Here is a 129,666-nt window from a genome sequence, read left to right on the forward strand (position 1 = left end):
TTTCTCATCGATCATCAGAGTAAATCGGGAAGCATTCGCGGTGGTTAGTCCAGAAGTCCAGTATCCTTTAGTTACGTCCTTCATTTGAAGGAAAATTTTTTACAAATATATCTAGTTGGGATTCGAATCGTGGATGTCTGGATAACAATTTGAATATCCTATTGCGACACCATGACTCCGGGGATACGTAGACTGCTATATTAGCACTTTGTGGTTATTGTTAAAGCTTTTATTAGGATTATTTTATTGTCATTGATGGTAGATGGTAGATGGTAGATGCCCATAAAGTATGAAAGGATCTTTTCTTAGTTAATATTGATGAGTTATCTTGTCAATTTGAACTCAATAAATTAATGCGGTTTTCAAAGAGAAAATATAGTTTTAATTGTAGAAAAAGGAGAAAAAGGAGAAAAAGAAGGGGAAGAAGGAATCATCTACAAGTCCAAGCAAGAGTAAGAAAATGATGGTGATCTTTCGGCTAATAAGGTGGTGCACTTCATCAAGAGGATGATGTGAAAGAACAAGAACTTCAACACTAAGGACGTGAAGTAGATGCTTTGAGATACCAAGAAGTCAAATCAAGAGGGACAAAGTCTAAATCTAGTGTTGTTTGTTTTGAGTATAATAAGGACACTACAAAATGTGTCCGGAGCTTAAGAAAAGAGAAAAGGACAAAAGAAAGAAAAAAAAGAAGCCCCACCAAGTTATATGAGATGAAAATCATTCTAAGTCAAGAGTCATCGGTTGAAGAGTTTTGTCAAGTCGCTTGGCACATGGTGTTTATAGCCATAAATGGAGTAGCTGATTCAAGTGAGGAACCAACTCAATAGAGGTCTGAGACCTCTAGTGAGAAAGCATCATCATCTAGTGACGATCAAGCAAACTCTTCAAAAATTGAGAATTTATTTCAAACAATTGCATGCTTAATTAACTCCCCTACTAGATCCAAAAAAAAAAAAAAGGTAAAAGCACTCCAAGAATATATTAGGTCTATTATGTTGGAGCAACGGGGTCGGTAAGAGGGGGGTGAATTGCCTGCAAAACAGGGTATATCCTCCTCAAGACTTTCAACTCAAAAAGATAGCAACAATAATAAAAGAAATAACAAGAAATAAAAGGGAGACTAGAAATTAACTTGGTTACAACCCAGGGGGTTGTTAATCCAAGGCGGTGGGAAAGCGCACTAGAAAAGTCTCATTCTCTGAAGGCAGAGAAGCCTTTTACACAATGAGAGCACAGAAGTAGCTAGGAAGTTGTTACAGAGTTGATTGATTAATTTCCTAGCTCCGGAGGCTTTTATATAGCTCCTGAAAATCTTATCCCGAGTGTTGAAGGCACCTCCAAGAGGATTAAGGGCGCCTCCAAGCAGTTTGACTGGATAAAGCTCTATCGGATTGCAAACGATCACGAAAATTGGGTATGAGGCGCCTCCAATGCTCTTGAAGGCGCCTCGGGCTGGTCTGAGGCGCCTTCAAGGTGATGGAGGTGCCTCGGACTGGTCTGAGGTGCCTCGGATTGGTCTAAGGCGCCTCGGACTGCATGGTATAAATACTGCAGGGTATAAATAGTTTCCAACTTCTCTTTTTCCTCTTCTTTCGAAGCTCCGATCGCTTGAGTGATTTCGGCCAACCGAAATAGGGCTCATCCGAACCCAATTTTCGACCTTCTCCTCGAACAGGCTTCCGACCTGGCTTCTCGTCCCTCGAACGTCGCGCACGTTCTTCTCATCCACCGGTGTACTCTTCCGTAGCTCTTTCGTCCTTCAGACGCACCGAGCCCATCGGTTCCTTTCCTGTGCCGTCCTTCTTTCTAGCTGCGTCTTCCGCTCGACTTCCTGCGTTTCTAAGTTCCTGCACACTTAGACACAGGGATCAAATAATAAACAGGACCTAACCTAACTTGGTTGATCACATCAAAACAATCACGGGGTCCAACAATCTCCCCCTTTTTGATGTGCATCAACCCAAGTTCAAGTTAGGGTAAAACAAACAAGTAATAATTTAAAGAAATGATTAAACTACCAGTTTAAGCATAAATTTGCAATTAAAATAAATTACAACATTAATTTTTGAAAAGAATATCAAAAATTCAAACGAAATGTGAAAATATTTCTAATTCCCCCTTAACTTGTGTCTATCTCTCCCCCTTTGATCACAGCAAAGACGCGTTATAAAACATGTTCAAACTAAATTCTAAGTCTTTTAAAACAAATTTATGAGACTTTTGAAAGAATTCTAAGTTAAAAATAATTTAAGAATTTTCTAAGTTAAAACTTAGATAAGAGAAAAAAAAAATTTCTAATTTAGTTCTAATTTCAAAAGAAATTTTAACTTAGGCAAAAAATATTATTTGAGAATTTTCCTAAGTAAAAATTTTATGCAAGAAATATTTTTCTAAGTTTAAAAATATTTTTGTTGAATTAAAAAAATGTTAAAGAAAAACTTTCTAAAGCATTATTTAATTCTAATTTTAATGCTTTTCCAGAAAGTTAATTAAACATTTTATTTCAATATTTTGGCTTCCAGGTCGTGACGAGGCACTAGGCCTTCTTGGTTATTGGAGCAACAACCACTTCCTTATACAAAGCCTCATAAAGAAACTCATTGTTTAATTTTCTCGTTGTAAGCTCTAACTTAAAAAAAATATTTAGTCTAGAAATGATTTTGGAACCCAGTAAAGGTTCCTTCCTACTGGATTAATTAAGAACTTAGGGGGTACATAGTTTCTAGGAACTTTTCTAAGTTGTCCCTGATGCTTTTTAATATACCAATTTAATTTTTCATAAACTCTAAGTTTTGATTTTGGAAATTTAATTAAGTATGCTTGATTTTTTTTAAATTTTTCAATTTTAATTTTTAATTTCTCATTTTCTAATTTTAAAATATTATAAATTTCTATTGAGCATGCTTTTGCTAATTTTAATTTCAATTCAACATTTTCTTTTTCTAACTTCGCTAAATCTTTAGTAAGTACTTTGATAAATTCAAAAGACTGAGTAGGGGTGAGATCACGTACCTTACTTACCTCACTTGGTGATGCTCCCCCTTCGTCGCAGCTTTCTTCTTCTTCTGATGATCCTCCCCCTTCATCTATGCTCATATCCGAGCTGGTTTCTTCAAAAAGATGGTTGGCCATCAGTGCTAATTCCGAGAAGGCTTCGACTTCGGATTCCGAGGATAATGATTCATCCCATGTAACATTCAGACTCTTGCGCCTTGAGGGCGTCAGTATTCGAGACTTTTCTTTGTCTTTTTTCTTTAATTTGGGGCAGTCATCCTTGATGTTCCCTTATTCATTGCAGTTGTAACACCGGACCGTCCTTTTGTTGCGCTAATGCTTTCCAAGCTGCGATCTAAATTTATTAGTTTTAAGAAATTTATTGAAACGTCTTACCAGTAGCGCCGCTTCGGTTTGGTCGACCGATGTTTCGAAGTCGGGATCGTCCTTTTCGGCTTGTAGGGCAATGTTGAGGTTTGACTTCTCTACTTGTTTAGGCTCTGCAAGTCGAGACTCGTGAAGTTCGAAAGTAGAAAATAAACTTTCTAAACTACTTACCTCAAAGTCCTTAGAGATGTAGTAAACATTTACTAAGGACGCCCATTCAGGAGTTATGGGGAAGGAGTTGAGTGCTTATCGGATCGAGTCTCGGTTCGTTACCGATTCTCCGATGTTGTTGAGTTGAGTTATTAGCTTATTGATCCTTGCATGAAGTTGCGCTACCTTCTCACCATTATTCATCCGAGGTTCGTTAGCTGAGTCCGGAGGATGTCCCGCCTTGCTAATTTTGCTTCTAAGGTACCTTCGTGAAGCTCCAGCAATTTTTCCCAGAGGTCTTTGGCGGAGTCGTAGTTTCCGATCAGACTTACCTCCTGAGGCAACAGAACGCTGAGCAGGTGGAATTTCGTCTTTCCGTTGGCCACAAAATCTGCTTGCTCCTTCTTCGTCCAGTTATATTCTTCCTTGTCTTTAGGTGCTGCAAAACCATATTTCATAATAAGAAGAATATCAAACTCTGTTTTGAAAAATACCTCCATTTTGCGTTTCCACGTAGCGAAGTTTCCGTCGAACTTCGGGGGATGAATGTTCACTCCGGTCATTGCCTTGATTTTTGTGCTTTAGTTAGCGGTTAGTCTTTCTGAGGCGGTCAGGCTCTGATACCACTTATTAAAGCAGCGGGGCCGACAAGAGAGGGGTGAATTGTCTGCAAAACAAGGTATACCCTCCTCAGGGCTTTCAACTCAAAAAGATAGCAACAATAATAAAAGAAATAACAAGAAATAAAAGATAGACTAGAAATTAACTTGGTTATAACCCAGGGGGTTGTTAATCCAAGGCAGTGGGAAAGCGCACTAGAGAAGTCTCCTTCTCTGAAGGCGAAGAAGCCTTTTACACAATAAGAAAACACAGAAGTTGTTAGGAAGTTGTTACAGAGTTGATTGATTAATTTTATAGCTCCAGGGACCTTTATATAGCTCCTGAAAATCTTATCCCGAGTGTTGAAGGTGCCTTCAAGAGGGTTGAGGGCGCTTCCAAGCAGTTTGACCGGATAAAGCTCTATCCGGTTGCAAACGGTCACGAAGATTGGGTCTGAGGTGCCTCCAATGCTCTTGAAGGCACCTCGGACTAGTCTGAGGCACCTTCAAGGTGATGGAGGCACCTCGGACTGGTCTGAGGTGCCTCGGACTGGTCGGAGGCGCCTCGGACCGCATGGTATAAATACTGCATGGTATAAATAGTTTCTAGCTTCTCTTTTTCCTCTTCTTCTGAAGCTCCGATCGCTTGGGTGATTTCGACCAACCGAAATAGGGCTCACCCGAACCCAATTTCTGACCTTCTCCTCGAGTAGGCTTCCGACCTGACTTCTCGTCTCTCGAACGTCACGCACGTTCTTCTCGTCTACCGGTGTACTCTTTCGCAGCTCTTTCATCCTTCGGACGCACCGAACCCGTCGGCTCCCTTCCCGTGTCGTCCTTCTCGCTAGCTGCGTCTTCCGCTCGACTTCCTACGTTCCTAAGTTTTTGCACACTTAGACACAGGGATCAAATAATAAACAGGATCTAACATAACTTGGTTGATCACATCAAAACAATCACGGGGTTCAACATATTACAGGAAGTGCAGTATAATCCCATACATGTGAGACTCAAGAAAAAGGATTTTCACAAGTTACAAAACTTGAGGAAGAGAATGCATCATTGAGGTTACTATTGGTACAATCACGCCTCGTACATGTATGTGGTTTTAATGTTGGATAGCATTTAAGTTAAGGCAAACTTATGGAATCTTACATGATTGTTAAGTGTACAAGAAAAGTAGCTTGATCAAGATGACAAGTCCAAGAAGGGTGAAGACCAGATTTTTGATAAAGAGGAAGTTCTAACAAGTCCGGTGATTTGATGTTTAGCAATGAAGTCCAAGAAGGTGGGAAACTGAATTCTTGGTGAAGATGAAACTCTAGTAGATCAGGAGATCGAATGTTAAGCAATGAAGACTCAGAGTTGAGAAGACTACAGACACAAAAGTCCAGAAAACAAGAGATTTTTCTAGCACAAGGTAAATGTGGGATGAGGGTAAAAAAAAGATATGTGTGGCTCGTGCATTAGAATAGATGAGAAATAGTGCAAAAGTTGACTGATAGATGAATATCAATCCACTATTGTACAAGGGATGAAGAAATCACAGCTTGACTAAACCATAAATCAGATTGTGATGTTGGTATCAATCAACTACCAGGTACATAAAAGTCAACTGTTTGAGATAAACCACGAATCAGTTTGAGATTTTCTACATTAGTCGATTGATATGGTCATAATAGTTGACTAATATAGCCAAACCATGAATCCGTGGGGGTTTTCACATCAGTTGAGTGCACAAGACAAAGCAATCAATTGATATGGCCAAATCATGATCATTTTATGGTTTTGGTAGCAGTCGACTTCTAGGAATACAACAAGAGATTACTGCAACTACTACCTTGTTCGTGGTTTACACAATAACTTTTGCAGTCAATTGGTTAGTTGATTAGCCAGAATTTTGAGAACTCGGAACCTTTGACAATCAACTATGTTAGGCGATTGCACACTATCAGTCGACTAATAGGAATGCATCAGTCGACTGATGTTCAATTTCAGGTAGGCATTAATCATAGATTTGAAGTTTCAAATAATCTTCAACAAACAAATTAACACCAAATATGGTAAGAAGTCAATTGGAGTTATACAAGCAATCACTGAAGAATCTAAAGTAAATTTGCTCAATTTTAACATTCATAGAAAATCTTCAGATACCTTAGCATGTTGTGGTCACTTTTACTGCGTACTCAATAAAATGAAAAAGAGTTATTCACTCTCCAGTGTCACAATGATCTAATTGTTACAAGTACAACAATTGACTAGTGCTTATAATGATTCACTTATATGATACTTGGGGACCAAAGAATTATTTATAGTTTACTGCGTACTCAATAAAATGAAAAAGAGTTATTCACTCTCCAGTGTCACAATGATCTAATTGTTACAAGTACAACAATTGACTAGTGCTTATAATGATTCACTTATATGATACTTGGGGACCAAAGAATTATTTATAGTAGAGCGGGCATAGGATTTATACTAAAACAAAAGGAAATTGCCTATGTTTCACTCATTAATAGAGTAGTTTTATGCCTAAATCCTCTACTAGTGGTCTCTAGGTCTACGGTAGTTCGAGCATGAGTGTCAAAGGAACTTGTGCTTAATCTTCTTGGACCCAATGTTCGGGTACTAAAATATTTAATATTTCACATTTGAATAGGTACCAAACAAGAGGGAGTAATCAAACATTTGGATGGTAGACAATAGATTCTCAAGGCACATGATGGGAGATATTAGAAAATTTACTACTATCATTTACAAGAATAAGATATTATCATTTGGAAATAATGGTGAGCTCAAAATTGTTGGTAAGTATACTATTGAGGTTGTTGGTCCAAGGTAGGCCGGAGGGAGGGGAGGTAAACTGACTGTTAAGAAATATCTTCCTCGACTTTTAACTCAGATTAAAAAAAACATAATAAATGAGCAACTAAAGAAAAATGAGACCAAAAGAGTTACTTGGTTACAACTGGAGAGGTTGTTAATCCAAGGTAAGTAAACGCACTAAAGATTTCCTTCTTTGAAGGTGGAGAAGCCTCTTACACTCGTTGGAAGCTCAGAAAGTAGTTAGAAAATGAATACAGCAGTTGTTACATATTTCCTAGGTCTAGGGGTCTTTTTATATCCACTAGAAAATCTTATCCGTGGCTGGAAGCTAGGCGCCTTCCATAGAGCTAGAAGGCGCCTCCAGCAAGGTGGAGTGGATAAAAGTTTATCCACTACCAACGACAAAATCTGCCTGGTCGAAGGCGTCTTCCATGGCTGGTTGAAGGCGCCTTCAGCCCAACTGAAGGTCGCGGAAGGCACCTCCAGTAGTTCCATAGCTCCATTTTAGCACTTCCGCTGCTCCGATTGCCTTGGTGATTTTGGCCAATCGAAATAGGGCTCACCCGAATCAAATTTTCGATCTTCTCCAAGAGCAGGTTTTCGCTCCGGCTTCTCGTCCCTTGAACGTCGCGCACATCCTTCTCGTCCACCGATGTACTCTTTCGTAGAACCTCGTCCCTCGAATGCACCGAGATCGTCGGCTCCCTTCCCGTGCCATCTTTCTCGCTAGCTACGTCTTTCACTCAACTTCTTGTATTCCTAAGCCCTATACACTTAGACACAAGGGTTAAACACTAACAGGACCTAACCTGACTTAGTTGATCACATCAAAACTACCATGGGGTACCAACAATCTTTCCCTTTTTTAAATGATCAAACCTAAGTTAAGTTAAGGTAAAACATAAATAAACAATAGTTATAAAAATTTTGCAAGTAAAATTTTACAAGTAAAAAAAATTAAAATGTGTACTACTCTCCCCCTAAACTTAATCTCTTACTACTCCCCCTTTAGATCACATTAAAAATGGGGTACTTTTAAAAATCTAAGAGAAAAAAAATTCTAACTGTTAATAAGAATTAATTAAAAATATATATTTAATTAATTTTTTAATAGAAAATTAAGGTATTTTTATAACTTCTAAATGCTTAACAGTTAGTCAATTAAATACTTATTTCAATAATTAGCTTTTAGTTTGTGACGAAGCACTAGACCTTCTTGGATATTGGAACAACAACTACTTTCTAAACAAAGTCTCTTAAAGATATTCAATATTTAATTTTTCTGAAAGCCTTAAGTCAAAAAGTAATTAATCTAAATATGATTTTGAAATCCAAAATAGATTCCTTCCAATTGAGTTAACTAGGAATTTCTTAGGTACGTATTTCTTTGAAATTTTTTCTAATTTGGATCTTATGGTATTTAAGGTACCAATTCAATCCACTATATTTTCTAATATGTTGAATATTTGAAAATGTGTGATTTTTCAAAGTTTCTATCTCTTTTTATAATTTTTCATTCTCAATTTTAATTTTATCAAAGTCTTCTAATTAACAAGATTCAGCTAGTATTGATTTTAATTCCTTAACTTCTTTTTCTAATTTACATTAATTTTTTGTTAATAATTTAATAAATTGAAATGATTTGTCAGGAAGAAGAGATTATACCTGACTTATCTTGTCGATCCCGTGATCCAAAGCTCCCCCTGAAGTATTGCTTTCTTCCGATGTCACTCCCCCTTCATCGATGCTTTCGATGCTTATTTCGGACAAGCTTGCTTCATCTCCTTCTTCTTGATGACTTGCCACTAGCGCAAGTCCGACGATGGCTTCAATTTCCAATTCTGACGATGTTTTGTCTCACATCTCCTTCATATTCTTGTACTTGTTCGCTTGGGTTAGCTTCTTATTCTTGCTCTTGCCTTTGTCTTTCAATTTAGGGCAGTTATCTTTCACATGCCCTTCTTTATTGCAGTGGTAGCATCTTATCCTTCTTTTCCTACCCCGCACTTGATTAAATCTTTTAGTTTTAAATAACTTTTTAAATTTACATACCATCAGTGTTGTTTCACTATCATCAAGAGAAGATTCTGAATCTTGTTCTTCCCCCTTTGCCTTTAAGATAATGTTATGCTCCTTCTTCGGACCTGCACATCTCATTTCATGGACTTTAAAAGTTGAAAATAATTCTTCTAAAGTAGTTGAATCTAGATCCTTAGATATATAATAAACATCTACTAATGATGCACATTCAGTATTTCTAGGGAATGCATTAAGAGCGTACCTTAGCGAATCTCGGTTACTTATCTTTTCTCCGAGATTCGTGAGTCCCATGATGAGCTCCTTGATCCTTGAGTGAAGGTGTGCAATGGTTTCATCTTCTTCCAGTTTGATGTTGTTGATTTGGTTTTTGAGCAGATCTCGTCTCGTGAGTTTCGCCTCCAAGGTTCGTTCGTATAGTTCTAGGAATTTCTCCCAAAGCTCTTTTGCAGACTCGTAGGCCCCGATCCGGTTGACTTCTTGTGACAGTAAGACGCTTAGCAAATAGAACTCTGCTTTGCCGTTTGTCATGAAATCGACTTGCTCCTTTTTGGTCCAGTGGTATTTTTTCTTTGCCTTCGGGTGCTACAAAACAAAATTCCATTATTAAAAGCAAATCAAAATCAGTTTTGAAAAATACCTCCATCTTCTTCTTCCAATTGACGAAATTCCCCTCGAACTTCGGTGGATAGATGCTTGATCCGGTCATCTCGTGTGCTCCGTTCGACGGTTAGTCCTCCTGAAGCGAACTTGGATCTAATACCACTGTTGGTCCAAGGTAGGCCGGAGGGAGAGGAGGTGAACTGGCTGTTAAGAAAAATCTTTTTCAACTTTTAACTCAGATTAAAAAAATAGAATAAATGAACAACTAAATAAAAATGAGGCCAAAAGTGTTACTTGATTACAACCGGGGAGGTTGTTAATCCAAAGCAAGTAAATGCACTAAAGATCTCCTTCTTTGAAGGCGAAGAAGCCACTTACACTCGTTAAAAGCTCAGAAATGGCTAGGAAATGAATACAACAATTGTTACATATTTTCTACGTCCAGGAGTCTTTTTATAGCCCCTGAAAAATCTTATCCGTGGCTGGAAGACGCCTTCCACAGAGCTGGAAGGCGCCTCCAACGAGGCGCAGTGGATAAAAGTTTATCCACTGCTAACAACAGAATCTGCTTGGTCGAAGGCACCATCCATGAGCTGGAAGGTACCTTCCAAGGGCTGGAAGGTACCTTCCATGGCTGGTTGAAGGCGCCTTCAGCCCAGCTGAAGGCGTCTTCTGCCCAGCTAAAGGCGCCTTCTGCCCAGCTAAAGGCGTCTTCTGCCTAGGGGTGTATATGAGTCAAGTCGCTCGCGAGCCGCTCACGAGCAGCTCAGTCAGAGCTCGACTTGAGCTCAGAGTTGACCGAACTCGAGCCGAGCTCGAGCTAGCTCATTTAATATTCGAGCCGATCTCAAGCTCATTTAATACCAGCTCGAAGGCTCGTCGAGCCTGTTTGAGCTCGGCTAATTTAATATTTTAATATTTAAAATAATTACTACTTTAAAGTTAAGTAATAAGTTGAGGAGGTGTTTGTGGCTAGAGTGTTTTATAAGGTTGTTAGAGGTTGAAGGTTCAAATTTTAGCTTGTGCGCACTTGTTTTTACATTTAAATTCACTATTTTCGAGCTGAGCTCGAGCTCAAATTCAGAAACTCGCTCGAGCTCAATCTCGAGCTGAGCCTCTTTAATTTTCTTGAGCTCGAGCTCGAGCTCGGCTCAACTGTTTTTTAGCCGAGCTCGAGCCCATGATTAAATGGTCATGCCAAACTCGAGCTCAAATTCAAAAACTCACTCGAGCTCAAGCTCGAACCGAGCCTCTTTAATTTTCTTGAGCTTGAGCTTGAGCCGAACCAAGCTTGAGCTCGGCTCGGCTCATTTGCAACCCTACTTCTGCCTGAAGTCGCCTCCAGCAGCTCCATAGCTCCATTTTAGCCCTTCCGCTGCTCCGATCGCTTGGGTGATTTTGGGTAACCGAAATAGGGCTCATCCGAACCCAATTTCCAGCCTTCTCCTCAAGCAGGCTTCCGCTATGGCTTCTTGTCCCTCAAATGTCACGCACATCATTTTCATCCACCGATGTACTCTTCCACAACACCTCGTCTTTCGGATGCACCTAGCCCATCGGCTCCCTTCCCGTGTCATCCTTCTCACTAACTGTGTCTTCCGCTCAACTTCTTGTGTTCCTAAGATCCTGTACACTTAGACATAAGGGTTAAACACTAACAGGACCTAATCTAACTTGGTTGATCACATCAAAACTATCACGGGGTACCAACAGAGGTATCTCCTATCCTTATCATCAAAGAGCTCTTACTAGTTAAAAATATGCAATTCAATCTTTTGTGTGTTAGTCAATCATGTAAATTTAGATATAAAGTTAAATTTTATTCAATCATGTGTTGGTAGGTCAAAAAAAAGGAAAAAATATCTATTGTAGTAATCTTTGTTGTTTGACTAACACATCTACTAAGTGTTTCATGGCTCAAGAGTAAAGTTGGTTGTGGCATAGAAGATTGGCATATACCAACATGAAGTACATAGCAAAGGTTGCTAAGAAAGATTTGGTGAAACTAGTACAAGTTATCCTAGAAATTCTCACATTGATAAGAATATCAACAAAAACTTGAAAAAGGGATTTGCTATTAAACTTGAAATTAATAAATTAGGAAGGCAATGTTCAAGAGTGAGCTAGGTTAACATCGAATGATGAAGGAAAGCGGAAGAAAATAGGGTTGACTATTTGAATAATACACCACATTCACCTAGTACTTGTAGAATTAACCTAGAGTAAGTAATGAAAGATACTTGTAAAAGGGTGAGAATAAGGTCTTAATTTGAGATTCTAGGAAGTTAACTTTCACTAATCTTACAAATTGAGCCTAAAACAATAAATGATGCATTACTTGATCTATATTGGATCTTGACTATACAAGAAGAGTTGGCGCAATTTGAGAGAAATTAAGTTAGGGATTTAGTTCCTAGACGTTAGAATAGTACTGTTATTGATACTATGTTTTTAGGAACAAATTAAATGACAATGGAGTTGTTTCCAAAAACAAAGATAACTAGTAGTTCAAGGTTTCAATCCAAGTAAAAAGATTGGGTTACGATGAAACTTATGCCCCGATAACTCATTTAGAGTCTATTTGAATTTTAGTGTACACCGATCACAAGGGTTTTAAACTATTTCAATTGGATGTGAAGTCAACTTTCCTAAATGGATCTATTAGGAAAGAGTATTTGTAGAGCAACTATCCTAGTTTGAGAACCTAAAATTTTCAAACCATGTTTATAAGCTTAACAAGAGTATGATATGAAAGACTTTCATCCTTTCTAGCATCTAAAGGCTTTAGAAGAAGACAAATAGATTTTACTTTGCTCCTAAAGTCTAAAGATAAGGATATCTTTGTTTCCCAAGTGTATGTTGATTACATCATTTTTAGGTCAAGAAATTAACAATTTCTCAATTAATTCATTACAAATATTAAAGGTGAGTTTAAGATGAGTTTAGTAGGAGAATTGATATTTTTATGAGAATTTGAATCAAATAAGTCAAGGAAGGAATTCATATTCATCAAACAAAGTATGTCAGGGAGCTTAAAAAAAATTAACATAAAAGGGTCAAGCAAACCTTTGTTTGAGTATCTTGGACCAGGGGGCTTCATCCCCCTGCTGGGGGAAAGAGTTTTCCCCTTTAGGGGAAACCCTAGAGCTACCGTTCAGGGAGCCATCATGACGATCCATTCACCACCAGAGAAAGGAATCCTTTCGAAGACACCGAGAATCTTCTCCATAGCATTTCTTCATCTCTAATCTCTATTTTAGATTGTACGAATGCGTCTTTTAGTGTCTTTGGTTTGTAATTCTCTTGTAATGGAGTAGTTCTCTTGACTCTAGGATGTAGGGAGTAGCCCTTCTGATATATGAACATCTTTTCATTTAATCTATATGTTTACATGTTTCTTGTTTGATGAAATGTGTGTTTATGGTCCAGATATACCATATTAACACGATCTCGATGCTAAAAGCATGAGATTCATATCCCATAAGGGTTTAGGGATGAACTAAAAGGAGAACCTAATCCTTCGACTTGTAGAAAACTGAGACACAAAGAGTCGAATACAAAAGTGCAACCCAGTATGCCACGAGGAATCCTAGGTCGTCATAGATCTTAATGGATCAAACCTAATTCGTTGTCACATAATAGGAAAAGTAGTTGATTAGAGGTCGAGGGATCTTGTGACAGGGCCCCCTAGGTTCCAATCACTAATTACGATCATTCCGAAAGTAAACAATGATTAGGGTTGATACGCTGGTGTAGTTTCAAAAGTTTAAATCGGATACCACGGGATAGTCTACCTATATAAATATCCATTGAGAATAGGAAACCAAACATAGATTTAGTGTTTACAATCATTTTGATGAAACTAAAGTCCTAGAATCACTTCACCCTTCACTCACTCCACTGACTCAGCTCTCTTTTCTGCCTCTCTCTTGATTCTCTCTTGCTCACATCTCGCTCTCAACTCTCTCTCTCTCTCATTCTCCCTAGCTTGGTCGTGACTTCAACTACCCTTGATTCTCTAGATAACTTACTTTGTCATTTTGACTAGTATTTAATTCATAACCCTTGTGGATTTGATCTTTTATTACTTGACGACATTTCCATGCACTTACGGATTTATCACCATCACAGGGGAAAGCCCAAGCAGGTTAATGTGATCGGATGACTAGCAAAAGTCTAAGCAGGTATTGGTGTAATCGAACTAAGTCGAGTTGAACAATAAGAGGCTCGAGCTCAGGATCGGTTCATTATCCCTAAGCTATAGCTCGGCTCGAGTTTGATTTGAGCTTTAGTTCTTAAGCTCGAGCTCGGCTTGTAATAAAATTAAATAACTCGAGTTCGACTCGAGCTCAACTCAGAAAAAGATCATTTAAAAATTAAACAAGTTTAGTTCAAGCTCGTTTAAGATAATTAGCTATAATAATTAATCATATATTATTATATTTATTATTTATGTGATATATATGTATAATAATAATAATAATAAGATAAACGAACCTCTTAACGAGCATGTTCGCAAGTCTCTTAAACAACATGTTTGTGAGCCTCTAAATGAGCATGTTCGTTAGCTCACGAACAAAATATTGTTAAACTTGAGCTCGGCTCGATAATATTTTCGAGTTCGAAATTAAGCTGAAGCTCAGCTCGTTAACTTAATTGAACAAACTTTTCTTCGAACTAAGACCTAAATAGCTCGCGAGCGGCTTGGGTCATTTACACCCCTACAAGCAAGTCAAGGTGATTTGATGCTTGGCAAGTGAAAAATTCAAGAAGGTCAAGGATGACCAGATGAGTCCAAGCAAGGTAGGGGTGATCGAATGCTTGGCAAAAGAAAAATTCTAAAGAAATTAATAAGTAGTGAGAAGTCTTGAAGGATTGAACTCCAAATAAGAGGTAAGCCTAGTAGATCAAGTAAACTTATAGGATAAGGTTTATATAAACCTAGTAGGTCAGATGGACTTACAGTATGAATGTCTTGCAGGAACTTAGAACCGAAAGCAAGATGGAAAGCATATGAAGGTAACTAGATACTGTCAAACCAAGTGAACTTACCCAGATCCAACAAGACCTAAACCAGTTCAGTCGACTTATACACCAATTTGGTTGACCGGTTGGTCAATTCATCGGGTTCGGGTCCAAACTCAGATCAGTGATGTGGCTTAGTTTAGTCTATCGTAAAAGTGTTTCTATCGATCAATATACTTGATAACGACAAGATCACGTGGCTCGGTCCAAATCGCGATTAACTTGATCATGGGGATAAGTTTGGCAAACCGATCAAGGCTTATCAGAAGAACAAACGCAGCCTATAAAAAACAATCCAAGCACGATGTTCAGATCATCAATCTTCATAATCTACTCTTCATCTCTACGTTCTAAAAAGATCTCGAAGCTCTGCTTATGCTACTGAGAAAGCACGGGAGGAGTGTGAAGCACTCAAGGGCTTTCGAACTAAATGTCGACAAGTTTGTGTATATTTATTTAATAAGCATTGTTATTATTGCTCTATCTATATTCTACTTGATCAACTTGTAAGAAAGGTATGTCCGCCTCCGGAAGGCATCAAGAAAGGAGAATACTAGTGGATGGGCATCTCCCGTACATAGGCCTTGAAGTACCAATCCTTGGGGGTTGGGAACCAAGTCTGGCGTGTTCTCTTTGTTCTGTCCTTGTTTATTATATTGTATTCTATGGCAACTAATGCTCTTGATAGAAAGAACAAACTATGAAATTGAGAAAAAGACTATCGATATTCATCCCCTTTATCGATTCCCAAGAATCCTACACTTTAGCTATCGAAAACTTGCTGTAAACCTTCATTTAGCCCAACAGTTGACTACTCAGTCTTAATCAGTAGATTAATACTCACAATCCAACCAATATCGCACAATAATGATTTTTTTGCTTTCCACATCAGGCACCACTCAACTAATGCGATCAATCAAATTGTCAATCAACTCAACCACGAATATAATCATTTTATTCGTTGGCTCCTCAAACCAGTCGACTACGCCAATTAATTGATCCACAAATTTTATCTGATGCCCATTAATAGTTCAGTGTTTAACCCCAAATCCATTTGGAGTATCACAACCACTAGTTAAGTGTTGTCCATTAATAGTCGAATATTGACCCCCAATAATGATCAGTTGTAAGATCAAGTCTGTTTATGTTAAGTCTTCGGGGCACTAGTGCAATGATTAGACCCTCTAATAGATAAATAAGGGATCTAAGATTCGACTCTCAGCTACAGAGCACTGCAGGAGATTTACCTCCAGTGAGAAGCGGACCTAAGAATGCTGGCCATTTAGATCAGTCTCCATTAGCACTTCTCGATTTATCCTGATAGTCAATAAAAAATTTCTGTAGAATCAAATCGATCACCTTCAAAATTAATCTATTAAAAAAAACTAGATACCTAGATTAAAAAAACAAATGTCTGTTATGTTAAGTTCTTCACTCATCCTCATACATTCAAGTCAGTCAAAACACAATGCATTAAAGTCTTACTATCGTCACTTGACTTTGTATCTACCATCTACCATTAGGCCATACATTCTTTAAATACACTCCTCCATTTGTCATCATTCACATCTCATACCGACGCCTCCAATGACTATCATCCTCGTTTCCTTAATGCTCTTCGTCCTATTGTTCCTCAATCTGCCTCCATACCCTTCCCTAACTTGGCCGGACTATGTCAATGCTCTAGAATTGCTTCAACACTCATCATAATGTTCCTTATTTTCCAATCCCTCCAGTGGTCCCATGCCATTTTTTTTAATTTCATGGACCTCTAAACCACTAAGTGTGCCATCTTGATCACATGCCAAACCTCATACTTGTGGGGCCGGGTTGAGGGGGCCGCTGGATTGGCGGTTCCAACCTTTTGCAGCTTGATCACATGCCAAACCATGAGGCGTTGCCACAATTGATCACATGTCAAACCAACCCCCGAACTATGGTGCAGTGGTAAGGGCGTTTAGTTGTCTTCCAGACACCCATAGTTCATGGCATATTTGTAGAGATTTTTCCTCCAATGGGACTTGCAACTAAGGGATGTTGGGCTTCTGAGCCACCTACCGCAAGTGCTTCCCGATTTACCCTGGTGGCCGATGAAAAACTTTCGTGAGACCGGACCGGTCACCCCAGGCTCGACGTTACTCTACCTAATTAATCTTTTTTTTTATAACGCTAAACCAATCTCCCAAGGCGTAGCACAAATGATGGGCACATGACATCTGTGGCGTAATAACTAAGAGTCAATTTTCAAAAACTGACGACCTGAACCTCACCATGCACCTAACACTTATATATCTACCTTTATTTCCCTCCATAGGATCGTTAAGATAATGAATCTACATTTGATCACGCCAAGCAACCCCTGGGGTAGGGTATCATGATTAAGCCCTTTAATAATAGATCAAAGATCTAGGGTTCGGAACTCGACTGTGGCACATTATTGAAAATTTTTCTCCTTAATATCAGAATGAGCTAATTTACTTAAAACTCTGTCCAAGGATCAAAATCTAAAATGATACCAAACCACTTGAGGAACAATTGCACCAACCATCTCAACCAACTTAAAAGGTAAAATTGGGTTGAATTAGCATATAGGATTCCGTTGGCAACACCAAAAACCAGTGTTTAAATTTGGTTTGCTTGTATCAAACACAATTGATTAGATCAACCACTCGAGCAAACCAATACAAATTGATCAAAGGCGATTTACTTGGAAAATTAGACTTCTTATTCATCTAAATTTTCATTGTCGTGATCGTCATCCTCATGATGCTCTTTAGGTAGCACAAAAGGTCTTATGTATTTGGAATATTCATATCATTACATTTGCAAGATGCCCCCCTATTTCCATCAATTAATTTACTACGAATATACAGAAGGTACAAAATTTAATTCATACTTGAATATCCACAGTCTCACCAAAGTATTCTGACTCCAATTTTCTAAAAACTAACTCCACCGCCGAAGGGTCTACTTCAAAGCCAAAGTTTTCACCAGCATAATTTACAAACAAGTATTCCTTTGAGGACAATGGTGCAGGAAGCAGATCATATATACAATGCAGATCCAAGCTCGAGGGAGTGATGCAATCATCCTTTCTCAGAGAATAGTAGACATCAGCCAGTAGAAGCCAAATAAGGTCTGAATCAATCCGAGCAAGCGCTGATAATGCCCTAATAGAAGAAGCTCTTAAACTAGCCATGCCATTGCAAGCTATTCCTACAATAATGCCACTAATCTTTTTTAGGACAGTTCGTAATGCAGAAGAAGCTGTATCATCCAAGCATATCATTGTAATCATGTCCAGGACTGCGACTTGCACTTTTTGACTGGACATTTCAGCCATTGGTTCCTCCAAGGGAGAAGTATCTCTGTATGGAAGGAGTATTCTTTTGTCGTCTGATGGTATTTGCTTCCTTCGAAATGGAAAAGACACGAGTAATTTCCATATAATATTCCCATCATTGTGGAATCGGCGAATGAAAAAATCACCACCTCCTATTTGGACCCCTCTGTAAATCACTTGTAAGCATCTCTGGATGGTAGCCTGAAAAACATAAAAGAATGTATAGTCTAGCTAGATGTAAGGATACCAAGTCTCAAGTCTATTTTTACCAGTGTGTCAAAATTGACTACAGATGAAAATTCATCCGTCCTCAATAAAAGCAAGTATGGTTAGAAGAAAACAATCACATGTATTTCAAGAAAGGAAAAAAAACAAAATAGTGAGGTCCTAGTAACACACCACTGAAACCTTATTCTTAAGGCAAAGAATCAGATAAGGCCATATTTTGTTCATTGCCGGCAGCACTCTGTTTTCATCAGCCTCATCTTGAGAATCCATCTTACATTTCAGATCAGTTAGTGATAATAATTCAGTTGCTTCCACAATTGCTGCTTCAGTTTTTTTCTCGTGCTTGTAAGCTTCCTCCACTTTTGCAAGAGATACAGAAACATCCTATGAAAGAAATTTTACTTAAAATCCATGTAAAGAATAGCAAACAATATCAATGGTAACTGATTTAAATTGGAATATTAGTCTGCCAAGGACTCCATCTTTGTTAGCACTTTTATTTTTCTCATAAAAGTGCATATTTTAGTCATAGGGCAAAAACAAAAACGCAACGTTATGCATAATCTAAACAGAAGTAGGCTATCACCTGTATCATGTGGAAGTGGGAAATATTTGCCATGCCAAAAGTAGTAAAACTTAAACATCCTATATTCGACAAGTATTCTAATTGTTCATATGTGCTACTAATGGTTGAAATCAAGTTATTTTTTATTGTCAACAATATACAAGATGTAATATTATCCTTAATGCTCCAATATACACATTATTCATGAAGTTATGGAAAGTGTTAGGTCATGTTCCACCAAGTTGCTCATATTGGTCAATGTTCGACTCAACTGCTTAAATAGCTTTAATATGTTTAGCAAAGAGTTTAAGTTAGGTCTGCTTGTATGACTTGTATGTTCATGAAGTTTGCAGGAACTTTGTTAGATGCACATGAAACTCATGGAGCTTGTAATGACTAATTTAGCTTGATGGCTTATAGGTCCGCTGAAGATCAACGAAGGATGATATGAGATATCCAAAGGACCATAGGGGATAAGCAAAATTAAGTTGTGTCCGAAACTATGACAGTAACTGCACATAGAGTATGTAAGGGCATAGCAAAGGATGACATGTGGAACATGCCGAGGACTTGATGCATCCAAGAGACTAGGGGCATGACGCAAGTACTCTTGGATAAGTGTAAAGTTATGACAACTTGGTAAAATATGAGACTATGAGAGAATGTGTAATCTTGGGTCTCTAGGGTAGATTCTTACTTGGGGATAAACTTCACCAAGAACATGGGTATTTCAGGATCATAGTCAATTTTGAATTAAATTGATTAATTAATTTGGTTGCTTGGGTACTGACTAAGATACTCTACTTGCAAATAGAAATGTTTTGTCTACTAAAAAAGGATTCCAGTTCACTATCTGGGATCGAGTTGATTAGGTAGTCAACTAGATCTCGTTTGAATTTGAAAATAAAACCCTCTTCCTGAAGAGGGTCTTATCTAGTTTAGCAGACTGAAGAGGATTGAGTTGACTAGAATGTTTTCCAATTGATTGGATTGACATGAGATAACGATCTCGTGGTCAATGTTTCAATTGACTAACAAAGGAATAGAGTCAATTGGAATTAAACAAAATAGTTTGGGGAAACTTGTCCAAAGATGGATGGATTGAAGTCTATAAATAGAGGGTAAGGAGAGCTTGAAGCACAATAATAGATATCATTCTAAAGCATCTGCACAACTACACTTTTCACTATCCATTGTTTTATTATTTTATAGTATTTAATATTTAAGCCCACCATGGCCGGTATCAAAGCCCAGATGAGAAAGGATAAGGGTTATGTTAGGTTACTAGCCAACGTTGAATTTAGGCAAATGTTCAATGAACAAGCTTTAAATGGGATGCAAAATGAAAAAGTGGTCCAGATATTCTAATAGAGGTATGGCAATGCCTATGGAAATAAGGTATTAAATGACTTACAAAGTTATTTAACTTGATATTGAAAGCAACAAAAATGTATGATCAATGAAGGGTGAGTACTCTAATTTTCTTATATAAAAATGGAGTAGACGTATAAAAATGTGCAAACTGTAGGAATATTAAACTAATAAGTCATACCATGAAACTTTGGGAAAGAGTAATAGAATAAAGATTAGGGAGACCACGGTGACCGAAAACAATTTGGATTGATCCTTGGAAGGTCGACAATAGAAGATATACATCTTCTCAGATAACTAATTGAAAAGTATCGGGAATAAAAGCAAGATCTACACATAGTATTCGTTAACCTAGACAGTTTATAATAGAGTCTCGATAAAAATTATATAGAAAATTCTAGAAAAAAAGGTGCTAGCGTAGCATAAATTGAACTAATTAATATATGTATAAGGATGTAACGATAAGAGCATCCATATCAATTACCCTAAACTAAATTTTTACCTTAAATTTTACATTTTGCATTAAAAAACATCCGCATCAGGTACCCTACTCATTCCCTAAATATACATTTTATGAATAGTAGTTATTTAAATTTAGGGAATGGATTCCATTCCCTAAACATTAAAATATTATTTCTCTCTCCTCCCACTAATAATAAAAAATTTCTCTCTCCTTCCTCTGATAATAAAAAAATTCTCTCTCCTCTATCTCTTTCCTCCATCTAATAATAAAAAATATGAAGGAAAGAGAAAAAATAATAAAAAAAATAAATACATGGCAAATTATAGGGGATCTAACGTATCATGTAGTGAAAAATTGATATCTAAATTTAATAAAATAGTTCTTTTACCCTAAATTTTAGATTTTGGATGAGGATACTGATGTGGATGGTCTAAGAGTGAAGTCTTCAAGAGGATTAACCGAAACATTTCCCATAAAGATAGGATTACATCAAGGATCAACTTTAAGTCTCTATCTTTTTACACTAATCATAAACGAACTCACAGGATATATCCAAAACACAGTACCATGGTGCATGTTGTTTGTAAATGATATTGTTTTATTAGGTGCATGTTGTTTGCAAATGATATTGTTTTGTTAGATGAGACAGTTGAAAGGGTAAATGTTAAACTCGAATCTTGGCAGAAAATATTTTAGGTTTAGTAGAGTAAAGATAGAATATATAAAATTTAAATTTATCAATATTAAATGAAATGAGACAATTATTAAGATAAGAAATGATAAGTTGTCTGGAATTGAGAGGTTTAAGTATTTAGGATATTTTTTGCAAAAGGAGAGAGGGATTGAGAGAGATACCTTACATAAGAATACAAATAGGAAGGTTGAAATGGAGAGCGTCGAGTGTCTATATGATCGTAAAGTACCTCTAAATTATTGGCTATATAAAACGACAGTTAAACTTGCTATGTTATATGGTTGGACTAAAGATGAGAGTTACAGAGATGACGGTGTTGAGTTGGATATGTTGACATACGGAGATGTTTAGGATAAAAAATAAAAATATTAGAGAGAGTCAGGATTGCATCTATTGAGAGAGTATGGACATGTACTTCGACAACCAATAAATGCTTCAGTTAGGCGATGTAAAACTATAACAAATATGCACATATGAAGAGGAAGATAAAAAAAAACTTGATTAGCAATAATAAAATTTATTAAAATATAGATAATGATATAGTTCCCACCTAGTATGATAAAGCTTGTTTATTGTATAGATAATCATACAGTAGGGGATAGAGCACAATGATGTAGAAATATTCATATAATCAACCTCACCTAGTAGGATAAGACTTGGTTGTTGTCAGTGTTAAAAATTTCGTTTCGTGCAGGGCGAAACGGGCGAAACTTACCATTCCGCCCGCGCACCGAAACCGGCACCAGTATACCTACCATTTCGTGTGATGTCATCGCGTGCACGCGACAGAGGAATCACGCGTGCTCGTCGTTATGCGACAATCAAGCATGCTCGTCGCGTGACAAAAGGCTTGTCGCGATTCCATCGCGACAGGCGGAGGAGTCGCGGGACTCCTCCGACGGCCCCGGAGGAGTCACGGGACTCCTCCAGCAGCGGCGGAGGAGTCGCGGGACTCCTCCGACGGCCCCGGAGGAGCCGCGGGACTCCTCCGACGGCACCGGAGGAGTCGCGGGACTCCTCCAACGGCGGCGGAGGAGTCGCGCGACTCCTCCAACGGCGGCGGAGGAGTCGCGCGACTCCTCCGACAGCCCCGGAGGAGTCCTGCGACTCCTCCGGTGGCGCCGGAGGCGTCCCTCGCGACTCTCCAGTGCCGCCGGAGGAGCGTGCAGCGAGAAATCGAATTTAGGTTTTAAAAATTAAATATTTTGATTTAATTAATTCAAATATTTCCTAAGGCAAGTGTGATATTCCGAAGAGGCTTTTATAAAGCCTAATTAAATTATCCTAATAAAATATAAATATATTTAATTTTTTTTAAAATAAATTTTATTAATTAATATTCTGAAAATTAATTTTACTAATTTAAATTTTATTTAAAAATTTTTAAAAAATAAAAAATTCTAATAAATGAGATTAATATTTTGATATTTTTTAATTATTTTATTTTTTCAGTTTTACTATTTAATTAATATTTTAATTTTTTTAACCATTTTAAATATATATTATTTAAAATAATAATTAACTTAAATAAATAAATAAATAGTTAATTTATACAATTATTATACCTAATGTAGTATTTTTTAATTAATTTATATACTTATTATAGAAAAAATATAGAATCAATTTAAAATTTAGATCCATGAATATTAGGATGTTTAGCTTTTTTACTTTTAAAATTCTTATTTCCTGACCATATAAAACATATATTTTTATCTTAGAATGTCTCTACTAATCTGCTTAGGAAATATTATATGTCCTTTATTTAAAAATTTTTGATAAAGGTTTGTTAAATTTATGATCCATAATAAAACACTTATAATCTTCTACCCCTATGATTATTCTAAATTGAGATAGTTGAATTATTATTATTAGAAAATTATTTCAAATTTAAATTAAAAAATACCGAAACCTTATCAGCACGGCACGATACGATACTAAAACCGTATCGTTCCGGTCTGAGACCGAAACCTCGACACGGGTCGAGATTTTAAACCTTGGTTGTTGTTGTATATTATTTCATATTTAGAACATAAGATTTATACCTGTGTTGTTAAAGGCGCACCGAGGCGTCAGGCGCACAAGGCGCTGGGAAAAACGCCTCTTCCCACGAGAGGCGGCCGCTGTTCGTCAGGCACGCGCCTGGGCGCGCCTGGTGCGCCTTTGCACCTCAACGAAGGTGCGATCGAGGCGCGATCGTGAACAAATCTGGATTTTAAACCAAAAAAACATTCCAAACCAACTTTGTTTGGAATTAGGGCCCGGGAAACAAGAGAAGAAAAGAACGCAGGAAGGGAAGAAGAGAACGCAAGAAGAAGAAGAAAAGGATAAAAGGGAAGAAGAAAAGAACGCAAGAAGAAGAGGAACTCATTCCTGTCCGCCGCCGCCATCGTTGAGTCACGCAATCGCTGAGTTGCGTCGTCGCCCAAGTATGTTTTCCTTCTTTTTTCTGTTTTTCTGTTCTTCACTTCTTCTCTTCTTCTTTTTCGTCTGTTATCATCTTCTTCTTCTCTTCTTCTCTTCGCTTCTTCTGTTATTTCTTTTCTTCTTTTTCGCTTCTTCGTTTTCACTTTTCAATTTTTCTTCGTTTCTTATTCTTCTTTTCTTATCTTTGTTCTGTATCTTCTTTTCTTCTGCTCGTTCTTTTTTTTATTTGGGTTGCTGGTTCATGTTCTTGCTGTGCTGTTGTCAGATTTTGTTTTGTTTTTCCTATTTTTTTCATTTTTGAAGGTTGTGTTTTTTCTTCCTATTGATGTCCGGTTTTGGATTTTTTTGTACTGTTTTTCTGTTTTTACTGGTTCGTATTGGTGCTGCTGTCCGATATTTCATTCTTTTTTACTGTTTTTTCATTTTTGTTTCTCTTGTTTTGCTTTTTGTTTTTTACTGTTTTGCTATTGCTGGTACAGACTGTACACTACTTTTCTATTGCTGGTACAATGGTACTATATTGATTTTTTAAAAAAAAAATTCAGACTATTTGCTTGTTCATTATCATGGAAGGTAGTAGTGATACTCCAACATATATATCAAAAGATCCAGGATGGAATTATTTTCAAAGAGTTAATTCGAATAATAAAAATAATTTAATTTGTAACTTTTGTCAAAAAAATTACAAAAGGGGGTATCTATGGTGCAAAACATCTTGTTGGGGGTTTCGAAATACTACGACTTGCAAAAAATGTCCGCCTCATGTACGTGAAGAAATTAAAAATTTCAAGGAGAAAAAGACGGAGAAAAGTAATCTTTCTAAACTTGCAACATTGGACTTTGAGGATATAGACCCTCTTGGTGATAATATTGATATGGATGATATTGAAGCTAAAGTTGTGCCGCCTATAAGTACAAGTATAAGTTCTAGATCAGTGAATATACAAAAAAGACCCAGACAAATAGGTCTAATGGATACGTATTTTGCTCCTAATGTAAAAAAAAAATGTTGAAAGTGGAAGGGAAAAGAAAGGCAAACTACGATAAATGAGACATACAAGAAAGAATTGAGGGAAAAAGCTTGTATGGTCATAACTGAGTGGATGTATGATGCGGCAAATCCTTTTAATGTCGTTAAGTATTCAAGTTTCAAAAGAATGTTGGACTTGGTTGGCCAATATGGTATAGGTCTAAAAGGACCTAATTATCATGAGGTGCGGGTTCCTTTTCTAAAAAAGGTTGTTGATAGTGTGACAAATGATTACATTAAGTCGTATGAAACATAATAGGCCAAGTATGGTTGTAGTTTGATGGCAGATGGGTGGACAGACAAAAGGCAGAGAACATTAATTAATTTTTTAGTGAATTCTCCTAAAGGTTCAGTTTTCATCGAATCGGTTGATGCTTCTAATTATGCAAAGATTGGAGAGAAAATATTTCAATTGCTTGATCGATTAGTGCAAGTAACAATGTGCTTGCTAGTAAGAATCTATTTAATTCTTTCTTATCAATATGTTTTTTCTTATATATGTTAAACTTATCTACTTTTCTAACTTCTTTTGTAGGAAAATTATTAGAAGCAAAAAGGCCACATTTGTATTGGACTCCTTGTGCTGCTCACTGCATCAACTTGATCTTAGAAGATATTGGGAAATTGCCTGATTTTAAAGCAACATTGAAGAAGGCAATGAGTGTGAATGCTTACATTTATGTTCGCCCGCATGGTAAATATGTTGAGGTAATTCACAAGACAAAAAGAGTTTTGTCGGGTGGGTGTCACAAAATTTGCTACTACTTTTCTCACTCTTGAAAGGATGCACCTACAGAAGTAAAATTTAAGAAAAATGTTCATTTCAAAGGATTGGACAGAGAGTAAATGGGCAAAAGAAGCGGCGAGGAAGAAGGTAGCTAAAATCATCATGACACTTAGATTTTGGAGCAGTATTGTGCATGTTTTAAAGATATATGGCCCTTTAATCCGTGTTCTGACACTGGTTGATGGCGAAAGAAAACCTGCAGTGGGCTATATTTATGAGGCTATGGATAGGGCAAAAGAAACAATTATGAAGGTCTTTAAGGAGAAAGAAGAGAAATACAAAGAAGTGTTTGAGATCATTGATACGAGATGGGAATGTCAACTTCATCGGTCTTTGCATGCTGCAGGACATTATTTGAATCCAGAATATTTTTATTCATACACAGATTCAAATATCCGTGGAGAAGTGGTGAATAGTTTGTTTGAAACTATGGAGAGATTGGTTTCAAGTGCTGTCGAGCAAGATAAAATCACTACCCAGCTCTCTATATATCGAAAGGCAGAAGGGCTATTTGGGAGGAATGTGGCAATTAGACATAGAAGAGCATTATCTCCAGCAAAATGGTGGGAATGCTATGGAGCAAATACCCTAGAATTGCAAAAGTTTGCTATTACAGTGCTTAGCCTCACTTGTAGTACTTCTGGTTGTGAGCGCAATTGGAGTGTATTTGAGCAGGTATGTAATAAATATAAATGTTTAATACTATTAGTATGTTACTTTTATAAGTAGAAAATATTCTTTGCTATTTTATTATATTTATTATGATTTTTAACATTTTGTAGATTCACAGCAAAAAAAAGAATAGGCTAGCTCAGCAGCGCTTAAATAATTTGATATTTGTGAAATACAATCGTGCTTTAAAACTTCGGTATGATGCACGTGATAAGATTGACCCCATCTCTTTGACAGATATTGATGATAGTAATGAATGGTTGATGGGTAGAATGGATGGAGAAAGTGATAATGAAGAAGATGAGTTGGTTTTTGAAGATGATGACTTGACATGGGATGTCGTTGCTAGGGCTAGTGGAGCTGAAGCTGAATATTATACTAGAGGAAAAAATATTGCATCCATGACGTCTAGTTCACATGTTAGGCCTAAACAAGTCGAGAAGGGAAATACATCTTCCTCTATGAGACACTCATCTCTAAGACTTAGAGATGAAGAAGAAGAAGAAGAAGAAGAAATTGAATCTGAAGAAGATGAAGATAAAGAAGAAGAAGAATACAATGAGGATGATCTTGAGCTTAATGATTAATTTGACTTATTACGCTTGTTTTGATGAACTTTGTTAGTTTAAATTAGAAAGTTGAAACTTGGAAATTTGAAACTTTTATTAATTTTATCATGGTGTTATTTTTCTTGTCATATTTGATATTGATATGTGTGGAATATTAATAATTATCATATTTGACATATTATATGAGTGTGTCAATAGTTTAGTAGTCATCAACCTCATGTTCAAGAGGCGCGCGCCTCGCGCCTCGGGCTCTAGGAGCCCTTTGCGCCTCGATGCGCCTCTAACAACAAAGTTTATACCTTTATTCACAACTATTAGTTTTTCTATCTTTGTAAAAGAACAATTTTGTAGGAGTTTTCTCCCCCTCTAAAAAGGTTTCATAGGAAAATAGTGAAGTTTTTTTGAGAGATGACTCACTTTGAGAGGCCATAGAGAATTGGAGTTCCAAACCATAAATTATATAGTTAGTGCTTTGATTATCTTGTTCTATTTCTTTACTATTTCCATTGCACTTGTGCTCAATAAGAACTTGCAAGGAAAAAAAAATGTCAAGGGTTATCACTCCAACTCATCTACGACTCCTATCAGAAAGATCATAAGAGATTAATAAGCTAGCTCAAATTTCCAAGTTGTGAAAGGATAGCGAATTTTGTTCTTAATGTTGGTGGGAAACCCACTAATTTTTCCATCCTTGGATGTATGATCAGTGTTTGTGGCAAAGTGCAGTTAATGTGAAACAAATAATAATCCATAATAGAAAAATAAATTCAATTAGGAGACGCATGTATCCTAAAAGTGATTAAGCACCACATGTAAGGGTGACATTAGACGGGCATTCAAAACCTATAGTCTATAAAAGGGGGCCACTTGGAGACCTTAGATTTTGTAAAAGATAGACAAGGTTTGAGTCAAACTACTAAGCTAGTCATGATTTAAAATCAAGTGTCGTACCAAGTGACACGAGCAAAATATTTCATTTCGCTCGTCGTACAGCATGATGCCAACACTGGCACACCTTTTGGTCACTAAGGAGGCTTCGTGCGAACCCCACGGCGGCACAGAGGCCTCGCGTGAGCCGGGAGCGAGTAGTTTTTTTTTTCAATTTTCAATTTTCAATTTTCTTTGCAATTTTTAAAAAAATTTAACGGTTATTTTTTGAATTTTTTTAATGATTAATTCTTTCCCTCTTAATTTTTTCTTATTTTTAAAAAAGTATCGAAACCGTATCAGCAAGGTCAGAAACAATATCAAAACTATATCGTTCCGATCATAAATCCAAACTTTGATATGACTCAAAATTTTACTTCTAGTTTGATAGTTCAATTATTTGAACTCATCATTACCATTCTGATTTGGTATAACCATGAAAATAGAGCATCTAGACTTTGAATATCACTCCATATGGCCTAAGAAATTTAATATCATAAAAAGTGGAAACATTTATGCAGAATAAAAACAATCTTCGGAGAGCCTAAATTTCTTCATCATTGTAGATAGGATAAAGATTCATGCAAGGAGCTATTCTCCATGAGACCTAATTAAACAATGTATTGTAAGTATAAATGAAAGAAAAGTTTTTAATAAATTCATTAATCAGCTGATAAAGAGCTCATTATGTATGCATGGAATGATGAATAAGCACACTTAACATCCTTTGTACGGGATAAACATAAAAATTGATGAGGTCAGCATCTAAGTGTGGGAATAATCTACGCTAAACAATTTTGTAGTTGTTTGTTTAGAGATTGCATGTATTATATAAATACAATGTGCACAGTGTTTTTTATTGATAAACTAAATGTCGAATTGCATATTTGAAGCTCAAACTTGGACAGATACGTGATGTGTTCAAGTTGAAAAAGTTCTTTAACAAACACAGCTGAACATGACAGCTAGGTTCATCTCTCTTACAGGCCTAACAGTAGGTTAAAACTTTGGATCCATTTACTAAGAGCAGACAATACATTCAGAATTATTTCATGAATGTGATATCTGATGGCAAAGTTTTATTAACATCCATATCAATCTCAAATTAAGAATAGATTCAGTGGTGAGATACCAAGACAACCAAGCAAGTATACCAACTTGTAGCACATGCTATTCATTAACAAATAAAACAATTAGTAAACGTGACTCAAGTTGAATTTCCAATATTTGTGAATACCAGTATGGCAATTATTTAAATCATGTCTAGTAGGTAGCTACTAGAAAGGCATATATATCCAGTCCTCTTTTTAAAAAAATCTTATGTTCAGCAAAAACCCAATCTCATCCGCTATCTCCACTCTCCATGAGCAAGCAGCAACCACTCTCACAGCCACAACTATTATTGTTCCCCACCACCACAACCATTTGTCTTCTGTCTATAAGATTGCTCCCCATTGAAGGGCAGCTAAACCTGACCCCTTCAGTAGTCAACCAACACACAACCTTGTAGCTGCCACCACCTGGAACAACCTCTTCCTTGGTCTGACTACCCCTATAGCCCTAACCTCTGCTAGTCTGTAGTTGCCATTCTATGCCTATGATTGTCATCTCATATCCTTCTCCACAGCTATTTACACTTCCTGCATGCACCTCTTTCCATCCAACTAGCCATACATCGCAGTGCAGTTGAATCTCTCCAATCTAATTAGGAAGAAAATGATCCCCCTCCATATCAATTTGGTCCATTGTGTTAGGCACATGGTTTGAAATCTTATATCGTACTGGGTGAATCAATTGAAAGTATCTTTCTAATAAATTATCAAAACTTGATATTACTTGGCATAGAGAATGTCTTTAGTGTCTTGTCAATCATGTCAATAAATATCATTTTGTCAATATTCGACACCCCATGGCAGATTAAAACATAGGTGTAAATGAATTGAAATAATATTATTATTTTACTTTAGCTTGTCTTCATACAAGAAAATGCTAAAAGATAGAAACAAAGTTTGAACTTGAGTAATATTAAGTATACAACTGTTTTGTCGTTTTCTTTTTTTATATCTCCTTCCTTCTACCTCTAATTTTCTCGGCATGATACATCGGAATGTTGGCACCATCTCGAAACAATATCATTGCAATTAAAGATCAAAACTTCGACATAGTTTGAGATTTTAAATCTTTGTTAGGCAACCAACGACATCTTTTAGGTAGGGAATCTATCCCCTTTCCTCTGTATCAGGAGGATACAAAGTAGATGGTAGTAGTTGTTGCGCAATGTAGCAGCAAACTACCAATCCATGGCAAGATTAGTGGGTACTTGGTGATTAGTGTAATGGTGTGAGTGTAATTGGTGAGTGGGTGATTGAAGATTAAAGATAGAATTGTAGTGAACATAGTGATGCCTTCTTATGGATGGCAACGATTGTATATACCAAAGGATATTGAATCGATTTTTTCATGTTGATAACAATGTGGTTATGTTGACATGATGAGTGGTTGTGCAGTGTATTATTGTGCATTTTATGTTGGGAGTCCTGAGGTTGTTTGTGAATGAAGCCATTATACCAAGTTAGAGGTGAATAAAAAAAGAATGATTTGAGTTGAGACTGAGGAAAGTAGTTGAGTAATAGCAGACCGAGTTAAGCTAAATGAGGAATTAAATTTGGGTGGACCAATGTAGGCAGTTGACTAGCTTTAACCAAGTATTGTGCAAGGTTTTATTTATGGGTATTGGATCTTACGAAGTACACTCACATAAGCATTTAGACTCTTCTAATTGTCTCACTCTAATCAAGCTTTTGAACACCACTTGCTTTTTAAATCAATTACATCATGCTAAAGCTTAATACAATTACTTGTTTGACTATCTTACAGATTGTTATTTACTTATTTGACTCATGATGTTATAAACTAGTTTTATTTCATGTTGTCTTGCATACAAAATTAGCATGCAATTATATAAGTTGATATACTATATTGCTACTTGTTTCGTTGCATCTTGAACATGTATGCTTGTCGACTTATCACATGGCATGACTAGGACATGAAAATTACTTCTGCGTTACACAGTTTAGAAAAGTAAACAATCATGCTGTGCTTACTAGGGGCATGGTAGAAATAAGAGGTGACATGATAGTATAACTTATTTCACCTTGCACACTTCAAGAACACATCCTTTGGCTTAACAAATAATTTGTATATGGCCCTTGCAGTGGTACTTATGTGAACCTAAATCACAAGTTGTCTTAAAGGTTTTGTCATCCTTAACAGTGCAGCACCAAGTGAATTGCTAGATGCACATGATTAGGCTACCATGGTTACCGATGTTGTACCACTCTTTACTACAACTTCAAGAGTTAGGTTCCTACTCACGATTAAGGTTTAACATATAGGCAGTCATATGTTGTTACAGTACATAGATGTAAGAATGTTAATAATTACACGATTAGCAGTTATGCTACATTGTGAATTAGCAAAGGTGCACATGTAGGTTGATGTAACTAACATACATAGTTACATTCTCTTTCCTGATTTACAAGTTCGTGGTGTGCTATCATACTAGTTGCATTCATACTCAGTCTTTGATGTTGACTCCCCTTTCCTGCCTCCAAGATCATGAGAAGAGAATGCTTCAAGTCTGCATTTGATTCAAGGTAATCTCTGTGTATCAGACCCTATTCCAAGGATGAATCACATATTTGAGGATTTTGAATATCTGAATTCATTTTATTTTATTATTTATCTTTAGTGCCACATGAACTTCATTAACTCCGCCCATGACAACCGGCCATGCCCGGTCCCAAGCTCGGATAAAGGAGGAGGGTTGCGTTAGGTTGCCAGCTAGCGATAAAACTATGACAAATATTCAATGAATGAATCCATTAAATTATTGTGCTAATGTTAGGTTGTTCCCCGGAAGGAACACGTTGCAGTATCTGACTGTAACATCTTGACAAAGACTGCTACATCTCCAGAACTCGGGTGTAGTGTTAAATATGCAAGAGTTCGCATTACAGGGTCCGACTATAACGTATCAGATAGCTACATCTCCATGAGAACTTAGGTGTAGTGTTAAATAGACAAGAGTTCTCACATCATAGGTTGGATAAGAATAAATATGATAGGAAAACTAATAATCTAAAATTTGGAACATAGAACATAGAACATAGGAACCCTCATTGGTAAATCAATGGAGGTAGTAGATATGATGATTAGGAGAAGAATTAGTATTTTGTGTGTACAAGAGACAAAATGGATAGGTGAGAAGGCAAAGATGATAGAGAACTCAGGTTTTAAGTTATGGTACACTGGAAAAAGTAAAGTAAGAAATGAAGTGGGTATTATCGTATATAGTTCGTTAAAGGATGAAGTTGTAAGAGTAATTAGAAAAGGGGATAGAATTATAGCCCTTAAAATAATAGTGGCGAAAGAAACTATGAACATAATTAGCATATATGCACCGCAAGTAGGATTAGATGAAGCTACCAAATCAAGATTTTGGACGACTTAGATGAAATATTAAAAAATATTCCATCAAATGAAATGATTTTAATAGGAAGTGATCTAAATGGGCATGTCAGAGTGAAAAATGAGGAATATGATAGGGTGCATGGGAGTTATGAGTTTCGAACAAGAAATGAGGAAGGGAAATTATATTAAATTTTGCGATAGCATATGACCTTATATTAGCTAATACGTTTTTTAAGAAAAGAGAAGAACACTTAATCACGTTCAAAAGTGGGAATAATAAATCGTAAATTGACTTTCTTATGGTTAGGAAGAAGGATAGAAAGATTTGTAAAGATTGAAATGTCATCCCTAGAGAAAGCTTAGGGTGTGTTTAGTTTGCATGTTTTCCATTTTCATTTTCTAGAAAACGCGTGTTTTCCAGAAAATAGAAAATGACTTTTAGACATTCTCTATTTTTTTAGAAAATGCTATCTATTTTTTTAGAAAACAAACATAGAAAATGCAAACCAAACACCATTTTTTAGAAATGCGTATTTTTCAGAAAATGAAAATAGAAAACCAATAAACCAAGCGCACCCTTAACTACCCAACATAGGTTAGTAGTGTTAGATATACGCCTCAAGCATAATATTAATAGAAAGAAAATATATACGATTCTTAGAATTAAGTAGTGAAAGTTAAAGGATGGAAAACAAAATATATTTAAGGAGAAGATAAGAGTACAAGCATTAGGTGAAATACACAGTGATTCTTATATAACATGAGATAAAATGGTATCAAAGTTGAAAACAGTAGCTAAGAGTGTATTCAATGAGTCAAAGGGAGATGCACCATTAAGTAAAGAATCTTGGTGGTAGAATGAGAAAGTATAAGAGAAAGTGATGAAACAATGAATAACTTATAAGGAATTATATATTTGTAAGAACGAGGAAAACTTAAAAAAATATACAATAGCCAAGAAAGAAACTAAAAGAGTAGTGAATGAAGCAAAAAATGAAACTTTTGAACGATTATATTAAAAATTGGATACAAAAGAAGGGGAAAGAGACATTTATAAAATAGCTAAAGTGAGATAAAGAAAAACAAAAGATCTTATCCAAATAAAATGTATTAAAGATAAATGTAATAGAGTACTAGTAAATGAGGGAGAAATAAAAGAGTGATGGAAGAGGTATTTTCATCAACTTTTTAATGAAAATTTGGGTGATCAACTTAACTTAGGTAATTTAAGTAGGTCAAATAAACATAGAAATTTAAATTTTTATCGTAGAGTTCAAATTTCAAAAGTAAAACAAGCTTTAAATGGGATGCACAATGGAAAAGTCATTGGAACAGATGATATTCCGATAGAGGTATGAAAATGCCTAAGGAAACAAGGTATTGGATGACTTATAAAATTATTTAACATGAAATTGAAAACGAAAAAAACGTCTGATTCATGGAAGATATGTACTCTAGTTCCCTTATATAAGAATAGGAGAGACATACAAAATTGTGCAAACTATAGAGGTATTAAGCTAATGAGTTATACCATGAAACTTTGGAAAAAACTAATAGAAAAAAGATTAAGGAAGGTGACCACGGTGATCGAAAATCAATTTGAGTTCATGCCTGGAATGTCGACAATAGAAACTATACATCTTAGACAATTAATTGAAAAGTATCGGGAGCAAAAACAAGAACTACACATGGTATTCATTGACTTAGAAACAATTTATGATAGAATCCTAAGAGAAATTATATGGAGAATTCTAGAAAGGAGAGGTGTTAGCATAACAAATATTGAACTAATTAAGGATATGTGCGATGATGTAACGACTAGAGTAAAGACTTCATACAGCGTAACTGAAATATTTCCAACAAAGATAGGGTTACATCAAAGATCAACTCTAAGTCCCTATCTTTTTACACTAATTATGGGCGAATTCACTGCGCACATTCAAGATACAATATTGTGGTGCATGTTGTTGCATATTGTTTGTAGATAATATTATTTTGGTAGATGAAACACGTGAAGAAGCAATTGCTAAGCTAGAATCTTGGCGGGAAACACTAGAAGGGAAAGATTTTAGGCTTAGTAGATTAAAAACAGAATATATGAAATTTAAGTTCAGAAATATTAGAAGTAATGAGACAATTGTTAAGATACAAAAGGACGAGTTGGCTGGAACTGAGAGCTTTAAATATTTAGAATCATTTTTGTAAAATAATGGAGGGATTGCGAAAGATGTCTTACATAGAATATAAGCAGGATTGGGAGCGTCGAGTGTTTTATGTGACGTAAGTACCTCTAAAACTTAAAGGAAAGTTTTATAAAACCGCAGTTAGACATGCTATGTTATATGAGCTGAATGTTGGGCTATGACTCAAGCATATGAGAAGAAAATGAGAGTTGCAAAGATGAGGATGTTAAGGTAAATGTGTGGACATACGAGGATGGACAAAATAAAAAATGAAAGCATTAGAGAGAAAGTCGGAGTTGCATCTATTGAGGGAAAACTTCGAGAGACACGTTTAAGATGATACGAGTATGCACTTAGACGACTAATAAATGATGTGAAATGACAAGCACGCATATCAAACTAAGACAAAAAAAAAACTTGGTTAGCAACAATAAAACAATAAAATTTATTTAAGTATAGATGATGATATAATAGGAGATAGAACTCAGTGGTGTAAAAGGATTCATAAAGTCAAACTCACCTAGTGGGATAAAGCTTGGTTATTGTTATTGTTGTTATTGATTGTATAGAATTTATCTCATCACATAAAGAATGTTCCACTCTAAGTGGCAAAGCAATGGCCACAGATATTCCAAGCTAATGAACACGGAGACCTCTAACATGCATGCGCTATGTATGAAAAAGAAGAGAATTGGGTAGTACAAATTAAAAGCTAGTGTAGCACATCAATTTACTGCTAGAAAGTACATGCTTGAACTGAATTTGAATAATCTCTATCAAAATTCTCAAGTACCTCAATAATGTCGAGTGCCACTAGACAAGCTGGTTCTTTTTGAGAAGAAACCAGTGGCACTGCAACTTTTAAGCATGATCCAACAAGAGATCCAATTATTCTTCTGTAGCTTCTCATCTTAGCAAGTTTAGACACCAGTTGCTCCCAGTCCGCCATGTGGAGAGTAACATCATCAAAACTATTGGATGCCTTTTCTGATTACATCGACATTCAAGTTAAAAGTCAACAAAGCATTATTATCGGAATATGAACAAAAAATACATTACAACCAGTGAAGAGAACCTTCGAAGACTACATAAAATGAATTAGCAAGCACATAAAAACAGTGAACACTAAAAGAATAAATATGATAGTGATTAATGACAATATTGTTTGAGTGAGAAGAGGCAAAATAAAAATGGCTTCCACTCAAAGAGCGCAACAGTCATCACCCATTTCCAATTTTCAATTTCAAACAGAGAAATTCAGAATTTCAAGTATCTAATCATCAGCAGGAAGGAGTTATAAACTATTAACTATTGGAGTATGTTACATGATTCATATCATAGTAAGTAATATCGAGCAATACAGATACAGATTGCCTGAGTTTGACTGGCATTATTAATGGACGTTTTTTTTTTTCAAAAATCAGCATCTTTTACATAGATTAAAGAAAAGTTAGAAAAAATAAAAGATTTAAAGAAATTAACTATAAATTATGTGGATTGCAATAAAAAAATAATAATGATCTACATCAAAATTTTGCTGAAACGGAGTGAAATGGATGAAATTGACTTAAAATTTGGTCAAATTGAGACGGCATTAGAAAACTTGACAAGCCTTGCCTTTAATCCCAATTATTATTGGAGAACCCAAACAGAGAATGCAATAAATTGCTTAGTCTTTCCATAGCTCAAGTGTCACCATTAGATTAAGTATTACTCATTTGACTTGTATCATCACTAGTTAGATTCAACACCTCACTCATCTTTCTCTCTCACTATTAATTGAATAAAGTTATTATAGATCAAGAGGTTGTGAATTCTCTATCAACAACAATATAAAGTTATCCTTCAACTAAAAAGTGATCCAAATAGGAATCTTCATAATCTCTATAAAATTAACTACTAAATAAAAACACTTCATTAAAATAAATTAACAATCTCCTATTATTGAATAATCTAGACTAAATTTTTTTTATTGGTACCTCTCTTTCTGTTAATGCTTAATAAATACTAATAAATACTATATTATTTTTATATTGAATATGCAATGACATATATAAGAATTCTTCTTAAAAATTTTATCATATCCTTCTCATTTTCAATTATCCTACTGTATCAATCCGATGTAACCAATATTTGGATTATGTGACAAACAGATCCCCATCTTGATCTCAAAATTAATTTTGACAACAATAATTAGTATTTACTATGTAACACAGATACTCTTAAAAAAAATTGAAGTATCGGATACGGATACAAGTGTCAGATACGGCAAAATCGGTATCGTTGACTTTCTGTAGATTTGACTAGTCGGATACACCTTGGACACGGGTGGGATACGCCTTGGACACGAGAGGGATACGTTTTTCTAAAAAAAATATACATTATTACGATTCTCTTTAATCTCATATTTTAAGATCGGTAATATCATGAGTGGAGACTTTCTATAAATATCTTGAGTCGGCAAAGTTAAAAAATATACATTTCTCAATTTTTTTTGTTTTTGACTAACATCAAGTGTAGTATAGAAAGAATGTGTTATAATAATTTACTATTAGGTTTTCGAATGTAGTCTAATTTATAGATTAGAATACTAATTTATGTGCATATACTGTATTATATATATACACTGTGTAAACGCATCATATAATTAATTGCATACCAATCTTTCTATAATGAGTTTATAAAAGATAATCAAGGATTTGGATTTCTCTATAAAATCATAAATAAATATTTTTAATTTATACCTTAAATAAATTTACTACGTAACATATATATATAGAGAGAGAGAGAAAAGATATCTTGCGGCACGCATCCATGCGGATCGGTGCGATGGATCTGTCACTGGATCGATCGATCTAGCATGAATTTTAACGTGCAAACGGGCTAAATCGATTCACTGATCGATTCAACCATGCTAGATCGATTCAGGCACATTAGATCGATCAGTGGATCGATTCAGCACGAATTTTAACGCGCACTGTACCAAATCGCACGGATGCGTGCCATAGGATAAAATTTCCGTGTAAAAAGATAATTGGGAAAAAGATAATTGACATCCTAATTTGTAAAAAGATTTATTTGTGATTTTATAGAGAAATCCGAATGTCATATTTATCTTATACAAATTTAATTGGGAAAGGATATATATATCTTTTCTTTTATAAAGATAAATATATTAGAATCATTATTGCTAATAACATTTAATAAATAAATAATTATACTTTTCATAATAATAACAATGCTAATAATATTTGATAACAACCCAATAGAAAAATACATTTTTAACCTACCCTAATTATGCATGAATGATTTTTAGGCACTACAGCTCCATCTATGCGACTCCACCTACAATTTTAACCCCTATTAACTTGTAAATATTCTTTACTAATTTTTGTCCTTTCATTATCATTAGAGCTCTCTTGTTTGTAATTACAACCAATATCATCTGGTATGTCAAGTGAGATTAAATTCTTCCTTAGATCTAATATGTGTCTGACATCACATAAAGTTCTGATCACACCATCAAACATCTTGATTCTGGTGTTCCCTATGCCAATGACTTTGCAAGATATATCGTTTTCTATAAATATTGAACCAGAATTCACTATCCTATAGGTATCAAACCACTTCTTATCTAGAGTAATGTGAAATATTATAAGATTTAATATATTAAGTGTAAAATCTAAATTTTATATTAAAAATGAGAAGAGAATCTAGAAGTGATATTTTTTTAATTTATGTTATAAAAAAATAATAAATTAAAATTAATATTCTCTTCTCCTTCTCCTTCTCCTTCTCCTTGAGTTAGTATTAAAATTAATAAAATCTTATATAATTTAACAATAAAAATTAAATAATTTAAGAATTTTATTAATTAAAAGATATTATCAAAATTTAAATATAAAATTTTAATTAATAATTTTACATCTAAAAACACTAAAATTTGTTTTTAAAATTAATGTTTATTTTTTAAAAAAAAATCTAGTTTGACAACATTACATCACTAGTTTGACAATGCAATGTGTACTTTATAGTGACATTTAAAGCATTGTCAAAAATATTAACAACTCACGTCAATGCTCTCATGATGTTTATTAAGTGTACCATTTCTTTTCAACATCAATTTAAAAAAATAAAATAAAATAAAACATCAATTTTAAAAAATAAAATAAAGCATTGTCAAAAATGTTAACTCATATCAATGCTCTGATGATGTTTATTAAGTGTACCGTTTCATGTTCATTATCAATTTTAACAAAATAAAAATAAAGCATCACTAAATCATATTTTTCCTGCAGTGACTTAACCACTAGAAGTATAAGTGTCTTCATTTGAAGAACCACACTATTAACCCATTGCAGCCTTCATTAAATAAGCAAAGCTCATGCATTCTTTCAAATTTCGGAAAAAAAGTTGCACAAAGAACTTTGTTAAACTAATCCCTCGATACTTCACCCAGAACTTCTTTTGCAGCCAACGTTATCTACAGTGGTAGAAAAGAACCTCCATCTGACATCCAAAACACGATAAGCTAAGCTATCGACCTAGAAATCCTCCATGGCAAAAATATTTTCATTCTCCTCAGCACAGCCAAGCATAGCAATCATCTTCCAGTCGATACCAAGACATAAAAGATTTCCATGTTACTCCCTTATTATATATTCAAAACTATAACCCCTAAAGTGTATCTACAGTGTAGATGACTTAATATAGCACACCGGCCCTCATGTTTGATTTCTAGCCTTCATTAGCACAAATTTTCTCCCACCAATATTCTTCCCCAGATTTTCCAGATGAAGCATTCGTCTTCTCGCCGATGCTACGCCAGATTCTTGCTCAGTATTGTCATTTAAGTCCACGCTAGGAGTCACTTCAACAGCACCCACCTGACCATCCAAGTCCTTGTACTGCATTGCTTGTTTTAAGCTTTCAACTACCTCGCTCATCTTTGGGCGTTCTCTAGCAAACTTTGACAGGCACAAATCAGCCAGCACAGCAACTTCTCTAGCAGCCAAAAGTGAGTATTTGTTCTCAAGTCTGGGGTCAATCATCATGCTGAACTTCCCACTCTGAGAAGGAAATTGCTTCACCCAGTCCAATAGTTTCTGCTGATTTCTTGGACGATTTCTCTCCATCGCACGCCTGCCTGTAAGGATCTCATACAGAACAACTCCAAAACTCCAAACATCACTTTTCGTTGTGAGATGGCCAGTCTCTACATAGTCTGGAGCAGCATAACCGTGGGTACCCATCACCTGATCACCACAAAATAAATAAATAAATAAATAAGCCAGTACACTATTCTACTTGTAGGGAATTAAATATCAGACGATGTAGAAAATTTGTAAGAGAAAAAGTTATTTATCCTTTGTGCTCAATTTCTTTTCTGCAAAAGCTTTTACGTCTTTTTAAGGGTTTGCACAAATTCATTCTGATGACTTCCGCTTGCCATAAGACAATCTGGAGGATATGTGCTTGAATTCCACATGACAAAAGTAGTTTGTCATATAAAAGTAGTTTCCATAGTATTCAATCCCCAATCCACTATGCAAGTCATGGAACATGTTTATTTTTTAAAAGGGTATAAACACATTAAGTTTCATATTCATATGGAGATCAGGTAAAGCAAGCTACATAAAACAAAGATAAATTGTGATTTGTGATCTCATGATCATGAAACAGGTAACTTTGATTCAGGGCATACCGCTGTAGTTACATGAGTGCGGTTATCTGATGGTCCTTCTCTTGCTAAGCCAAAATCTGAAAGCTTTGGTCTAAATTCCTCATCTAATAGAACATTTGAAGCTTTGAAATCACGGTATATGACCTGTTGAATTAAGGAGATGAGAAAAAAAAGTGGGATAATCTTAAAATAATCATGACACATCTGTTCAATAATAATAAAGAAAGATGTCCAAGATAGACAACAATGTATTGCTGGAGGTGAATCCAGAAACCAATTCAGATATGTAATGGTTATAATATTCAACAATGATGAGAGCAGGTGACCAAAAGAAACTAATGAAAAGTGCATGACGAAGAATAAAAGTGTACTCATTTTGTTAAAAAAAACATGATTTTGTAAAAGTCTCTTTAGTTTTAAAAAGTCTATTAGAATTTTTAGGATATTTTGTTAGAAAAGTTAATTATGAAGTAAGTCATCCATAAATAGAAGTTAGCATTTCATGTATTTGACAATTTTTTAAATAATATAATTTCCAATTTCCAATATGGTATCAAATCAAACCCTATCTCTCTTCAAACCCTAGACATCACTCTAAATCCTAGTCATCGCTCTTGTTGCAGCCATTGAAGACTTCTAACCCTAGTGGCCTAGCCTCATTCTCTTACCTTGTTGATCAACACTACCTGCTATCTTTGCAAGTAAGCATCTGACCTCAAGTCCCCTCGGATGGATCTAATGGCTAGCACATGAGGTATTGTCATCATGAGGTCTGGGTTTCGAATCTTAGCAAAGCCAAGATAAATGTCTCCCTTATGTGCTAGTCATTATTCCAAAGGCTAGTAGCCGCCCGTGAATTACCTCCTCCGTGTTGACCCTGGGACGGGTTGGCGGGGGCGCTGGGGGCGAGCGTATTCGCCTTTTTGCCATCAAGTAAGCATCCGACCTCTCTCTTCTCCACTTTTTGGGACATAACAAAATACTTCTTGTACTAGCCTTCGTAGCAAGAATTTTTGCAATTGATTGGCCTTCATTGCCAATTTTTCCTAGTTACTAGCCTTCACTTTTCCTCATTGCTTGGCCTTCATTGCTCGTTTTTCCTTATTGCATGGCCTTCATTGCTGATTTTCCTTCTCATTTTTCTGCAAGTTTTGACTTATAAAACTGTCATAACTTGCAATGGCTACAACACAATCAAAGCTTGTGATTGTAATAATTTATTGTGCAACTATTGTAAAAATACACATCATATTTGTAAATGGTGTTTAAAGCATGGTTTAAAATCTCGAACCGTATCAATTTATGATGGGAACAAAATAGTTTTGATAGTGTATCATATTGTGCCAATATTTTTCAAATATAAAATACATTAACTAAAAATAAAATATTTAACATATATATTTTTAAAAAAATAAAATATTTAACATATATATTTAAAAAATAAAAATTATATAAAAAATTTTTAAAAATAAAAATATAGAGATAAATAAATAAATAATTTATTATATATTTTTAGAATTAAAATAAATAAAATATATAGTTAACTAGATAATTTTATTAGGATTTAATTAAAACTTTTTAGATTATTTCTATTATGGTTAGGAATTGATTAAGATAATCAACTTAAATTTTAATTAAAACTCCATGACCAGCTCATGCAACCCCTCCGCGACCGTAGGAGTTGCGCGACTCCTCCGCGGTATTTTTAAATATAAAATATAATAACTAAAAATAAAGCATTTAAAAAATAAAAAAATAATTTGAAAAAAAAAAGAAAAAAATGAATATAAATAAATTATTATATATTTTTAAAATTAAAATAAATAAAATATATAGATAATCAGATAATTTTATTAGGGTTTAATTAAGACTTTTTAGATTATCCATATCATAGTTAGGAGTTGATTAAGATAATCAACTTAAATTTTAATTAAAACCCTCTAACCCGCTCATGTGACTTCTTCGCGACAACAAGAGTCACGCGACTCCTCCACGGTATTTTCAAATATAAAATATAATAACTAAAAATAAAATATTTAACAAATATAAAATAATTTTTTAAAAAAAGAACAAAAATATGATGATAAATAAATAAATAAATTGTATTATATATTTTTAGAATTAAAATAAATAAAATATAATCAATTAGGTAATTTTATTAGGGTTTAATTAAGTCTCTTTGATTATCCTTATCATAACTAGGAGTTGATTGAAATAATCAACGTAAATTCTCAGATTTAATTAAAAACACCCTTTCTCACTAGCCCAGAGACACGGAAGCTAGGGTCGCGCGTCATCTCCGGCATTGCCACGGGGTCACACATCCCCTCCTGTGCGGCCACGAGGATCGCGCGACCCCTCCGGTGAGGCCGCATGGTCACACGGCCCCTCCGGAGAGGCCAAGATGGTCGTGCGACCACTCCGACGAGGCCAAGGTGATCACGGGACCCCTCCGGTGTGGCCGCAGGATCGTGTAGCCCCTCCGGCAAGCCTCGTGGTCTCGCGGCCCCTCCGGCGGGCCACAAGGGTCGTATAACCCCTATAGCACGTGTAACGACCCGACCCCTTGGGCGGCCCAACTGGAGGCCCATTTGGCGGCCCCTTGGCGGTCCCTTGGGCGGCCACAATGGCGGCCCAACTTGCGACCCCTTATGTCATCAACCGACGACCCTCGGGCGTGTGTCGTTACTTACAAGGTCTTTCCACCCCTGGCCAGTGGATTTTTGCCTTCCCCAGGATTCGAACTCTAGACCTCCAGGATAAGTACTAAAGTTTATAAATCCTGGTAACCAAGTGAGCGCCTTTTTATTGTAACGACCTGGCCCCTCGACCCCTTGGGCGGCCCAACTGGCGGCCCCTTGGCGGCCCCTTGGCGCCATCCGCGTCAACCGACGACCCCAAGGCTGCTACTCACAAGGTCTTTCCACCCCGCTGATTTTGCCTTCCCGTGATTCGAACTCTAAACTCCGTGATAAGTAATGAGTTTACGAATCTCGATACAGTGAGCCAGATTCATAAACTCTATTACTTATCCCGAGGTTTAGAATTCAATCCGAAGGCAAACCATCGCTGTGGAAGACTGGTGAGTACACGCTCGAGGGTCGCCGGCGACGACATAAGGTCGCCACCGCCCCAGTCGAGGGGTCGGGCCATAAAAAGGCGCCTTTATCAGAACGACCGACCCTCGGGCGTCCAACTGGCGGTTCGGCCCAATCGGCGACCTTACGTCGTCAACCGACGACCCTCAAGCGTACTCTCACAAGGTCTTTCCACCGCCGCGATTTCCCTCAGATTCAACTCTAACTCCAAGAGTACATGATTATGAATCCGGCAGCCAACGCCACTGCCACGAGGATTCATAAACCAGTACTTAATGAGGCCCAGAGTTCAACTGGGAAGGCAAAATCCACCGCAGGGGTGGAAGACCATCGAGTAACCAAGACGGGGTCGCCGACCACATAAGAGGTCGCCATTGCCGCCGCTTCAGGACCGCAGGTTACCAATGGGCCTAGGGGGGGTCGGGTCAATAACAAAAGGCGCTTTATTATAACGACCGGCCGCCTCGGCCCTCGGCGGTCCTCGCGCCCAACTGGCGACCCCTTATGTCGTCGACCAACGTCCATCGGGCGTGTGCCGTTACTCACAAGGTCTTTCCACCCCTGGCCAGTGGATTTTTGCCTTCCCCAGGATTCGAACTCTAGACCTCCAGGATAATACTAGAGTTTATGAATCCTGGTAGCCAAGTGAGCGGCCGCCCAAAGGGCCGAGGGCCTGGTCGTTACAGCACGGCTGCAAGGGTCGCATGACCCACCAGCACTACTCGAGGCCTGGTGCCGATTCGTGCCAATGTCAGTCAACAAGCAGAATGAAATGTTTTGCCTGTTTTGACCGATTCAACACAAAATTTTAATCCATGGTTAGAAGCTTCATGGAAAGCCTCCTAGCCAAGAGTAGGGACACATATGACGAATATACGACAAAATAAAACAACACCAAAGGAGTCAAATGGATTCAACCAAGAAGAGGTTCAGAAGCGAAGATCTCTTATTTGTAACCTTGACAAGCTTTTATGTACTTATTTATTAGTGTACTCATGTATGTTTCCGTCCTCCATTAGATTAAATGACTTGAATACAACTTTTTCAACCCTTGGATCATGAATTCAAGAGCTACCGATTATATGTTCCACTAAGCAAAAGCTTTTTTCAATTAAAAAAATCCACAACTAATGGTTCTTTAACAAATATAGCTAGGAGGTGCAGGAGATCTTAAAATAAGTGCATCATTAACCTTGATTAGTGTTCTTAATATCCCTATATTATCCTCAAACTTTATCTTTATTCAAAAGCTTAGCAAAGAATTATATTGCAATGCGATTTTTTTATCATACTTATTATGTATTTCAAGATAAGGATTCGGGAAAGATGATTGGACAAACTAAAGAAAGGGATAGGTTCTACTATCTCGAAGCATTGGGTCAATCAAACATTATCAAAGACAACTTACTTCCACTTTAGTTTCAGAATTTTATTCAGTTAATAATGATAAGATTTGGCTTCACCATCATCGAGTTAGACATCTATCATTTAGAATCGTTCAAATTTTGTTTCCATCTTTATTGCAAAGTTTTGATGTTGAGAGTTTCAATTGTGAAGCATATGAACTTGCTAAACATACATGTCTTTTCTATTAAGTAATACAAGAAGCTCTTTTCTCTTCTATCTCATTCAGAGTGTTATTTGGGGTCCCACTACTAATGTTTCTAGAGCAAAATGGTTTGTGACATTCATTGATGATTGTACTTGTGCTACTAGGATTTTTTACTTAAATAGAAATCTAATGTTAATGAGTCTTCCCAATTTTTTGCTCCGTGATTAAAAATCATGTGGTCTTTAGAACAAATAATGCTCTAGAGATTATTTTAATACGTCTTAACTCCTTATTTTAAAAAAGATAGTACATGACTCATCTTTGTATCAATACACCACATTAAAATAAAGTTGCAGTAAGAAAGAATGGTCATCTCCTACAATCAACCCGGGTCCTTTTATTCCAGAAAACTATGCCTAAATCCTTTTGGGAGAAGTAGTTCTTATGGTCGTTTATCTTACAAATCATTTGCTTTCTAAAATCTTGGAGTTTAAGAGTCTAAAGGAAACACTCTTAACATTCTCTCCAAACATACACACCACAAATAATCTTGTCCCTAGGATATTTGGGTATGTCATTGTTTATGTGTGCAATCAAAAAAGAGGAAAGCTAGACCTAAGGATGTTAAAATGTATATTGTAAGTTATTCTTCAAAAGGGTACAAGTGTTATCATCCTCCATTAAAGAAATTCTATGTGCTAGTGGCCGTTACTTTCAATGAATAAATGTCTTACTTCACGACACCTTATCTTCAAGAGGATTTTAAACTAGAAGATAAGGATGGGATTTCTTATTCGACTTGTGCCTAAGTGAGTATCTGAGTCCATTTCAAATCCTGTGTCTAATTTATGTCAAATCCTATTTCCTGTGCTTAGGCACATCCTATCTATGCACTTGTGTATAAATCTATATATGAAAATTCCAAGTCTATCATTAAGAATGTGAGACTTGACAAAGCGTACTCAAAGGGAATACTCGAGGGAGAAGATGATTGTCCCTGAACTAATGCATGTCTAGGATTCTAACCCAAATATGAGAATGAGGTAACAATTTCTAACTCTTCATTACAAGATGAAATTAAATCTCAAGTAGGTGATGCGGATCTAAATCTTCCCATTCTATTAGAAAATGAACTAGTGCACAAAACAACCTTTATATCTTATTGAAAACTTTGTATCTTTTCAACAGTTTTCACAAGACTTCTTGATAACATAACACCATTGTCATTCCTACCACCTTATTGGAGGCATTTTCCAATGAGGAATGGAAATAAATCATGAATAAAGAAATGAAGGTATTAGAGAAGAATAAAACACGGTTGATAAAGTTGCTAAAAGGAAAGAAACCTATTTGAGGCATTTTCCAATGAGGAATGGAAATAAATCATGAATAAAGAAATGAAGGTATTAGAGAAGAATAAAACACGGTTGATAAAGTTGCTAAAAGGAAAGAAACCTGTGGAGTGTAAATGAATCTATACAATGAAATATAGAGCAGATGGATCAATAGAGTTATGAAATATGACTAGTAGACAAGGGATATACTCAAACTGATGGGATTGATTATCTATATATTTTTACTGCAGTTGAAAAAATGAATTCTTTCATAATTCTACCAACATTGGCAACTAATTATAGTTGGAATTATAATAGTTTGATGTCAAGAATAAATTTTTGCATGGAGAACAAGAGAGAAATTTATATGTAGGTTCCTCCATGATATGAAAATAATTTGAATGCTCATGTTGTATGTAAATTGAAAATAAAAAACCTTATAAGGACTAAAGCAATCACCGCGAACATGGTCTGGTATATTTGCCAAAGTTATGATTGAAATGTATGGGATATAGGCAAAGCCAACGAGATTATACATTACTTATTAAACACCTTTTTGCAAGTGTTTAACAAAAGAGTAAGAAATCAAAATATTAGGAAGGTCGAAATACTTTTTTAGGATTGTAGTGGCTCACTCTAAACAAGACATTTACATCTCCTAACATAAATATGCATCAAATCTCGTTAAAGGAAGAGGCAAGACAACATGCAAGCTAGTAAGTATTCCAATAAATCTAAATCTCAGACTTGAAATAACAAAGAAAGATATCACAGTAAATAAAAGAATGTATCAACATCAGGTTGAAAATTTTATTTATCTCCTAACGAGCATATACAGCAAATGTAATTAGTCGATTCACGCATAACTCTAAAATGTTCATCTGCAAGTAGCTCACCGAGTATCACGCTAACTCAAAAACAGACTACGAAATCGTGTATTCAGTTTAAAAGAAATGGAGGTTTGGTGCTAGAGACATACGGATGATGATTATGTTGAGTTAGTGGTTGACAGGAGGTTAACCACAGGATATTGCACCTTTTTATGGTAGGTAACCTCGTCATAAAGAGTAGCATAAATCAAAATATGGTGGCGTGATCTATTGGCAGAACAAAACTTCAAGCAATAGCTTAAAGTGGGAAGGTAAATAAGACTTTATTGTGATAACAAGTTTGCAATTAGCATAGCTCACAATCCAGTACATCATAATCAAATGAAGCAAATTGAAATTGATAGACATTATTGAACATTTCATCAAGGACAAACTAGAGAGAGGATTGATTTGTACCCCTTATGTATCAACATATAGACAACTTACAGATATACTTACTAAAAGGTTAAGTAGCTCAATGTTTCAAAGTATAATATCCAAGCTGGAAATGATCAACATTTTCACTGTCTTGAGAGAGAGTGGAAAATATTATCTCGTAAAAGTATGTTTAGTTTAGGATTTTTTATTAGAAAAGTTTATCATGAAGAATAAGTATGAATCCATACATATAATAAAAAGTTAGGTTCCCATGTATTTGATAGTTTTTAAATAATACAATTTTCAGAAAATTGTAGGACCTCAACTTTGCATTATCACAAAATTGAATTCATATTGTAAAAGAAAACGCAAAGATGTTGAAGATGAGTATGATGAGCAAGCACAAGGGAATGGAGTATCTCCGACAAAAATGCTATGTGCCATAACACAATGGGGAGAAAAATATTAAGTTAAGTTGCATTGTTATGTTAGCGATCATCATGATTGTTCGAAGGGGACTTAAAAAAAAAAAAAGGGCAACCCAGCATGAAGCTCCCGCTATGCGGGGTCCCGGGGAGGGTCCCGGGGAAGAATCCATTGTACGCAGCCTTATCCTACTTTTTGCAAGAGGTTGTTTCCAGGATTCGAACCCATGACCTTTTGGTCACAAAGCAACAACTATACCATTGTGCCAAGGTTCGAAGGGGACTTATGCTCCGAAATATGAATTCAATGTAGGTGAGAAGAATGTGAGATTGTGATTCCTATTTACGCAAACAAGCTTGTTGGTGAGACACACCTTAATTGTGCATTGTGTATGAGGTATGTGAATTAATTTTAAATCTTTATCGCATTCCTAGGGTGAAATTGCGAAACATATTGTGGAGAGACTACTATAAATTTGTATACAATTGCAAGGAATAAAAAATTGAAGAGAAAAAGATTTGTGCCAAGTTCTAATGTAAGCAATTGTGAGTTAAATGCATAACTTATGTGATTTGTCCTAAGAATCAAGCTACTATGATCCACTGTGAGATCATAATGTCAAGATAGACTTTAGAGTGAAACAAAAACATTAGTTATCAAAGATAGGTTAAGACAAAGCAAGAGTGCTTCCATTAGCATGACCTTAGGGTGCGTTTATTCAAGTTATCATGTAAAACCTTGATTATATGAGTATCAAGAAATCGCATACCCAAGGTTATAGGAAATAAAATATATGTTTAATTCAATTTTAGGTTTAAAAGTTTTAGTGTATAACCTAGTTTAATATTTACTATATTATCCTTGGTATTCCACCTTCGGTGCCACTTTGGTTCGCATTTTCTTGGAGATCAACATAGGCCACAGAGATCTCTGATAGGAGAGATTGCGGCGGTGACGGTCGCAATCGCCGCATCTCGTGCAGCTACAAGAGCGGCTTGCTGTCTCTAAATCGTGGGGATCCCCTCACCCATTGTCGCTCGCTATTGATCCCCTCCGAAAAGGACAATGTCGATGCCAACAACGGGAGGCGAATGTGGGCAAAGGAGATTACATCTCACTATCTCTCATCATACCATTCCTCCTCATTTTCTCCCTTTACTTTCTTCTCTTCTTCGAGCTCTTCATCAAGCACATGGCGATCCCCGTCGCCACTCCTTGCTACGCGACCCTCAATGAGTAGTTGGGGAAGCAAACACTAAGGAATTAAATGTCGACTCTAGAAACGCTAACCTAGTTTAACATAAATGGATAAAACCTCAATCGGAGACACAAATCATCCACAATCAGAAACCTCAATGGATTGAACAACAAGGTACAAATCATAAATTGGAGACACAAATAGGAGCAAAAGGCGTTGTTTAGATTAAAACCTAAGCTTGGTGAAGAACCATTTGTTCTTTCCGGTCTTGAATCGCTCCTCGAAGTGGGCCTTCACCTCCTTGGAAGCAGCGACCTTCTTGTCCCGAGTCTGGAGTACGTCGAGGGTGACAATGTCCTTCAGATCCACGTTGAGGGTGTAGTGGGTGGGCATGATGTGGTTGTAGTTCACCAGCTTCAGGAACGGCTTCACCCGCGACTTCTTGGCTTTCTTCTTTGCAAAGTCCTTGTGGATGAACTTTTTGGGGTACTTGGCGTTGTCGGCCACCAGGCAGCGGCCATAGGGCCGCTCCCGAGTGTCGCCATCGAAGGCTCGAATGATCATGGCCTTCTGCATGACGAAGAAGTCATGCAAGATGATGACGGCCTTGTTAGACTTCAGAAATTTCACCATCTTCGACTTCTTCTCAGCCTCACTGTCGGCGCTGACCCGAATCAACTCTTGCTAATCGTTGCCACAACTCCAATCCCATGAAAAGGAAGCCCACCACCGATAGAAGGTAATTTTGCGAAAATTTTGTTGTTAACCCTAGAATCATGGAAAACCTTACACTTCCAAGGTATTCTGATTCCGAGCCACATGCCCCATTTGCTAACGTGTCAGGCATGAGTCATTGCTCGGGGATCACTCATTACTTAAACCAAATAAAGTTTTTGTTGATAACCTTGGATAGATAACCAAGGTTATCAACAATAACCCTGAACAAAACACGCCCTTAAGGTGAACTTGTAGCAATAGATAAAGTGTGAACTGTATGTGCATCAATGAGAGAGAGATATCAATCATCAAAGTAATTGAGGCTAAGAATAATTGGACCTTGTGTTGTGCTCATGTTTGAGGCATAATCATCAATGATTGTATGGTAAGTTGAGTACCTCAAGAGTAGTCTTATCAGATCTCAAGTCTTGCGTTGACTCAACCTTGGTGAGTTTCCCATGGGCATTCTTTGGTCCGGTATGAACTTGACGAAAGTCTCTTCTTTAAACTTTTTAGTTGTTTAGTTGTGTTGTTTCTGATTTATCTTGGATCTTCCATGGACAAATGTTACTACATATTTGTTTTAGTTATCACACTTAGAGAGAATCCTAAGCATCCACATGCTTACAGTTATCATTCTTATTTAATAATGTATGAAGGGAATCAGTCCTCTTATATTGATGATGCAAGATAAGAAATTCTATTAGGACCGATGCAATGGATGTTGGGCAAGCTAGAAGGGATTAATAGCGAATGTTTCTACAATTACCACTTAAAAATTCTTGTTAAAAACTTAGCAAGGTTAATTTAAACACAATATGCACCCGAAATAAAATAAACAAGAACAAACACACTAATACTTGAATTTACAATAGTTCAGAATCCTCATTCCTACTCTACGACCTATAACTCATTGGTGAGTCTATCCAAAATGCACCACTAGATTTTCTCCTTCTAACAAGAGGTGAAGAAACCTTATAAATGAGTACAATCGAAATTCAAATATGAGTGCACAACAAGGCAGTAAATTATCTTAGGAACGTTATCCTTTAAATGCTCCCCTCGCCCCTTTCATCTTCAACTTGTTAGTGCAGCGAAATCGGTTCGAATCGTTAGAGAGAAGGGGTAAATAATGTATCTGCAATTAAAATGATCTTTTCTCTTGCTAACTGGTTAGCAAGGACCCACATATAAGTTAATCAAAATAAGCATGAATATAAACATAATGGACTCAGTTATTTATTTGGTTCATAACCCCCAGATTGTTATGTTCAAGGCCTAAGCATAGGAAACATTTGTTCACTATCCTTCTCCTCTTCGGTGTTAAAGGTGGAGTAGCCTCTTACAGCTTTTGAGTACTATATAAGAGAGAAGAAAAAGAACACTTTGAATGTAATCGAAGCTCATGGATGTGTGTTTTGCAACTGAACTTCTCACCTCCTTATAAAGAGCTGCAGACTTGGCACATTCAATCGACCGGAAAGGTTGTTCAATTGATTGAAAACCGATGACGTGGTAGATAGATCTCATCCTCTCGACGGTCTTCACTCATCTCTTTGATGACATAGCATCCTTTCAATCAACCAAATAACACATCAGCTTCGGATAACTTCTCTAGATATGCTGTCGCGTGTCCTCCGATCGTCCGATCCTGCACTACGGTCGTACGATCCCGCTTACATCAAATCCCTGCTGCTGGATCAGCTTCCACGTAGCTTATGGTAGTCCAATCCCATTGTCAAGTCAACTGATCCAACTCCAGCGATAACATGTAGTACTGATAAGGATAAAATTATGCATTGGTTGACTGAACTACTAGCCTGATTGATCCCCGAACCTCCCGAGTCGACTACGCCTAAATTAAAGCCTAATTCCACCTAAGGTTGAGTCTACTGATGTGTGTTTCATGCAAATAATTTCAGTATTATTTTGCATACATTTGATTCATTATGTCAACATATATTGCATACTGTCATCGCTTTTGCATTATTTTTATCTTTTTAATTCGAAGAACTACTCTTTGTGCGTTTTTATTGACAGGATGTGATTTTGGAGTTTAACTGGAGTCAAGAAGCCTTGGAGCGTGCATTCCAGCATGGTGCACGGTATGGTCGTGTCCCCTGACACAGTTGTGCATCACTTGAGGAATTAGACAAGCAACGGAGCAGAAATTGGACTTCCAGCACCGAACACGAGTTGGTCGTGTCCCCTAACACGGTCATGCTACTTGTTGTACATTGACGAGGAGCTCTTCAGTGGTCGACACAGGTTGGCTATGCCATTAGGCACAGGCGTGTTCCATTTCCAGGGCCCACTACGGCCAAGCCGTGGAGCTCACCACAGCCATGGTAGGCTAGGGTCAATTGGTGGTGCCCTCCTTTTTTCAAGAAAATTTTGTATTTTAGGAAAGTGCCCCCAACTTTTTAAGAAAGTTTACTAATTTTTCATATCTTTGGAAGTTATAAAAGGACCAAGGGGGAATCTATTTAGAGCATTCAGGGATCAAGGGGTTCTCCCCTTCCCATCAAGGGTTTTTCAATGACAAGGAACCCTAAGAGAGAGTCGTTCCCAAGGAGACACAAGGATTTCGTCCACCGAAGAGCTTGGAGATCTTCCAAAGCCTATGCCCACACCAAGACTAAGCTTTCTCTCTCTTTTCTCTTTGATAGGAGTTGTAGAATGTATTTCATTATGTCTTTGGCTTGTAACTCCATCTCCATGGAGTAGTTTCTTAATTTTGGGATTAGTTAGTAGTCTGATGCATTATTGACACTTGTTTTTATTAATTCAACTTTTTTTATCACATGACATATTTGATACATGATTCAGCTTTAGTATATATATATGATTATAGCGCTAGTGTGTGTTCTCATACCACAGAGATGCAAGGAAGGACCGAGACTTAAACTTAATTCTCCGATCTATAAATCCTGAACTTAAGGGTTCATTCACGGAAGTAGTCCAAAACCTCTCTAGGGCACCATTGGCTATTACGAAGCTTAATGAATCTACCCCGATTCAAAGTCACGAAGTAAGGAATAGCACCTAGAGAATCGTGAGGCATCACAACAGAAGTCTCTCTGAGAAAGCGATCGCTTTAGTAAAGCTACCACGAAAGTAGGCACCACATTAGATACACATATATTGTCCAAGAGGAAGTATTGGGTAACTTAGGATAAATCATTTTCATGCATATCGAACACAAAGGTAAACGAGTGAGTTACATTTAGGGTGTCAACGATGATCGCGGTGAAATCGAAGTCCTAGAATTGCTTCCAAAAATAATTTTCCCACAAATTCTCATTTGCTTTCTTACTTTGTTTCCTTCACACACAATTCTCTCAATTTCAACTCATTTAGATAACCTACTTTGCATTCAAACTAGTATTCGATTTAACAGTCCCAAAGGACGATATTTTATTACTTAACGATAATCGTGCACTTGTAGTCTGCACACATCATCTACTCTTGTCCAATTACAAGTCACTCAACACTCATCTCACTGGCTTACCTTGCGCCTGGTTTCTCGTCCATCAAATGCTCACTCCTTGTGTCATCCTTCTCAGTCTACCGAAGTACTCTTCCACAGCTTCTCATTCTCGGAAGCACCGAGCCGATATGCCTATCGGCTCCCTTCCCGTGTCATCCTTCTCACTCGCTTGTTGCCTTCTGCCAAAGTCTTGTCGTCTTTGATGCTCTTCGCCCTTTCTGATCCCTTAGGTGTCTCATACCAACCTTACTCCACCGGATCTTGAGCCATCGAGTGCTTTTGTGTTCTCTTAAGTCCATACACACTTAGATACATACATCAAAAATAACAAAGCCTAATTTAACTCATTTGACAACATATCAAAACAATCATGGCTCCACCACTTGGGGTTCTAACATAACTCTTTACCATTTTGTTGTGCTAAGATCAATAAGAATCCACCATCATCACCGAATGTATTGTAGATATTAGAACAATTGTCACGCAACTTCGTCAAATCAATGATTCTCTCTAATTTTTCTATTGTGCATCATTCTATTATAATTCTTAATCAGTTGACCTTAGCCCCCATGATTCAATTGGAATTCTTCATCGATCACCTCTAACATCAGACTTAGCAACAAATAAAAATATTCTTCACTAGTTGATTGATAACTAACATTTGGACACATTACTTTGACTCTTATACCCGACGTTTTAATACTCTCGTATGGTTAATTGTTGATTCATATCATGTTTTACGAGTTTGGTTCTATTTTGAGCTTCAATGCAATTCTTCCTACATTTAGGGCATTATATCTAAAAATGTGAATCTTGTCTAGTAGGGAATTAAAGATGAACGAATCGAACCAATTGAACTCAAGGCTTAAGGTTAAGGAGAAGTCAGTTCATCTTGGTATGGTTCAATTTAGAGTTTAGAGTTGGTTTAATTGGAAATAGAAGTGGTTCAACTTCAACTCGAACCAAGGCAACCTTCATTGTGGTTCAAGCCCCAATCTGGTTCAATTCAATTCAGATTTGGTTCTTCACTTGAGGAAACGAGTTCACTCCTCTCAACTAACGGACCCCCCACTCCCCCAACCTCACGATCACGAGCTTCCCCCGATAGTGATACATCCCCGATGCCTCCTCATTTCATCACCTTCACCGATGTCATCTCCTTCATGTCAGAATTGGAGGTAAAAAGGATTTCCTTCCTCCACAGACGCCTCTCCATCCCACGACACCAAGATCCCTATAGGAAGCACTCAGATTTGAGATCCAATCCATCTTCATCTTCTTCACCGACACTACCCCTCATCCGGATCTCATCACCTTCACCAATGTCACCTCCATCTCATGCCAACCAAAACCATCGGTAAGCTGTTCTTTATGGAGTTTTGGGGTTTTCCATCAATGGAAGACAGCCGGAGGCCTCAGCTTCCACCCACGACGCCTCTTCTACACTGAATCCAGAGTTCCTTCACCATTTCACAACCACACCCCAAGAACGGATCGCAACAACTCTTCCATCCGTAAGCTGAACCTCAACTTAAGTGTCAAAACTTAAGGAAGAGAACTCTATCTTGAAAAACCAAGTGAGTTAAAGTCAACATTGAGCAAGTTCACGTCTGGGTTAAGTATTTAAATATGATGCTTGAGACTAGACGGGCTGCATACAACAAGGGTTTAACTCAAGTCAAAATCTTACTTTACCCTAGTCAAAAGAAATGGGAAAAAAATGACTTAGGTTCCCAAATCTGTCTTAGTTAATCAAGTAGAAAATAAATGTTATTAGGTACCCAAACAACATATACATGTGATTGACTCAAGTGCTTACTATGTTAATGCTAGATTAAAATCGATTAGAGCTCCAACTTAGGGGAAGCTACCTCTTAGATCTTTTAGACTAGCATTAACTCAACTTATTACATTTTTTAAATAGATATGGTTTCAATATGTTATTTGCTTTATTCATCTCTTATTACGAAATGGACTTAGCCTAGACCCTACCGTATACTGCATGCACCTATAGATTTAGTCAGTTAGCATCTCATAAACACCAAAGGTATAACTTGTTTGTGTTTGAGGGAAAAAATATAGAAAGGCGTGAGATGCTTAGGATTATGGTCATTAATGTTGGTGCAACATCCCTCAGGTCAAGGTTAACCTGGGTGACCAAGCTGAGTCTTGGTTTGAGTTTAGATGTTTGACAATAAGAAATTGATTGAAGAAGAGTCAAGTAGGTCAAGGTTGACCGGATACTTGACAGGGAAGTCCTAACTGGGATGTTAGGTAGAATGGAAGTCCTGGTGAGCGAAGTCAGGCAGAAGGAAAGTCCTAGTGAGTGAAGCTAGGCGGATGGAAAACCCTAGTGAGTGAAGCTAGGTGAAAGTCCTGGTGAGTGAAGCCAGGCAGAAGGAAAGTCCTAATGAGTGAAGCTAGGCGGATGGAAAACCCTAGTGAGTGAAGCTAGGTGAAAGTCCTGGTGAGTGAAGCCAGGTGAAAGCCCTAGTGAGTGAAGCTAGGCAGATGGAAAACCCTAGTGAGTGAAGCTAGGTGAAAGTCCCGTGAGTGAAGCCGCAGGAAAATCCGGATGGATCAAGGATGATCGGACATCCGGTGTTGAGAAGGTCAAGTGGATTGACCGATACTTGGCATGAATAGAAAAGTCCAAGTGGGTCAAAGGGATTGACCGACACTTGGTGGGAAGTCTAGCAGGTCAAAGGAATGACCGGATGCTAGGCATAATGTACCAACAGTCAAGGTTGACCGGATGTTGGTTGAGAGGCTTAACTGATTGGGCAAAAACTGTTGGATCGATCGGGATCGATTCAGAGCCGATCGATCGGTGGATCGATCCGAGCCTCTCCGAGCAGAGCTTGGATCGATCCGCGGATCGATCCAGATGTTCCAATCGATCGATGGATCGATTGGGACGCTGTCGCGATAAGCACCGGATCGATCCGTGGATCGATCCAGCGGGTCCAGAGGCGCTCTGGATCGATCCGTGGATCGATCCAAAGCCTCCCGATCGATTGGGAACATTCGAATCGATCGGATCCGACCGTCAGCGTCGAAAAAGCCGCAGCGTTCATTTCCTTCGAAATCTCTTCTCCGATTCACTCTGATTCTCCACAGCACTCACAAAGCTCGGATCGCCAGTTCTTGAAGGATCTTGGAAGTTCTCCAAGTCGAGGCGGATCAAGCCAAGAAGAGAAGCTAGGTTAGGGTTTATACTCATTGTAAGCTTGTAAGCTTATTTTTGTTCCCTTTCCTCTCTTCTTGTATTGAGTCTTGTAGGGCTTCTCCGCCTGGTAGTTACCATAAAGGAGAGTTTTATTTAGTGGAGGGTGTGTGTTGGTGTGGATCCTTGGATTAGTCACCTCGAGGTGGATACCAAGTAAACCAACCGTGTTAGCAGTGTGATTGTTTCTTTGTATTTCAGTACCGCACATCTTTGAAGGAACAAGCAACGCCGAGCAACGAGCTTAACGCGACGAGCTATTCACCCCTCTAGCTACTTTTGTCCTAACAAGTGGTATCGAGCGAGGCCGTTTCAGGAATCACCCGAAGGGTCAAGCATAACAAGAAAAGCTAGAGGGTGAAGAAGTCACAAATTCATCAAAAGTCAAAGATTTCAAGAAGCTCAACTTCAAGATGCAATTCCAAGAGGACTTGGATTTGACACAAGGGTGGCTCCACCATACACTTCTGACGAGCTTCGATTCTTAGAAATCAAGAATCGAAAACTTTCTTATGATGGAGATAGAGCAATGGTTTGCTCTAATGGAAGGATTTGAACCGCCAACAAACTCCAAGGGCAAGCTTCTCAAGAAAAGCAAATGGAGCTCGGAGCAAGTCCAAAGGTACGAGGCAAATGACAAAGTGACCAAGCTTTTGTCAATTTATCGCTAGCACCATCCTTCGCAAAATGGAGAATTCAAGACGAAGGAACCATGGAGCAAATCGCCAAGCTTGAAGAGATCCTCCACCCACAAGATCGCCAAGAATCCGAGAGGGTGACTTTTGGAGCAAGATCAAGAGGAGGACTCGAGGTTGAGAGATGCTCAACCTCGAAGAAGAAGAAATCCAAGAAGCTTCATCCTCAAGGAATGCAACGAAGGGAACAAGGAGGAGCATACTCCTTGTTTCATATTCAAGATGACGAAGCCTCCACCTCTAGGATTGAGGGGCGATTCTGTGACACCGGATCAAGAAGAAGGAGAAGCTTCTACATCCGGGTCAAGAGAAGAAGAGGAAGAAGCTTCACCTCCACAAGTCAAGAAAATCAAATGGAGGGGAATCGAGGTTCGATTAAGAGGAAGCTTCTACCTCCGGATCAAGGAAAAGTCGCCACCCCTACAAGCAAAGGTATAAATATTTCAATTAATAATAAAAATCATATTATATGCTTGAGTGTAGGGAACATGGGCACTACAAGAGCAAGTGTCCTAAATCGGCGAAGAAGGGCCAAGTGGCACACAAAGGCAAGCCAAGGAGATTATCCCAACACAAAGAAGAGCGAGCGTATTATACGCTTTCAGATCAAAAGGCATTACAAGTCAATGCCTAAGGGAAGAAGGTGGTCAAGGTTCAAGGAGGCACTAGTCAAGGGGAGCCTCAGGTAAAGAAGAAGGTATCTTTTATTGAGCCTACCCCTTTACATTATGGTAAAAAGCATGATAGTTCTAATTTTTATCATTTTAATGCGATTTACCATAAGAATAGGAAGCATGAGGGCTTTAAGGAAAAGCATGTGGCCCTACATGCCAAAACTACCCAACCTAAGGTTAGGAAGGTAGATGGACACTTGGGCAAGAACACTAAGGATAATAGATACAAGCCCAAAAACAAAAATGTTCATGGGAGTAATGAAAAATCAAAATCTAAGGATTTAATAATAGAAAATCAAGTCTTGAGATCAAGACTTGATAAAATGGAAAAGACCCTAAAAAGGATGGAAAATATCCTAAAAGGGCAAAATGAGCAGAACCTAGGTTTAGGGGTACAACAGCCATCCAATGGCCATAGAGGTTTGGGATACAAACCCAAAGCTAAAAAGGATGTGCCTAGTTATCATAGGGTTCCATATAGTTATGGAACAAACCCTAAGTCTAGAGGTCAAGTCAAGGATACAAGGGAAGATATCCCTAGAAGTATCTTTGCAACCAAAGTGACTAAGACTTCTAAGAAGTCTAAGAAAGTCACCAACAAGGTCACAAGGGAGGCTATCCCTAGAGTTGACCTAGAAAAGGTGACCAAGGCTTCTAAGAAGCCAAACAAGGTCACTAGGAAGGTATCTAGGGAAGTTATCCCTAGTGAATACCTAGAGCATCCAAGGAGCACCAATAGGTGTTGGGTTCCTAGAAGCATTTTCTCTACCCCATAAATGGGTTAGAGAGTGTCAACTCTAAGTGAAAGGGTAGTTAACCCAATCATGAAGAAATTGACACTCAAGGAGCATTTTCAAGGTTTTTGTTAACCTTTGAAAATGAAATTGAATTATTATTTACTCCTTGAAAGAGTAAAATGTGCCTAATGGTGAAAAATTGATTTTATCTTAAAATGACATAAATTGGGAAAACCTAGAGAAATACCAAGTTGGGATTTTGGTATTCTCTTAGAAATTTAAGGCAATCCGGGCCTTGATTTATGTGATTATTCTTGAGGAAAAATGGAATATGCCAACATTTGAGGATATGCTTAATTTTTATGTGGCATAAACAAATCAAGAGAAACAGAAATGTCAATTTAGGTTTTGGCATTTCTTTGAAGCATTTAGGGCAATCTAGGTTTAACGTTTTAAGTTAAAACAAGTGGGATTAGCTAAGATTTTAAGGATACTTAGATAGTTAATCTAGGTATATTTTATTTATGCTAAATCTTGCCATGATTGTTTGCCCATCATATGCCATGACATCATGTCTATTTTTGCATTCATGTTTTATTATGCAAAATCCAAAAATACCATGTCATGACATTCATACATCATGTAGTTATAAGATTTTTTTTAAGTTATTTCCTTTTGATGTATGCCATAACATAATCATGCATTAAGTTTAATTTCTTGTAATTAAGGACAAATGGCATTTAACAACACTTGTTAACAAGTGACATCCTAGGTGGATGTCTAATATCTCTAAAATGCCTAGATAGATATGCATGATTCCTAGAATAGAGCAAAACCAAAATCTCACATCTCACAAGGAATATAAGGTGACTTGTATGTGTTTTAGTGCACATTAGATACAAGTGAGATGTTAGGAAGATGAATAAAACTCATGATGTTGATTTAGTGCATTCTTTTGAGTTTTAGGTTCATCAAAACACATAGTTATGTGTTTTCCCATCATTGGGAAAGCTAATGTACAAGTCATGTGCATTATGCCCAAGGAACATGATGGGATATTGGTTTTGAAAATGTTTTTAAAATGTTTTTGGAAAACCTTGGTGAGGGCTATCTTTTGATAGTAATCACCATTGAATAGTTCGACACAAACTTGAAGAAAACACTAAAGTTTTAGCAAGTTTTCAAGCTTGTGTCAATCTCTGAAAATATGAGGTATTTTCATAGAAAACTATTTTTCCATGATTAAGTATGCCCTAAATAATGTCTACACGAAATTTCATGATTTTTGGATTTTTGTAGAATTTTCTAAGGGTTTCAGTTGACTGAAATGGAATTTCAGCAACTATCGAGCTCCAATCAGGATCGATCGAGAGCTCGAATCGATCCATGGATCGATTCTGATGGCAACCATGCGTCTGGATCGATCACCGATCGATTCAGTAGTCTGAATCGATCGATGGATCGATTCGGAAAGTTCAATCGATGGAACCCAACTCCAATCGATCCAAGTTGCTGATTTTGGCCGGGAAGGCTTGATTTCAACATTTTGAACCTCTTCGAGTCTAGGTAACCATTCTAAACCCTAAAATACATTTGTATACATACAAAGGGTGTTTTCATGTGAAAACAAGGATGGATTGGTTAAGGAAGGCTTCATCAAGTTTAGTTTGAGGTTTGTTTCAAATTTTGAGTATTTGAACCTCAAAACTTCTAAATTGGGTTTCTAAAGGTTTAGGGATTCCAAGTCATTGTTGGTGCAACGACAGAAGTCACCACCATGTCTTTAGGGGAGGGACTCTTTAAAGACATGAAAATTATTTTCATGAACCTGGTGGTTAACCTTCTTTAAAGAAAATGCTCATGATGAGCTTTTGAACTTGAAATGGGAGTGGATATCCTCATTATTTCAAGTGGGAACTCAAGTGGTTAGAAAATGCTCAAGGTTGGGTATTTGTCTACATTGAGGGAGAAGTTAAAGATAAATGAAGGGTATGGGACCTTCATTATCGTGTGATCACAACGAGTGATGTTGTGAACAATGATGAGCAACTCTTCGGGGAGAGTCGCCAACAAATGGATTTGTTGATGTGTACCCAAAATCGGGGCATGGGTTGATGTGTGCCAATAGGGGAGAATGAAAGGACCTATGAATGGGTGTAAGTTAGCTTCATTACCTAGAGGGAGTTTGCCGTAGGGGGAGAATGAAGAGCTTAATTTACGTGTTCATTACCTGGTGGAAGATCGAGGCTATAGGATTAGCTTAACTTATACGTGGTATCAGTAAAGTTATTGTGGTATCACAAACATCAAAAGGGGAGATTGTTGGTGCACATCCCTCGGGTCAAGGTTGACCTGGGTGACCAAGCCGAGTCTTGGTTTGAGTTTAGATGTTTGACAATAAGAAATCGATTGAAGAAGAATAGTCAAGGTCGACCGGATACTTGACTGGGAAGTCCTAAGCGGGATGTTAGGTAGAATGGAAGTCCCGGTGAGTGAAGCCAGGAAAGTCCGAGTGAGTGAAGCTAGGCGGATGGAAAATCCTAGTGAGTGAAGCTAGGTGAAAGTCCCAGTGAGTGAAGCCGGAAGGAAAGTCCAGTGAGTGAAGCTAGGCGGATGGAAAACCTAGTGAGTGAAGCAGGTGAAAGTCCCGTGAGTGAAGCCGGTGAAAGCCCTAGTGAGTTAGGCAGATAGAAAACCCAGTGAGTGAAGCTGGGTGAAAGTCCCGTGAGTGAAGCCGGGCGAGGAAAATCCAGATGGATCGAGGATGATCGGACATCCGGTGTTGGGAAGTCCAGTAGGTCGAAGGATTGACCGGATACTTGATGAATAGAAAAGTCCAAGTGGGTCAAAGGATTGACCGACACGGTGGGAAGTCCTAGCAGTCGAAGGAGTGACCGATGTTGGCATAATGTACCAACAGTCAAGGTTGACGGATGTTGGTTCGAGAGGCTTAGAACTTGGTTTTAAGGCACAGTGTTGGATCGATCGATGGATCGATCCAGAGAGGCTGAATCGATCGATGGATCGATCCGGAGCTTAGCAGGCCGGATCGATCCGTGGATCGATTCAGATGTTCCAATCGATCGTGGATCGATTGGGACGCGGCTGCTTCGATAAGCACTGGATCGATTCGTGGATCGATCCGAGCCTTCCGAGAGGCGCACTGGATCGATCCGTGGATCGATCCAAAGCCTCCCGATCGATTGGGAACATTCGAATCGATCGGATCCGACCGTTGGCGTCGATAAAGGCCGCAGCATTCATTTCTTAAATCTCTTCTCCGATTCACTCCAGATCTCTCGCCAGCTCCTCCACAGCACTCACAAAGCTCAGATCGCCAGTTCTTGAAGGATCTTGGAAGTTCTCCAAGTCAAGAGGCGGATCAAAGCCAAGAAGAGAAGCTAGGGTTAGGGTTTATACTCATTGTAAGCTTGTAAGCTTGTATTTCTTGTAATCTTTCCCTCTCTTCTTGTATTGAGTCTTGTAGGGCTTCTCCGCCCTTGGTAGTTACCATAAAGGAGAGTTTTATTTAGTGGAGGGTGTGTGTGTTGGTGTGGATCCTTGGATTAGTCACCTCTTGTGAGGTGGATACCAAGTAAACCAACCGTGTTAGCGTTGTGTGATTGTTTCTTTGTATTTCCGCTGCACATCTTTGAAGGAACAAGCAACGCCGAGCAACAAGCGAACGCGACGAGCTATTCACCCCCCCTCTAGCTACTTTTGGTCCTAACAATTAATTCCAGGTGTTTATATCAGTGCATCGACATGAATTGGGGTTAAAACTTTATATTGATCAAGTTAGGTAATTCTCACATGTTAAAAGCTTAGTTTTCATAAGATTAAGCTGAAAACTTACTTACATTGACCAACCGATTGATAGTTTTTATCTTATCGATAGCTAAGCCGGAAATCAAAGTTGGCCCTTTTGAAAGTGTTTTTAAGATCTTATTTTGATAAAAACTTAGATTTTTTTATAAATGCATTTTTTTCAAAAAATATTATCCTTTTATGTTTATGTTTAAATTTACTTTCGAAATTCTCTTGAACTCAAGGTTAGAGTTTTAAACTAGAAATATATTTGAAGTCATTTACCTTCCAACCTCTAGAATACAGATAATTAGCACTAGGTACTAAACAAAAAAAAAAAAAACTAATTTAACCAACATCAATAAAAATTAGGTTTGGTCGACCACACTTACCTACGATTATGGAATTGATGCATACCCCGCACACGAGTCAACAACCTACTCCTCCATCTAACTAGACAAATCTTGGTTCCAATTTTTTTTAGGAGATTCATGTTTGACTTATTTGGATTTTGACTGCTATTTATTTGATTTGACTTGTAGCTTCATGATTGAATTTAAAACTAATTACATGTCTGTTTTTCATCTTGCTTATTAATTTATAATTAATTATTTGAAATTTTGATTTAACATATTATGTCTTGTTTAATTCTCCTCTTAATCTATTTTTGATGTATGAAAAAGGGGGAGAGAAAGAAAAATAGGGCAGGTAAAGAAAAGTTAATTCAAATTGTTTTCAAAGTTTTTAAACTTGTGATCTAATAAGTTGGTGTCAAGTGTGTAGGAGTAGGTTACTTGACAAATGGTAAAGTTATGGTTGGGAACCAAGCAATGACTAAAGTCCTAGTGGAACTAAAGACCTGATTGGAAGTCAAGCATGAGTGAACTCTTGATTGGAAACCAAGCATGAAAGTCCTAGTTAAGAACTAGTTGGATCAAGTCCAAGTAGAGTTAGCTGGGAGATGAAGGGTTGGGAGGACAAGTTCAAGTAGAGTTAGTTACGAGTTAAAGGCTTGACAAGACAAGTCCAAGTGGAATAAGCTAGAAGTTGGGAGCTAGGAGATGAAGCTTGCAGACAAGTTCAAGTGGAGTAAGCTAGAAACTGAAGGCTTGGCAAGACAAGTCTAGGTGGAGTAAGCTGGGAGCTGAAGCTTAGCAACAAGTCCAAGTGGAATCAGATTAGTTTGGCAACTCAGTCTAGATGAGTTAGTTGGAGGTTGAATATCTAGATCCAAAAGTAAGTGCAGGTAATTTTACATTCTCTATCATACTCATTACGCATAACCATTGTAGGGAAGCAAAGTTCGACAGTTCCAAGTGACCAGAGGGAGTTCAAGCGACTTAGCTAGTGATAACTCTCGACGAGGGAAATCGGAGAGTCCAAGCGATCGTATCAGGGTCGAGGCGACTGGAGTAGCTTCCAAGTGACCAAGAGATGTTATCTAGCGATCCGAGAATCGGATCAAGATCAAATTTGGCCCCTCTCCAAGTGATCAGAGAGCTTCTAGTTGACCGGAGAATGCAGTTAACATTATCTTAAGGATAAACGTTGCAGCCACATTAGCAAGATTTAGGCGACCGGGGAGGCTCGAGTCGACCGGGGCTTGTCAAGTCAGTAACAGAGGAATAAAGAGTTTCGAGGCAAAGCTTTGGAATCAATCAATTCACTCATCACACTCATTCGTATGCTCGTGCTCTAGTGACCTCTTGCTCTCTGTGTTGCGACATACTGCAACCTTGTGGTTCATTTATAATCGGCAACACCTAGAGTAATCTTTCACATTTCTTGTGTTGTCATACTTGTTTTTTTTTTTTTTTTTTTGTGCTTAACATTTTAGATTTTTTTTTTTCCATAAGATTTATCCACCTTTATAAAGTCTTGCTGGAAAGGAGAAATTAAAGAAATAAGGATCACATTTGGAGAAAAAAAAAAAAGAAAGCAAAATGTCCAAGCTAATCAAGACTGACATAGATGACAACCCATTACCAAATGGGATAAAATGACTAAAAAATTATTCTCTCACATACTTTAAGGACCAATTATACAATAAGTTAATAAATTTGAAATAATCATCCCCAAGTGTGATAGAATACCTACTAACTAGGTTTAAGGAACTTCACATGCATTGTGAAGATAGAGAAAATCCTAGAACTATATGTGTTCACTTCATTGATAGACTTAAGCCTCTAAAGAGAACTTAACCCCAATACACAATGTTTTATAGCTGCCATGAAAGAGGAAACCTAGAATTCAAATGCCTACAAAGAGTCTGAGTCATAGAACATGAATAAAAACCCAAAAATGAAACTTACTTCCTAATTCAATGGGAGTGAAAGCAAACATGCATCCCTAGAAGAAACCATGGATGACATTAGAGACCAACGAATTTTATGATGTATGTTACATAATGATGTTTTTAGTGATATTAAGTGTTGGGTAGCCATGGTGTGTGCCAAGTATATACCAAAATTGTAGTAAACACTTATCGTATCATTCAATCTTCATATATAAGGATTCCTACAAAATTCAGAAATTATAGCATACAAATCAATTAGAACATAAATTTCCACCTCAAGTAATCAGAAGGATATATTGAAAATAAAGATCTTGCATGAATAATTGAATATGCACCAAGTCACAAGATTCTTTCTTCATTCCTTTGTGCACCATAACCGAATCTAAAATTATGAAATAATACATTTTAGAACCAACAATAAGTTGGGTCCAATTGGATTTACTAGGTGCTCTTTGGAAATCCATTTTTGAACTATTTTTGCAGGTTTAATTTCTCTAGTAGTATTTCAAGGTGTAAAAGGTTCATATAATCTATCCTTTATTCTTGATTTCAAGCTCATGACAAGTACTTAGCTTTTTAATTTTTTACCATCTGATCTCAACCAAGAGTGTAACATGCTATTGCATTGGTTATTGAACAAGAAAAACATCACCAATAAATACATGAACCAAGTATGAAAAATACAACCAAATTCCCTCTATTCAAATTTATTTTTTATACAATATTCAGATCTATTTTTTTATTTAAACATCAAAATGTTGCACCACTTGGAATTATTGAATGAGAAAAAAAATTGCCAATAAATACATGAACCAAGTATGAAAAATACAACCTAATTCCCTCTATTCAGATTTATTTTTTATTTAATATTCAGATGTATTTTTTTATTTATGCGTCAAAATGTTGCACCACTTGGAATTATGTAGGCAGTTTCAAGAATGAAAGTTTCTCCATCCAACCATTCCCTTCTAAAGGGGAAAATTGACTTTCAAAAAAGGCACAGAAAAATTCCTAATCAAATGAAATACTGCAGGAAGTTATTTTCCTAGATCAAGCCAACGATATTTGATAATTCCTTTGTAATCACGAAAGTGAAAGTGTGTATTTCAGGACTACAGCCAAGCAAAAGATCATTTTTCTTAATTTAGGTATATTATGGACACCAAATAGAGCTGGATAAGTACATTCAACTGACTTAAGTGATTCTCCAAATATAATAGCACTTCTCTGGCAATATCAGGGTAGCTTCTTTTCATCAAATTAGCACTAAGAACAGTGTTCACATATATATAAGACAGAACTATGGTTTCTCAAGGGATACCTGAATTTCCATCCTCTCATGGAGGTATGCCAGCCCTTCTGCAGCACCCAAGGCTATCTGCAACCTTATAGCCCATGGAAGAGAGGGATAAGCTCTGTTAAATAAGTGGTCATCTAGGGTTTTGTTAGGCAAGAACTCGTAGACCAACATCCTTTGTGCTCCTCTTTCACCATCCACAGAACAATATCCAATAAGCTTAACAAGATTTGTGTGTTCCACAATACCTAAAAACTGCACTTCTGTCAACCATTGTTTGTGACCCTAGATAGACCAAATTGAATGTCATAAAAGATCTACTTAAGAACAACCGAAAATAATGATGATAATAATAATCTACAAAGGGAACAATAACATTTTAAGTAGTTCAATGAAGGTGAGACAATTTCTTGAAAACATCTGCAAATAAATAATGCTACATCAAATTCAGAAAATAAATTTATCCAACAGAAGAAGTCAGTTAATGCTATAGGACCATAAATCAAGATTCATTTTTAAAATTCAACGTGAAGTAAAATTCGAAGTATTCAAATAATAAAACAATCACAAGATCCTATATCCTTCACTGAGTTTTTTTGTCACATTATCCTACATGGAAATCTCATTCTTTGCTTTTGGCATCGTTATGTGCACATTCATGCATCTCATTTCCAAAGAAGATGAAACTAGCTCTCGATTGCCATGTCCATTACCTGTTGGCCATGCAGCTCAGTATGTGCATATTCATGCACACTAAATCTGGAGCACAACTACAACTTAAGCCTATTTCCTAAGTTAGTTGGCATATGCTGAATGAAAAATGCACAGAATACAATAAGTTATTTTTGGATCATTTTTCTCCCAACAAAAACTCTATGGTTGAAGCATACATGACGCTGTAAAACACTTGAGATTGAGCACAAGTACCTGCATGCCTTGTGGATTAAGCTTCTTGATGGCCACTATGGTTCTATCTCCCTTCCCATTGGGAGGCTTGACATAGCCTTTATACACGCTTCCGAACCCACCCTCACCAATCTTTAGCAGCCTACTGAAGTCGTTTGTTGCATTTCTAAGCTCCTTGAGCTCAAAAACACGCAGGTTATGTGCCCCTCTTTCCTCGTACAACTCAGGTATGCTTTTCTGAGAGGACGCAGAGAAAGTGGACTTGCTCATCTGTTCCACAGCTGCTGAATCCTCTGACATGCCCGTGCCATCTTTTGATATGGACATCTGTGAGGAAATGGGCGTTGTTCCCTGGATGGGAGGCGAAACCCCGGACCTTATAGATATGTATCTCTTTTTGAAGTAGCTGAAGCACCCCATTCTTGGAAGTGGGCAAAATCTTCGGAAGCTAAAGAGAAGGTCTCTAACACAGTCTGTAGAGGAAAAACATCAACGAGAGTGGAAGAAAATTGGAGAATCTAAACATACAAAAAAAAAATAGAAACAAGAAAACGAACAGAAGTGAGTAAAGTCTGTCAAGAGCGCGACGAAGATTGGAACAAGAAAGAAAAGACGAAAGTTGAAGTAAATAAAGACGGGTCCTTTACGGAAAACAAAATAGCACAAAGATGTTTGAAAAAGACGCAAACCTGAAGATTTCTAGAAGCAGACAATGAAAACGAAGTTGACAGAAGAACAAACGCAACAAGAGGAAGAGAGAAGAAACAACTCAGGAAACTGGCTGCTTGGGGCTGGAAACATAGAGCCGCAGCAAAATGAAGACGATATCGAGACCCAAAAAAAAAGTGCTCACGATTCGTCCTTCGTCGATCGTCGCAGTGGAAGAACAAGAAGCAGCGCGAGAGCGGACACGGAAATGAACAGAAGGAAACAAAGCGTGGCAAGGAGAGAAGAGAGAAGCGAAGATAAATTAGTCACCTGAGTCAAATTTCTGCGGCAGTCTCCGCCTTGCACCACACGCACAGGGAGGACCACCGATCGTGGGTGCTCCTCGAAGATTATAGCTCTTGGCGAAGGCCTCTGATTGGATTTGGGTTGCCCTCCTCACTGAACATCACAGTACAAGGAAACGAAACAAAGCAGGAGCGGAAGGTCCATCTCTTTCCACCTCTACGACTTTGGCAATAAGGTTCAAAAATGGCTGCTCTTTGCCCCCACGGGCGGGATCAGCCGGTTATGACATGATATTCTTGCATCATGAGTAGTCGGGAGGTCGAAGGTCTGCGGCAGCAATTGCGATAACATCAATATCTGTCCGTGCTAAACACCTAAGACCGCCATATCATAGCTGGGCCCGTATTCACCGTGATTTACTCTCTCTCATACTTATGGGGCCGGGGTGAGGGGGCCGCTGGGTTGACGGTTCCAACCTTTTGCATCAAAAATGGCTGCTCTTGACTGAATTCAACCGCCGGAAGTGGGTGGACTTCCGTGGGGCAGAGTCAGATCGGTCGCAGTCATCTATGGCTGTCTGTTTAAAGAGGAGCGAAAAGGAGCGTTGGCTGTGGATGAAGCTCGAGATCTGGATTGGATGAAGGAGAGCAAGTCAAAAAAACATTAAAAAAATTGTAATGGATTTTGAAAAGTATTTTTAAGAGTCTATCTGTGGTAAAATAAAAATGAATACCTTTGAAATTTGTATGATTCATAAGTGATTTACCTCTCTTTGATTTCACTTGCTATTCATAATTATTATACTTATATAATAATTATGCTCCATGAGAATTAGAATAAAGATATTTTGGGGATAAAATATTAAGATGGAATGTCTTTTTTATTTTTTTTCTTAAGTATTTTGATAATAAAATAGAAATTTTATAGACGTTTTAACAGTAATAAAATATTAAAAATCATTAAAATTGCTACTAAATACTAGAGGGTTTTTAAATTTCTTTTCTTCTTTTAAAAGTAAAGTTTTTTAATTGCACCCTTAGTGGGTTTAAGAAATGTCATATATATGGCTTCTCAAATTTGACCCTCAGACATACATAAATACCCCTCCTTAGATCGCTAAAATCACATTAGTCATCTTATAGTTATCTAGATCTCATCGTTAATCCCAAAGCGATGGTAATTCTTTTTACTTAAAATGTTGTTTTTTAAGGTAAATTTTTAGTTAAGCTCTTCTCTGTTTGTTATTTCTTTTCTGTCATGGTCCATTCTCTAATTTTATAAAATTACTACATCTTTTAGGATTTGACTAATTTTTATCATTCTATTTTGATTCTATTCTTTTTCATGAATTAATTAAGCACATCCATAAATTGATTCAGTTTTGTTTATATTATGTCTCAGGCTATAGTATCACGGTAGGACACTCAAGTTGTCACTCAGGTATCCACGATTTGAATTTCAGATATAGCGTATTTGTAAAAAAAAATTCCTCCAAATAGAGTGCGCAATCAAAGAATACTCGACTTCTAAGTTGGTCGTCGTGTGCGCTTCCCGATTTATTTTGATGACCAATAAAAAATTTTTTAAAGATCGAATTGATCATTCCAGTAAGACTAACTGAAATTATCATTTTTATTTATATTGTAACGATTTGTATCATTGTTCTTAAGTGTTAAGATATTGCTAGTTTTCAATGATAGGTCTTTTGTCTTATAGTTGGCTTGGAGTTCAAATGTGGTCCTAAACCACACATAGGGACGGAGGAGCTTACATGATCTTAGCGTGGGCAGCTACCCACGCTGAGCCCAGACCTCCATACGAACTATGCAAGTTAAAATCATAGCTCGGATTGTATATTGATGGGGAATTTTGTAAGTGCAGGGCTCGATTGCACATGATTGTAAAATCGAATACCAATTAAATTTGTGAAGCGGGTTATTTAGAAAGTCACAAAAATCAAGAGTCTAGAAAAAAAAATCCAAATTTAGAGGAAATAATTTTAGGATTTCGATTTCATGATAATTATTGATATCTTAAGTATTATTATTTTCCTAACTAACATTATTATTGATATCTTAAGTATTATTATTTTCCTAACTTAATGTTTGTTCGCATGCATGGTCTAACTTGAAATATTAATATAGACTTTTGAAATTATATTGACGGGCATTTCCAAACTTGATGTCTATTTTTAAGACGACCATATTAGAGCGATCACTTTCTCAAGGAGAGTCATGTCACGATGTCCCACGATCCTCTTAAGTGTTATCGCCTACTTCATCATATCGAATCAGGACAAACTCATTAAGTTATATCATAATCAATGGTGTCCTCATAAGATTTTGGATTACTTGCATGACCAATCTCTCATGTCTTAATCTTTATGAGTTGAAGCTTTGAGTTCACCTTTTAATCCTTTCCCACGTCCCATGAGATACGAAGATGTATGATTAGTGTTATAATTGTGTATATCCTATAAAATTGGATCATGCACAGAGTAAATATATTATGCAACAAAAAAAGATAAATAGACATAAAACTAATGTTAACCATACATCAGACTACTTCCTTATCCTAAAATCTAAAATCACTACTAGAAAAGTTATTTTTAACAACGAAATATTAGCAACGGTATCATATACCGCCGTTATTATTTATTAGTTGTTCAATAATGATCAAATTTAGTGTCCATCATTTATTATTTAAATATTTAACGACAGTATCAAAAGAGAAAAATTATTTATTTTAATTTAAGAGGAAAAAGAGAATAGTTATTCCAGAATAATTATTCCATGCAGATGAGAGAGATTAAAAAATTAAATTTTAACCATGTCAAATTACCCACATTAGATTTCGCTCATGGGTGTGGGTGTGTATATATATATACAGGGATTAAAACTATAAAGTTTTAATCTAATTGAGGAAAATAATAATGAAATAATTAACAATAAATAAAGAAATACATATAAAATAGTATATATGATTTATTTAAATTTTACTGGAATTTTAATTTATCTTTAAGGGGATAAATTGAGTAGAAGGAAAGTTGTTTGAGAATACTGATTTAAGTTAAGAGTTGATAAATTAGATTAACCTAAGTTTAAATTGAAAACCTAAGTCTTGGCTCCTTCCATTCACCACACCCGCTCGATCGCGGCACAGTCGTTGCTGCCTCATGCCGTGCAACCCCTCTATCCAGGCGAGCAGCGGTGAGCAGCCGACGCCAGTGGCTCTCCCTCTCCTCCCCACCTCGCCGCCCTTTCTTTTTCCCCTCTTCCGTCCACGTGCTTCCCCCTGCCCTCGACGCAGTCAACGTTGCCGCACCGACCTTGAACCTTCCTCCCTATCTTGGATAGTGGACGGCCGCCGACCACCATTGGTCATCTCCGGAGAGCTGAGTCGACATCGGAGAGCAAGCTATTGCCCTCTCACACTTGCGGGTCATGAGCAGCAACTGTCGCTACTGCGATCCTCGCCGCCGGCCAATCGAGGCCATTGTTGCGCCACCTACCCCCGGCCTCCAGCACCGTCGCACCACCTTTGAAGCCTCCATCTACGGTACAACTACGGGGACCGTCCGGTGCCACCGTTCTCATTGTCGGCTGCCGCCAATCAATACGCCACCGCTACCACACTTAGGACATCGCAACCCATCATTGTTCCTTGGTCTTTAGTCATGAGCAGTTGCCTCTACTGTTTTCCCCGGCCATGCAATCGATGCCATCCTGGTTTCCCAAATGTGAGTGACCAACAACTATAAACCAAACCCCTGGCATCATCGGTGGATTTATAGGGTTTAATAATTAATTATAGATGAAAGTGTTTACTGAATTAAGTTAGTGGATTGATAAATAGGTTAAATTAAGTAATTAATCTATTTATTAGATTCATCGGGTCAATTATTGGTTACTTAGTTGATTGAAGGGTCTTCATTCAATTATGGTCAATTAAAAATTAGTTGGATTAATTAAGGGATGAATAAATTAAAAAGTTGATTAATTAAGAAATAGGGTTTGATTATTGATTAATAGACCCTTAGATTCTTTTATATTCTTTACTTGTAGGATTCAAATTCGAAATAGACTCTTTGATTTGAAGATGATTAGGACGATATATAATCGAGGTGAGTAGTTCCTGCTTGTCTTTTTTATATCTTTGATCCTAGTTCATAATTATATTTGCTTATATATTGATTAGGTAGGATTTACTTGCTTACCCTAACTCTACTCTAGTTATTTATTGAGTTGATACTTAACTTATTGTACTTAGTTTGATCTATTTTATATTCATGTAGTCTCGTTGACATCCATGCTATTTATACTGGTGCCTTTATGTAGCGATATCGTAGGCTAGGATATCGAGTATTCTACTAGACCTTGTTGATTTTGTAAGCTCATACATATACTTTAGTAAGATCATGTCATAGTGTAGGGTATCGAGTATCCTACTAGATCTTTATTTGTTGCTTTGGCTCATGCTTATACGCTAGTGAAGTTACACTGAGATGTAGTTATAGAGTATTATATTAGATGAGATATTATGATTAGATGACTAAGATTTCCCTTGGTTGAGATTGTTACTATTATGCTTACTGTTGTGGTACTTAGGCACATGTCATTAGACTGGTCACTTATTGCATGTATATGCATTTGAACTGCCTATTAGAGCAAACAGTGCTATTGAGCTATCGCACGTAGACTGTAGCTAAATATCTGAGTATCCTACTTGACTTATTGCTGGTTGGTTGGGTTGTTGACTATTTGCTAGAGAGACCATACCGTGGTGTAGGTAGCAGAGTCTACACTCAGAGGTGATTATCACTACTTACTTATCATTTTTGGTTTGTACATTTATATATCTTGTCTGCCCATGAGATCATCCGTGATAGATCATTCTCTCGCAGACAATGATTAGTTACTTATCCAGTCTGCCCACGGGACCATCTATGGTAGAGCGTTCTCCCGTAAATAGTGATTAGTTATTTACCCTGATTGCTTGCGAGACCATCCGTGGTAGAGCATTCTCCTGCAGTCAATGGCGAAGGAGTTAGATAGCTACTTCATCCTATCCGCCCATAGGACCATTCATGGTAGAACGTTCTCCCGCGGACAAGAACTATTTATATACCTTGACCATCATGAGACTCATTCATAATAGCATATTGTTGCACTAGTCAGGACTTGTTAAATGCTTGTTATATGCTAGTTGTGTATTTGTTTGTGCAGGATTTGGATGTATTGTATATACTCTCAATTCAGTGGTTATACTTCTTTGAGCAGGTTAGTGGAGGATTATGTAGGCGTTTATGTTTTGGTTAACAGTTGCTTATATTGACTCTTTTTTACTTTTGTAGTATCTTACTTAGACTACATCGTTTGATCTCCTTATAGTATTATCATGCACTATCTTCTTATACACATTGAGTATTTTGTACTCACTATCATTTATTTTCCTTTGACTTTCAGGTTAGCAAATAGAGGATGTGTAGTGTCGCTTGGAAGTTCTGGCTGCCGGTCCCACTCAAGTTTGGATTTGTTTTTTAGTTGTTGGGTTATTTTCTGCTGCTTGGTGTTTACAGTTTTCTTTCTGTATCGGTTTGAATTTTATTAGAATAGTATAACTTTTATGTTGTAGTATGATCTCCTATGCATGCATGTGTATACGTATCATCTTTAATGTGTTTATTGATTTTATATTGCATTGGAGTTTATGTTGGCTTGATTTTGTTTGATATTGATTATTTCCTATATTGTCACTAGGTACCGCTCGATTTGGCGGACAAGTATATCCTCGGGGCATGATATATGACCTTGATGCTCCTTTTATAAGGTTTTATTCCGTATACTAAACCTCTTTTCAGTCGACTGAGCTTCACAATTATTCAGGTTCACAATTTGCCTAAATCGTATCTTTCATGAAATCAGCCTTTATCAGTGGACTGACTCCCTGTTCGGTTGACCAAACCTTTAAATTTTCTTTTACTTCTTGATCCGATCTCACCGAATCTACTCTTGCCAAAAGTGTTCAGTCGACCAACCCCTAATCGGTCAGTGAACTCAGGAACTACCTTTGTCGTGTGATTTGATCTTATTTAATCTATAGTTACCAAACTGGGTTTGGTCAACTGAACCATATATCGGTCGACCAAACCAACTTTTCCATTTTCTACTTAATTCAACTATGATCTGATCTCTTTTCTGTGGGTCGATCAACTAAACCATAATGTTCGATCGATCCAACCTTTTAATTATCCGAACTCTATTTTTCTAAAAACAAAGTTAGCATAGTACAATAATAATAATTCTGTAAACTAGAGTTAGAATCAAATAATTATACATACATTAATATGACAGTTAAGACTATCTGATATTGACTTAGAAATCTTTGTTGGTTTCTTCAATCGGATCAACGTATAAGGTTTATCCTAATCGAAACACAACTTCATTGCACTCTTCTCTAGGAGCTTATCTTAACTTACTTGTCAAACATCTGGTTCTCATACTTGTTTGGAATTTCTCCGATCATGCTTAGTGTCTGATCAACCTGATCGATTAAGACTTTTCTGTAACACTGAGTTAGTATAATAGATATAAAATGTAAGTACACCGGATTAATTTTAATATGATCGATCGAATAAGTCAGACTTTGTATTTTTTTGATACATTATGTCTAATTGTACAGGGACTTAAGAATACAAGAAGTCAAGCGGGAGACATAATGAGCGAGAAGGATGACACGGGAAGCGAGTCGATGAGCCCGGTACATCCGAGGGACGAGGAGCTGTAGAAGAGTACACCAACGGATGAAAAGGATGCACACGAAGCGTTCGAGGGATGAGAAGCTAGGGAAGAAGTCTACTCGAGGAAAAGATCGGAGCTCAACTCCAGACGGAAGCAAAGGAAATTGGAACAAGTCAACTCCAAGGTTGACTATTGGAGTCATCAAGACCCAAGGCGCCTTTGAACCAGGCACAAAGGTGCCTCGAGTACAGGCACGAAGGTGCCTCAAGAAGAGGAGCGAAGGCTCCTTAAGCATAGGCACGAAGGTGCCTTAAGTTCGCGTGAAGGCGCCTTCCAATGTGGTAGAGACATTGGTGACCATTCCACTTTGGATAAAGTTTTATCCACACTGGAGGCGCTCTGGATCCCTTTAGAGGCGCCTTCGAGCCATGTCAGTCAATGGTAACATTATCCCAAGAGGCTATAAAAAGCCCCCTAGAACTAGGAATTTAATAACAACTCTTGTACTCATTTCTTAAATAATTCCTCAGTGTTCAAAGTCTATAAGAGACTACTTTGTCTTCATGAAGGAGTATTTTAGTAGAGTTTTTCATTTGTTTTGAATTAACAACTATCCAAAGTAAATTTCTGAGCCTTTTTTACTTTTTAGATTATCATTTTTATGTTACTTGTTTACAATTAATATTATGTCCTTGTTAGTTCAAAAGGAAGATAATTTCTAACTTCTTTTCGGGGCTATTCACCCCTTCCCCTCTAGTCGGCCTCACCTGGACTTATAATTGGTATCAGAGCAAGGTGTGGATTATAAGGACTAACCGCTAGCTAAAGAAAAAAAGATGACCGGATCTAGCATCTACCCATTAGTGTTCGAGGGAGAGTTCGCATTTTAGAAGTGACGTATGAAGGTATTTTTTAAAACTTATTTTATTAACAATTAAATATGATTTTGAAATACCTAAAAGCAAAGATAGAAAAGTACTCGAGAAACATTGTTTGACTAACAAACAATGTGACAAATTTATGGCACCTGATAAGGCCGAGTTTCATCTTCTGAGTGTGCTACCTGCTCAAGTACTTGAAAGAATCGGCGCCTAGGAATTTACCAAGGAACTTTGGGAAAAATTCTTAAAACTCCACGAAGAACCAAAAGAGGCAAAATACGACTCCTCGATGGATATTGATTCGTCTTCAGAAGACTGTAAGACCGAAGAGATTATAGGAACAACTCTAATAGTTGAATACTTGCTTGAAGTTGACGAAGCCACTTTAGAAGTAAGCAACGATAAATGGGGAGCATCTACCTGTGAGTCTGACATGATAAGTAAGGTATGTTACCTTTCTTTCGATCAACTATACGAGTGTAAAAAAATGTTAAGTAAATCTCTATGCAAAACTAGGTCAAAATATTCAGAGTCAAAAAGCTTCCTTAGTAGGAAATTTTGAAAAAGTTAAGTATGAAAAAAAAATGCAAAACTAAAAGAGCAAATTAAAATTTTAAAAAAGGACTTTGTATGCTTAAATTCTAATTTCTTATAAATTTCATATTCTATAAATAATAGAGGACTTAGTTAGTATATTAGGAATCATAATAGCCAAATTATAAAAGTAGTTAGAAAATATATTCCTATAAAATACTTGATAAATCTAGTAGGTAGAAATTTATATTGGTTTCCTAAATCATACTTAGTTTAATTTAATTATTTTGTATATGCATGATGAAATTAATTTATTTGAATATTAACATATTTGTAAAATTAATAAATTTATATGCCTTCTGTTTATCTTTTGTGTTTTTTTTTTTTTTGCAAAATAATGACATTATCAACTCATAGAAATATTTTTTATATTTTCTGATTGTTGTATTATTTTTTAAAAAATTTATTTCAAAAAATGAATTTTAATGATTAATAATGTTTTGAAACTTGATTTTTCAACAACTTATTTTTTTTGTTAGAATGAATTAGGTTTTCTATTCGAATAATTTTTTTTGAGATTTTTCCGTAGTTATCTGATTTTTAATAATTTTTTATCAAAAAAAATAATTTTAAATTTAAATTTTTTATGGAGATATATTTTGAAAAATCTGATTTTTCAGCTAAAGACCATTATATGTTGAATGTTTAGAAAAATCAGCCAGATTTTTAGGACTCTAAATACATTTTTAATCATTTAAATTCAAAAGTATTTATATTTGCTAAAAATATTATTTCTGGTCAAAATAAAACTTTGTTTGTTGTGAAAGTTTTTATTCTGATTTGATTGTTTCTATTTAACCATAACAAATAGTTTCAAAACTTAAAAATAATTTCCAAAATTATTTTTATAAAAATAAATAATTAATTGGTAAAAATTACTATCTTTGATAAATAATTTTGATAAAAAGATAAATTTTGGTATACCTTGTTTAAAACTTCTAAAAAATTTTAAAATATATATATTTTTAACTATTTTCATATTTTTCCTAACATTTTTATGTAATCAATGGGGATAAATAAAGGATTAAATTAAGGGGAAAGTATAAATTTTAATAGTTTATTGTAAATTTATTTATGGTACTAAATTGCATATTTATTTGTTTTAGAACATAAACTACTTTTATTATTTATTTTAAACCTTAACATGGGTTGATGGACGTCAAAAATGGGGAGACTGTAAGTACCCCATGTTGGTTTTGATGTGATCAACTGAGTTAAGTTAGACTCTGCACTTTTTGATGTCTTGCGTCTAAGTGTGTAGGAACTTTGAAATACAAGAAGTTGAGCGGAAGACACAAGGAGCAAGAAGAATAACACAGGAAGTCAGTCGATGGGCTCGGTGTATTCGAGAGACGAGGAGCTATAGAAGAGTGTACTAGAGGACGAGAAGGATGAACGTGGAGCATTCGAGGGATGAGAAGTGGGGGAGAAAGCCTGCTTGAGGAGAAGATCAAAGCTCAACTCCGAACGAGCGCAAAGGAAGTCCAAACAAGTCAACTCCAAGGTTGACTGTTGGAGTCATCAAGACCTAAAGCACCTTTGAACTAGGCATGAAGGAACCTTTGGACCAGGCGCGAAGGTACCTTGAGCATAGGCATGAAGGCGCCTTAAGTAGAGGCACAAAGACACCTTAAGTTCACCGAAGGCGCCTTCCAACGTGGCTGAGACATTGGTGACCGTTGCACTTCGGATAAAGTTTTATCCATATTAGCGGTGCCTTCGATCCTTTTGGAGGCGCTTCTGAGCCACGTCAACCAATGGTAACATTATCCTAGGGGGCTATAAAAAGCCCCTTAGAGATAGGAATTTAATAACAACTCTTGTACTTATTTCTTAAGTAATTCTTGAGCGTTCAAAGTCTGTAAGAGGCTATTATGTCTTCATGGAGGAGTATTTTAGTGAAACTTTCATCTGTCTTGGATTAACAATCACCTAAGTTATAACCAAGTAAATTTCTGAGTCTTCTTACTTTTTAGATTTTTACTTTTATGTTAATTGTTTATAATTAATATTGTGTCCTTGCTGCTTTAAAAAGGAAGAGAATTTTTAACTTCTTTTCAGGGTTATTCACCCCCTCTAGTCCACTTCACTTGAACCTACATAAAATAGTAAAGTAAAGCAGTGTTACCAGCATTCAAAATTTGTTGGTTCGGTCGACCGCTTGTTTGGTCACACTTGCTTACAGTTTACTCTAAGACTTTTTATTTGTCTAACCTTCAGTTAGGACTAGTCATTTGGTAGGTTTCTCATTGCTGCCTAACCTCCAGTTAGGAGGTAGACTTCTCACTACTACCTAACCTTCAGTTAGAATTTTCTCTTACTTAACTTCTACTTAGGACTAGTCACTCGATAAACATCTCACTACTTCCAAGCCTCCAGTCACCTTGACCACTTAGACTTTTCTCTTTGGTAGTCAATCGGTTAACTTTGACTTAACTAGACTCCATTAAATATATTATTAAATAAACATCAAAACTCTGAAAGTTATTTGCACCAACAATAGATCATCTGTTCCTGTGACTTACCATCTTGATGAATTCCTACTCATCTCTTAGTTACTAATTGGCAAATTCTTTCTCCTTGATCTGGGCAAGATATAAACAAATACTATTATTACATTTTGGGATGCAACATCATGCTGTATTTTATTGGGATACAAAACTATTTATTTAAGTGTTTTAAACTGTTAAATATATTATTTATGTTATTTTTTCATTTAACTAATATAATAATATATTTGTTGCAGAATTATGAACTCTCTGTTAGAGCAATCTAGGTGCCCTAAGTTTTAATGTTTGGGTAAAGATTTAAGTTAGGTTTATTGTTGTATTTGATATGCATTGTGAGTGTGCAGGATACATGTACAACAAGGAAAGTCCAAGTGTGATCTTGGCAAAGGAGGAAAGTCTAAGGATGAGTCTTGGTGGTGTAAGTCCAAGCATATAGTCTTGGCAACGTAAGTCTAAGTGCGACTTGACAATAGATGAAGTCTCGGAGGTGAGGAGCCTCTTGGCAAAGGAAGACCCGATAATAAGGACAAGGTCGAAGGAAGCTCTAGAAGGTAAGACATGAAGGATGGGGAGACATCCGAGAGGCGCGAGGCTGATGAAGGAGGCTAGAAGGCTAGGTCTAAGTTGGTTGAACGAGGACGAGTGCTGAGTGATTGTACTCGGGGCAAAATTCTATGTTTTTAGAAGTTACTGCAGTAGTACTACAGAGACACTATAACAGTTGACTAATACACTGTAGCAGTCAACTGGTAGCCGACCGTTGGGTAACGGTCAACTTCACTTAAAGGACCAGTCGACTAGTGCATGCACCAGTCGACTGGTGGCGGGAAAACACTTGGTACTTTCCTCTCGAACTCTATTTAATAGAGCTCAGGGTGCTTGAGCATGGTTGACGAAATAGACGTGGTTAACCCCTATTAGTAGTCTTTCAAAGCCTCCAAGCTTTTCTTGTAATCTAAGAGTGTTTGGATTAAGGTTGTGGTAAGGTTTCTCCACCGAGAATGAGGTTTGAGCTAGTCGGAGGTTTCCGGAGAGTCATCCACCGACGGATTAGGATTGTTCACCTTACGGACAGTCGTGGAGTAGGAGCCCTAATCTCCGAACCACGTAAACGCCTTGTGTTACAGTTTGTTTTGGTTTATTATCTTTCCTTATTGTTTATATGGTTTAGTTTTCTTTTTGTTAGTTTGTATTTTATTTTCCGCTGCGTACTAACAAGTATAGGAAATGACGATTGGGGTGAGACGCTATTCACCCCCTTCTAGCGGACGTCAAGGTCCCAACACTCTCAAAGTTCATCTTTGGGTATTAAGAGGAAGTTATTTATAATATCAGGTTCTTTAGCTCTAGGACGTGGCAAAATCACAAGTCATTTAGTATTGTCTTGATAAAATCCTATTTCAAGATCAATTGAATGTGAGCCTTCTTTGATGAACACACGTAACAATGATATGCAACATTTGCCTAAACAAATCAATCATGTGGAGGGCTCTTTAAAAAGATAGATTCGCTATTTTAACGGCCTCCCTGGTGCCGATGTGGAGGACTCTCAAGCTCCAATGGAATTCAGCCAAGGTATGAAAAATGAATTTATAGTTGTTTTCATTCCACATTTATGTATTTGATAAATCTAAATTAATTATTTTCATATTTAGATAAATTATCTACTCAACAAAATCAAAGCATGCGAGGTAAAAATAAGTGTGATATTATGTGTAAATTGAAAAATGGAGAGAAGCTTCCTATAAATTTCTATAAGGATCGAGCTTTTAGGTTATATGTTTTTATATGTCTATATATTTATATTCATATTAAAAATATTCATAAATTCGTATTAAAAATATTCATAAATTTCTATATATGTATTTATATAATCTTGATAAAAATATTCATAAATTTGTATTAAATTCAAAAATTCCTAATAAAATTTTATATGTCTATATATTTATTTATCATTAATTATTTTATTATTTAGAGTCAAATTAATTTAAAATTTTAAAGTTCTTATCACTATATATCTACTATTAATTATCAATTATACTCAATTAATCTATTATATCTTATCTAAAGGCACCTATAATGGAGGTTTATAGCATGAGGTTTATGCTATAAACCTCCCATTATAAACCTCACCTATATTATACGAGTGAGGTTTATAATTTTTTCTATATATCGGTCTTAGAATCTTGGACTGATTTATACTTTTTTTAAAAAAAATTGCATATCAATATAATCTTGGACCCTATTTCATATTTTTTTTTTAAAAAAAATTAATTCATTTTTATAATGGGCTATTTTTAAAATAAAGACTATTTTTACCTATATACAATGTTTTATTTTTTTTCCATCAATTGTAGTAATCCATCTTTACATTTTGCTTGATTTTGCTTTATTTTGATCCTACCACTATAATTTTTAGCCAAATGGATGAAGATTACAATAGTTCTTTTATGAATTATTTGAATTCTTCAAATATCGAAGAAAATTCATCTTCCTAAAATTTCACTGTTTGTCCTACACAATATGCTCAAAATTTCTCAAATATTCTATACGTACCACTACGTCCTCATAATTTTCAAGTTGCTCATAATGCCCCTCGAGCTTAATTTTATATGTATGCTCGTGAATATATTTCGATGATGGATAATCAATTTTTCATGTCGCCTCTCCTTATGGATTTCATACTCTAGATGCAGTCGTGTTCCCTTTAGACGAATCAAGAAGGACTAACATTGACAAGGAGCTCGCAACGTCGTTTTCTATACCAAAGTCTCCGTTTCAGCCACATTCATCGCCTTTTGGGCTAGAAAACATTACCATCGATAAGGATACAAAGATGAGCTACGAAGAGGATGCTCTAAAGAAGAAGAAGACATCTTGGTCACTGGAAAAAGATAAGGTGCTTGCAAGGTCATAGATCTCTGTAAGCACCGATCCAGTGATTAGGAATACACAAAAGGAGGAAGCTTTCTGGAAATGTATCACATAGTAGTACAATGAACATCAGCTTGTTAGTACTGTGGAGAGATAATTGAAGTAAAATCACATTTCTTTAACTTTCAAAGATTGGTGAACGAGTTTAATGGAATCTATAATAAGTGGCATAGCAACTATGTAAGCAGTTGGAGTGACGATGACATACTAACAAAGGCACATGAAGATTGGATAAGTAATAAAAATAATAACTCTTTCAAGTATGACCATGTGTGGACGATTCTCAGAGAATGCGAGAAGTACGCTCCATAATCAAGTGATAATCGTTCCGAAAAAAAAGGCCAAAACATCTAAATCAGGAGCATACACATTATCTTCTAATCCAGATATGAGTATTGATGCGCATGACTACAAAGTCCACACTCATCCAATCGGCCAAAAGGAGGCTAAGAGGAAGGGTAAACCAAATCTACAATATTCGAAGATCTTAAAGAAAAGATGGAGAAAACATTGGGAAAATTTTTAGAGTACAATTAGCGAAAGTTTGAAACTTTGAATGCTGCTAATAAAAACAATAAATTGGAAGCCTTCCAATGTGAGTATGAAATTCTTATGAGAGATACCATAGGAATGACGGAGGAACATCTTTGTATATGATCCTGTCTAAGAAGCTGACCGTGACGGAGATCTGGAAGAAAAAGACCTACCGTACTGATGAAGAATAATGCCGGTAGAACCTCGACCCGAGAAACCCAAAGCGGATCGGAAGAAAACCAGAATCACCGAAGGAAATCTGATGAGTAGGAAGAAATCCCCGTTCAAATAGGAGAAAATCGAACTCCCAAGCTCCCGAGGCTCCCTACGCACAAGAGACCAACCAACACTATCGTCAGTGACCTAAGACCGGGGTGGGAATCCCTGGCTAGGCCCTCCGACGCTCAAGTTAGTGATCTCTCTTGATGTCAAGGAAGGAAGGAGAAAGAAGATGAACAGTAGCCAGAAAATTAGGGATCTCAACTTACCCAGCCAACGGAGAGGATTCCCCCTTTTATACCACTTCATATAACCTCCGTAGTCATGAAGTGGACCCCGGTTTGTTAGAGTTCGTTATGACATCAGCTGCGTACTTGGGGAAGATGATTTTTAAGGAATCTTTTTTGTACCCCAGATGTACCTTCTTTGTTGTTTAACGCCTGCAAGACAATCTGAAAGCATATTTCCCGCCAAAATATATATCCTCTATCATGAATTATTCTATTCGATATATTCATGTATGGTTTTTCTTCATGCGACTTCTATTTGTATCTTTGTCGTGTCAAAAAATAATATTTTATCCAACATGTTTCTGGGGTATTCATTAACCCTTTTGGCCGATATTGGTCTATCTTTGCTCTAGAGTATGTATCGGTCGTTATTGACTTACCTTCATATGGCAAGCATGTATCGACCGATATTGGTTTACCTTTGTTCTGAAGGTATGTCCCGACCAATATTGACTCACCTTCATACGGCAAGCATGTATCGACCGATATTGGCCTACCTTCGTTCGGCAGGCATGTATCGGCCGATATTGGTCTATCTTTGCTCTGGAGTATGTATCGGTCGTTATTGGCTTACCTTCATACGGCAAGCATGTATCGACCGATATTGGTTTACCTTTGTTCTGAAGGTATGTCCCGACCGATATTGACTCACCTTCATACGGCAAGCATGTATCGACCGATACTGGCCTACCTTCGTTCGGCAGGCATGTATCGGCCGATATTGGTCTATCTTTGCTCTGGGGTATGTATCGGTCGTTATTGGCTTACCTTCATACGGCAAGCATGTATCGACCGATATTGGTTTACCTTTGTTCTGAAGGTATGTCCCGACCGATATTGACTCACCTTCATACGTCAAGCATGTATCGACCGATACTGGCCTACCTTTGTTCTGAAAGTATGTTTCGGCCGTTATTGGCCTACCTCCTTTGACTCTTTCTTCTTTTTCTTTCCTCATCTGAAGACCCTTAAAACCTAACCCATATCACTAGCCTTCCCCTTAAGTCTAGTCGAAGGAGGTGTAGACGACTGACTAAACATAAGTATGGTCTTGTCTTTTCCTACCCGTGACTCTGCTCCAGATTTTGAAATGACCTCACAGATTTTGTGTACCACTGTCTTAATAAATTAAGTATAGCAATCCTGTGAGCCTTTTTCTCCTTTAAATAGGGCTATAAGCCTACAACCCTCTCTTCACCCACAACCCTTCTCAGTTCTTTTTCTTCCTTGCCACTTTTTGTTGCTAAGGCCATGGTCGTGGATCCTCCTCTTTGGAGGCAACTTTTGTTGGACTAGGTGATATCTATATATGAGTTTATTGAGATTTTTGCTCCGATTACTCCAGGGGTTCGAGGGATCGTCTTAAGAGAGGAAGCTTCACAGTTCAAATCTTCTATCCAAAGATGCAAGTGCTCTGAAGGACCCAAGAACCTTCAGAGAAATTTTTTCTACTTATAGAGGGGCAGCCAAATGACCCATGGGTGTTGTGTGAAGGGCATAGCACATGATACCCTTGGGCTAAGATTGGTTGCTCCACTTGCTGAGCTCATACGGCTTGAGAGGGGAAGTGGTTTCTACATTTACTTTTCCATTATGGAATGAATCAATGTCCCCTCTTTCATTGCCCTTGAGCTCTCTTGCTTTTGTTGCTTTCTTCGTCCCGGGCAAAATATTGCCTCTTGTGCGCCTTGGCAAGCTCGGATGAAGTGGGCTGTTTCCATCTCTGCTCCATGGTAAGTTTGAATCCAGTGGGACTAAAATTTTCTGAGTGCCCTAAGAGTTTATGCTTGTAATATTTGTTATCTATTTAAGGTTTGCTGTTCCTGAGGAAATGTGATGCTATGTATTTGATCAGATTCTGAGTGTAAAGACAAATTTTTGTATCTAATCAAAGGCTTTTATTGAATCCCTCTATCATTTACAATGTGGTGTTGTGTTCATCATTTCTTCATGTATCCTATGTATCATTTATCATAGCTAAGGTTATCTTAACTATTAGTATAGTTTGATATTATAACCAATGTTATATCAACTGATGTTGTCTTATTGACTGAAGTCAATATCATATTTATCTAACATAACCACAATTGCCCTCGTTAATAAAAATATTTTCAATAAATACTAAGTCATATTCTGCACAGACAGATTAACATTTGTCACTCTTCTAAACTTTTACTCTTAAAATATTCTTGTCTTTAGCCTGGGTATGGTCAAAAAGTTTTGTCCTTTCTATTTTATAGGCCCAGCTGATCACGTCTTCTTTCAAAATTTTCTAATCGGTGATTGGCTTTCCCTCGGGTGAGAGAATGTTCGAAGCACTACCAATCCCCTCGTGATCCGATCTGTCCCATCCGATGTACCTACTCTTCTTTTTATGATGTTCTGACACTTACCTTTGCTGGCCGCCACGTCGCGTGAACCACTCGCCTTTTTGATCCTCAGTGTTCGCTGCGGTAAAAAGAATTCTATTTTGTCCACAGTGGTGTATTTCCTGAACCCTAAACCCTTCATCTTCCTCTCCACTTCGTTTTTGCCTCTAATAGCGCTCTTTATTGACTCGTCTATTTCTCAAAACAAAACAGTCATCAGTGTGATGACTACTAGTTTTATGATAAGTACACCATCTCCTTGGTGCCTCCGGCTGCATCTCTACATGCTGTACAGCTTGTGGACGATAATCTGGTTGCCGATGAGACGGATGAGTGGTTCTAGGTCCTCTTGGTGGGGGTACCGGGGTCGGAGCCTTCTCCTTCGCATGAGTAGGAGAAGAGGGAACACCTTCTTTCCTACGAGCAGCTTGGGCTTCTTCTACGTTAATGAACTCAGTGGCACGTTCAATCAGGGAATCAAAATTAACAGGAGGATTTCTTACCAAATCTTTAAAGAAATCATTATCATTTAGACCCTGAGAGAAAGCACTTACTAATATTTCAGTAGTGGCATTAGGTACATCTATAGCTACTGTTCCTGTCTGGAAGCTGAGAAAACGAACCTGCCGGTATGACGTGTCTGGAAGGTTGACCGCATCCCCATGACCCGGTCGATGATCTGTCCGCTGCGTTGACCAAGTCATCTGAAGTCCTCCTCCGGTCAACTGTACCTGTATCCAGCGACCGGGTTCCCCCGGTCTCTGGTACCTCGGTGCTCGAGGCGAATCCCACAAATGTATGAGTATCCAGATAATAATAGAATAGTAGTAAAATAAACAGATACCGAGTACGAAAACGTACCCTGGCCCAGGGGGCGCCCTTGGATGGATCGTTGAGCTGATAGTGGTGCTGATCTAGTCGCAGCGGCCCAGAACAATACAGCGGCTCACAGGCCGGCACACGGCACGCAGGCCGGATAATACAAATGACTAACAAGCATAATAGTGGTGCGAAGAATGAAATACACCGGCACGATGGCTTGATCCACGTCGGCGGGCTGCCAAAGGCAGCTATGGCTGTGATTTGGAGGTGGTATTCGCCGTGATCGCCGACACCCATCACGGGAAGTGCAGGCAGCAATGGCGGCGGTGTCGGCGGCTGCTGGAGACGCCGACGACGACTGTGGCAATCGCCGGAGGCGGCCGTGGCGGTTGGAGACGCCGGCTGTTGCTGGAGGAGGCGACACCGGAGGGGGAGGCTGCGCTGGACGCCATACGCGACGGCGGTGCTCGGTTCTCCCCTGGCAGCGGTGAAAACGCCCCCTCCTAGGCGGCGTCGATGGTGTGAGACCGGAGGAAGGGGGTGGAGGAGAGGAGGAGGATAACTCCGGCGGCTTCGTCGGTCGCCGACGAAGGGCGTGAGAGGGGCAAACCCCTGCTTCCCCTTGGCTGGTGGCGGGCTCCCTTTCCTCTCACGAACAGAACCCCCCTTGAGCCGCCGCCCCTTTTTTCTTCCTTTTTCTAAGAGCACGAACCGTGCTCTTTTAAGCCCACAAAACCTAAAGGCGAAATGACAAAAAAGCCCTCCTCCTTCTCCTTAATTACTCCCATGCCATTCCCTATATCCGGATCAGCTACCTGATTGAACCTTTTAATATATGCCCGGATGGATTCTTTAGATGTTTGCTTAATTGAGAATAAGCTCCACGGGGTCTTATGATACCTTTTGTTGCTGGAGAAATGATGTAGAAAGACTTTCTTGAAATCTTTAAATTTTCGAATAGACTTTTCAGGTAATCTTTTGAACCAGCGTTGTGCTGCTCCTCCAAGAGTAGTGAGGAACATCCGACACTTCACTCCATCCGAGAATTGTTGCAACAAGGCTACATTCTCAAATTTCAACAAGTGATCTTCCGGATCTGTGGTTCCGGTATATTCTCCAATTTGTAGATTCTGATATCGCTTAGGAAGTGGGTCATCTAATACACTTTGTGAGAATGGGGAGATGACCTTTTCTGGTGAACTATCACTAGTTATCATTTTAATCTTACGTTTCTCTCTGTCCAGCGCCTCACCAGAGGACTCTTGGAACACAGGCCTCTTACCCCCTGGATCCAAGGGAGTGCGAAGGAAGGCTCGTGGACGCCTGGTTGGAGAAACAGTAGCTGGAGGAAAATACAAAGGTTCTTCTTCTTCCATCTCCTTTCCTTTCCGATGCTCAGTAGTTGATATCGCCGAATGATGAGCCGTTGGCAGAGTGGCCCCAGTATGAGCTTGCAGTTGTTGTTGCTGTTGTTGTAGGGCTTTCTGAACATGAGAATTAATGAGGAGATCCAAATCTTCACGGCTGATAGTAAGTAGGTTCGACTTCCCAGCCTCTTCCATCGCGTAGTCTCAGATTCAGGCGAAGTTCCCACAGACGGCGCCAAATTTGATCCTGTCTAAGAAGCTGACCGCGACGGAGATCTGGAAGAAAAAGACCCACCGTACTGATGAAGAATAATGCCGATAGAACCTCGACCCGAGAAACCCAAAGCGGATCGGAAGAAAACCAGAATCACCGAAGGAAATCTGATGAGTAGGAAGAAATCCCCGTTCAGATAGGAGAAAATCGAACTCCCAAGCTCTCGAGGCTCCCTGCGCACAAGAGACCAACCAACACTATCGTCAGTGACCTAAGACCGGGGTGGGAATACCTGGCTAGGCCCTCCGACGCTCAAGTTAGTGATCTCTCTTGATGTCAAGGAAGGAAGGAGAAAGAAGATGAACAGTAGCCAGAAAATTAGGGATCTCAACTTACCCAGCCAACGGAGAGGATTCCCCCTTTTATACCACTTCATATAACCTCCGTAGTCATGAAGTGGACCCCGGTTTGTTAGAGTTCGTTATGACATCAGCTGCGTACTTGGGGAAGATGATTTTTAAGGAATCTTTTTTGTACCCCAGATGTACCTTCTTTATCGTTTAGCGCCTGCAAGACAATCTGAAAGCATATTTCCCGCCAAAATATATATCCTCTATCATGAATTATTCTATTCGATATATTCATGTATGGTTTTTCTTCATGCGACTTCTATTTGTATCTTTGTCGTGTCAAAAAATAATATTTTATCCAACATGTTTCTGGGGTATTCATTAACCCTTTTGGCCGATATTGATCTATCTTTGCTCTAGAGTATGTATCAGTCGTTATTGACTTACCTTCATACGGCAAACATGTATCGACCGATATTGGTTTACCTTTGTTCTGAAGGTATGTTCCGACCAATATTGACTCACCTTCATACGGCAAGCATGTATCGACCGATATTGGCCTATCTTCGTTCGGCAGGCATGTATCGGCCGATATTGGTCTATCTTTGCTATGGAGTATGTATCGGTCGTTATTGGCTTACCTTCATACGGCAAGCATGTATCGACCGATATTGGTTTACCTTTGTTCTGAAGGTATGTCCCGACCGATATTGACTCACCTTCATACGGCAAGCATGTATCGACCGATACTGGCCTACCTTCGTTCGGCAGGCATGTATCGGCCGATATTGGTCTATCTTTGCTCTGGGGTATGTATCGGTCGTTATTGGCTTACCTTCATACGGCAAGCATGTATCGACCGATATTGGTTTACCTTTGTTCTGAAGGTATGTCCCGACCGATATTGACTCACCTTCATACGGCAAGCATGTATCGACTGATACTGGCCTACCTTTGTTCTGAAAGTATGTTTCGGCCGTTATTGGCCTACCTCCTTTGACTCTTTCTTCTTTTTCTTTCCTCATCTGAAGACCCTTAAAATCTAACCCATATCAGTATACATAGTCATGCTTATCAAATAATTAAAAAGAAATGGGGTCTGGAGTAGATTTGTATTTTTATTTTGTATGTTGTTTTTTAATTGCAACATCTTATGTAATGCTATTTTCTCAAATTATGTAATTTAGTTTTCATTAAATTCACTTTCCAATTATTCGTTATTATAGGCTCATGCAATTATATAGCCATTATATATATTTTTCCCCCTTGAAAATACAAGCTTCAACCCCTCACTTTTATCATCAATTGTACTCATTTCTCTCTAACAATTTTATTGACTTCATTTTTATTTTTGTTTCATTCTCTATTACAATATGTGTGAAGACCCAAATTACTTCACCACTGATAGGATTAATGAACTCTTTGAAGAAGAGCTGATGGATGATACAGATAAGGAAATGATGTTGTTGATACTTGAACAACAACAAATGCTACTTGAGTTAGCTCAAAGTACTTCTGGTGGAAAACATAAAAGAAGGTATCTGAATTGAGATAGTGAAGTCGAGCATGCTTGTCTTGTTGATGATTACTTCATTGATGCACCAATATTTCATTGTGAAGTATTGCAACGACGATTTCATATGTGAAGAAAGTTATTCCTTTGCATAGTCGAAGTCGTGCAAAATCATTCTGAATATTTTCTGTTGAGAGTCAATGCAACCGACAAAAAAGATTTGTCACCACTTCAAAAATGTACAGTTGCTATTCGTCAATTGACATATAGAGCTCCTACCAACCATAACGACGAGTACCTACGAGTTGCTGAAAAAACTTCCATCGAATGCCTGTTCAACTTCTGTCAATGTGTGATTTGTTGGTACAATCGACCTCTAGGGTTTCAATGTTTAATAATATATGGTCAAGTTGACTAAGGGTTAATCCAAACATGACTTGATATTTTGATATTTGTAAGAGAGAAGTTTAGTCAGGACTAGGTGACTATCAAGGGTAAATCCTAACCAAAAGATAGGCAGGTGAGAAGTTTATTGAGTGACTAGTCCTAACTGGAGGTTAGGTAGGGGGAAGTCCTGGCAAATGAAGCCAGCCCCTAGTGAGTAAAGATAGGTGGTGGACATTATGGTGAGTGAAGCTAGATGGTGAAAGTCCTAGTGAATGAAACTAGGTGGTGGACGTCCTGGTTAGTAAAACTAGGCCCTACTGAGTGAAGCTAGGTAATGAAAGTCCTGATGAGTAAAGCCAGATAATAGAAGTCCTAGTGAGTGAAGCTAGGTAACCCTAGGGAAGATAATCTTAGGTAATGAAAAGTCTTGGAGGAGTGAACTCCAAGCATGTGTAATCAACTGGTTTTCGATCGACTGCACGCAGTCAACCTGACCAACGAATTTTTAAAGCTGTTAACATAATCTTACCTTATTATTTTATATCCATTATACTAACTTAGTATTGTAGATAAGGCTTAGTGGATCAAATTAATTAGGCGCTAAGCAGAACTATAGAAAGTCTAAACAGGTCTAGAGAATCAGATGTTTAGTAGGTAAGTAAAGGCAAGCACTAGAGGAGAGTGATCTAGTGAGGATGAGTCCCATTTTGGAATTTAGGCACTGGTCCAATTTAGGTATATTTTGGATGCCTAAATTGAGACCATGACTAGATCTTCATCTTAGACAGACAGGATCTAATTAATAATTCTATTTTATTATTGTGTTAACTTTGTTTTGTAGGGTATAGTTTATTTTTGGACTAACTCATGTTGCAGAGTTGAAAAAGCACTTCAAGCCTTAGAAGAGCAGTGTTTTGAGGCACCTTGTGCTCCAATGGAGGCACCTCAACTGCCTTGCTAAAGACTCACGTCGAAAGGTGTGAAAGTACATGTCATGTGATTGGAGGCGCCTTAGTGTATTTGGAAAGCACCCTAGAGAGGATAACAAGCAAAGTCTGTGGAGTTTATCAAGACTGAAGTTTTTGAGATCATTTTTACTATTGGAGGCGCCCTCATTGAGCTTGGAGGTGCCCTCAATGGTCAATAAAAGAGCAGTTTCGGCCAGAACTTCAACACAACTCATTCACAACTTCCATATGTGATCTTTCGAGATTTTGGCTACTCCGACTTCGTCCTCATGTCCTAATACTGCAGAGAAGTCATCCAACACCTAGATCAATTTGATAATTTTTAAGTGTTGGATAACGAAATTTTCAATTAAGTGTTTAATTACTATATAAAGGAAAGTGTAGGTTGTTACACTTATTTTTAGTTTATTATTATATTCGATTCCTTCTTCTTGAGGTTCCATAAGAGGTTTATAGTTGATTGTCTGTTGAAACGGTCCGAGGGATCATGGGTTTTGGAGTAAGATTCATCAAAGGTTTCGAACCAAGTAACCTCTTGTGTTCAAATTATGTTTTTATTTTTACTTATTTTTCTCGTTATTCAACTACACTCATACTTAGTTTTAAAAAGTACAAAAGAACAAGTTTTTTTTTTAAAACACACATGATTCACCCCCTCTCTCTCACATGCACCGATCCTACATGATTAACGTATTTGGGGAATAATACTTGAGAATACCCAATGCTATTGACATTTAATGTTTGCTTGAAATGCATGAACAGAGACACGACTATCATGCATGTTAGGTAGCCTTGATTGTATGCATTGGGAATGGAAAAATTATTCGATCACTTAGAAAGGTCAGTTTATTTAAGGCGATCATGGAGTCTCAACAATTGTGCTTGAAGTAATCGCATCAACAAATTTGTGAATATGACATGCATTTTTTTGGGTCACAGGATCACATAATGATATCAACATGCTTAGCGAATCACTTTTATCCAACAATGCATTACAAAGAAATGCGTCGGAGGTTAATTTTACGGTAATGACACACAATATACAAAAGAATACTATCTAACGGACGAGATCTACTCGCAATGTACTACTTTCAGGGGCAGATCTAGGATTTTAGATTGGGGGGGGGGGTCGCATCGTAAGTGACAAAAATAATTATTATACGTTGTATTTAAATGTCGCATGGTTAAGACGACGAGAGAGGAGACGGAAGGTGCCTACAAGCAAGCGAACGGAGCCAATGACGGAGTTGGGGTCCTGGAGAGGTTTCAGCCGCCAAAGGAGTACGTAGAACTCGATGGATATGACCAAGTGCCAAAGGAGTAGAACTCACATAAAAATAGAGTGAACGACCCACAATCCACCTAATGAGGAAAAATCATCTCAATTTGACCAAAATCTATAAACACGTGAAAACTTTCAAAAGTCTTCTTTATGCGCGAAGTAAATGCTATGAATTTATTTAAACTTATTTTGATTGCTCGTCTAACATAAGAATTTTCTTTGGAACCAAAGTTCTATGAAATAAATGTGATACTCATTTTTCATTAATTTACTTAAGAAGTTTCATATTTCTTATAAGTATTGAACCAAAACTCTTTCTTATATCATTTGGTTTTAGGCAAATTATTTCAATGAAATTATTCTCATAGTTTACCCTCTTAAAATTCTCATAAGGATTTGTATAAAGAAAACTATCCTAAGTTCTTCTATAATATCTTTTAATTATTTTCTAACCTCATGTGCTAAATAATTTATGACAATAATCATTAATATAATAAAAATATAACTTTTATATCGTTCTTAATGTGCAATATAATGTCAGTAAATATATGTAATTGAATAAACATCACATGATAAGTAAAAAGTTCTATAAAAAAATAAATTATGTGGTAAAAAAGGTAATTCGTTCACCCATTACCCTCGTTAACCCGTTTCTAGGCCAACATAGAGGAAGTAAATCACGGATAACTACTAGCTATTAGTGCAGTAGCTAAGGCATAGAGAAAGACATGTTCAACCGCGGACATAGACATACATGGACGAAGGAGAACATAGACAGACATGGACAAAGACGGGGTCGGGGGGAGGGGGGGCATGGCCCCCCCGTGTCCAAGTGTGCATCCGCCTTTGACTACTTTCGTCAAGGGCTTTCTGTGAACCTAGGATCCTAAGAGAAAGAAATTCAAGGAAAGACAGAAAGTTGTGAGAAAGGATGTCGAGCGGGTATTTGGGATGTTCTAATCTCGTTGGGCAATAGTCAGATGTCCCTGTTGATTTTGGTACAAGAGTAACTTGAAGGATATCATGCTTAAGTGTATAATTTTATATAACATGATAGTTGAGGACGAAGGGATGTAGTTAATTGGTCAGATGAAGATGACAATGATCCTCCTGCATAGGTAAATCAAGGCTTGATAGAAGAATTCCGAGAGTACATAAAGAAAAATTGCAAGTTACGTGATAATCAAGTGCATCATCAGCTTTGAGTCGACTTAATTGAACACATATAGATATGCTATGGATACGGTGAATAAAGATTAATTTATTAATTTTGAAGCACTTAATTACCTATTATCTGATGTTTTATTTTATGTAATATTTTGTAATACATCATGGAAACTCTTAATATTGTACCTCTTTTTTTTTTATTACGTTATCAATAAATTTTATATTTAATTTTATTGAATTATTATTTTTACATAAATAAATGTATAAAATTTAAAATGATAATGTAATTATAAACATTAAATTAAAATATTAAGTAATATTATATATAGTAAATGAAATGGTCATCAAAAAAATTGTTGGAGAGGTTTATAATAGCAAAGAGAAGTTTTTAAAAGGAGTTAGATTTTTAACTTTTGATATGATAGTAATATGATGGAGTATAAACCTCTTTACGACTGTGAATGTCCTAAATTTTGCTATCATGGCAAAAAAAAAAAAAAAAAAAAAGCGAATACGTTCGCTCCCAGCGCTCCCATCAACCCATCCCAAGGCCAACACGAAAGAGGTAAATCACGAGCGGTCCTAAATCTTGCTATTGAACCTTCTATCTTTAGTTGTATTTAAATCGAACATTAGTAGCATTGCCAACTGGTCTTACAATTAGTCAACTAATCGGTGCTTAATTGGTAGCAGATGATTAATGTCCATGGGAGCGTACCCCCACTTAATTCTTAATTGTAGGATTTAGGGTTTCGAAATTCATTATCACAGGACCCTCAAGTAGGAATTATTGGATTTCAAGATCAAAACTACATAGCCTTAAGGAGCGTGCATGCAAAATCTAAGAACCAAGGCAAAAATATAGCCGCAGGCCGATCCCTATGATTCCCACAGGCCAAGGGCCGGTTGGGCAGTTTGTCATGATGAAGCAGGAAATCCTGATGGAAACCCATTTAGATAGAAGGTCTAAGGGATTCCTTGAGTTCAAACGACTTGGCCAATCCTTCAACAAGCCGCGCGACCCGATATGGAAAAAGGTATGATTGGTTCGCTAAGTAATGTACTGGGCCAATAAAAACGAAGGCACGATCGGATAGCCCAATAACTCTTGACCCAGGACACCATTCCAGTGTAAGGATGCCAGCTCGACAAATTAGAGGAGGAAATGTTGGAGGTGAATGAGGAGGAAGTTTGTGAAGTTGTTGACCCGACACTCCCTCCGTGAAACAAGGCGACCCATGATGAGACGGGTCAGTGCATATGCATCGGCCATTTGATGGAGTGGGACAGGTTAATCCATTATATATATATATATATATATATATATATATATATATATATATATATATATTATATAATCCAAATATCGTTAATCTAAATCTAACAAAATATATTTGAATGAGAAATTTATTTTCCCTTACCTACCTTTCTTTTGAGTTACTCTTTGGTTCTGCCACTAGATTTGAAAAATCTAATTATACTGATTATTCAATTTCATAGACGAGTTGATTCTAGCAGTTAAAAATTACCAAGTATTTACTATTTTACTTTAGTTTCTATTTAAACATTCACTCACTCTATAATTCCTATTTGTTAAATTAGTTGTCAATTTGAAATTTTTTCTATGATTTTTCCTAATTCATATACTATTTAATTTATTTATGATAGCTTTTAGATCATAATTTTAAGATAACTCGTCTATCATTTTTTATTCAAACCGCGCCTAATCGAAATCTACCGTGGGAAAAATCACACCAATCATGGGCCCAAATAAATCAGTCGGTTTGGATTCATCTTTAAATAAATTGATAAAATTAAGCTAACCTATTTAAATTATTTAACAAGGGTCCAATCGAAATTGTCCCTCCCGTATATTTTAACGCCTATTTGTTAACCTAGGTTATTGCAGAGAAAGCATACTAAATCGACTTTCTCATTTTAAATAATCATATGGAATTGAGAATAGATTAGGTTTGCATGTTTCTCATTTTAAACAATGATCTATGTCATACACCAATAAAAATTGACAATTAAACATATTTAAATTAATCTTTATTTTTTTATTCATATATTCAACTCAACCAATTAATATCAATCCGATCCGACTTACAGAAGTTTTCCATGGCAAACATGAACACGTCGCTCAGTTGTCTTCCAACTGGAAAAATTAATCTACAGTAATTATAATTAAGAATCGACTCATAAATCTCACTAAAACACCTGGTAACTCCGGAGATTTGAATTAGACTATGTAATCTCTCTTATGATGTAATCATGATTACATTATAAAATTGATTATTTTATTTTATTTTATTTTATTTTAAATTTATAATATAATGTAATCTAGATTATAAAAAATAATGAAAATTTATAATCTGGATTACAAAGTACATACTATATAATCTGATTACATTACGAAATCATTGTTTAATCAAAATTTAAATGTCGAATATACCCTTAGTTTACCGTCACCGCCGCCCACCGCTATCGACCGTCATCGCCGTCGATCGCCGCCGCCGCCCATCGCCGCCATCGATCACAGCCACCGCTGCCAGCAGTGGACGGCGACGGCCGACGATGGTGAACGATGGACGGTGATCGTAGTAAACTAGGGGTATATTCGACAATGGACGACGACCACGATAGATTAAAAGTATATTCTATATAATATTTATTTTAAAATCCAGATTACACTAATATTACAAATTTAATTATATTACAAATTAAATTACATTACATCCCATTCTTAACCTTAGTCTCTATTGGTGTTTATAAATATGCTCTTATATGAACAAATATTTTTAATAATCAACTCATACTGTAAATAATTAGTAGGATTTTATTCAATGAATTAATTAAAAATCAATCCATATTAATACTTATTTAAAATGTCTTTTCCCTTCTTTTCCCCTAAATCTGACTAGCATCGGTTCTTTCACCGGTGGCCAGCGGAACCGACGGAGGGCATCAAAGGTAATTGGGTACTTGGCGGCGGGCGTTTCGTGTCGTCGACGTTCCTTTTCTTGTCTTCGTTCGAGAAGTGGCAAGTGGACAGGCGGAGTGTGCCACACCGCAACCCCACAAATGACGCTCCTACAGACAGCTCATCGCATGCATTCAATGAGTTCGGTGGCCTCGTCTCTCCTTCTATCCTTTATTCAAGTCAACCAGCAAAAGAACGATAATCTATGTGCTGCGAATGGTGAAATCCGTCGTGCCGTCCTCCGAGTCATTGGAGCGAGTAAATCTCGTGCATGGAAGAGCTGGAACCGCCCATCATTCCCGTGTTCGAAAAATTACATTTTTGTCAATGTGTTGGCGTCCGTGACGCTGGTAACGTGCAATAGAAGCAGAAGGGAGCCCTAGTGTATATTCTGTTGCTGCAAATCTCACTGATGAAATGCATCGGATCTATGAAGCCGACAGGACGAAATAGTTTTATAGAAAGCAAGCTTTCCACTGCCCTACATTGAAAAATTGACTGGACGAGGTGGATGATCTACTCAGCCTTGCGTGTGACATGGGGCTCTCTGGCAGCGTTTCTTGCCATGCCACTGTGCTTTGCATTATTCCTCTTCTGGTCTTGATTATCCTCTATGCATGCTTGTTGCTGCCAATTCCCGCTTCTTTCTTCCGGCCACAGCATGGCACAAACATGGTAAGTTCACTGAGACTCGGTAGCTCCTCTTATGGTTTCAGTATCGGTTCATATCGCTTCAAAACGCTTTTTGAGTAAGAGCTGTCTATATCAAAAATGGTAGGCTAGGAGATATTAAGTTTAAGAAACACATGATATGATGCAACATGATCTTATTTCTAGTGTTGACGACTAAAGTACTTCATGCATTGTTTATAAGAAAATGAAGATCACTAGGATACCTTTGCTTCTTACTTTTGAACAAACTTCTACATGTTTTTAGTGGAGCGAACCTGTGCAAAGATTATTTCACACATTCCAGTTGTCTTCGAATCTAATCTCATCACTGTCAAGGAGGCTAGCTACGCCATTGCTTGAATCGCCTCTTTGGAAGGAAGCTGATGATAAATTCATTTGTGACCAACAAAACATACATCCTATTTGCCTAAAACTAAAGCTACCTTATCTAACATTGACGTGAAAAATTTACGAGTTTCATGCCCAAATAGTCAGTGCGACTATGACATTTGATATTTGGGCAAAGAGTTTAAGTTATGCCTTACCTTGTGATTTGAGTATGCAGGGGTATATTCATGGATACAAGGTTTGTATGGGACACCCGATGGATCGTAGGATGAGCATCAAAGTGTACCAATGCTTGAGAGAGTTAAGGGTTTGGTGTATCCAGCTGATGAAAAGCTTAATAGGAGATGGCTAGAGGCGGAATATGTAAGTGGAGTGAGAATAATAGCATGGGAAGAGCGGTAAGGGCTTAGTGCATCTAAGGGATGAAAAGTTTAAAGGGAGATGGATTCATGGTGGAAGACAATCGGCTAAGAGTTGAAAGAAAATATACTCAGGCATGGGTAGATCTCAACTTAGGCAAACTCAGTCATTAGATGGGTTGTAGTTGACTTAGAAACTAACAAGAATTAAGATTTTTGTTGAACAATTGACGGGTGCCCATGAGCAGTCGACTGATGCAGGCTAGTTGAAGCAATTGCCAATGAGAAACGGTCATGGTCTAAAGGAATTGGTCGAAGATCGAAGGAGTAATTGATTGATGCTACTATAGGATACAAATTCAATGACACTATAATAGAATGAATGAATGAAACTCTCTATCGATTAGTCATCAACTGATGGAGACAAATAGTCGACTAATGGCTGCCAATGCAATAAGATCATGCAAAAATTCATTGAGGGAAGGAAAAAAAAAGACAACCCGGTGTACGAAGCTCCCTCCATGCGGGGTCCTGAGGAATCATTGTGGGAACTGGGAAGAATGATTTAAAAAATTTTTGAAGAGCTAAGCTACAACAATGTCATATTGTTATTTTGTCTTAAGCCGTATTGCGAAACCCTAGCATCTCTATTATAAACCTCATGTACTCTTTGCAATCAACTTGTAAAAAGTTTCTCCACCTTTAGTACCTTACCATGAAGGAGAAAATATAGAAGATTCTGATAGTGATCCATTAACAGGATCATATGCCATGGAGTAGAAGTTTATGATTCGTAGAACCACTTAAATGTTTGTTGTATTGTGGAATGATATGTTTGTGATTTTTATTTAATTTTGTTGCTAATGTTTTTTGTGACTTGCTGAAATTACAACAAGAGTAGTAGTTTTATATTCATAAGCATGAAGAGTATTCACCCCCTATCAATCGTCTCTTTGATCAATAGAAGTTACTGTTATACTTCACATTAAGATTGTAAGAGAGAATACTAACTAACAATTTGTTCAGTGGATCAAGTTAGAAATTCCCACTATAATGAAAAACTATCCTGAGAGAGATGGAGAAACCCCTTACTGAATCTGAAACTTAAGCACAAAGATGATTTTACAAGTATAAGCCATAGAAGCCTTAGATTGAGTGTAAATTACTGAACACTTGTTGTGTATGAGTTGTCTATCTAAGCCCCTTGCCCACCTATTTATAGTAGAAGAGTGTATTCAAGCAATCAGTAGTTTCTAGTTGAGATAAGTCAGGTCAATTATAAATCATGTCAAGCAAATCTTATAAGCCTATGACTAGTATACAGTAAACTCAGTTTGCATTCATTTGACTCAAATCACTTCCAGTTGACTCGATTACATTGAGCCAACTAACTTGGATAAGATCACAAACTTATCTATTAATGACTTTCATCTTTAACATACTCTATGAGAATCTTGTCGACTGAAATCATATTTAGTCGACTGAGACTCATTCCAATTGAGTCAGCTAGCTGATATAGCGAGCTTGTCTTTCCAACAATCTCATGAGTTAACTCAATTATCATTTCAATCAACTCAATTCAAACAAAGAGCAAACTTTTGCTTGAGCACAAGACTTTAATTTTGCTCATGAGTTAACCAGACTAAGTATTCCAATCAGCTAGGACAAATATTATTTCTCGTTCTCTAATTTTGCTTGACTTGCACGGTTGCACCTAATATGCCCTCGCAAACCTTTGAGATCAAGATCATGCCTAGACTACAACTTGGAACTCATGTTCGGATGTTGAAGACTCTCAATCAAGCCTATTTATTCCGAAAGTATGAATCTAAAGATCAAAAGTCACACTATCTCTCATACTTCATTTTCTTCAAGTTGTCGCAACTTGAATCCACATTCTATCAAGTTCTTAGTTCTCGGATGCACTAAGCTCAAAGCTCTCTCTATATGTCATCCTTCGTTAGGTCACCTACAAAGTCTACCTTTTGTAGCTGCTATCAAAGATGTCAAACTAGCTCCATGTTCTTTGTCTTGCGGTCCCTTGGATATCCTATACCATTCTTCTTCCTACTCTAGTAGACCTCTGAGCCATTGAGCTAAAGCAACTTGGCTGTGTTAAGTCAATCAACACAACTCAACCTCGTCAAGTCAACTACCACAACTCAACCTTATCAAGTCACAAGCTTTGTGGGTTCCATGTGTATGCATCTAAGTCCTTGCAAACTTCATGCTTACATTAGTTACACAAGAAACCCTACCGTAAAACTCATTGCCAAATAGATTAAAACATTTTGGTCTAACACGACTACTCAGGGCATAATTGCACTAGCAACTAAGCCTTTGTGCTTTCTACATTGTGATAACCCAACTTTTGGCTATGATTTATAGAAATGTTTGTAATGTAATTTCTATACATATTGGATTAATACATAATTACATGAGAATTTTATTCAGAATAGTGCTACTTATAATCATTATCTTAGTTAGGTTAGGCTAAAATTTTATGAATCCACTAATAAAGGTTCTTGCAAAAATGAAGTCTAAAAAATGTGTTAGGATGAGTCCAAATCTCACTATAAGTCACCAATTGCCAAAACTTTTATCACGGTTCATGAAAATTTCATGTTTTGAGTTGAATGAATATCTAATGATTGATTTCAAGAACCAAATAATTATTATCCTAAGTTAAATATGCTTGGTTTCTCGTATGATGAAGACAATGTGAGTCTTATTCTTAGTGAACTAGAAACTAACCCTGAATATTTATTTAAAACTATAGACAAATAACCATAATAGTACTGGGTAGCATTTTGGATGCTTGAAAAATTAGAAAAACATCCTTTATATAAATTTTCTTTCATTAGAAAAATAGAATAGCTAATTCAAGGTTTGTCTCCTATATAATGTTGTAAAATTTTCAAGATGATTTTTTGAAGCATAGATTCAAATTGCAACACATCTACCCTCTGCAAGAAAACATGATTTTCAAATATTCTTTTTAGTTTGAAAAAATGGGGATTGTTGAAACTTTCAAAATAATAGTTCTTCTACAAGTGTTTTTCAACACCATGGAGAAGGAAAAAGACGAGAGCTCCTAGAGCTCATAGGGAATTTATCCAACATGTAGAATTTAGATGAAGTTAAATATTTAAATGTAAACTATTGCATAGAAACATACAAAGTTGTTGGAGGCATCATGTGCTTGCCACATAGTGGAGTCACATATAAGCACATGACAAGATTTAATCTTTTAATGTACATGAAGTGTGCAGTCTGGCACACTACAGACATTATGTGGATGGGTACTTGTGCATTGAGTGTGATGGGTGTTTACATTGTGTCCACATTGTGTACATGAAAACATGCAGGAAACAAGATCATATGTTGTGCACAAGATGCAATATGATGCTTTGTTAGTGCACTTTGCATTTCAAATGTGCATGTCGATCGTTGCAAGGCATATTGAAGTGTACCCTTAAATTATTGTTTTATAGGAAATCAATCTAGACCTGAGTAGTCATATGAGATTGTTGGAACATCGACATTTTCATTGTCACCAAGTTGACAGAAGAGGTGCCACCTGGTGGGTTGGGACGGACCAATGCAGGAACCACTAGATTCGGTTGTTCCATTTCAATCCTTGATGAGTACAACCCAATGACACAACCCAACAATCCATTGTTGAATGGTTTATATGAGAGCAAGGAATGACTAGACACAAGCCTGAGGATTTCAAAGACCTTGTTTTTGCATTGGATGGACATACTGTGTGCACTGTAGTCTGACGATTCCAACAACCTTGTTTTTGAATTGGAATTTTCTGGATGGAATTGACGATGCATGCCCTCTCTTCCTCCCCCCTCTCTCCCTCCCTGTTACTTTCTATACTGTTTTTGTATCTTTCTATTCTCTTTTTAAAGGTTGGGGGTTGGAGGGGAGGAATTTTTCATTTCAACAAATAGGAATTCCTAACTCACAACAGATGGCATGATGCACAACATAGCAAGTTTATTCTCTTATGCAATACCAATATTTTGATAAAGATTATAAACGCATTTTGAAATTATCTTGTACTTTTGTACGTCTCCAGAAAGAAAATGTCCCAAAAGATGAGCTAGATGCAAAACTTCAGGGAGTCTCCATGCAGAACAAGACACTGATCATTGCAATACTAAACAAGGCATATGTTGAGGAAAATGGCATGCTAGATCTGTTCCTGCAATGTTTTCAAGAAGAGGAGAACCAATTCTTGATCAGGCACATTCTCTTTGTTGCAGTTGATGAAACGGCCTTCAACCGATGTTGCACCCTAGAACTTCACTGCTACAAACTCACAACTGACGAAGTCAACTTCTCAAAAGAGGCATTTTACATGTCTAATGCATTTAATGAGATGATGTGGAGAAGAACTCTCTTCCTTGGGGACATCCTCCGACGTGGATACAATTTCATCTTCACGGTAAGTAGAAGATAACATAAAAGCTAAATACAGTATTTTCATGTTTATTAGTGTCAAAATAGCAAAGCTAACGTTAAGTTCTAAATATGTTTCATCCAAATCCAACTATGTGATCTCTCTCCTATCAGGATATGGATGTTCTTTGGCTGCGAAATCCATTCTCAAGGTTGAGTCATGAAGGAGAGGACCTTCAGTTGAGCTGTGACTTTTTCTTCGGCAATCCATTCCACAATCCCCACTTCAACACTGGTTTCTACTTTGTATCTGCCAACAACAAAACCATAGCCCTGTTTGATGAATGGTATGCATTGCGAAACAATTCCACAGGCAAGAAAGATCAAGATGTGCTTCAGGCGATGATGAAGGAGGGTGCCTTTACGAGGCTGGGGTTGAGGGTTAGATATTTGGAGACTACATATTTCAGTGGCTTCTGTCAAATGAGTCAGGACTCCAGGGAAGTGATAATAGTCCATGCAAACTGTTGTGTAAGTGTGAAAGTCAAGCTCATAGATCTCTCAAAAGTGTTTCAAGCTTGGAAATCAATCGAGGGGAATCTCACATCAGATATTGCTGCATGGCCTCCAAAGGCTGGAATTTGCTTGCATGATACTACTGTTAAGTGAGTTGAGCGAGATGGACAAACTTGGGTTACTTTCTGGCCTGTCCGAGTACCATTAAATGATGATGTCAGGCTCCATGTTCCACGTTCCAGCCATCATGTCATTTATCAGGAGTGGCAATCCTTCTGAGCTAGTAGAAAAAAAATACAAGGAGATGATAGTGAAACATTGTACTTTAAATTATCTTGTTGGAACGTTTGTTCAGACATTAAATATTGGGAATTTTATGAGATGAATCTTATACAATTATTATTCTAGAAGATGATGAGTTACAAGGATAATATTTGATTTATCTCTATCATTACAAACTTCATGTGTGTTGTCTCCTAGGTATAGGGTGTTTGAGCCTTACATGTTAGGTCAGATGTGGGTATAGTAGAGGGGTGAATATTACTTTTGGCATGGTGTTAATGTTTTATATATATTTTTTTATGAAGGTAAATATATATGTACAATGTTGTTCTAGAATAGCTATTTATGTCCGATAAAATATCAGATCTTAATAGATATCGAAGGGTATGTATACATGCACTTGTATTTTTACCCTTAAATTATTCTGGTTCGTTGCCATTCATACATAATGAATCTTGAATAACATGTCAAGGTGTTGGGCCTTCGTCAGGCTGCTAGTACCCTTTACTGTTGCCTGAAGGTCCTGATCATCCTCTGATAGATGGGCATCTCAAAACTCATCTGTAGCCACCATCTGATCCTCCTTCAAAGTTCATAGACATGACATTTGAAGAATATATGCTCATGTGTCTCCTCCGCTAGTCCACAAAATGTACATCTCCTATCCTCCAATTTCATGTAGTCCAATCTGTCTTTAGTGGGAAGCCTTTTGTGTGCCAGCATTCACACGGTAAAGGTAGGACTCGGTTGGAGGTAGTTCTTTCACACTGTGAAGCTCGCCCATGGCTTCCTTAGACTAACCCCTTGAAGAAATTATAAGCCTTTCTTGTTCCGCAGCCTATCAATTCAAACTATAATGTCAGCCACTGCCCTGCAACCTCTGATGAACCAGCTGTAACTAGGATATTGTCTATGATATGCAAGATTTCTTTATGAGTGTTAGTGTTCTATAAAATGTATATGCAGTGAAATAAAATCAAATTGGTTTATGTGGTTTGACAGCTTCCAAGTTTATACTCCATAACTTATGATTTGTAAGGTGGGTCATTCTCAAAAACTTCTAAGTTTTCTCTTGAATAGCATAGACCCAACCATAGTTCAGAACCAATGGTTTAGAATTGTCAGTTTAATTCCTAACAAATTGACCCATGGTTCACAATTTGAAACGGTCGATTCATAGTTCGATTCATAATTCACCACGGTTTAAGATTATTATATTAAAAAAATTATATTATAAATTCATAAAAAAATAATAAAAAAAAGACTTGCACTTATTTAAGTTGTTTACATATCCCCTTATGTTATAGGAGAATCAAAGTCACGTAGTTCTCTTACCTTTTTGCCCTTTTGCCTTAAGAAGTAGCATATTAGTATTGTTACTTACTTCAATTTTATGTTCTCGTAGTATCTGTTCCTTTGATATCAAATTCTTCAATTTCATCATTTGAAAATTGTATTCCTTGGATTCTTTTTCCGGCTTTGGTCCAATTATTGAGTAATGCTTGCGCTTCCAACGAATTGGAAGATAAAGTCGATTGTTGTTCATCAAATATGTTACTACCAGGACTGAACATCTGTTCTACAACAATTGTTGACACTAGATAAGCTAAAATTTTTTTGACGATAATGGAGAAGATGAGAAAGTTTTTAACCTTCTATCGCCATCACTTTAGGATATTGAAATCTGTTTCCTTATCTATTTCATTAAAATAAAAAAAAGTTATAAAATTATTCTTAACTTCCTGTATGAAATTTGAGGATCCTCATAGATGTTTCGTCCTTTCTTTTAATAAAATTTGTGATTTTATAAGTTTTAAATTACTACCACTAGTATTTTGTGTTTTAGAATTATTAGTTTGTATTCTATATTTTATATTATATTCTTTATAAATATTATACAAATAATTTCTAATATTATATACCATACTATTAGGATTCAGAGAAAAATAAATTTTATATAGAATTAAAGCATCATAATATAAAGCTAATGTTTCGTAAAACATATAATTTATATCTAAAATCTAAGGAAAATACAACTAAATAAATTTAAAAATATGAAGAAAAAAAATTCCATTTTATTTTCATTGCTAATACACAAGAAGATAAAAATTTATTCGTACTATATTCATTTAAAAATAATACTATACTATAAAAATTTTCTAAAACTAAATGAGAAGTAGGTTGTATGATTAAATATTTTTTAAAATTTTATAAATACTATTACAAATATTTTATTTATTGTGAAAATAAATATACAATAATATTTTATGAAAAAATGAATATAATAATTCCCTCTATTGAAATAAATCTTATGACAATTGATAAGTTGAATTCTAACATGTTATATCACATGAAAAATCTTTAGATCTCATTCCATTATTTTTATAAAATATACTTCATTGTTTCATTATAGACAGATACGATCATAAATTAGAAATAATAATTTTAATTGGTTTAATATGATTTTTTAAAGTTCTTAATCCATCTTAAATACATAAATTTAAAATATAACATACACAATGAATATAAAAAATGAACCACCAATAATAAATTGGCATATAAATTTTAGTTCATCAATACTATCGGTATTATAACTAGTATTATTAAATGATATTGAATATATTTTATGAGTTAATCCATGTTCTTTTAAAATTACATATAATAATTGTAAGATATTGTGAATAGTATAAGATTCATCAAAAATTTTATAAACTAACAACTTTACAACTTTATATAGTTATCAATTCAATGACAAATCATAGCCATATACGAATATATTTATGATCACTTCAAAACTCAGAACATAAAGAAAACTAATTATTTAATTTATTAAAATTTTCAATTAAATTATCTCCCCTGGTTTTACTAATTTTATAGTTGTATGAGTAAAAAACTAAATTATGAAATTTGTTTCTCTTATTATACTTGTTCCGTTGCTAAATTTTGGAATTATGGAATTGCCGCTAAAAGTAAATATGCAATTTAAATCAAACTGAAATTAGTAATGGAATTTAAATTCCCTAGATAAATCTATTATGTTTATCTAAAAATCTATACACAATTACAATATCATACCGATCAAAATAATATAATTAACTACATTCAAATCTATACAATTACAATACAATACGACCTCAATTAATTTATTATTTAATAATAACGTCTAAATTATTAATTTCAAAATATAAATATTTATTCAAAAATATAAATATGTATTCACAACAAGCCGACTTGAAAAGTGGAGCAAAACAATGGATGAACTAATGAATGAGACTTGATCTATTGTCGCCTTATTTTGATCTTCCACTATTCTATTTTTGTGATCCAAACTCTCAATTCTTGATTTTCCTCCAACGCTTGCACTTCAACGGATGAAGACTCGGACAATCCTTGAACCTAAGAGTATATAACACATGATCAATCAAGCTGTGCTACTGATAATATGAAAATTATTACGCGTTCACAATTCATTACAAATAAAGTATAAATTGCAAAAGCAAGAAGAAATAACTTTACTAATACAATACAACACGATGTTTATGCAAGATAATATTGAGCAAATGAAGGGTTAGACCGAGTCTATAAATCCAAATTAGTCTTGAGAAAGAGAAAACATTTTTCCATCAGCAAACACATGAAGAAAAGGTTTTAATTAATATCACATCCAATTAATTAATAACTAAAGAAGCATCTCAGAAAAATATACCTGCACCATAGTGTTGTTTAATCTACTTAACCTGCCAAAGAAAAAGCACATTTAATTAGTGTCAATATTTGCTAATTAAGAAGACATGTATTACAATGCACAAAGTTGGTGGCCAACACTTTGTTTCAAAAAATTATTAAAAATACGGAAGAAAAACTAAAATAGAAATACTTGCTTTGCCAAATATTAAAGCATGCATATCCTCATGCGCATTATATTTATGTTACATGAGAATATGTAAAAATAACCTTTGCTGACGCACACTAATTAAGTCATGGAAAAATGATGATGATTTATTCTAAAAAGTTAATATTAGGTAATTGATTGCTAGAAAGTTTCAAGAATCCAGACATACAGATTCTATAGGGATCAATATAGAGGAAAAGGAAATTTGTCACACATTCAGCATGAACAATCATTCACTTTAAGATAGATGTTAATCCATATTCAGAAGCTTTGCAAATCTTGACATACTAAATGCTGATTTATGCTCCGTCAGTTCCAAGATTCGATCCTAAGATTTCATGTGACAATCAACATATTACTTACTAACTCAACTAAACTTGCGGGGGCCAAAACATTAGCCATCTGTGATGACATTGTGGTGGTACCATTGTCATCGCAGATAGTAAGGTTTGATAGGATTAAAAGATAAGCATTTGCAACAGCTTTTCAATGGTATCATCTGCTCTTACAGATTACATGAATTTAAGAGGGTAACTATTACAACATTTGTAACAACAGAACTACAATAGTTGTTACACAGATGCTTTTCTCAAGCACAATAACCTCAGGGTTATTGTTCTGTGAACTCTCTTTAACTAACATTCTAAGGCAAAAGCGTTATTGCTTTTCTCTGAACTCTCCTTCATGCCTTTGCCTTTGAAATCCATTTATTAACTCTTTTTCCTTTGATGCCTTAGAAAATATCTACGAGACCACAATTTCATTGTAATGTCATTACAAACACTTAATAGTTCCCCTCCTAAACACTAACAATTTGCAACAACAGTAACATCATTATAGATGTTTAACCCTTAAACTCACAAAGCCTTATCATCTGCAAGGGAATGGTAGCATTGGTAAGCTCAAATAGATATAAAGAACATCAAGCTCATCCTCTGCGATTGCAAATAATATTATCAAATTATGGACATCTATATTTGAAAAGATTTACAGGATTCTTCTTGAAATACGAAGGCCAGAATTCACTTCAAAAGAAAGGAATCCTCAAACAAAGTAGAAAAACCAATGCAGGAACTTAGACAAGCAATTAATAAGACTAGAAGTGTTCTTCCAATAAGCACTCTAGTAAACCAATAACTATGCCATAAATCAAAGCAAGCCAAAAAATTAAGAATCCTCGATGTTATTCAAATATAAAAGACTTTGTTATTTGCAACCTAAATGAGAGCATGAAACAAATTTCTTGGTATCAATCAAGAATAAAATACATTCTTTTTGCATGTCCCAATATCATTCTTGTGAAGTAGGTTTGGAGTTTCTTAACTGAAGTTGAAAAGTGAAGGAACTCTCTCTAAGATGAGCTAACATACCCATGAAAACACTCCCCCACCCCAATATTTGTAAAATAAGTGATCCATTGTACAATAAACTTCTCAAACAGGACAAATATACTTTAACTAGGAAGAAAATGACTTGGTTCAACATTTGCCAATGTTAATCTTACTTCTAGATTCAGATTACTTAGTCATAAAAATTGACGGTTGTGAAACTGGATGGGGTGGAGCCTTATTTAACAAACTTTCAAAATATGACCCAAAAACTTCAAAATCCTTATGCAGATATGCATTTGGAAAATACAAAGAAAAATGTCATTTTACTTCTTTAGATTATGCAATACTAATAGTAATTTATTGCTTATAGTCTTTTATGCTTTTTATGTGTAGCAAAGCAGAAATTACATTTAGGACAGATTGTGAGGCTATAGTCAGATATAGTCAATAAACCAAAGGGACTAGGAAAGAACTTTGATAAAAAAGATGGGTCAAGTTCATAGACATAATTATCAATAGAGGATTAAAAATGAATTGGAAACACATAAAAGAAACTAATAATTCTCTAGCTAATACTTTATCCTGATTGATTCAGTAACTTTACTTATACTATTTTAGGATTATGGACAAACAAAAGAAGGTTTGAACTTATGACTATAAAACTATGAAGTTTGATAATTAAGAACTACAACAGTACTTAAGAAGAGAAGATACATTTCAATTTGACTTAAGAGCACAATTAGACCCAGTACAACATTGTCTACTAGACAATATCTGGAATGTCCCTACAACACCTGACATAGCCAACTACAAAATTGCTATCATTAATGCTCTCTCTAACTATTTTCTAACTACAATACCAAAAACTATTGAGAAAAAGTTTTCTTGCTATGCTATTCTTTTAGGACCTCAAGCCGGCTTATATGCAACTTGGGACGAGGTCAAAGTTCAACTTCCTAAAGAAAATAAACCTCCTTACAAGGGGTTTTATTCTGTTGAAGAAGTCTATGACTTACTTCGGACTAAATAAGGTCCTAACTTCTTTATTAGTCCTTTATTAAGGACTGATGGCAAACTATAGGAAGAAAAATCATATTTAATGACACTTCAGTCTGAACCCAAGGCTACTATAACTTCTTCACTACAAGAAAGTGAGTTACTTTTTGCTCCAACTAGTATACAAAGACCTATGAATTATCAATCTTTTGAAATCCTACAAGCCAAAGACGGAAGAAAAATTGAAACTATATTCTCTGGTTACAAAAATATATGAGAAGACAATCACTTATATTAAAAACCTCGGAGATATTTCTACTTTAAATAGTTTATAGAACTTGAAGAAGCACTTAACTGGTTTCATCAACATCCAACTCCAGAAATTACTATTATGTATGGAGAAGAATACACATATAAATTTCAATGCCAAAATACTTTTCCCCAATGTGCTACTCTAGAAACTTTAGACTTGGGTTGCAGATGCTAGTTACTATATTTTTTTTTAGAAAAGCCAACATCCACTATGAAAAATTTGAACATAAAAATTATAGGGGAAAACTTATTACTCCCTCCACTTTGATGGATTTCGGCCTTCTACAACAACTTTGTGTTCATGACTTGGACTCAACACAATAGTTTCCTTATAAACTAGGCAAAATTCTACAACACATACTAGAAGAAAAAGAAACTTTTATCTTATGCACTTTTGATAGTTCTCCTCCTGAATGGATAAACTTAAGAATTGAATCAGCTAGTCATGTCATCAAATTATATGTACAAGGGCTAAATGTACAACTCCTTCCTTTCGAAGAGTATCCTTCACACCTTGATAAGGAATGGATTTCTCCTAAACTAATTGAAGAACAACTCAAACACTGGCGGTCTTCCATTCAAAGAAGTTCATGGCTTTGGGATCCTTACCAGAACCCCTTAGAATATACTTTGGCCAGAGAAACTATTACTAAAAAAATTTACTAGCCTAAAAACTTCGGAACAAGATTTTTTTCATTTATTTATTCTACTTAGCATTCAACCCTTTGACAATTTTATCAGAAGAAAAATACATCATGGTTAGAAAAACAAAATAAAAATATTATCTATTTTATCGATCACTTTACAATATTTCTTGATCTCTTTGCAATATTATCCCCTTCAAATGAGTAACCTCTTCAGTCAAGCTATTTATCTAGGCCTTACTTTTGGTGGGGTGGAATAAGAAGTACCAGCAACCCTTTAGGTTCTACTCAAGGAACTCATTCCCAATATCCTTCCCCCTTTCGGTCCCCCACTAGCCTATAGCCATAAACACATATTATTGCAAAAGAGGGCTCAGATCAGCTGGAGTCTTCACTAGCTTCGGAATTTCTCATTGCTAGCTCTAACTTATCATATTTATCTTGTATTGTCATAAGAAAATTATAATAATATTATTTTAAAATCAAATAAAGATTAATCCCAACATTTAGTGCTTTAGCTCTATCCCCACTCCAAGTCTTATCTCTTTTTTTTTTGTGTGTAAATGTGTGGGTAAAAGTATCTATGAATGCGGGTTCCTTCCCTATGTCATTAGACTAAAAAAATATTGTTAGAAATAATGAAATAATTTGATATAAATTAAAAAATTAGTGAGAGAGTTAAAAAATTACCAATCTACATTCATGCTCATCTATATTAATAGAGCCTTCCACATATATCACAGATGATTCTCCATAATTATAAACTTGATTCATTCTATTTTGTTGACTCATTTGTTAGCTCTCCTCCGTTGCCCAAACATTGGCGATTCTAGCCAATACATCAGTGATGCAAGGTGGCTTTTTCCCTTGAGTTTTGGCATGATTTAGTAAATGTTTGATGTGATCGTCACATTTTTTCTTGAATGTTCTTTTTTATCTCCATCTCTTCACTCATGTCCCAATTGAATGCCCGTTGAAATTTTAAAAATAGTTAATTATATATTCACTTTAATTTTATATATAAACTAAAGGGAATATTCCTTGAACTCGTTCCACCATAGCTCCTTTGTGGCCGCTGAAGTGCTTGAATATGCCATTGAAGTACCTCCCCAATGGTTATTCATGATTCTATTAATATCATGAATAACCTATATAGAATTTTCAAATCTCTCATAAACAAACAAATAATGTTAAATAATTAAGATAGTTCAAAAAATAAAATATCTTATAGTACTTATGAATCTCCGAGGGGGACTATAAACTTCTGAGAGTTTACAAACTCTCAATACAACAAGAAGAAAGGAAAGCAAAATACAAGTGAAATCTTACAAGATTTACAATATGAAACCCTAATTTGCTTCTTCTTCTTGTGTGGAACGTCTCTTGACCTTGGAAGTGCAACAACACTTTACTCCAAGAAGCTTCAAGATTTGGCGTGAACCTGTGAGAAATTGTTGCAAGAAGTGGAGAGGAAGAAGTGTGAGTCGCACGAGGAGGAGGGCTTTAAACCCAACGCTTCCTTCACAATGGTCACATCCCAATCGATTGACCAATCGATTGGGGAGGCTTAGATCGATCAACTGATCAATTCAGAGTACCTTTGTACTCTGCTGAAAATTACCTGAATCAATCGACCGATCGATTCAGTGTTTATTGTGACTCGCATGATTTTCAGCCCCTAATCGATTGACTGATAGATTGGCAGTACTCAATCGATCGGCTGATCGATTGGGGAGCATTCGATTCATGCGATAAATGCCCCCAATCGATTGGCTGATTAATTGGGCTGTCGTTTGTCATAACACTATGTCCAATCGTTTAGCTGATCGATTGGGCTTGGTCCAATTTGATCACTTGATCAAATTGACCAACCCTAGCTTGCTCGAGTCAAGTCTAGGGCTCCCAAACCCAACATTCAGTCAATCATGACCTGTTGGGACTCCTCGTGCTTAGCATCAGGTCAACCTTGACTTATTGGACTTCTTTACCAAGTGTCCGGTCAATCCCTTGACCCACGTGGATTTTGCTCCTCGTGCCAAGTGTCCGGTCAATTTTGACCCACTTGGACTTACTGTCTCATGCCAAGTGTCCCGTCCTCCATGACTCACTTGGACTTCCACTAGATGTCCGATCACCCTTAACTCATCTGGATTTACTCGTGCCAAGTATCCGGTCAATCCTTTGACTTACTTGGGCTTCCCAACACTAGATGTCTGGTCAACCTTGACCCACCTGGATCTCCACGTGCTTGGCTTCACTCACCAGGTCTTTCGATCTACCTAGCTTCACTCACTAGGACTTTTTATCTGCTTGGCTTCACTCACCAGGACTTTCCATCTGCCTAGCTTTACTCATCAAGACTTTCTATCTGTCTAGGTTCACTCACTAGGACTTTCACCTAGCTTCACTCAGTAGAATTTTCTCGCTGCCCGACTTCACTCACCGGGGCTTTCACTTGCCTAGCTTCACTCACTAAGTCTTTCACTTGGCTTCACTCACCATGATTTACCAACTGCCTAGCTTTGCTCATCAGGACTTTCACCTGTCTAACCTCTAGTTAGAACTTTCCCAGTCAAGTATCTGGTTAACCCTTTAACCTACTTAACTCTTCTCACATCTAACTGGTTAGTCCTTGACCAGAAGGAAATTATATCAATAATCTCCCCAATCGGACGATTGCAGCTGCAATCTCCATGTATTGTCAAACATCAAAACCCAAACATCAAGACTCAAGTTTGAGTCAACTTAAGCTTAGTCAACCAGGTCAACCTTGACCTAGGGATATTGCACCAACACAACCTACTTGCCAAACATGGTCCTCCAGACCTGTTTGGACTTTCTCTGCTTATTATCTGATCCCTGATCCACTAAGACTTTTTCCTATAATACTACATTAGCCAACAACAATAATAGTAATACATAACACTATGGTAAAACTAAATTTAGCTTTACCAAGATCCGATGGTCCGGTCGACTGTGCGCGGTCGATCGGAAACCATTTGATCAACCTTACTTGGAGTTCACTCCTCCAAGACTTCTCATTATCTAAGGTTATCTTCCCTTAGGATTTTCTCCATCTGGCTTCACTCACAAGAACTTAGAGTTACCTCCCTCTAGGATTTTCTCCACCTGGCTTCACTCACCAAGACTCAACATTGGATCAGCCCACCAGGAATTCGATATCGAGTCCTTCAGACCTATCAAATCCTTCTACTTGGCTTCCATGATCTATCGAGATTTCCTTTGCCTAGTCACAACTAGGACTTCCCTTGCCTAACCGCAGTTAGGACTAGTCACTCGGTTGACTTCTCACCCTTGCCTAACCGCAACTAGGACTTCCCTTGATCAAGCTCATTTAAACATATTTGTCAGATATTAAAACTTTGGAGGTCGATTATGTAAGAAAATATGTTGCTAAACACGCAAACGTGTAGCAGAAAAACATATTTCCTCCAGAAGATCCATGCGAAGGGAAAGAGAAATTCCTACATATACTAAGTTTTCTATCATAGCATGAGAGATTATACCTTTGTAGCGTGCTCACGGACTCCCGACAGCTCGGATCACAGCACAATCTCGCGTTCGTGCCTCTATGGTATCCACACGAACATGCATTCGTTTGTCTCACAAACTCATAAAAGGAGAAAGGTTGTGCTAGCAACCTTGAAAGTGGATTTCGTCCAAGAGGAGAGGAGCAAGGAGAATGAAGAGAATTAATTCCAAAATGAAGAGTAAAAAACTTAAGTATTTTCATCCAATGAAAATACTTAATTAGCAGCATTTACACTCCATTAAGGACCAAACTTGCAATTCCTCATTTCAAATGAGTGTAACTCTTCATTTCAAATTCAATTTCAAAAATTGAATGAAATGAATAATTGAATTTTAAAATTTAATAATTATCTTCATTAAATCTCATTTGAGTCTAACTCAAGTCTAATTCAATCGAGTTTTACTCAATTAACCCTCACGCAATTCAAATTCAATGAATCACTATTTCATTAATTCGAATTGACTCCTTGAGTCTAATTTGAATTGGACTTAATTCCAACAATTAGATCCAATTGAGTCCAACTCAATAAGTTCAATTCAGATTAGACTTAATCCAATGATTCATCATATGAACCCATCTCCAAATCTACTTGTTCTTTGTGTGACCCAATAGGTTCTCGTAACATTGGCAATGTACCCAAATCAACATTTAGATACATAAGCAATGAGTGACATCTAGCAAGGCATCATTGCTACCCAAGTGACGAGAAGGTCAAGATCCAACTTAACCTGTCTGTGGTAATTATCTTGTATGACTTTGTCCCTCTATCCTTGATATCTAGGTTAATCAATGAGGCATAGACCGTATCATCCTCTTATCAACCTTTGTGTTTCTTGATCTCTAAGTAGACACACTCAATCAAATAAGCTCAATAACTCATATTGACTCATTTGTGCATGACCATGCTTTCTTGTGTCCTACTAATCAAGGGGCCCACGATATCGCTTCCGTCATATGGAAGGGATAGATCCCATCTACATCACTCACATCCCTCCACATAATTCATTGCATACCCAGTGATCAACTTTTATTATCCACCTTATTACAGGTGACGTTTACCGATATCAAAGTACACAACTCCTTATATAGGGAACCATAGCGACTTCAGGTCTAAGGACTATTCATACCAATAGTCACATGAGAATGTTTATGACACTCATATAACGATCCATGAAACATTCTCATGGTGGGTCATTCAGTATATATTCTCTAATATATACTCATGTGTCAACCTGATATCTCATATCCATGACTTGTGAGATCAAGTCATCCGTTGACCTACATACTAGTCTCAACGCATTAATATTATCCTTCATATTAATGCTCGACTAGAAATAGTTAAGAGTAGTGTTCTCTACAATATCTCACTATCAATTCAACCAATTGATATATTGTAGATAAGAACCTACTACCCAAGGACATTATTATACTTATCCAATTAGCACTGAACTGAAATAAATATAATAACCAACTTTGCCTTTTATTAATAATGATATATGATACAAAATGAGCCCTTTACAATCATCTCATAATTGATACTAGGGCTAATACTAACAGATTACACCAACATAAAGCTTTTGTAACCTAGGAGTTAAAGGTAAATAAAATAATTGATTGTATGATTTATGTAACAACCCAAATTTCCTCATTCCGAGTTCTAATAGTGGTTAAAAATATTTAGAAATGCTTTAGAAATATTCTAGAGATTTTTAGAAAACACCACCAATGCTCCAAGGGATACAAGCTTTCTCTCCTTCTTCTCCAAGCTAGAATCCGGCCACCACTTGATCTCCAAGAAGATGTGAGGTTCGGCCACAAGGATGGAGAGAAGAGAAAAGAGAAGGGCCGACCACAAGAAGGAAGAAAAAGAGGGAGAAGATAATAGAAGTTGTTCACCTTGAAGGCTCCCAAAACCCCCTCTTTTATAATCCTTAGCTTTGGCAAATAAGGAAATTTAATTATAATAAAATTTCCTTAACTTTCCTTGACATGAATTAATTAAGAAAAATTAAACAAAATTTCCTAAACCTTCATGTCATGGCCGACCACATCATTAAGAGCAAACAAGGCAATTTCAATCAACAATTAAAATTCCTTATTTGTCTTCAGAAATTTTAAAAAATAAAATTTCCCTTTAAAATCCCTTCATGGTTGATAAAAAGAAATTTCTATAATTTTAATTTTTCAACATGTGAATAATTTACAAAGAAGAAAAATAAAATATCTTTCCTATTACAAATAAGGAAAGAGATCTAATCTCTTTCTTTAATCTTTTGTAGATCCTTTTAAAAAAAATATTTTAATTTTTAATCTCTCCAATAAATTATATCTTTCACATAAGAAAATTTTAAAATTAAAACTCTTTTTAATTTAATGGGGGCCAGCCACCTAAGCTTAGGTTCAAGCTAGGGCCGGCCACCCATGAACCAAGGCTTGGCCGGCCCTAGCTTGATCCACAAGCTAGCTTGGCCGGCCCCTACATCATGGGTATGAAGGTGGGTATAGGTGGGTATAGTACTCTATAAATAAGAGGCTACGATAGGGACCGAGAGGAGGAATTGGTTTTGGTCTCCCGATGAAATTAAGCATCACGTGTTCGCCTCGAACACACAACTTAATTTTATCAATAATAATTCATTCCACTAGAGAACTATTATTGAACTACCACACCAATCCCAAATTATATTTTTGGGCTCCTTCTTATTATGAGTATGTTAGTCTCCCTGTGTTTAAGATGTCGAATGTCCACTAATTAAGTGAGTTACTGACAACTCATTTAATTAATATCTTGATCCAAGAATAGTACCACTCAACCTTATCGTCATGTCGGACTGAGTTCACCTGCAGAGTTTAACATGACAATCCTTATGAGCTCTTCTTGGGGACATTATCAACCTAGATTACTAGAACACAGTTTCCTTCTATAATCAACAACACACACTATAAGTGATATCATTCTCAACTTATCGGGCTTATTGATTTATCGAACTAAATCTCACCCATTGATAAATTAAAGAAATAAATATCAAATATATGTGCTTGTTATTATATTAGGATTAAGAGCACATACTTCCATAACAACTGAGGTCTTGTTCCTTTATAAAGTCAGTATAAAAGAAACGACCTCTGATGGTCATACTCAATGCACTCTAAGTTTACTAGTGTAATTATATAGTTAAGATAAACTAATACATAATTACACTATGACCTTCCAATGGTTTGTTCCTTTCCATTTTGGTCGTGAGCTACTGTTTATAAGGTACTGATAATATCATCTTCTGTATGTGACACCACATACTATGTTATCTACAATATAAATTAATTGAACAACTACAAACAAATGTAGACAATTTGACCAAATATGATTCTTTATTCAAAATAAATGTTTACAAAAGCTTAGGCTTTCAGTATACACTCTAACATGAAGAACTCGGATAACCCTTGAACCCAAGAGTACATAACACACGATCAATCAAGCTGTGCTACTGATAATATGAAAATTATTATGCGTTCACAATTCATTACAAATAAAGTATAAATTGCAAAAGCAAGAAGAAATTACTTTACTAATACAATACAACATCATGTTTATGCAAGATAATATTGAGAAAATGAAGGGTTAGACGGAGTCTATCAATCCAAATTAGTCTTGAGAAAGAGAAAACATTTTTCCATCACCAAACACATGAAGAGAAGGTTTTAATTAATATCACATCCAATTAATAACTAAAGAAGCATCTCAGAAAAATATATCTGCACCATAGTGTTGTTTAATGTACTTAACCTGCCAAAGTAAAAGCAAATTTACTAATTATTTAGTGTCAATATTTGCTAATTAAGAAGACATGTATTACAATGCACAAAGTTGGTGGCCACCACTTTGTTTCAAAAAATATTAAAAATACGAAAGAAAAACTAAAATAGAAACACTTGCTTTGCCAAATATTAAAGCATGCATAGCCTCATGCGCATTACATTTATGTTACATGAGAATATGTAAAAACCTTTGCTGAGGCACACTAATCAGGTCATGGCAAAATGATGATGATTTATTCTAAAAAGTTAATATTAGGTAATTTATTGCTAGAAAATTTCAAAAATCCTGCCATAAAGATTCTAGACTTCTAGAGGGATCAATATAGAGGAAAAGGAAATTTGTCACATTCAGCATTAACATTTATTGTGGTAAAAGATGAATACGTTTGCTCCAGCGTCCCCGTCAATCCGTCCCAGGGCCAATATGAAGGAGGTAAATCACGGGCGGCTACTAGCCTTTGGAATAATAACTAGCACATAAGAGAGATATTTACCTCGACTTTCCCGAGATTCGAACCCCATACCTCATTGTGGCAACACCTCATGCGCTAGCCACTAGACCCATCCGAGGGGACAACATGAACACTCATTCACTTTAAAATAGATGTTAATCCATATTCAGAAGCTTTGCAAATCTTGACATACCAAATGCTGATTTATGCTCCGTCAGTTCTGAGATTCGACCCCAAGACTTCATGTGACAATCAACATATTACTTACTAACTCAACTAAGCTTGCGGGGGCCAAAACATTAGCCATCTGTGATGACATTGTGGTGGTACCATTGTCATCGCAGATAGTAAGGTTTGATAGGATTAAAAGATAAGCATTTGCAACAGCTTTTCAATGGTATCATCTGCTCTTACAGATTACATGAATTTAAGAGGGTAACTATTACAACATTTGTAACAACAGAACTACAATAGTTGTTACACAGATGCTTTTCTCAAGCACAATAACCCTAGGGTTATTGTTCTGTGAACTCTCTTTAACTAACATTCCAAGGCAAAAGCATTATTGCTTTTCTCTGAACATTAGTGAACTCTCCTTCATACCTTTGCCTTTGAAATCCATTTATTAACTCTTTTGCCTTTGATGCCTTAGAAAGTATCTACGAGACCACAATTTCATTGTAATGTCATTACAAACACTTAATAGTTCCCCTCCTAAACACTAACAATTTGCAACAACAGTAACATCATTATAGATGTTTAACCCCTTAAACTCACAAAGCCTTATCATCTGCAATGGGAATGGTAGCATTGGTAAGCTCAAAAAGATATAAAGAACATCAAGCTCATCCTCTGCAATTGCAAATAATATTATCAAATTATGGACATCTATATTTGAAAAGATTTATAGGATTCTTCTTGAAATACGAAGGCCAGTATTCACTTCAAAAGAAAGGAATCCTCAAACAAAGTAGAAAAACCAATGCAGGAACTTAGACAAGCAATTAATAAGACTAGAAGTGTTCTTCCAATAAGCACTCTAGTCAACCAATAACTATGCCATAAATCAAAGCAAGCCAAAAAATTAAGAATCCTTGATGTTATTCAAATATAAAAGACTTTGTTATTTGCAACCTAAATGAGAGCATGAAACAAATTTCTTGGTATCAATCAAGAATAAAATACATTCTTTTTGCATGTCCCAATATCATTCTTGTGAAGTAGGTTTGGAGTTTCTTAACTGAAGTTGAAATGTGAAGGAACTCTCTCTAAGATGAGCTAACATACCCATGAAAACGCTCCCCCACCCCAATATTGGTAAAATAAGTGATCCATTGTACAATAAACTTCTCAAACAGGACAAATATACTTTAACTAGAAAGAAATTGACTTGGTTCAACATTTGCCAATGTTAATCTTACTTCTAGATTCAGATTACTTAGTCATAAAAATTGACGGGTGTGAATTGGATGGGGTGGAGCCTTATTTAACAAACTTTCAAAATATGACCCAAAAACTTCAAAATCCTTATGCGGATATGCATTTGGAAAATACAAAGAAAAATGTCATTTTACTTCTTTAGATTATGAAATACTAATAGTAATTTATTGCTTATAATCTTTTATGCTTTTTATATGTAGCAAAGCAGAAATTACATTTAGGACAGATTGTGAGGCTATAGTCAGATATAGTCAATAAACCAAAGGGACTAGGAAAGAACTTGGATCAAAAAGATGGATCAAGTTCATAGACACAATTATCAATAGAGGATTAAAAAGTAATTGGGAACACATAAAAGAAACTAATAATTCTCTAGCTAATACTTTATCTTGATTTCTTTAGTAACTTTACTTATACTATTTTAGGATTATGGACAAACAAAAGAAGGTTTGAACTTATGACTATTGATCTTGTCCGAACCAGGGGTCAACGAACGCTGGGGACGTGGCGCTCCCTGCTGGATCCTCGAGTGCTCCGGCGAACCTGCAACAAAACCGAGCCGGGAGGGGTGTCCCGGCGACGGCCCTCCGACGCTCAAGTCAGGCGAAGGAATAGATGAAAGTGGTTGCCGGATGAAGACTCGCGTACCTCCGGTTGAAGAAGTGGAGGCCTTATATAGACTTCTGATGAGGCTGATGTATATATACCGAGGCACACACACGTGTCCTCAACCCATACCCAGTATGGGCTTGTCAGAGGAGCTTGCCTGACTCCTTACTGCTATAGTACGAGCACGTCTTTGATGGGACAGTGAGCACGTCTTTGATGGGACAGTGAGCCCATGTCCTAAGATCCTGCATATCATCTGCTGTCAGAAGATGTTTCTATCATTGCCTTTTCTTACTCCCCATCGATCGTCCGACCGGTCGGCAGTTTCCTCGCGTCCGGCCGATCGGGTGTTCTGATCCGCACGGGAGCTTCCTGGTCATGTGCTCTCTGGACTGTTCGCAGCGTTGATGTTTTATTCCTTCTGCCGAGCAGGCCCTCTGCTCGGCCTTTCCTACTGTTCATCATGAGCGTCGGAACCCCGACTCCGGCGGGGTGTATTGCTTTCGCTCGGAAGCTTCAGCTGGTCGTCGCCCTCCTTATCCGCTCGGCCAAGGCCTTTGGCCCTCCTCGCGGCGTTGACTGCTAAATGGGGTCCCCCATTCTTACTGCCGGATCACTTGCCTCCTCTTCAAGTCTAGTCGAAGGAGGCAGTGAGTCCGACTGACTGGACTATGTGTCCGAACGAGCGGTCGTCGCCTTACCGCCGCTTATGATATACCTAGAGCCGTTCGGCCCTCATAACTCATCATCCGCTCGGCTCTTCGTTCTGGATGTCTTGGCGTCCAGCGTGGATGTTTGCTTGTCTAAATCTTCTCGAAAATCGCGCAAATCCTTTCCATTAAGTCGAAGCATACGCGGTATGGGCGCATTAATCGCGCCTGGTGACAGAGCTCCACGTGGCTCTTCTTGTGTGGCGGTGATGATCCGTACGATGGGACGCGATTACTTTGAAATGGACGGTTAGATGATGACCTCGTCTCTCTTGACCTGCATCCGACGGACGAGGTCGACCAGCCTCGTTCGCATAAAGCCTTCATCTCCGCCGTTACGCCGCATTTCTCTGTTTCATCGCTCATCCTCCGTCGAAGGTGCCCGCGGCTGCTTCATTCCGGTTGTCCTAGCTCTCGCCTCTCGGTGGTTTTCGGCTTTCTGGTGATCTTCTCCGTTCACCTTTCCTCAGTAAGCTTCTCCCTTCCTTTCGTTCGGCCTTTCCCTTTCGCGTGGAACTTCTTTCGTTCCCTTGCTTGCGAACCCTTATCTGTCCCCCGTTTCCGAGTTTCCTTCGGCTTCCTTCTTTCTTTTTCTTGATACTTCAGTCATGGCAAGCACTTCCGTACCCACTGTGGATGTTCATGGCCCTTGGTACATGACCATGGAGAGTCGGTTTGATGAAGAGGGCGCTCGTCGTCTTGTTCGGACGTATGGGATCCCTGATGACCATGAAATAGTTATAGCCGACCCGGCCGACCGGCCCCATAACCCGCCGATCGATACCATTTGTTTTTTTCTGGACCAATTCCAGGGCGGCCTTAGATTTCCTACCCATCCCTTTATTTTGGAGGTTTGTAATTATTTCCGCATCCCGCTCGGCCAACTTGTGCCGAACTCCTTTAGGTTGCTGAGCGGGGTGGTTGTCCTCTTTAAGCTGCACAGTATCCCACTTGACCCCAAAATATTCCACTTCTTCTTCTACCCCAAACAATCCGAGCTGGGCACTTTCATTTTCCAAAGTAGAATATGCTTTAAATTTTTTGATAATATGCCGACCTCTAACAAGCACTGGAAGGAGTTCTTCTTCTACATACGACTTCCCGAGCGGCCAGCATTCAGAACCAAATGGCAGACCGCTGTGCCGACCCAGCCGGAGCTCGGCAAATTCAGAAGCAACCCGGCTTACCTTCATGCGGCGAACTGGTTGTCCGGTCAGCGGTACAAGATCGACCAGTTGCTTCTCAAGGGGGTGTTGTATATTTTCGGATTATCTCCCGTTCGGGCCAATCTCCCCTACCGCATGAGTAAGGACTTTTTACTCTCTTCGCATTTTTTGTCTAACTGATTTTAATTTCTTCCATTACAGCTGAAGTCATGTGGCGCTCCAAGGTCACCGATCATCTGAAGTTGAAGGCCGTGGAAATTGAGGCGGCGACTAAAAAAGAACTCGCCGAGCGGGGTCTAATCCCCAGCCGCCCGGCAGCTATAGGAGAGGGGGGGACGCAGTCCGCCCCTGAAACAGAAGTTACTCCATCCTCTAGCTGGGAGTCCCCCAGGCCGGGGATTCACCGCGGGAAGTTCGGCGGAAACGTCGAAGAGACCCCAGCCTTCCGCCGACCCAAGAAGGCGAACCACAGGCGCCGATCGAGGTCGGCTCGCCAGATCGCACGCCTTCGCAGATCGGGACCTCAGTGGCCTCGCCCACCGCACAGCCTTCTGGCTCTCCTCCACTGACTCGCCGTCGCTTACGACGGTTGGGCGAAACTTCAACCATTGGAGAGTCCTCGGGCCAGGCGACTGCGGCTGAGGAAGTGCCGGCCGGCCACCCAACCATCAAGACTACCCTTCAATTCCCATCGGAGGAATATTTATTGTCTGCCGATCGACCATCAAGCCCCGTTCATGAAATAACCTTGACGGGTCCGATCGCCAAACTCTTCGAGGACGCCCAGATTCAAGTGGCCCTCATGACGCCCAAGCAGCTCGGCGATAACAACATGCAGCAGGCCACTCAGGTAAATTCATTTTTCTTTCTGTGCCATGCTACTGTCCGGTTCCTCATTTTATTATTTCCCTTACAGCGCTGGGCTGAGCAAATCGCCACTAGCCATCGGCTAGCCGAGCTGGAGGATCTCTTGGAGAAACTCCAAGTGTCGGGGGGTCCATCGGCCGAGCGGGAGAAACAAACCCTCGAGGCTGAACAGAAGAAGTCCGCCGACCTGTCTACAGAGGTGGCTCGGCTAGAGGGCCAAGTCAAGAAGCGCGAAGCGGATGCCAAACGCGCTACTGCCCGGAAGAAGCGAGCGATAGCTGATCTGGACAAGATGAAAGTAGATGTCCGTGCGCTAGATCAGCGATCCAAGGATCTGGAGGCCCAGCTGAACGCCGAGCGGGAAGACCGTTCGGCAGAACGCACAAAGGCTGAAATGGACTTGAAGGCAGTCCAAGATTCCTTAACCGCTTCCCGGGCGGTACTCAAAAAATATAAGGAGGGAGAGCCGGGCCACCTAGTAGCAGTGCGCCAAGACTACCTCCGCTCGGAACGGTTCGGCGCAAAATTCGGCGGCAACGTCTCATCAACTTTCGCTGAGGCGGTCAAGGTCACCATGGCGTACTTGAAGAAGGGTGGCCACATTCCTGCGGGAATGCACATTCCAGCCTCTGACCTGGCGGCCATGATTGATGATATCCCGGACGCCTTTTTCAATTTTGAGGACCCGGAGTGAAGCGAATTCTTCCAAGTAGTTCCTGTATTTCATAAGCTAGGCGGATGTAAAATTTTTGTACGTGCCGTTCGGCCTAATTGTATTCCTTTGTTTCTATTTTTGTTGTCCTTCATTGCCCTCTTCTGTCTGTTTGGTGCTCATTTGTAGAGTCAGTTAAGCTATACGTGTCTCTCACTAGACAACCGATCAGGTTAATCAATTGACTCGTTTTCCTCGAAATCGTTTAGCGCTTGGCTATGCTGTTTGAATGCGAAGTATTGGCAAACCGACGGCCGACCGGACTTTAACAATTTAGTTTTTGCGAATGCTCGTCGCGCGGATGTTTATAGACAATCGGCGTGGTTCTCGATTTTTAACGACGGGGCTCGTCGGCTTTCCACTCGGACGTTTATAGACGTCGGCTCGTCTCTCGATATTTAACGTCGGTGCTCGACGGCGCGGTTATTTATAGCCGGTCGGCGCGACTCTCGATGTTTAACGACGGGGCTCGTCGGCTTTCCGCTCGGACGTTTATAGACGCCGGCTCGTCTCTCGATCTTTAACGTCGGTGCTCGACGGCGCGGTTATTTATAGCCGGTCGGCGCGGCTCTCGATTTTTAACGACGGGGCTCGTCGGCTTTCCGCTCGGACGTTTATAGACGCCGGCTCGTCTCTCGATCTTTAACGTCGGTGCTCGACGGCGCGGTTATTTATAGCCGGTCGGCACGGCTCTCGATGTTTAACGACGGGGCTCGTCGGCTTTCCGCTCGGACGTTTATAGACGCCGGCTCGTCTCTCGATCTTTAACGTCGGTGCTCGACGGCGCGGTTATTTATAGCCGGTCGGCGCGGCTCTCGATGTTTAACGACGGGGCTCGTCGGCTTTCCGCTCGGACGTTTATAGACGCCGGCTCGTCTCTCGATCTTTAACGTCGGTGCTCGACGGCGCGGTTATTTATAGCCGGTCGGCGCGGCTCTCGATGTTTAACGACGGGGCTCGTCGGCTTTCCGCTCGGACGTTTATAGACACCGGCTCGTCTCTCAATCTTTAACGTCGGTGCTTGACGGCGCGGTTATTTATAGCCGGTCGGCGCGGCTCTCGATGTTTAACAACGGGGCTCGTCGGCTTTCCGCTCGGACGTTTATAGACGCCGGCTCGTCTCTCGATCTTTAACGTCGGTGCTCGACGGCGCGGTTATTTATAGCCGGTCGGCGCGGCTCTCGATGTTTAACGACGGGGCTCGTCGGCTTTCCCAAGGCTAACTCCTTACCAGGCCGAGCGACCTTGGCCTTCATATCACGCGCTCGAACAATATTTGTGCCCGGCTGAACAGCACGGGTCAATCGCTTACGAGTTTAAACATATAAACCTCCCGGCCGATCGGCTCGGGGGCCTTCATTATCGAGCTCCCAGCTCGGATATAAACCTCCCGGCTGATCGGCTCGGGGGCCTTCGTTATCGAGCTCCCAGCTCGGATATAAACCTCCCGGCTGATCGGCTCGGGGGCCTTCGTTATCGAGCTCCCGGCTCGGATATAAACCTCCCGGCCGATCGGCTCGGGGGCCTTCGTTATTCGAGCGCTTGGCTCAGATAATTTATATGCCCCGGCCGAACGGCAAGGGGTCTTCACGCAGTAAGCCGTTCGGTGGAGAATGCTCAATGTGTTTTGCTTCCTGCATCGCAAGTACATAGGCGACCGAATTGTATATAAATTTACATTTAGCGCACCTTTCACCCAGTTCGTTATCGAGCTCCCGGCTCAGATATAAACCTCCCGGCCGATCGGCTCGGGGTCTGCTTCGTCGAGCGCTTGGCTCGGATATTATACCTCCGGCCGCACGGCTCGGGGTCTTCTTTGTCGAGCGCTGGGCTCGGATAACATACTCCCGGCCGAACGGCTCGGGATCTTCTTTGTTGAGCGCTGGGCTCAGATACTGTACTCCTGGCCGAATGACGCGGGGTCTGCCGATCAGCATAAGATCTGACTCAATTTCTCAACTCCCGAATACCCGTAGAGTGAGGTGGATACAATGTACTCGTCGAAATTTATCAAGGTCAGGAGGATGGCGAAACTTCCAGCTCGGTCCTTCATGGCCGCTCGGCCCACCCAGAGGTGGAGGCGGCCCGCTGCGTTATCCTTTTACTTGAGCCTTCTGCTCCCGTTGCTCCACGAGCCTTCGTCATCGAGCGCTTGGCTCGGATACTTTACCTCCAGCCGAATGGCTCGAGGCCTTCTTCATCGAGCGCCTGGCTCGGATCTTATACACCATGAAGACAGGCCGCTCGGCACATGACACCAAACTCCCGCTCTTGAGGTTCCAGGAGGGGCTTGCTATAAGTTGAATTCGGGAGATGAAGTATCTGCTTTTGAGGGAAATGGGACTGTGGCACTCGGTGCTTCCGCTCGGGAGAAGCATCCGCTCGGAGGGCCTTGCCTTTTCTGTTGTGCCGGATTGGTATTTCATCTGACGAAGATCCCCGATTGTGATTCATTGCTACAGCATCAGGAGGTGTCCGGAATAGGGCCCGACGGAATAGAACGGCAGCCGGTGGTGTCTCCGCTCGACCACTAGACGCTGACATTGCTTGCTTCTCCGGCCGCTCGGCTGTTGCTTTCTGTTTTTTCTCCACAAGCGTGGCGGCCCTTGTCTCGATCAGAGCGTCGAGTTCCTCGTTCGAAAGCGTCACCACGTGTTGTCGTCACACAGACGGCGCCAATTTGATCCTGTCTGAACCAGGGGTCAACGAACGCTGGGGACGTGGCGCTCCCTGCTGGATCCTCGAGTGCTCCGGCGAACCTGCAACAAAACCGAGCCGGGAGGGGTGTCCCGGCGACGGCCCTCCGACGCTCAAGTCAGGAGAAGGAATAGATGAAAGTGGTTGCCGGATGAAGACTCGCGTACCTCCGGTTGAAGAAGTGGAGGCCTTATATAGACTTCTGATGAGGCTGATGTACATATACCGAGGCACACACACGTGTCCTCAACCCATACCCAGTATGGGCTTGTCAGAGGAGCTTGCCTGACTCCTTACTGCTACAGTACGAGCACGTCTTTGATGGGACAGTGAGCACGTCTTTGATGGGACAGTGAGCCCATGTCCTAAGATCCTGCATATCATCTACTGTCAGAAGATGTTTCTATCATTGCCTTTTCTTACTCCCCGTCGATCGTCCGACCGGTCGGCAGTTTCCTCGCGTCCGGCCGATCGGGTGTTCTGATCCGCGCGGGAGCTTCCTTGTCATGTGCTCTCTGGACTGTTCGCAGCGTTGATGTTTTATTCCTTCGGCCGAGCAAGCCCTCTGCTCGGCCTTTCCTACTGTTCATCATGAGCGTCGGAACCCCGACTCCGGCGGGGTGTATTGCTTTCGCTCGGAAGCTTCAGCTGGTCGTCGCCCTCCTTATCCGCTCGGCCAAGGCCTTTGGCCCTCCTCGCGGCGTTGACTGCTAAATGGGTTCCCCCATTCTTACTGCCGGATCAACTATAAAACTATGAAGTTTGATAATTAAGAACTACAACAGTACTTAAGAAGAGAAGATACATTTCAATTTGACTTAAAAGCACAATTAGACCCAGTACAACATTGTCTAATAGACAATATCTGGAATATCCCTACAACACCTGACATAGCCAACTACAAAATTGCTATCATTAATGCTCCCTCTAACTATTTCCTAACTACAATACCAAAAACTATTGAGAAAAAGTTTTCTTGCTATGCCATTCTTTCAGGACCTTAAGCCAGCTTATATGCAACTTGGGACGAGGTCAAAGTTCAACTTCCTAAAGAAAATAAACCTCCTTACAAGGGGTTTTATTCTGTTGAAGAAGTCTATAACCTACTTCGGACTAAATAAGGTCCTAACTTCTTTATTAGTCCTTTGTTAAGGACTGATGGCAAACTGCAGGAAGAAAAATCATATTTAATGACACTTTAGTCTGAACCTAAGGCTACTGTAACTTCTTCACTACAAGCAAGTGAGTTACTTTCTGTTCCAACTAGTATACAAAGACCTATGAATTATCAATCTTTTGAAATCCAGAACAAAAACTGAAACTATATTCTCTGGTTACAAAAATATACTAGAAGATAGTCACTTATATTAGAACCCTCGGAGATATTTCTACTTTAAATAGTTTATAGAACTTGAAGAAGCACTTAACTGGTTTCATCAACATCCAACTCCAGAAATTACTATTATGTATGGAGAAGAATACACATATAAACTTCAATGCCAAAATACTTTTCCCCAATGTGCTACTCTAGAAACTTTAGACTTGGGTTGCAGATGTCAATTACTATATTTTTTTTTTAGAAAAGCCAACATCAACTATGAAAAATTTGAACATAAAAATTATAGTGGAAAACTTATTACTCCCTCCACTTTGATGGATTTCAGCCTTCTACAACAACTTTGTGTTCATGACTTAGACTCAACACAATAGTTTCCTTATAAACTAGGCAAAATTCTACAACACATACTAGAAGAAAAAGAAACTTTTATCTTATGCACTTTTGATAGTTCTCCTCCTGAATGGATAAACTTAAGAATTGAATCAGCTAGTCATGTCATCAAATTATATGTACAAGGGCTAAATGTACAACTCCTTCCTTTCGAAGAGTATCCTTCACACCTTGATAAGGAATGGATTTCTCCTAAACTAATTGAAGAACAACTCAAACACTGGCGGTCTTCCATTCAAAGAAGTTTATGGCTTTGGGATCCTTACCAGAACCCCTTAGAATATACTTTGGCCAGAGAAACTATTACTAAAAAAATTTACTAGCCTAAAAACTTCGGAATGAGATTTTTTCATTTATTTATTCTACTTAGCATTCAACCCTTTGACAATTTTATCAGAAGAAAAATATATCATGGTTAGAAAAACAAAATAAAAATATTATCTGTTTTATCGATCACTTTGTAATATTTCTTGATCTCTTTGCAATATTACCCACTTCAAATGAGTAACCTCTTCAGTCAAGCTATTTATCGAAGCCTTACTTTTGGCGGGGTGGAAGAAGAAGTACCAGCAACTCTTTAGGTTATGCTCAAGGAACTCATTCCCAATATCCTTCCCCCTTTCGGTCCCCCACTGGCCTATAGCCATAAACACATATTTTTGCCAAAAGAGGGCTCAAATCAGCTGGAGTCTTCACTATCTTCAGAATTTCTCAGTGCTATCTCTAACTTATCATATTTATCTTGTATTGTCATAAGAAAATTATAATAATATTATTTTAAAATCAAATAAAGATTAATCAGCGTGACTTGACGACGAATTCATCGATTTGTCACCAAATCTTGGATGAACCCATGGATCATCATCAAATCTGGAACGAATCCATGGATTTGTTCCAGATTGAAAAAAAAATAAAAATAAATGAGTCTAAAAAGATGAAGCTAAAGATTTCAGAATGGTATGAAACCAGTTTTTATGTGTTTATCTTTTTCTTCTTATAATATAAATGCCTCCATACATCAATTTAACAAAATATATTGAGTGTAGTGATATTTTCAACATGAATTAAGTTAAATTGGATTGCATTCATGTTTAAAAAATCACTGCTCTCAATACATTAGGACAAATTGATATTTGAAAGCAATTACATAATCAAGAGAATGAGACGAACTCATAGGAATTGATTTCATATAATTCTGAGCTCTATAGGGATGAAATTTAGGGATAAAAAATTTTAGCCCCAAATCTGCAACAAATTTAGGGACAAAAAAAGAAATCATCGCTAATTAGCAAGGAAATTTACAACTAAATAGTTTCGTCACAAATTAGTAACAAATAATATTTATTGGTGCGGGAAGCATCCGACGATCGAACCTGTATTTTGATTATGTCAAAGGGAAGTTAGGTTATCTTGTTATCTAATATGTGTCAATGAGTTTGCAGAAAAGTCCTAAGTGAACTTAGGCAAAAGTCCTAGCTGCGGTTAGGCAGGTGAAAAACCCTAGGGGGTGGTAACCCTAGGCGGGAAGTTTTGGCGGGTCGAGGGCTTCGGGCAAAAATCCTAGTGTCGAGGACTCTAGGTGGAAAGTCCTAGTGTCGCGAACCAGGTGAAAGACTAGGTGGGTCGTGGAGCGGACGTCCAGCGGAAAGTCCTAGAGCCTCGGGCGCTGAGTAAAAGTCCAGTTAGTCTGGAGGATCAACTGGCAACAGGTAAATTCTCCTGAGTAAAGTAGGTGAGGATGCGTTCCCCAGTGAGGGAACAGTAGGCGTTGGTTCGACCTAGGATTTCCGATCGAAAATTCAAAGTTAGAATCGAACAGTCCGGTGACTGTCAAATTCTTATGCTTAACTTATTTTGTTGTACTAAACTCTGTCTTGCAGGATGTGTTTTGTGTTTTGGACTAACCCATCTTGCAGGGGGTGAAAAAGAAGCAAAAGCCTCGGATAAATAGTCCTGAGGCACCCTCCATGGAGCTTGGAGGCGCCTCAGGTCACTGGTTGAAGACCTCTGCGTAGCAGGGCAGAGGGCACCCTGGACGCTGAGAAGAGGGCACACCCTCATGGAGCTTGAAGGCACCCTAAACGCAGGTGGAGGGCGTCCTCCATGCAGTTGGAGGCGCCCTCAGGAGGATAAGCCGAGAAGAAGTCAAGGCTTATCGACGTTGCATTTTTGGCGGGGTTGAGGGCGCCCTCCATGGTGTTGGAGGCGCCCTCCACGAGCTTTATAAGCTGGTTTCGAGCAGCAGCAAGGGACAACAACCAAAACGTGATCCATCTTCCGTGCACTGCTCTAAGAACCACCTGATAAAGCTGTAGCAAGACACCGACAACCTGAAG

The 129,666-nt window shown here is 37.7% G+C and overlaps 4 protein-coding genes across 6 annotated transcripts; 1 reads left to right on the top strand and 3 right to left on the bottom strand.

Annotated features, from left to right (window-relative positions):
* Nucleotides 1-17,402: 17,402 nt before the first annotated feature.
* On the bottom strand, nt 17,403-35,363 carry LOC122038401. Its single transcript, XM_042598137.1, has 3 exons — nt 35,147-35,363; nt 18,367-18,579; nt 17,403-18,168 (listed from the first exon to the last, which is right to left on the bottom strand). The coding sequence occupies exons 1-3, from the start codon at nt 35,300-35,302 to the stop codon at nt 17,515-17,517; spliced, it is 1,023 nt and encodes a 340-aa protein (XP_042454071.1). The 5' UTR covers nt 35,303-35,363; the 3' UTR covers nt 17,403-17,514.
* A 3,183-nt stretch (nt 35,364-38,546) lies between these two features.
* On the bottom strand, nt 38,547-67,909 carry LOC122038402 (probable serine/threonine-protein kinase PBL19). 3 transcript variants are annotated; one of them, XM_042598140.1, is made up of 5 exons: nt 67,715-67,909; nt 66,758-67,209; nt 65,855-66,085; nt 40,058-40,180; nt 38,547-39,608 (listed from the first exon to the last, which is right to left on the bottom strand). In XM_042598140.1, the coding sequence occupies exons 2-5, from the start codon at nt 67,154-67,156 to the stop codon at nt 39,078-39,080; spliced, it is 1,284 nt and encodes a 427-aa protein (XP_042454074.1). In that variant the 5' UTR covers nt 67,157-67,209; nt 67,715-67,909; the 3' UTR covers nt 38,547-39,077. The 3 variants fall into 3 exon arrangements, with proteins under 3 accessions (XP_042454074.1, XP_042454072.1, XP_042454073.1); XM_042598138.1 differs by having other exon boundaries at nt 65,855-66,115; nt 67,715-67,906; XM_042598139.1 differs by lacking the exon at nt 67,715-67,909 and adding an exon at nt 67,590-67,612 and having other exon boundaries at nt 65,855-66,115.
* On the bottom strand, nt 49,088-49,596 carry LOC122038403 (60S ribosomal protein L27-3-like). The gene has a single exon (XM_042598141.1). It carries the CDS (start codon nt 49,522-49,524, stop codon nt 49,117-49,119), a length of 408 nt encoding a protein of 135 aa, XP_042454075.1. The 5' UTR covers nt 49,525-49,596; the 3' UTR covers nt 49,088-49,116.
* A 28,055-nt stretch (nt 67,910-95,964) lies between the features above and the next one.
* Nucleotides 95,965-102,553, top strand: LOC122038404 (uncharacterized protein At1g28695-like). The gene is made up of 3 exons (XM_042598142.1): nt 95,965-96,489; nt 101,284-101,652; nt 101,781-102,553. Exons 1-3 carry the CDS (start codon nt 96,352-96,354, stop codon nt 102,273-102,275), a joined length of 1,002 nt encoding a protein of 333 aa, XP_042454076.1. The 5' UTR covers nt 95,965-96,351; the 3' UTR covers nt 102,276-102,553.
* Nucleotides 102,554-129,666: the final 27,113 nt, after the last annotated feature.

Source organism: Zingiber officinale, chromosome 1A (genome assembly GCF_018446385.1).
Source record: "Zingiber officinale cultivar Zhangliang chromosome 1A, Zo_v1.1, whole genome shotgun sequence".
Taxonomy (NCBI): domain Eukaryota; kingdom Viridiplantae; phylum Streptophyta; class Magnoliopsida; order Zingiberales; family Zingiberaceae; genus Zingiber; species Zingiber officinale.

What these genes read in the sequence shown, in the direction of transcription:
- LOC122038402 (XM_042598138.1), bottom strand. Translation starts at nt 67,156, where the DNA reads ATGGGGTGCTTCAGCTACTTCAAAAAGAGATACATATCTATAAGGTCC. An exon ending in TTAATCCACAAGGCATGCAG is followed by an intron (nt 66,116 to 66,757) that starts GTACTTGTGCTC and finishes TGGTCTATCTAG; the next exon opens with GGTCACAAACAATGGTTGAC. An exon ending in GCACTCATGTAACTACAGCG is followed by an intron (nt 39,609 to 40,057) that starts GTATGCCCTGAA and finishes TGTGGTGATCAG; the next exon opens with GTGATGGGTACCCACGGTTA.
- LOC122038404 (XM_042598142.1), top strand. Translation starts at nt 96,352, where the DNA reads ATGGGGCTCTCTGGCAGCGTTTCTTGCCATGCCACTGTGCTTTGCATT. An exon ending in CACAGCATGGCACAAACATG is followed by an intron (nt 96,490 to 101,283) that starts GTAAGTTCACTG and finishes GTACGTCTCCAG; the next exon opens with AAAGAAAATGTCCCAAAAGA. An exon ending in GATACAATTTCATCTTCACG is followed by an intron (nt 101,653 to 101,780) that starts GTAAGTAGAAGA and finishes CTCTCCTATCAG; the next exon opens with GATATGGATGTTCTTTGGCT.
- LOC122038401 (XM_042598137.1), bottom strand. Translation starts at nt 35,302, where the DNA reads ATGGCGGACTGGGAGCAACTGGTGTCTAAACTTGCTAAGATGAGAAGC. An exon ending in TGGCACTCGACATTATTGAG is followed by an intron (nt 18,580 to 35,146) that starts GTACTTGAGAAT and finishes TTTCTTTCATAG; the next exon opens with GATGTTTCTGTATCTCTTGC. An exon ending in TTAAGAATAAGGTTTCAGTG is followed by an intron (nt 18,169 to 18,366) that starts GTGTGTTACTAG and finishes TATGTTTTTCAG; the next exon opens with GCTACCATCCAGAGATGCTT.
- LOC122038403 (XM_042598141.1), bottom strand. Translation starts at nt 49,524, where the DNA reads ATGGTGAAATTTCTGAAGTCTAACAAGGCCGTCATCATCTTGCATGAC.